The sequence below is a fragment of the Danio rerio genome, chromosome 17, assembly GCF_049306965.1.
Source record: "Danio rerio strain Tuebingen ecotype United States chromosome 17, GRCz12tu, whole genome shotgun sequence".
Classification (NCBI taxonomy): Eukaryota; Metazoa; Chordata; class Actinopteri; order Cypriniformes; family Danionidae; genus Danio; species Danio rerio.
Genome location: NC_133192.1, coordinates 28,669,612 through 28,813,790, shown reverse-complemented (window position 1 = coordinate 28,813,790; position 144,179 = coordinate 28,669,612). Strand labels below are relative to the sequence as shown.

At 36.4% G+C, this 144,179-nt stretch overlaps 3 protein-coding genes and 1 long non-coding RNA gene across 7 annotated transcripts; all 4 read left to right on the top strand.

The window, feature by feature from the left end:
- Positions 1-53,794: 53,794 nt before the first annotated feature.
- id3 (inhibitor of DNA binding 3) lies at positions 53,795-55,711 on the top strand. The gene is given in 3 exon segments (NM_152967.1): positions 53,795-54,226; positions 54,326-54,404; positions 55,034-55,711. Coding segments are annotated over 2 exon segments (351 nt in total). The 5' UTR covers positions 53,795-53,929; the 3' UTR covers positions 54,380-54,404; positions 55,034-55,711.
- A 5,489-nt stretch (positions 55,712-61,200) lies between these two features.
- e2f2 (E2F transcription factor 2) lies at positions 61,201-91,397 on the top strand. The gene is made up of 7 exons (XM_073928602.1): positions 61,201-61,939; positions 80,413-80,515; positions 83,221-83,440; positions 84,984-85,145; positions 85,351-85,465; positions 85,822-86,002; positions 89,103-91,397. Exons 1-7 carry the CDS (start codon positions 61,673-61,675, stop codon positions 89,369-89,371), a joined length of 1,317 nt encoding a protein of 438 aa, XP_073784703.1. The 5' UTR covers positions 61,201-61,672; the 3' UTR covers positions 89,372-91,397.
- Positions 75,873-77,661, top strand: LOC141378576 (uncharacterized). Of its 3 annotated transcripts, none has more exons than XR_012393417.1 (5): positions 75,873-76,022; positions 76,752-76,806; positions 76,880-76,956; positions 77,111-77,160; positions 77,461-77,661. It is a non-coding gene; the product is annotated as an uncharacterized lncRNA (long non-coding RNA). The 3 variants fall into 3 exon arrangements; XR_012393416.1 differs by having other exon boundaries at positions 75,999-76,600; positions 76,752-76,768; XR_012393418.1 differs by lacking the exon at positions 76,752-76,806.
- A 6,624-nt stretch (positions 91,398-98,021) lies between the features above and the next one.
- asap3 (ArfGAP with SH3 domain, ankyrin repeat and PH domain 3) lies at positions 98,022-143,771 on the top strand. Of its 2 annotated transcripts, none has more exon segments than NM_001365099.1 (26): positions 98,022-98,449; positions 109,899-109,971; positions 118,616-118,761; positions 123,425-123,499; positions 125,358-125,407; positions 125,552-125,675; positions 127,751-127,836; positions 128,131-128,206; positions 129,881-129,967; positions 130,160-130,269; positions 132,731-132,800; positions 133,356-133,443; positions 134,035-134,083; positions 134,324-134,490; positions 135,542-135,675; positions 136,043-136,134; positions 136,251-136,431; positions 137,020-137,105; positions 137,203-137,318; positions 138,627-138,694; positions 139,079-139,183; positions 139,303-139,507; positions 139,767-139,986; positions 141,154-141,355; positions 141,857-141,985; positions 142,334-143,771. In NM_001365099.1, coding segments are annotated over 26 exon segments (2,940 nt in total). In that variant the 5' UTR covers positions 98,022-98,323; the 3' UTR covers positions 142,409-143,771.
- Positions 143,772-144,179: the final 408 nt, after the last annotated feature.

Here is a 144,179-nt window from a genome sequence, read left to right as displayed (position 1 = left end):
ACAAAAAGAAACCCAACTTAAGTCTGTTCTTCAGATGCATTTAAAGGGCACCTAAGATGAAATTCAGATATTGGAAGCTGCTGTTTGGACAGAACCGTGTGTATGGTGTCCACTGTCATATTGGGGTGATAGAAACCCAACAAGTCTCTCTTTTTTTTTTTTCCTAACGTTAAATAGGACCCAAATCCTAGTGATTTTGAGGCCCACTGCAATGTGACGTAGGAGTGTGGTTTTCCCTGCCCATGGAATTGATTAACAGACGCCATGTCTCCATAATAACATGTATACACGTCCAAAGAACATTTTTTTGCAAGTAAACTAAGATTAAAAAATCACTATGTAATTCTTAACAGATATAAGCACAATGGCTGCATGGTGTCAGTAAACGTGCACATCTAATGTATGTTTGTATATCGCAGTACATGTAAGTGTGTGACTCATCGTTTCAGAAAGGCTTGAATAGACTCCACCAAAAATGCCTCAAATAAACGTACTTGTTATTTTTAACTAATGAGCTGTATTTCAGCTTTGTATTTACGTTTCTGTCTCTGTCACTGACTGCTGTTTATCTGATGTAACATATGAGAAGCAGACATGCACGTGGGAGCAGTGGGTGGGGGGACCAGCTCTTTTGGATTTAAAGCGACAGGCTACAAAAACAACCGTACTGTGTTCTGGAGGCTATAATAAATTATCTGATGGGTATTTTGAGCTGAAACTTTACAGACACATTCTAGACACGCCAAAGGCTTATCTTACATCTTGTAAAAGGGGTAAAATAGGTGCCCTTTACGATACATTTTTATCACCAATCTATCATCATGTGTTATATAGCCAGTTCTAAATTCTATAACTTAAATTCTGTTTTCTAATTCCATCATTTTACTTGTTTCTTTTGTTATTGATAGAAGAGCTTGAAGCATATGTTAATTTAATACTAAGCACCTCATATAAACATTAGTTTTTAACATCAAAATTAAAACAAATCAAAATTACAATCAACAGCATGCCTCAAATGTTGCTCGAGCATAATTTAACTGAACCTAAAAATACTGAGGGCACATTATATTTTATTTTAAAGGGATGTTTCACGTAAAAAAAAATCCTCAGCATTTATTCATCAAGCGATTCTAAACTTTACTTATTTCTTGTTTAACCCAAAACTCAATGTATTAAATGAATGTTGGAAAAAACACACATCGGCATCCATAGAGGAACTAAAAATACTATGTAAGTCGATGGATGTTTTATTTCCGAAATTCTTCATAATATTTTGCTCTGTGTTCAGCAGAAGAATGAAACTCGAGCAGGTTTTTAGCAAGCGAAAGCTGAGTAAATGATGACCGAGTTTTCAGTTTTGGATGAACTATCCCTTTAAGTTGAAATACTATGTCCAGCGCTGACGCACATCTACCATGGTGCACATACACACAGGTGTGGTGGCATGTTCAATGAACCAGACACACACACGCAAACCCTGACACACTGACAAATCTAGAAAAAGCTTTTTTGTTGACCGCAGTCTGATTTCCTCTGCTCTATTTTCTCTTTTCTTTTCTTTTTTCTCTTTGTGTGTCTCTCTTCCTGACACCTGTGTGTAGGTGTGGACTGTGCTGCAGGTGCTTTCTCTCTCTCTCTCTATCTCTCCCTCTATCTATCTCTATCTCTTCCTCTCACCCTGTATGAGGTTATTTTGGTATGATGGTGATTATTTTTTGCATTTATGTGCATGTTTCTCTCTGCTGTGTGTGTGTATGTGTGGCACATGGCTATAAAAATCAGCTTGACTCTGGGTTTGTCCCCTTGTGGTTACTGCTGAACCTAACAGATCAGAATCAGCGGCAGATTCTAAAAACTGAAGAGAAAAAAAAACAGCCTCCCTTGTACATCAGTCAAGCGAGCTGTATATGGGACTCCGAGCTGTTTTTTTTTTTATAGCTTTTGTTGTGTTGGATTATGTGCTGTGTTGACAAAATGAAAAACGTCTGTTTATATGTTTTACTTCTGTTTTACTAATGTTTATATAATTGTATGTTTTACTTCTTTCCCCAAATTTCATTTATTTTTGTGGTTTAATACTTGTTGATTTTTCTGTTTTGAATGTTTCTGGACTCTTCTCTGTCTCTGCTCTGGACAATAGGGTATATACAGAAGGACTTTTCCTTTGTCAGCTGTGATGTTATGTTATGAGACTGATTAGACTGCATATTCATTCATTTTCATTTATTTTCCTGTAGTCTCTGATCTTTCAGAGGTTGCCACAGCGGAATGAACCACCAACTACTATATGTTTAAGGCCCCGCGGTATTTGAAGAAAACAGACCTTAAACGCGCCAATTTTGTAACGGCATACAGTTCACTGGAAGCATATGACCCAGGATGGTCATATGCTTCCAGTGAACTGTATGCCGTTACAAAATCAGTTTATTGAATTATTAATCAATCAATATGATCTCTATTATTGTTGTTTTTGTTGTTTATTATTTTAGATTAATATATAAGTTGTTTTATGTGAAAGTTTAGAAATTCAGTGGCTGTCGGACTAAATCTAAAATCTAAATCCTTTTTAAGTTGTTTTTATGAAAACGAGACATTTTAATAACTGGGAGTATGCTATTCCTATTTTGCTAAAATAGGATTAATTTGTGAAAATATGTTCTTATAAACACCTAAGAAATAATGGTTAGTCACCAGTTGTGTACAGTAACAAATTACTACTAATAGGTACTTTTTCTCTGGAACTGTACTTTACTAAGTAGTTTTGTACCAGTACATTTACTCCACTGCTTTCATTCAACTCACAGTCTCTACTTATGTTTTCCTTGTCTACTGTGATTGGCATAATAATCAATCCAACGGTTGCCATCCAATCAAATTTTTCATAGAAAAATCATATCACAAGACAATCAAGAGACTGATTAGTATGCATATTTATTCATTTTCCTATAGTCTCTGATCTTTCAGAGGTTGCCACAGCGGAATGAACCGCCAACTACTATATGTTTTTACGCAGAAGATGCCCTTCCAGTTGCAACCCAGTACTGTGACACACTCATACTCTCTCATTCACACATATACACTACGGCTAATTTAGATTATTATATTCACCTACACCACATGTCTTTGGACTGTGGGGTAAACCGGAGCACCCAGAGAAACCCACGCAAACACGAGAACATGCAAACTCCACACAGAAATTCCAGTTGGGGATCGAACCTGTAACCTTCTTCCTGTGAGGCTACAGTGCTAACACCTAAGCCACCAAGCTAGACTGCATATCCCTTATGAAAAGATGAAGGATCCCTGTGATGACTGAAATCGCCAAATGGCCTTAAACGATAAGTAAATGCACTACAGAATGTTACGTTTTCAAACATGTGGACACATTACATGCAGGCCTATTCTATCAGTGCTGGTTTGTGGTGCCAACTGCTGGACACTCATAGCTTCTTAGTCAAAGTTCATACTGTATAACCTAAGCCGTAACATAACATCACAGCTAGATTTTTGCCATTTATGGTTACACAAATTTTGCTCGGCATGTAAACGCTTTTTATTGGCTTATTATAGGCAAGTTTGTTATTGTATTGTGTGTGTTCTCATATTAAATTGAGCTTTTTAGAATACTTACTTTTTGCTTTTGCTGTAGTATTTAGAACAGATGCATTTATTTACTTTTGAACTATTCTACTATATTTTTTGGCAAGTAATGGTACCTTTACTTGTGGATGATTTTTCGGTACTTTTTCCTCTGTTGTCATTCATTGACAGGTGAGTCCAACAGTCAATTTTTGACCCTGCTAAAACAAAAATGTTTTTCTGTGCCTGTATTAATCCTCCCTCCATCTCTCCTTCTGCGTCTGATGGTGACTCTGAGCGAACAGTATGAAGGCAGCGAGTGTGACAGAGCCAAACTGTCCAGGTGCAAGTGTCTGACTGACTCCTCCCTCTCTCTCTTACACACACACACACACACACACACACAGGATGAAGACACTCGGCAGTTATTTCTGTGTTTCCTGTCTTGAGACTCTCTCACACACACAGGTGCAGTGGAGAGTCACTCAGTCACTCACATGCACGTGTGTGTGTGTGTGTGTGTGTGTGTGTGTGTCGACCGGACACGATGACACACTCTGATATTCCCCTCAGAGAGAGAGAGAGAGAGAGAGTGGTTGTGTGTGTGTGGTGTTGTTACTAAAAGGGCAAAGGTCATGAATCTTTATAAGCTAGGACTCCAGAAGGCGAATAAACTGGTTTGCCTGTTGGTGTTTTGTTAGAGGTCACTCTGGTGTCACTAATAAGGGTTTCTGTTGTGTATGAGAAACATTTAAACCTTAATAGTGTGGTGAAATAATGGTACTCGGTTGAGTCCCATGTTGAACTGACCATTTATAGGCCAAAAAAGCACAGTGCGACCTTGGAGTAAATGTGTTTATTATAATGGCTGATCTTGACAATGTGACTATTATTAAGCAGTGCTGTAAAATTTGTTAGGAAGGGTTCGAGTTTGGCATAGAGTTCCTATACAAGCAACAAAACTCTTAGAGATTTAAATGAGTTCGAAAGAAATTGCAATGAAAATGGGAGAAACGTGGCAAAATCATGCAGTTTCTCACAATAAAAAAAAAACTACAAATGAAACAACATAATCTGGTTATTTAAAGTATTTTTATTCACCTATGTTTAGAATTATCCTCTGCACTGTATTGTGTTATATATTTAAACAACAGTCTTGTCTGATTTGCTGATAGTCATGCAATATTCTGCAATCTCAGAACACGTACAGCTTCCTCACTCTTCTGTATTGCCCACATAGCGTGACAGCAGATCAATAAACTCACTACAGTTTGACAAATATTGCTGCTGTTGGACAACATAATGTAACTTTAAGGTTTTTTCTGGGCAAGAATGCAGTTGTTTAGATTGCATCTATTGCATCAACCGTCTTTGCTCAGCTCAAAAACAGGCTGAAGGCTGCCGATGCACTGTATCTCAGAAATGATACCCATTTAAAATAGGCACTATACTTTTAAATAAATAAAAGTATAGTGCCTATTTTAAATGGGTATCATTTCTGAGATACAGTGCATCGGCAGCCTTCAGCCTGTTTTTGAGCTGAGCAAAGACGGTTGACATTGTCCATTCACAAGATGGCGACAGAGACCACATAATAAGCCCTTAGAGGAGAAAAGATTGGCGTATTTTCAAACTACAGCTGATCAAAACATTATAAAATTGGTGAGTGACATTCTAAGTAGATCTCTCGCTTTTGTATGTTGCAGTGCTGTATTTATACTACAGTAATTGCAATGTATTGAGGGTGAAATGGGACTCATATATTAGGAATGTATGTATTTTGTTTAGGCCGCTCTTTGTATAAACCTGAGTTAGTTTTTGGTTGACCATTTGTTTGTTTCTAATGAGTGTTCTGTTTTCATTACTGCAGACTAGTTCAGTAAAAAGAAAGATAGAAGAAATGCCCGCATGTGTTAAGCGTTTTTCATTATCACAACAGTAATCTGGTAGTGATTGCGTTACTTTGGCTTTTTCATGGTTAATTATTGTGATCTCCTGATAGCAACAGAGAAATACTGGGAAATCTCTGAAGATGAATGGCATTTCATGCTGTTCAGCCTTAGAGTCTTAAAATGTGAGCAAAATCTTTTTATTATCACTTACAACATTACGTTAAAGTATATTCGAATACCAGCTCTAAAGTGACATTTGTGAAGTAGCAACTATTCTGATGTCAGCTGCAGATGTAAGTGGCGGAAGAAAGTAGTTCCTCATACAAAAGGATTTTGAGACTCTCCGTGTTTGATTTTCTTTGTTATACACACAAATATGCCATCAAACTGTTGTAAAAACGCAATATCACAGGAGTAGCAGTATGATATGGCTTTATATTGTCACTGGTGGGACACTAAGGCACTCGGCCTGCGACCTAGAGCCATTGTACGCCTCCCACTCGTGCCAATATACAGTACAGCCACATAGCACTGCCACTCATGATATTGCTCATATATATATATAATTTGATTTGATACAAATATAAAGGCTATTTAATTACCTAGCACGATGGTTTTGTGGTAAAGTTTGCTTGAAAATTTCTGTGGATTTGTAAATGTAGACATGTAAAATGAGTAATGGAAAACAACACCAGTATTTTAGGTGTTTTTTATATTAGTATTGTATATGCCAATATTATTATCATAGATTTTATGTCAGCAAAAAGTTACCTGTTGTGGTTTTTATTCATTTTAATTTTATTTTTATTATAATTTTACAAATGATTTAATTAAATATATATATATATTTGTTTTAGTTTTAGTGCACCCATTGAATCCATAGTATTATAGGAAATCAGTGGCTAAAGTTGATCAACATTCTTCAAAATGTGAATATGTTTTGTGTTGAACTGAGAAAAGCAACTCGTAAAGGTTTGGGACCATTTGATTTGGGTAAACTATTTTGGGGAGATAATTAATAAATTATCCGTGCCAGTTAATAAATATAGACATATTTATTTTTTTGTTTTTACTGTAGTAACCTTGGCTGATGTGTTTAATGTATTTATTTTAGTAAGAACTATAATGTTGACTGCTTTTTACTGTGATACAGTTTTTTGCTGCATGTTCAGACTTCAGACTATTAATTTACAATGAGCTGCATCAATACAATTGTTGAGTTTTGTTTTGGACAGCTTAATTGTTTTACGTTTAATCCTCTTAACTTTGTAAAAACAATGAAGTTACCTTAATAGATTTGTGGAATAGTGTGGGGCAGTGGGTATCACAATCGCCTCATAGCAAGAATGTCGCTGGTTTGAGCCTCGGCTAGGTCAGTTTACATTTCTGTGTGTAGTTTGCATGTTCTCCCTGTGTTCAAGTGGGTTTCCTCCGGGTGCTCCGGTTTCCTCCACAAGTCCAAAGACATGCGCTATATGTGTTTTGAGTAAGATAAATTGTCCGTAGTGTATGTGTGTGAATGAGAGTGTATGGGTGTTCCCCAATGATGGGTTGCAGCTGGAAGGGCATCCGCTACGTAAAACATATGCTGGATAAGTTGGTGGTTCATTCCGCTGTGGTGACCCCAAGGACTAAGCTGAAAAGAAAATGAATAGAATAGTGTGAAACTCAGCATTTTAAACAATATTGAAAATATTGTGTGGATATCCTGATCTACAAAATGACAATTATGTTGTTGCTATTTTTAATAACTAACTTACTGTATTTGCTAATGAACAATCTACACAACAATTTAAACAATTCGAACCATTTAATTTGAGTGAATTGACTGAACTCAAACTCCAGATACTACTTATATCAACTCATGCTTATGTCAATTGTTTATTTCGGTAGTCCATATGAATAAAGTTACTTACCATGTCACCGGTTCCACTGCTTTCAAATGTCAGTCTGGAGCCCTGGACTATAAGGGAAGATGTGTAGAACAAGAAAAAAAAAATAAAGGCGTAGAGAATGAGAGAGAGGGAGAGACACCGGTGCTCCACACCGCCCACATCTCGCAGATGTGCTACCCGGAGAACAGTGAAGCTTACTGGGCAGGACAGAGACAGCAGTGTGCCCTCCGTGCACACACACACATCCGCGCTCTCGCGACCAGGCGTGATCGCTCCATTAGGAGGTTTCTCAGCTGTGGCCGTTTCTCACACACTCACATACAGCTGCGAACACACAATTATAGCCTACTTTGACCCTCACACACAGACGCTCGCTCGCTTACGCACAGACGCACCGGCTCTGAGTGTATAGTTCACATCCCCATCAGACTTCAGTGCGTTTCAAGAGAGGCCACAGGCACGTACACAAAGCTTTTTGTAGGTCATTTGGGTCACCATTAGACATCAAACAGTCCATCCACTGCTATCGCCCATCTACTCGAGCGTGTAAACAGGAAGAAGAAATGTGAGCGTGAGAGATATCTCAACAGAACATCAGCAAACTCTGCAGATTTGAGATAAAACTCAGTTCTGGACTCTTCTGTTGAGTTTTGAAAGACGCAGATGGCCAACAAGAACCTCCATCTTTTTTCTTCAATCAGTTATATTTGCATTAGCGGTGAGAGGTGGGTTTAAGGTCATTTTAAAAAGATGGCAAATAAAGACTAAATAAGCTCCTCGGAACCAAATTATAACAATAAATGCCCATAACTACTAAAAAAGTAAGAATGATGTACTTATTGCATTCATGTTAAAGTGTGCAACATTTATTGTGCTGTTTAGATGGGTTACAGGTAAGATTTGGGGCTATTGGTGAGTTTAAGGTTGGGTTAAAATGTGAGAGATGGGTAAAACTATTAATGCAATTAAAGAAATTATTGCCAGATTGTAATTAAAGCGGATGCTAGTAATTATTATGCTACACTATTACAACTTAAAGGGCACCTATTACCCCTTTTTTCAAGATGCAAGATAAAGTCTTTTGTGTCTTTTGAATATGTCTGTAAAGTTTCAGCTCAAAACACCCATCAGATTATTTATTATACCCTGCAGAATATTTGATTTTCTGCTCTGAAAACATTGTAGCTGTTTTTGTTTCCTGTGCCTTAAATGCTAGTTCTCCCACCCACCATTCCAACGTGCCTGTCAGTGTGCCTCAATCTCCACCTCTGCTGTGTCAGATAAACAGCACAGTGACAGACATGAAGGAAGCAAATCTCTTGTAACATTTGTGAGAAATACTACTGTAAGAACTTTTCCCAATGATTATTTGATGTATTTGTTGTGGAGTTGCACACAATATCCTTAGAAATTTCACGCACACACAGCGGGGACAAACACAGCATGTGTTTAACTTTTCACTGTTTTTGCACTCAAATGTGACAGGATGCACGTTAATATCCACTGCTGTATGGATAAAATTCTCCTGATTTAGCCTCCACAGCCTGGGATTGAAGCGTCTTTTTTATAATTGTACTGACATTCAGCTGTGGTGAAAAAGACTGTAAAATTGCTGTAATTCATTACAAACATGCACTGCTTTAAAAACACTTAAAGGGCCATGACACCCCCCACTTTCGGTTAAAGTCTACTTCAGAATTTTTTCAAAAGATGCATGATTAACGGGCGTGGAGCTCCGCGAGCATCGGGCAGGAGTGGGCGTAGCCAGCAGGGGAGAACGTGAGCGAACGAAGCTAGCTCACAAAATGAGACAAACCATGAGGAGACGCATGAGTTTATAGTTTACAAAGTTAAAATGCAAAGAAATGAACAGTGATTTAATGCCCTGCTACATTTGTTATTCGTAATTTCATATACACATAACCCCAATTTATATCATTATAAAGATAAGAGTGTTCATGTAAACCCTATAAATGAGGACTTCTCCCTCAATCCCCATATCCAGCAGACTCAGTGCAGCAGGTCTCCTGACCTGTCTATTTTAACCATTAGCCCTGCTGGTAATCTGGAGGATTTCGGCAAACACAGCAGCACAGTGATGTGTCTGAATGTGAACGAACTCCTGATAAAAGACAGCGTCCGCCATTCTCTAATTCCTGTGCTGCTCTACTGACAAAAATGCTAGCAGCACACACACATCTTTGCTGTATGATCGGCCCTGACAAGATAGCGGGGGAAAACATGCAACAAACCCCGTGGATCATGGAAAAAAGGCATATGAGCCTTCATGAACGGCTAAATACTATGTGCCGTGGGTCCGTGACGTGTCTCACAGCACGGGCTTGACTCTGGCAGGTCTGGTAGGTCTCATGAATAATTAAGCAGCCAGCTCTTCTCATAGGATAAGAAAACTCCGCTATGAATAATAATGAGAAACCAACGCGTCATCATTGCACTTGCAGTACTATGCAACGTCGCCGATTTTGATCCCGCCCCAAAAATCATTTTAAATCCGGAAGCTGAAATTAGCTTAAATTAATTAGAAATTAACAAAAGCTCAAAATTATGCAGTTTTCCCCACAATTAAAGCTGACAGGTGCTAACATTGTCTTAACTGATGCTCAACACACACAAATCTGTTAATATTAAAAAAAAAAAAGTTCGCCAGGGTGTCCTGATCCTTTAAACTTGTAAAACTGATTCTTGATCACACTTGATTAATGATCACAGAGAGCTGAACAGATCTTTTAATCCCAGTTGCTTTGCGCACGTCCTATCTTGTTAATATGAGTATAAGTGTTACTACGGAGGCATGTTAATATGGGGCTGTCAATCAAATCGTTGAGCAGGGAAACCGCACTCCTACGTCACGTTGCAGAGGGCCTCAAATAAGAGGGATTTGGATCTTATTTTTTGAATCCCAGGAAAAAAAAAAGATACTTATGGTGTTTCTATCACTCCAGTATGACTGTGGACACTATAAATCTACACACAGTTCTGTTCAAACAGCTTACAAAAGATGATTTTCATCATAAGTGCCCTTTAATATAAAGGGGAACTTAATTAACAGTGAACAATCTAAATCTAAAAATGTAAACTCTAACCTTTCCCCCCCTTCTTTTATGAAGTATAAATTCTAGGTCTCGTGTCCATCTTGTCATAAATAAACTCCTTTTGTAAATAAATCTTGATTTCTTTGTTTCTTTTTGTTTACAAATCGCAAAACAATGTATAAGTCTAGTCTTTTAAAAGGTTTTACAGGTATTTGCACTAATACCAAAAAGAACCTTTTTGGGAGTTCTTTCTTTTTCATTCATTCTTTCAATTATCCATTTAATCAATCATTCATTTATTCAGCTTAGTCCCTGATTTATCAGGAGTCTTTTTTATCATTTAAAGAAAATGTTTTCACTATGACAACCTTATTGTGGATGTTACAGGTTGTTCATGGAATATTTGCTGCCCATAAAAAAAAAAATTTTTAAGAGTGTAATGGGGCCTTTTAGTATACTTATGGTAAACCTTATAGAAAAAAAATTGTATTGTTTTAAAGTGAAAACGAAAATAATTTACCTTGTTTATTCAGTTATTCTGAATAGTTCAGTGAATCTTTAACATTCAACTTAGTGATGATTAAGCACAGCACCTAAATGAATCTTCAGCAGGCAGATGGTACACTACTAGTCACATGGTGTACATCACAAGTTGTAATTGCCAGTTGTACAAGGATGTAAAGCTTTTTAATAGAGTTTTGTAATTACGATAATTATGATATGTCATGAACACAGCTTGTGACTCCCATTCAGTTTGTAGTTATGTCTGAACATTGAGCTGACTGTAATGATTTTGCTTCCTTGTAATGACTAGTAGGCCACACGGAATCTGCGCGCACAGAAATACGCAGATTTCTCCAGATTTGTAGCCCATCATTGAGTCTATGTATTTATTTGTGTAAATGTGTGTAAATTTATATCTACTCTCATTTTTAAAAATCTTCACTAATATTATTGTGATCTAATAATAGTACAATTACACAAAGGTACTTTACAAAGCAGAATTTGGACATACTTCTTGGACAGTATATAATAATTTAATGATCTACAACATTGGTTTTCCACTATATTCCAGGAGGCCATCCGATGCTGAATTTATACCATAGCTATGTCTCAATACGGAAGCTGCATCCTAGGAAGGATGCAGACTTTAAAGGCGAGTCCTTCGAAGTCCACACAGGCCTAACCGAGTGTTGTGAAATGAGATGGTCTTGCCTACAGATCAATCTCTAATCTCATTGCCTAGCAACCATTGCAGCTGCTGTTAACGAGCAGCAGTAATGTTCATACTGACTTTTCTGAATCTGATTTTGAAACTGATATGAAATGGCATTAGGACAAAGCATGGTTCACAAACCCTATAAAATTATTCCCTTTGATTATATATGTGCACATGAAAAATGAAACATTATATAAATGTGCATCTTTTGTTTTTGTTTTTGAGGTGATTAGTTAAATGAGATCCAAATAAACTTAAACATAATATTTCAATTTAAAATTAATCCAGAATTGTCAGTTTAAAACATCTTGTCATCATCAGCATGCAATTAATCTTTAAATATTCAAGTCTGCGAATGATCCATAAGTTGTGTCCTTCATTTGACATTAAACCAAGAATGCACTTGGAGGCTGCATTCAAAAGAGCCTTCAAACTGAGACCCCCATGATGATGTTTCAATGCTTCCTTCAAAGGATGCAGCCTTGGAATTGAATTGAACATCTGATTCAGATCATCAGGGGTCTCATTTAAAAATGTGTTGTATGCTCCAAACGGGGTTGGAAATGTGCACACATCACTTCCCACAAAAAAGTAAAAAAATATATAAAAGACAAACTTGACAGGAGAATGTGCGCAGCTGTTAGTAAATTCTAAGTAAACATATTTAACTTAAATATTGACTTAAATTGAACCACATTAGATCATCATATGAGCTGTAATCATATATCAATGTAATCAATATTCACATATAAATTACTGATTTTTTTTCTGGCGTATATTCACTTTTAGGAAGGTTTCTATGCAAAGACCCCAGCTCATTGTAGATCCACAATGATAATCGAAAATAATGAGCACTGCTGAACTGCTGCTCACTGGATATTTTCTCTTTTTCGGACCATTCTCTGTAAACCCTAGAGATGGTTGTGTGTGAAAATCCCAGTAGATCAGCAGTTTCTGAAATACTCAGACCAGCCCGTCTGGCACCAACAACTATGCCACATTCAAAGTCACTTAAATCACCTTTCTTCCTTATTCTGATGCTCGGTTTGAACTGCAGCAGATCGTCTTGACCATGTTTACATGCCTAAAGTCATTAAGTTGCTTCCATGTTATTGGTTGATTAGAAATTTGCGCTAACAAGCAATTGTACAGGTATACCTAATAAAGCGGCCGGTGAGTGTTTATTTCCAAAAGAAATGATTAACCGACCAAGTAATTTTTTTTTTTTTTTTACAGTATTTCCTATTATTATAGTTTTTTCTTGAAAAAAAAAGCGTATTTCTTTTATTTTGTCTGGAATATAATAATAAATAAAACTGCTAAGGTCAATGTTATCAGCCACATATGATTTTTTATCGATTATAGAACGCAATAGAACCACTTATAGAACCACTGTTGTTCAATGACCCAATTACCCTAACTTGCCTAGTTAACCTAATTAACCTAATTATTCCTTTAAAATGGACTTTAAACTGTATACTAAAGTCTTCTGAAATAACTTATTTACTGTCTTCATGGCATATACAAAATAAGTTAGTTTTTAGAATTTAATTAGTAATACTATTTTGTTTAAAAATGCGTTGGGGAAAAAAATGTTGTTAAATAGCACTTGGAAAACCGTAAGTACTGAGTAATATTAATTAACTTCATGTACTTTCTATATGATTGGAGATAAAGGATAGTGTTAGGGGTTGCACTTTATTTCATAGTGCATGTACTTTATATAGTGCTCTTACCTAGGAGAAGACTGGTGAAATATCGTTGGGTTTTGGTTAGTTTTAGGGGTGTGTTTAGGAAAAGTACCTCATTATTACCCAGTTCATGTAATGACTACGTATGACACAGCACTGTATAATAAAGTACCTGGATAGGTTTAGGGTTAGTTGCGTGCAAATGTATTGTTACGACAACAGTCATTACCAAATGTTATGACTATGTCAGCAGCTGTTCAGCAAACTTTTCACAACCGCCATTCTGGCATAGTTTAACTTTCATTTACAGATCTCCTTATATCAATAGTGTGTTTGATGTCATCAGAAAGGGAAAAAAGGCTGAGATTATGAATGTTTTTTAGATGACTTTGAAAATGTCTCATTGTTACCAGGGAAAACACTTGTAACCTGTACACTCAGTAATAGAGATCTCAATTGTGATTTGTCTTTCCTGTAGGCGGAGCTTAAAAGCAGCTCTGTGAACCCCTTCAGGTACACGACAATCTGGAGGTGTCGTTTTGTGTTGAAATGAGAAGCAAATTGTTTTTCTGTAGATTTGGGCATCCTGTTGTTGTGCGATTCACTTCAGCCCAGCAGAAAACAATCAAGATGTTAATATCAGCACAAAGAAGAGACGTTGTTTTTACTGCGGTTGAACAGGGCTCTGTCACTGCACACACACACACTCAGTCATTGCAGCAGGCCGCAGAATGCAGTATGCAATAGTGCGTGGGCGAACCTCGCTGTAGCTTTTAACTGCGTGGGACAGACAAATGTGTTTCTATATGTACGTGTGTGCATGTGTGTGTGTGTGTGCAAAGGACAGGTGTAGGACGGGTGCAGCAATTGTATTTCTCCAAAACAGCATCTTGCTTTGCCCCGCAGTGACTCATTTCCATTTGCTTCTGCTTTGCACCTTTGCCGCCTTCGTGCACACACACACACACACACACACACACACACGTTTGCTCAGTTAACAAGGACAGACAACAGACTGTTGCTAATTACTGTAGCCGAACCCATCCTTAAATGCTAATCTTTACTCATGAATCATTAGTCTTCATGTGGGATGACATATTTAGCTAAACAAACATTTACACACACTCTTACACAAATATTCTTAAGTCATTTCTGGCACACACCCTTCTGTCTTTGGAAACACTTTATGGTTAGGTTTAGATTTCATCAATATTCGTTTTATTCTATAAAGGTTTGATAAGTAAAAATAAATATTGGATTCTTAACTCTTCTGAAGTTAACACTTTGACATTATTTTCTATATATGACTATAAACATGAATATAAGCACGATAGCTTTTTTTGTTAAGAACAAATGCACTGAAAAGCTTTTATTTTAAGTTGGAAGGAAATATTACACAGCAAGCAGTTTCTATTTTAAAAGATGTCTAATAGATGTCAAAATTTTGTCGTCTTGGTTCAAACTAGGCTAAAATTGGGCTGTCAGTAAAGTCAAATGTAATACACGCCTAAGAATAGGCCAAAAACTAGACTAGTCATCAAATAAACATGAGTGAATGACTACACATATATAGTCTGTCTCTTTGACGACTAGTTTTGAGCTATTCTTAGATGTCTATTACTCTGTAAAACCCAACAGTCAACTTTATTAAATGAAATGAGTGGAGTTAACTCAAAATTTACTGAAAGTTATTTCTACTCATTTGGAAAGAGTTTTGAACTCAGTGTTGAAGGTAAGGAGTTAATTAAATAACTCATTACTTCAACTTAAATGGAGTAAGTTCACAGTACTCATATACAGTAGATACGTTTTTTTATCTCAAATGGTTTGTTGCAATCAGTTTCCTCAAACGGGTTGAGTTGCCTTAACTTATTGGGGTTTACAGTACTCAGTTGGCTTCATTTATTATGTTTTACTGTTCTCAAATTGCTCCGTTTACTCAAATGGATTAAGTTCACTGTTCTCATTAGCATTAGTTTTTGAACTTAAATGGTTTGTTGCAATCGGTTTCCTCAAACGGTTTGAGTTACCTTAAATTTGTGGGTTTTACAGTGTAAACAGTGACAGCCCAAGTTTAGCTTTGTTTTAGCCAAGCTGTCACGTTTAGATGTCTATTAGACGTCTGTTAAAAACAAAAATGTTTGCTTAGTTTAGGTTTGTTTTAAAAATTATGTTTTACTCAAACACAACTTTAGACTTTAAAGAAACCTTTAAAGAATTTTAAGATGTTTTTTTTTTCCATATAGATGTATGTGCTTGATGAAAACAAAACAACATATAAATAGTTATAAAGAATAAAGGAATTCACCCTTATAGTTTAAACTTCAATACACTGGATTTGTTATGAACCACCCAAGACATGATTCTCTATTATTTAGTACTTCTTATGAATTTATATAACCTGAGTTAATGTTTAACAGATTTACAATCTTCGACTTATGTGAAGAGCATCGTCAAATTAGCCAAAATATTGAATAAATTGATATACAAATTATAGAGGGTGTGCAGAACTTTATGAATGATGAGCATTTAGAAATGTGTGACTGTTTTGCTGAGGGACCTTCCTAACAGTGTCATCAAATGCTTTTTCACAGGGAAAACCCAGCCACGACCTTTACTCTCAAACTCCCATCGTATCTTCAGTGACAAAAAAGATCATTTAGGCTGTGAATGAAAGATCTCATTATTTGTGAATGATTATGAAGTCAGAATTATTAGCACTCGTGTTAAAATTTATTGTTTTGTATATTTTTCACAATTTTTGTTTACTAGAGAAAAGATTTTGTTCAACACATTTCTAAACATACTAGTTTTAATAATTAATTCATAATATCATTTTTTTTATCTTTGCCATGATGACAGTACATAATATTTTACTCAATATTTTTCAAGATACTAGTATTCAGCTTAAGCTTTTAAGCTTAGGTTTTGGGGTAATTTGGTTAAGCAAGCTAGGGTAATTAGACAAGTCATTGTACAACAGTGGTTTGTTTTGTAGACATTCACACAAATAAGACTTTCTTCAGAAGAGGAAATATTTTAGGGAATACTGTGAAAAATTGCCTTTCTCTGTTTCTCTTTCTCTTTCATTTGAGAAATATTTGGAAAAAAGAAGGAAAAAAAGGAAAAATCAAAGAAGGGCAAATCATTTTGATTTTATCAAGTAAAAATGTTTCTTTTTTTTTGCTCTCTTCTCTCTCAGTTTTTTTTTTTTTTTTTTGATGAATTAAATTTTTTTATATTGATAAGACAAATAGAGTTGGAAAAATTTGATGGATAAAATTGAAAGTGCTTTATCAAATGGTTAATCAAATCAAAAAGTTGGTGAAAATGGTGAAATATTTAATAAAGTCAATTACTAATCTTTTAGTAACTTATTTGGTGTTTGTCAAGAAGCCTTGCTCTACTTTGTTTCTGATGGGAATGTAGATTTTTTTCCCCTTAATTTTTTATTCATTCATTTTCCTTCAGCTTAGTCCCTTCATTAATCAGGGATCGCCACAGCGAAATGAACCACCAACTTATCCAGCATATGTTTTACACAGCAGATACCCTTTCAACTGCAACTCAGTACTGGGAAAACACCCATAGCTATCCACTGAGCCACCATTCTTCATTTTTTAAACAGGATAATAATTGTATAGTAATTAAATGAATTGGTAATTATGTATCTTTGTCATAATTCAAAGTGTGTGTGTGTGTGTGTGTGTGTGTGTGTGTCTGTGTGTGTGTGTGTGTGTGTGTGTGTGTGTGTGTGTGTGTGTGTGTGTGTGTGTGTGTGTGTGTGTGTGTTTTGTTTGTGTTTGTGTTTCTTTCTTTCTTTCTTTCTTTCATTCTTTCTAGGAGCTCACCTGTTAAAGTTCAGTACCTAAAAGAGATCTCACTGATGGATGACACTAACATAGTTAGTTTGCAGCATGATCAGCTCTCAGTCTGAATGATGAGACACTTGGAGGATAGGTTTACTGGGAGGAAAACCACATAGGACGTCTCATAGACGTCTCTCCCATGCAGCTGCTCCCAGACACCCACTCTTCCTGCAGGAGTGCATGTGTGTGTGTGTGTGTGTGCACTGTTCAACAAAGAGTAAGTCTACATCTAAAAATCTCTCACTTTTTAGGCTTTATTCGTAGATTATACACTACAGGTCAAAAGTTTGGGGTCAGTAGGATTTTTATATGTTTTAAAATAAGCTTCTCCTGCTCATCAATGCTGCCTTTATTTCACCAAAAATGCAGTACAAATTGTAAAATTGTCAAATGTTATTGCACTATAAAATAACTGTTCACAAGTAGTTTATCATTTAATTTAATAATTTATTCCAATGATTTTAAAGATGAATTTTCACCTTTATTACTCCAGTCTTAAAAGTTACAAGATCCTTTAGAAATCACTCTAATATTAATTATTATTATTTTTTTATTATTATTATTATTAATGGTAATAGTAACAAAAGCAATAATGACTTGAGTAAAGATTTAATCTAAAATTACATACAATAAGCAGTTTTTTTTATTAAATAAATATTTAACAATTTAAAATGTTTTTCAGTAAATGTCACCTTGATGAACCAAATAATTTTCTTAAAATAAAAAATCATGAAAAACAAAATTGACCCCAAACTTTTGACCGGTAGTGTAGGTGTAAAAAAAATTAAATGTAAACAGACAGATTTTTTACAGCATTACAAACTTTTAAAGGTCAACTCTAGTACATGAAAGGGGATGTGTTATGCAAAGTTCATATTTATAAGATGTTAAGAACTCAGTATAAGTAAACAAACAGCTTATATTGGAAAAATGCACCAAGTCTTTTTACTTATAATCCCCATAAATCTTAAACAGTCTCTCCAAATGCACGGCTGCAGATTTCCCTGATCGATCTCTCCCTGAGTGAGCTGCATCAGTCCATCATATCTGTTTACTGGCTAATATCTGCGCCAGAAAATAACATCACTAACAGTCTGTTGTTGGATGAACCAATGAACATAAAAGTCTCCATAGACTTCTGACATTCAAGCCTCTGAAGACATTCTAGTATAATTTAAAATGATGGTAATTGCTCAAAATATATTTTATGCCATACTGCTTCACCAAGGAGGATCAGTTCCACACTGCTTCTGAAGGAAAGGTCAATTCCATATTCAAAACAAGTTTGTCTCTTCATAATTTGAGCAAGTTTGCAGTTTTCCTTTCTGAATGTGCTTGTTGTGATGCCTTATGGCTAACGCGGCTAAAGTTAGAGTTGTCTCTGTATTCACAGAAGCTACAGTTGTCATTAGGTTTAATTTAAAAATGCTCGCTGTTAGCAGAATTCATAAATGGGAAGAGGAAAGGGAGGACTTGTGAACCATTCACTGCTTGACTTTTTTTTTTTACATTTCCTGTAAAGGTAAGAAAATTTTACTAATAGTTGTGTAACGTTTCTTTGCAAAGGTCAGAAAAGAGCTACTTAATGAATTGAGTCAACTTTACTTCACAACAATTACACAAATGTATCCGCTTCATCCCTTACGTCCAGGTGTATTTAGAACAGGGGTGTTTAAACTTGGTCCTGAATGGCCGGTGGAAGCCTAGTAAGAGCTTGATTAGGTAGCCCTGGTGTGTCTGATTGGGGTTGGAACTAAACTTTGCAGGACACAGTGGCGCAGTGGGTAGCACTGTCACCTCACAGCAAGAAGGTCGCTGGTTAAAGCCTAGATTGAGTCAGATGGCATCTGCTGTGAAATACTAATGCTGGAGAAGTTGGCAGAAGGGCGCACGCTGTGGCGACCCCTGATTAAAAAAGGGACAAAGCCAAAAATAAATTGAATGAATAAATGAATGAATGTGTTATTTTGAGTGTCAGAATAATGTTTATTTGCTCTGCCCTCTTTTCAAAAGGTGCGGGAAGCAGTGATTCATTTTAATTTAAAGCAACACACACAAATATACTCACACTTAAATAGAGGCAAATTTACAAAACTATAATAAATATTCTGCTATTTTAAGACAAATCTTCAGAGATTTCATTTAAGATCTTGTACAAATTTCCAAAATATGTCCTCTTTAAAAGGTTTTGCTCATACAGAATATTATTCATTCCTTCATTTTCTTTTCGGCTTAGTCCCTTTATTAATCAGGGGTCACCACAATGGAATGAACTGCCATCTCACCCAGCATATGTTTTGCGCAGCGGAGGCCCTTCCAGCTGCAACCCAACACTGGGAAACACCCATACACTCCTGCATTCACACACCAATTTAGCTTATTCAATTCACCTGTACCGCATGTGTCTGGATTGTGGGAGCAACCAGAGCCCCTGGAGGAAACCCAAGCAAACAAGGGGATAACATGCAAACTCCACACAGAAATGCCAATTGACACAGCTGGGACTTGAACCAGCGACCTTTTTGCTGTGAGGCAATCGTGGGGTGTGGTGGGGTGGGGTACGGTGGGGTGGGTTGGGTTGGGTTGAGGAGTTGAATGCTGGAAAATTTATTACAAATTTTATCAGCACTTATTAATGCCAAGTGATGAGATATGTCCTCTGTAGGCTAGATCGTCTCATTTCAAAACGTTGGTTCAGCCTGTGTGGACTTCGAAGGACACATCTTCGAATTCTGCATCGGCTGGAGGTTGCAGCCTCTGAGATGTGACACAACTAATAGAATACACTAGACATGTCACTCGTCTTATACTTTTGAATGTGTAACTGTTAATATGGCGAATGAAGCCCTGCGTTCTAGTACAGGAGCCAATCAGTGATCGCTATATTGCGAATAAAGCATTCGCTATAAATTGACAATTCTCCAGGGGAGGGACTCGAACCAGACGTGAGCTTCTGCAGATTTTGTGTGATATGAACATTTAGAAATATAACTAAATAGTCAGTTGTTGTTAAATTTTATTGGTTATTCGTAATATGTAATGTAACTGTAAGCTTGGCAAGTAGTTTTGAAGAATTTTGGAAGGTTTCCCCATTCAAACAGAATGCCCGATCATACTGCCCGAGAGGTGTTTCAAAGATGGCTGTTGAGTGAAGTAACTTGCCTTAAAAGGACTTTGATACACACCCACACCACTACGTGTCACTATAGGTGTAGATATAAACACCCGAATATGAACAAGTAAATAAAGACTTTTGAAAGTACCTCACAATACATTAATTTGCTATAATTAACTCCAAACAACTAAAATAAAATAAAAAAAGTGGTGTTGAAACCACAGTCATAAATAGCAATACCCAGCAGGCCACACGATGCTCTTAGACTGACTGCCCAGGTCTGCAGGTGCACAGAGACATGGGAAGACAAACCCTTCAGAGGCTGAGAATCAGGGTTTTTTTTTTTCTTCAACCCTGACCTTGAAAAACATCCGTTGATAAAATACTGGTCTGACATGTTGTGGATGGAAAACTTCGAGGTGAGTGTGTGACCGCACTCAATGTGAGGTTTTGAGAAAGCATCAAGCTGTTTACACACACTCACAGTGTCTGTGTTGTGGTGGGCCGCACATAAGTTTCCATTCCGACGAAACATCATTTCCTGGACAAAGAGTCTTCCGAACATGTGATCCGTTGCGTCCAATACACTGAGTCTACAGAGTCTTAACAGATATGATACCAGCACACATCAGCAATGTTTATTGCTTGCAGTTCACTTTTGAACATCGAGCTTTCCTGCAGAAGTATGTTTGTGTAGGTATGTGCTGGTGTGTGTTTGTACTTGCTTAGGTCTGCTTTCTGAACTCCTACGTGATAAGTGAGTGCGTCTGAGCTGCACAGCATCAATAGTGTGGTAAACCACAGACAGAAATAGCTGATGTACTTTTTTGGTGTACTCTGGCCTGGGTCTCACCTGTGAGAGAGAGAACAGGGGGTGGGTGGCGTTAAAGGTGACACTTTAAATAAAAAGTAAATTAAATAGGGTTTATGTAATTCAGTAATTATGTAAAACCAGACATATCTAACAAACAAATATTGCTTGAACTAAAAAAAAATTAAATGAAATAAAATGTGAACCTTAAACCAAAGAACATTTGTTTCACTATAAATAGCCGGTTTATTATTTGAAATGTTTTATCAATGTAAAAAGTTTCACATTGAGCCATTAAAGCATTCAAACAACTTTGTTTTTAAGATTGTGTATAAACATATGAATTGACAAAACAAATAAAATGTAAAAAAAAAAATTATAAAATAAAAAATAATAATAATGAAAATGAAAAATATGGCAATTACAATTTTTCATTTATTTATATTTCTTTTCGGCTTACCTCCCTTATTAGTTAGTGGTCGCCACAGCAGAATGAACCGCCAACTTATCCAGCTAATGTTTTATGCAGCTCATGCTCTTCCAGCTGCAACCCAACACTGGGACGCAATAAATATTTAAAATGTTTTTTAATTTACAATGTCAATACTATTTCACATACCAAACAATATTCATACTGTACATTTATTCAATTTATTGCATACATAAAAAATTCCTTTACACCACGCTCGTTTCATTTCAGATCTGTAAGCTTTTATTTTAGCCTTAAAAGGAGGAAATCAAATCTGTGTGAACCTTAGAACCTTAAAACCATAGCCAGGGGGGTTTGAGTGGTTCGAAAGACCCACCCCCACAGAGAAAAGTACAGAATTTGGTTCCTATATGAGCTCACTTGTCCCATTTTTGACAGAATGTCAACAAGAGCGATTAAAATATACACAGCAATAGTGCAGATAAAATTAATTAAGCATTAAAAGCCATCTTAAATAAGTGGGTTTTGAGTCTTGATTTGAATAGTGTGAGGGAGTCAATGTTTCTGATGGCAGGTGGAGTTCCAAAGCCGAGGAGCAGAGCGGCTAAATGCTCTGTTGCCCATAGGCGAAAGACGAGCAGACGGTTCAGACACGTAGAGGGAGGAAGAGGATCGCAAGGTGCGAGAAGGAACAGAAATGTGGATGAGGGCAGACAAAAATGGAGGGGCGAGATTGTGGATGGCTTTATGTTAAGAATTTAAAATCAATTAAAAAATGAACAGGTAACCAATGAAGCTGCTGCAGGACAGGGGTGATGTGATAAGAAGAAGGAGTTCTGGTGATGATACGGGCAGCTGAGTTCTGGACCAACTGAAGTTTACGGTGGAATTTATGAGTGAGACGAAAGAGAAGAGAGTTGCCGTAATTTAACTCCAATTAGCTCCAACTTGCCTCAACACACCTGCAGGGATGTGTCTAGAAAGCCCAGTAAGAGCTTGATCAGCTAGCCCAGGTGTGTCTGATTGGGGTTGGAACTAAACTTTGCAGGAGACCGGCCTCCAGGACTGTTTTAGGACAAATACAATTTTTGATTATTCAAATTTACAAATTCTTACTGAGGAAATAAGCTGGCCAGTATTTGGACCTTATGATTTAATAGAAATTAGTAAGAATAACTGCAAAAAAGATCCCCTTTTTGAGGAAAAGAAATCACCCTTTTCAATAGGCTGCCTACAGACCTGTTTATGTCTCTTAATTTGAAGTAAATTCAGGCAAAACCTTTAAATCCACATCCACAAAGAGATTAAAATATGATCCACATGAAGAGGTTTGATTCAAGTCTTCCAATGAGAGACAATCATATTACACACAGATTTATTTTTTGCTTTTATTCAAGTCTTCTTATTTGAGATCCCTGCATACTTAATGTTGCAAATAAAGAGTTTTTATTATAAAAATATGACAAATTTAAAATCTTGCAAAATGTGTACTCCATTTATTTATGCAGTTATGTGTGTATTTATTTATTTATATCTATATTTATTTATTTGGCTATTTATGTATTTTGGCTATTTATTTATTTTGACAATTTTTTTATTTATTTATTTATTTATTTATTTGCCTATTTATTTGTTAATTTATTAATTTGCCTATTTATTAATTTGTTAATTTTGGCTATTTATTTATTTATTTATTAATTTGCCTATTTATTTATTAATTTGCCTATTTATTAATTTATTCATTTTGGCTATTCATTTATTTATTTATTAATTTGCCTATTTATTTGTTAATTTATTAATTTGCCTATTTATTAATTTATTTATTTATTTTGGCTATTTTTATTTATTTGGCTATTTATTTATTTTTGGCTTTTGTTTATTTATTTATTTGTTTATTTGTTTTGGATTTTTCTTTCTTTATTTGTTTATTTATTTGGCTATTAATATTTTGTATTTTGGTTATTTATTTATTTATTTGGCTATTAATAAATTTATTTTAGATATTTATTTATTTTGGATATTTATTTATTTTGGATATTTATTTATTTTGGATATTAATTAATTTATTTATTTATTTATTGTGCAGATCTCTGAAAAGATGACAACTGCGTTCTTTTTGGGTTCTCAAGTGGAAAACTGACAAATCTGATTTTTTTTTTTGGTACTTTTTATGTGACACAGGGCAACACACATCCACAGGTTCTGTGGTTAGACCACTAAGAACCCATTTAGTCACATAATATTCCCATCGCTAAAAATAGAAAGGCTGTAAATGTGAGCATTGCATATCCAAAAATATCTCAAGTAAAACGTAATGATGTTTAATCAGAATTGTCTGAATTAAGACCCCAAAAAGTACAGTTGAACATAGGGCCATAATAACTGATATAGATAATCAATGATCTGTCAGAATGTGTTTCTCGTTGTCATATTCTCCACATTTCATCTCGTCTTTGCTCTGAAGTCTACATGCATGGCATCAATGTCTCTGTTGAAGATGTTGATATCTGTCATCTGGAGACTTTCCGCTGAAGGTCTCCAGACGCTGGTCCCCACAGGGGAACGTGAGCGAGCGCAGCACCATCTCCTGCTGGCATAGTGGCATCTTTCTAAAACTGGTATTAGGCATTTCCTGCTGGGTTGGTTGGCGGGTGGAAGTGTGTGTGTGTGTGTTTGTGTGCATGAGTGTGTGTTGGAGTAGAGAGCACCTGGCTTGCGCAGCTGTGGGTCTCCTAGTAGGGGGGAGCAGAAGGAGGGGGATGAGGTCCTGCACTGTCACAAACTGTGAGTGTGTTTCATATGTGCATCTGCTCATTTCTGTATCGGCTGCCAAGGGCTGAGTTCATCATAAAATAAACCTGAAGAATCTGGTTTGACATCTTGTACATGCAAATGTTTTATTTGCTCTTGAACTTGGTAAACACAGTATAGCAGCAAACTTGTATAGTTAGGCCTTGTTCCAGCCTGCAGTATTAATATGCATTCAAATGCATCTCTTGTGATTTCGATGAGAGCTTTTCCCTCCTATTTCATCACTCTCTTCTTCACTTTCATTTGAGCTCTTAGTGCATCACATGATAAATATTGAATGAAGGAACTAATATTAGGCGGCTTATGAACGAGCAGGAAAGCAAGGATATGTGGCAAATATTCTTTTCCAGATCATGTCCCTTTCTCTCAAACTTTACTTCAAGTCATCATACTGTCCTGTCAAATAAAGACAAAAATGCCCCCCTAAAAAGCATACATATTCAACAGCAAAAACATTACATGTGTCTTTCAAACTTTCAAAAACAACGTTTTTACTGTGGTGAAAAAAGTGCTCTCCTGCTTGCTGTGCGATATACACCTTTACAGGCAGTCTAGTAACTCATCCACAATTATAGGCTATTACTATATAAATCAGACAATATTTGGCTGATATACAATTATGTGAAAATATGGAATCTGAGGATTCAAAAAATCTGAGACAATCGCCTTCAGTTGTCTAAGCAAAGCACTTACGTACATTACTAATTAAAATTATTTTAGATGTATACAGTAAGACACTTACAAAATATCTTCATGGAAGATGATATTCATTATTAGTAAATAATTACTCGACCAATACAATGTATTTTTGGCCGTTACCAAAAAATATACCTGTGCACCAGACTGATTTTGTGGTCCAAGGGTCACAAATGACGATAGACATTCAAAGCTTAATTATTCATTCATTTGTGCATTCATTCATTTTCTTTTCAGCTTAGTCCAATTAATCGGCTGTCGCCACCCATACACTCTTGCATTCACACACATACTCTGTGTCCAATTTAACTAATTCAATTTACCTATAGCACATGTCTTTGGACTTGTGGAGGAAACTGTATGAATAGTCAGAATGATCATTATAGCCAGTTCTGATAGTTCCAGTGTTAAATATCTATTTTTACTGCTCTTTTTATCAATCATGTTTTGTCAAAAGGTAGAAAATAGGGAGTCTTTTGTGGCTGTTCAATGTATTGGAGCATGAGCATTTAAACTGCACGTTGTTTTTAACTACTTTGGCATGTCCCTTAGGATAATTCCACTAATAGTTCTAGGAACTGTGAAATAGTTCCTCCTGTGAAAAAGCCTCTAATTTTGACAAATTACAGTTTTTATTAATAACAAATTAAGTTTTTAAGATGACCCACTTTAGACATTTCCTCATAGCATAAGTAACTCTGAAGCAACATGCCAAAAAACTGCAGTGAACACAACCATTGTCTCTTATATTGCAACATCTAAAGCCTATATATATATATATATATAGGACAAAGGGGCTGTGTGAAATCATGTGTCCTTTGTGTAAGTATGTCATGAACGTAATTGTATATTATGCCATTGTACGTTTATACAGATGTATAAAGGGTACATCAGTTTACAGTCAGTGATTAAAGACATAGTTCAGCCAAAAATGTTTACTTCTGTGATTATTTACTCACCCTTACTTGCCACATACCTGTATGAGTTTATTTAAAAGAAGATATTCTGTAGAATGTTGGAAAAACCTGTAATCATTGATTTCCATTGTAGTCCTACTAGCCTGGTGGTCCTAATTTTCCTGCTATTGATATAATTTATTGGTCACTGGTTAACAATATTCTTCAAAATGTGTTCAACAGAAAAAAATATATAACCCATAAATGTTTGGAACCACTTAAGGGTGAGTAATTTATCAGTCAGTTGTTATTTATGAGTGAACTTTCAACAAAGACATCTCTTTACGTCATGTCATATCGCTGCTCATGTATTTGTAGACACGGTGTAGCTCACATTAGAGTATTACTAGACTAAGAATAGGTAAAAGTTGAAATATGGAAGTAACTTATAGTCAGCAATGTCTGAAGGGGATCATTAGAACTGAGTGTTGCCATCATGTTTCGTAGATAATTAAATGGTCTTAGAAATTTTTTGTTTGGTGCCCTTCAAACTATCGCATACCTGGTTGTGCATCTATATTGAGATGAATGGAGATATACATCAATTAGCAGATTTGTCCAGTTATTAAACAGGAGTCTTTGGTTTAAGAGATAAAATGGGTGATGGTGTGACTTTGTGTTCCCTGTACTGCCTTTGGTTCCTCTTTAGCTCAGAAAAGCAGTTATTTCATCACCAGAGAGTTTGTTGAGCAGCGCGCGTCTCAGTATGCATTTCCCAAGTGTACTAGGTGGGGGATTTAAACGGTTTCTGGTTTGGAGGTCCATGTTATGCAGCACAGACAGGGAAAGTGATTTGTTGTTAACTGTTTTGAATCGAACAGCACAAAGTCACAGGAAAATCTGTATTTGTTTCCAGTCTGTATGAGTCAGTAGGAGTGCATTAACCTTGACTGAGCATCTGTTCGCTGTCCTTGACTCCCAAATTTTTTGTCTTTTTTTAGATAACCTGGTCCTCTTTTACAGTAATTTCTGTGTACAATCGTTTATTAGATTTTTTTTGTGGTTTGGGATCTGATGACTGTGGAGGCCATTTGTGTATACTGAACTCTCATGTACAAAGAAATAGTTTGAGAAGCCATGACAAAATAATGAACTATTATTAAACAAAACTATTATTGTGGAGCAGCATGGTGGCGCAGTGGGTAGCACAATCACCTCATAGCAAAAAAAGGTAGCTAGTTCAAGCCCCGGCTGGGTCAGTTGGCGTTTCCGTGTGAAATTTGTTTGTTCTCCCCATGTTTGCGTGGGTTTTCTCTGGGTGCTCCGGTTTCCCCCACAGTCCAAAGACGTGGTATAGGTGAATTGGGTGCGCTAAATTGGCAGCAGTGTATGAGTGTGTAAGAGTGTTTCCCAGTGTTGGGTTGTCACTGGAAGGGCATCTGCTGTGTAAAACATATGCTGCTAAGTTGGCAGTTCATTTTGCTTTGGAAAAAATATGAATGATGAATGAATTAATTAATGTTGTGAGCACTTTAAAATACCATGAATAATTATTTATTGATTAAATTTTAGATAGCTTTTTTAAGAAAATTCTCATATTTAAAGTGGTGATCCAAATGCTTGACTTCATTAGTTAACTTAATAATATTTACATATCTTAATTTGACCTACTGCATGCTGAAACAATGATTGAACATTCATTCATTTTCGTTTACTTTTCCGGGGCCAGGTCTATTAGTGTGCGCCCTGCCACCCTGCGATATACCCTCATTTTGGTAGCTTGATTCAGAGATCTTGTCCTTTTGGTCATGACCCAAAGCTCATGACAACATGTAAGAGTAGGAACATAAATTGACTGGTAAATCAAGAGCTTTACCTTTTGGCTCAGCTTTTTTTGTAACCACATCGAACCGATACATGGACCACATTACTGCTGCCGCTGCGCCAATCCACCTGTCAGTCTCACGTTCCATCCTTCCCTCACTTGTGAACAAAACCCCAAGGTACTTGAACTTTTCCACCTGGGGTAAGGACTTTCCGCCAACCCGGAGATGGCAAATCCCTTATTTCCGGCCACTGTTGCCACAATCTTGCTTAGTTTGGGACTTGAAGAGCTGAGCACTGATAGATTACTCTTCATTGTTTGGACTCCCAGCAGTGAATATTAAAACACATTGAACTGAACTAATCTAAACTGAACTTAAACTCTCAAAGCTGAACTACACTGTTTCAATTCACTATAGTCTTCTATGTAAATCTGCTTTGACACAATCTGCATTGTAAAAGCGCTATACAAATAAAGGTAAATTGAGTTGAATTGAACATATTGTTGATTGTATGATTGAACACCCTGACTATTTATAGGGCTATTGTTAACACTGTGCAGTAAGGGTTAACATTAGTTAATTCAACTAAACACACTTAGACACCATGAAACCTACAAAAGCAGTGATGTTCATTTCTTAATTAGTGTCCAATATCATGGTAAAATCATATTCTGAAAAAAAAATACAAGTTGTGATTGTAAAAAAATAATAGAGTTTTAAACTAATAAAATTGTTATATTTTTTATCACTTAGTAACTGAAATAAATCTTGCCTTTTCCCATTACTGATTTTTAATCCTGGGTTTGGAATTAAGGCCATCCGCTGCATAAAAAAACATATGCCAGAGTAATTGGTGGTTAATTTCACTGTGGCAACTCCTGATAACTAGGAATTTACTGGAAGTTAAGTGACCAAATAAGTCATTTTTAATCCATTAATGAGTTTTTTAGGGTGTTTTGGGAACAGCCAAAAAAAAAAAAAACGTTGTATAAGCCAAAATAATTGATTTTATTACAAATTTCATTACAATATAAAGTAAAGAACAACTTCCATTAGGAAATTGTCAATTTCTTTGGCTATCAAAACTTAATATTTGGTTAGTAATATGCACAGCTAAGAACTTGATGTGGACAATAGTTGCAATTTTCTCAGTATTTGGATTCTTTTTGAACCCAAACTGAACTCAAATTCCAGATTTCTTTCAATATTGTATCTCGGACAAATATTATCCTATAAACAGCAAGTCATACAACAATGAAAAACATATTTATTCAGCTTTCCCATGATGGATATAGCTAAATTTCCCCTCAAAGAAAATACCCTTATGACTGGTTCTGGGTTCCATTGTCACATTTTACAGACATATTTGGTAGGTCTGTTTACATGAGCCTGTTTATATATAATCTGCATGTGTTGAAGAGCTTGTTATGTGAGGGACTGCAGATGAAATCCTCGAGTATCCTGTAGGGGGCACTTTGGATCTTGGAAAAGTGCTTTGGGATGAAGGAGAGCAGAGAACATGATTTCTTGTGTATTAAGTTTAAACCACTCAGAGGAGGGATTTTCTGGCAGATTTAATGGTTTCTTCTAAAACCAAATCCGATGTTTATATAAAAGGCTTGCGGAAAGTTAAAACCCATTTAACTTCAAAATTTACTTGAAATTAAGTTTTGTTTCCTCATTTATACTCATTGTCCAAGTGATGAATCGTTTGTCGTAAAGAATTCAGCAAACATAAAGATCTCAGGGAGTGTTTGTGAAGTGGAAGTGACTTTTGAAGCATATCAAATATCTCCTCTAGACTCTCAGGATGGTGTTGTCTTGTCGTTTCTTTTCTGTTCAGTTTATATTTCACAGCTCAGAGAAGCAGCTACAAAAAATCCATCAGACGCAGGTCACACGGCAGGTTAAAGGTGAGAAGTTGGGATTGACCGGTAGGGGAAAGAGGTCACGCATACATCTCGAACGTGGCCTTAGGAAATTCTGAAACCTGTGACGGACATAGCATGTAAAATGAGCTTAAAAACACAACATCCAGTTAAAGATTAGGACCACTGTGTAAACTATGAGGAAATAACAGTGCTTACTGTCAAAACACATTTGCTTTAGCTTTCACAATGTCTCTCAAGTGATAGCTAATCACTTTTTGCATCACTCTGTGTGCAGCTGTATTCAACAAATATTACCTGGAATATATTTAGTAATGCATTTAAGAATATTTGGTCACACTTTACAATAATGCTTCATTAGTTAATGTTGATTTGTGTATTTACTACAGCATTTCTTACTCATAGTTTGACATTTACTAATGCATTAGCAAATTCATGCTTACTTGCACTGTGAGTTAACATGAACTAACAAGGAACAACTTTTCTTAAACTAAAATTAACTAACATGAACAAATACTGTAATAAATGTATTTTTCATTGTTTGTTCATGTTAATAAATGCATTAACTAACTTATTGTAAAGTGTTACCGAATATTTATATATGAATGTGGCACATTTTTAAGTGTGTATTCTATTAATGTCCTGGAAAAAGATCATTATAGTTCATCAAATATAGTTCATTCAATGTCAGGGTTAGGTATGTTGCCATTTTAGGTTTACATACAGATTTTCAGTGTTTAAATTGTAAAATAATTATCTAATTGCAAAAGTAGACTGGAAAAACAGCATTATACACTCTAAAAAATGATGGGATATGTTAACCATTAAGTCAAATATGAACATACCCAACCGCTGCGGTAAAATGTGTGATTTAAATTAGACCCAGTTGTAATTACTTTAAAATAGGCTTGAATGATTTTATTACACCGTAACTGTTCTGACAGAAAATATGTCAACTACACATTTCTGCAAATTGTTGGCCATGTTCTATGAATTCCTACAATTTTGTATGTATTAAAAATGTAAGCAAAGGCATGCAGATGATACAATTTGACTTTACCAACTAATTTAAACTTGCTTTCCCCGAGATGGGTTGCGGCTGGAAAGGCATCCACTCCATAAAAACTTGCTGGAAAGTTGGCAGTTCATTCTGCTGTGGCAACCCCGGATTAATAGAGGGACGAAGCCGACAAAAAAATGAATGAATGAATGAATGAATTTAAACTTGCCAAAACATAAAATAGTTTGTTGTAGTTATTCCATGTTGCGTTGATCACCTTCTACAACAAAAAAACATGATTTCTTCATGCTTTCTAAATGTTCATAAAGTCCAGTTTTGTAAATATCTTAATATAATCCTTCTTTGGTTATGTAAATGTTATTACTGAACATTACATTGGAATGCTCTCTGGATTATCTGAAATATTGAGAAATGTTTAAAAAATAATAATTAATGCAGCTCAGTTGAACTTCAGTGATCATTAAAAATCATGTAACTGAGAGTTTTAAGAACTGTGTGAGACAGTCAAGTTTTTTGTTGTTGATGTTGTTGTTGTTGTTGTTGTTGTTGTTGTTGTTGTTGTTGTTGTTGTTGTTGTTGTTGTTGTTGTTGTTGTTTTATCTCAGGCAGTGACTTTTATGGGTTGTTGACAATCTGATTTGCCCTTTTAGTTGATTTACCAATTTTGAACCGAAACACTGATGAATTTGTTGCCTAAAAAAAGTAGTGTAGCGTGTCAGACAAACAAGATAAGGACTTATCTGACCTAAGGAGTGACCTGACGGGAGGAGTTGTTTAAGAACCGTTTAAAAGAAAATATATTGACAATTTAGAGCTCAAGAGTGTGCTTCATTGTTTAGTTCTCCAGAGCATCCATCAATCCATCTATCCATCTATCCATCCATCCATCTATCCATCTATCTATCCATCCATCCATCCATCCATCCATCCATCCATCCATCCATCCGTCTATCCGTCTATCTATCTATCTATCTATCAATCTATCTATCTATCTATCTATCTATCTATCTATCTATCTATCTATCTATCTATCTATCTATCTATCTATCTATCTATCTATCTATCTATCTATCTATCTATCTATCTATCTATCTATCTATCTATCTATCTATCTATCATCTATCTATCTATCTATCTAACACAACATTTACAAGGCTTATACCAATATTCCACATTTGGCTTGACAAGCTTTCTTCACCTTTTCAGAGGTTAAACACTTTCTCCAGAGAAAGGGAAAAACCGAAACTGAGATGGACTGATTTTTATGCTGTGATTTATGACAGACACAGGTCTGTTTGAGTTCTCATGGCTGGGTCTAGTTTCCTCTCCCACTCTTTCCTTATCAGTAATAAACGCAGAAATCCAACACCTCACAGCTCACCAACCGGCGTTTGTGACTTACGTCCGATCATCCGTGCCCAAGGGCCAATTTCACGGCGGGCGATCACAACGACCAAATGTCTCTAGTCATCCCCTGCTTTCTTTGATGGGGGCAGATGAAGTGAAAAACAGAGGAAGGAAGGATTGTGGGATTATGATGATGGTTGTAGTTTTGTAGATTGAAAGTTAGCATACATGTGACTAAACCATTTTTAACCTTTTGTTGAGTCATGAGTAGGCCCACACGGAATCTGTGCTTGCAGAAATCCGCAGATTTCCACAAATTTTTAACCCATCATTTTTTATTTATTTACTTGTGTAAATGTCTGTAAATTTATATTTATTTAGTTTTTTAAATAATTTCAGTAATATTATTTGACTATTATGAAAATGTTCACTTGATTTATTTACAATACAGTTTTTAAAGTCATATTTTCTGTCTTTTACTAGATATATGAGACTTATAAACCGAGATAAATCCGCTGATTTTTTCCTAAATTCTCTGCAGTAGCATAAAATGTCCACCGATTCTGTCTGGCCATAGCTATGTTTTATCCGCTTATTTTTATGGGTATTTTGGAATATGTCATAAAAAGAAATTATAATTGCAAACACCTCAATGTGCATACATTTTAAAAAGTGTGCATCAAAACGTTTGTGTAGAACTGAGTGGGATAAAGTTTTTATCTGAGAAGAAAAAATGTGCACACATTACGATGAAAACACATTTACTGAATAAAGCCCAGTATGTGTCATATGATTTTAGATTAAGAGATCATGTGATAACAAAAATGGGTCCAATGGCACAACATAATGTACAAACCCGAAGACCGACTGCATTGCACCACATTTGAAGTGTTATTTTGGTCAATCTAAAATCCCTTAGTCAAAGTCCGTCATTAGGGTGGTTTGGTATCATTACCCCGAGAAATGTCTTGTGTGGCTGTGCTCCCAAAATTGCGATCTCGCACCTCCAAAAGCCACTGCACATTCATTGTTTCATCTTCTTCTTTTGTTCTGAGGCTGCAGTAATTTATCATATAAGAAAAAAGGGTTGCAGTGGTTTCTCCTACAGCAGGAAATTCCATTTTGTCTAATTGATATTTGTCACCAGTTTTACAGAAAATGACGTGTTTGTTCGTTTTGACTCATTGGAAGTTTAATTTGCATCTTTAAATGGAAATATCTTTTGCCAAAAGAAGTAAATATAAATGTCATATATAGTATATATGTCTGTAAACATGCCTTATAGCAGGGGTGTCAAACTCAATTCCTGGAGGGCCGAAGCCCTGCACAGTTTAATTCCAACCCTGCTTCAACACACTTACCTGTAGGTTTCAAACAAGCCTGAAGGACTCGATTAGTTTGATCAGGTGTGTTTAATTAGGGTTGGAACTAAACTGTGCAGAGCTGCGGCCCTTTTGGAACTGAGTTTGACACCTGTGCCTTATAGCATGCATGCTTAGTCCTTGTTTACACCTACACTGGTAAAATGTCGACAAATTTGCAGTTTTCCTTATTTTGGGATTCATGTTTTTATTTTTTGTTTGATTATTTGCTTTTGAATTGCATTATGGGATCTTGATAAGTTTTCTAACAACGTTTAACCTCAAAGTTAAAACAAATGATTGTATTATCTTTTTAATAGTTTAAAGTGATAAATTGTCTGTGTTTATGTTGTAAATTATGGTACAAAAACAATAAACTGCCAGTACATTTTCTGTTATTTTACAGACTTATTTCTCTGTATATTATTTCTTATATATTATGTTATTTCAAACTACTGAAATGTCAATAAAAATAACTGTTCAAATATATAGAGAGTTTTCAACATCAAAAGACGACAGAGGAGAGATCAACATCCCATAATGCAATTCACATCTGTAAATAAATGTAAAAGACTTGTGATTCACAAAATACGGAATCTGTTAACAGATATTTTTTACAGTGTAGTGTTGAGATGCATTCACAAGTAGACCACATTAGAGACACATTTGCAATAATTCTTGGTGTTTTAGTCCATCTCTTTTGTCCACTTTTGACAACTTGACCTGGTTACTTTGTAGAGAGGGTCTTTGATTGAGTGCATGCGTAGGCATTTAATTTAGCAAATTAAGCTTATACAGTATAATAAGTTCATAAAAAGAGACCAAGAACAAACACTTTTTTTCTGCTCTACTACTTGCAAAACTACAGTATATTGAATGCTGTTTTTTAGGAAAAGGAGATAATTATGATTTTTACATTTTTAAGACTTTCAAGCAAGCGTTACAATTTTAGGTGACACTGCAATTCCTGTCCAGCTTGTGCATTTCACCAAAACCTCCCATGTTTAAGAATTATGTCAGTTTTGTGGCTGTTTTAATGTTGTTGTTTTTTAAACCAATGAGTATTTACAGTATGAAAGCAATATGGTTAAACACATTTTCAGCATCTTCTGGAAGCTCCTGTATACATCTATGTTTAATATTGTTCAAGTTGACAAAGATGCATCCTAAAAACGGATGAAAACAGGACCTCGGGTTCTCATCTTTCTCTCATTTGGCTTAAAGTTATATCTTAAAACAACACACATATGCACAGGAATGTATTGAGAAGCAGATGAATAACTGTAAAAGGAAGACTATGATAAAGGCAACGGGGGTCATGAGACACCACTATGGCCACAGTCTGTCTATTCTTACAACTGAATGTCCCATCAGGAACAGAAAGGCGTTCAGTCAAACAAACACTAGAAGTCTCTTTTTCACTGCAACTACTACAACTACAGTTTTACATAAACATGAACAAGCACTTGCTACTTGCACTAGAAAATATGAAATATGAATCAATACCAATGAAAAGACATGCTTTTTATTCCCCATCATAAAATAATGTCCAATAGAGAATATGCACAACTTGTTTCTTCCAATGCCGATAAACTTGCGATGAACAATTAATGTGACTTTTTTTCAAGTTTTATTAGGTTCCTTTAACAGCATCAATGTTTTAATGTAATCAATATATAATCAGTTAAATAGACTTTAGCATTCATTTAGTTGTTCCAGCATAAAACAAGATGAAAAGCCGTTTACTTGCAGGTGCCATCAGGATCAGCAGGCAAGCGCAGAGACTTTATTGAGCATACTGAGGTAAAATAAATGTTTATATTTTAAAAACATGGTGTAGAAAAATGTAATTTAATGCAGTGCTTCTAGTACATTCTGAGACCCACCTTATATCGTATATCACTCAGCCAGTGGAGATAGTTGATTTTTAAAGAAACAGACCTTAAACAGTGATTTTGTAATGGCATACAGTTCACCAGAAGGACTTGACCCAGGTTATTGCAAAATTAAAAGTACGTCTGCCTACTTCTGCATGTACACAATTCTGTCATCTAATGGTATTTGAATTTCTTGTCACCTTTGACTTGAGGAGTAAAGGAAACTTTACAGTCAGTATAATGTTGATTTCGGTGATGTGGTGGTGCTGTATGTAGTGCTGTTCCGTCACAGTAAGAAGGTCCCTGTTTCGAGCCTCGGCTGGGTCAGTTGGCATTTCTGTGTAGAGTTTGCATGTTCTCCCCGCATTCGCATGGATTTCCTCCGGATGCTCCGGTTTCCCCCACAAGTCCAAAGACATGCGGTACAGGTGAATTGGGTAAGCTAAACTGTCCGTAGTGTATGAGTGTGTATGAGAGTGTATGAGTGTTCCCCGGTGATGGGTTGCAGCTATAAGGTCATCCGCTGAATAAAAACATATGCTGGATAAGTTGGTGGTTCATTCAGTTGTGGCGATCCTAGATTAATAAAGGGACTAAGCCGAAAAGTAAATGAATGAATGAATAATGTTGATTTGACAGAACTTTTTGAATGATGAATGAACAATGAATCAACATTAATTTGAACTGAGCCCATTAATAACACAATCGGAATGCGACAGCTGCTTTAAAGCAAAATGTTGGATATATCTAATTTTATTTTCCTGTTTATTAATAAAAAGTGGAAAATATTTGACTTGAAATATTTATATACCAGGCCTAAAATGTATATAGTTGCTTTGCAGAAATTAGTCGCAATGCATTTTTATTAAAAAAGAAGGCATGACGGGATGATAAATACATTAATAGACCTACTGGAAATTGCTCACAGTTTTAATTTTATTTAATTTCTTTCTTAAATGTTTTTGACTTTTTTTATCTGTCAAGCTCTGGATAGGTTTTCCTTTTCTTGCATCATGTGATGTATAAATTAAAAGAAACAAAAAGGCAGCCGTTTGATATTACTATTCAACATTGGTTTCTTTTGTGCTCCATTAATTTCACATTAAAAACACATTTAATCTGTAGATGATTCACTGGATTTGATCCAACTTGCCTAATTTAGATGTGAATAAATGATAATCGTCTATTTGAGTTGCTTCTGTACATTTTGTTTAGCCTGATCTCTCAACATCTGGAGCAAAAAAATACAGGTGAAAGTCAAAGAGCTTCATGATATGTCTTTATAGGAGTGTATATATGTATGTCTGCAAGCATGTGGTGTGACTTTTGGGTAATGCAGTCGCATGTAAAGCAAAGATGGAAAATCTTAGAGAGGCAGAACTTGCAGCTGAGGTTAAATGTGTGTGTGCGTGTTTGCGGATATGTGTGTTATTAATGCCCTGGGTGCTGCAGTGAGAGCAGATACTGGTTAGCTGCTGTGGTTGCGCTCTTGCAGTGGCAGGAAGCAACCCAACCTGTGATCTTTGCAGACTCTAATGGAAAATTCGCTCAAACAGAAAAAAAAAAAAGGTGTATGTGCGTTTGTCTGCATCTGTGACGGAGAGTGTGAACATGCTGCTGTCACCTAAAAATAAAGGTGTTTATTTATATGAGTATAAAGGATGTTAGAATGCTATTTAAGAGCTATTTCACTTTTTTGATGTTTATATCTGCTTCTAATCTTTGATATAATTTTGCAATTTGCAATTGTAAAACTGATATGTACTGATGATAATGAATTTATTTGCTATTTTACACAGAATAACATGCCTACACATGCCTTGTGTTTTTTATATTATTTTATATAATATTTTTGACAATATTTAAGTGTTGTCTTGCAAGAGGATTGACAGAGTTTCATGTTTCGCAATCATAGCAATCGTAAAAGAGATCATATATGCATGATAATGTATTAACTTTTCTATTTTAGAATTACAAGTATACATACACTCACTGGCCACTTTATTAGGTACACCTTACTAGTACCAGGTTGGACCCCGTTTTGCCTTCAGAACTGCCCTAATCCTTTGTGGCATAGATTCAACAAGGTACTGGAAATATTCCTCAAATATTTTGGTCCATATTGACATGATAGCATCACGCAGTTGCTGCAGATTTGTCGGCTGCACATCCATGATGCATATCTCTGGTTCCACAACATCCCAAAGGTGCTCTTTTGGACTGAGATCTGGTGACTGTGGAGGCCATTTCAGTACAGTGAACTCATTGTCATGTTCAAGAAACCAGGAAGTAACCATCAAAACATGGGTACACTGTGGTCATAAAGGGATGGACAGCAACAATACTCGGTTAGGCTGTGGCATTGACACGATACTCAATTGGTACTAAAGAGCCCAAAGTGTGCCAAGATAATATCCCCCACACTATTACACCACCATCCCCATCCTGAACCTTTGATACAAGGCTTTTCTGCCAATGCTTTCATGTTGCTGATGCCAAATTCTGACCCTACCATCTGAATGTTGCAGCAGAAACACCTGTGCAAATTGTTGCCCTAGTTTCCTGTTCTTAGCTGACAGGAATGGCACCTGGTGTGGTCTCAAGGTTCGATGTGTTGTGCATTCAGAGATGCTCTTCTGCATGCCTCAGTTGTAACGAGTGGTTATTTGAGTTACTGTTGCCTTCCTATCAGCTCAAACCATTCTCGTCAGACCTCTGGCACCAACAAGGCATTTGTACCCACGGAACTGCCGCTCACTGGATATTCTCTTTTTTTCGGACCATTCTCTGTAAACCCTAGAGATAGTTGTGTGTGAAAATCCCAGTAGATCAGCAGTTTCTGAAATACTCAGACCAGCCTCTCTGGCTACAACAACCATGGCATGTTCAAAGTCACTTAAATCACCTTTCTTCCCCACTCTGATGCCCGTTTTTAACTGCATTGAGTTGCTGCCATGTGATTGGCTGATTAGAAATTTGCGTTAAAGTGAAGTTGGACAGGTGTACCTTATAAAGTGGCCGGTCAGTGTATGTCCTCTGTGTTTCCTATTTATTTTCTATCATTTTTTGACAATATTTTATTTTGGTATTGAAGAAGATTTGACAGAACTTAAATTTTCTCGATTATAATTAATTTATTTGCTATTTCACCCAAAAATTACAAGCAAACATATGTCCTTTGGGTTTTGTACTTATTGTATATGATATTTAATTAGTATTGGAAGGGACAGCATATATATGTGGATGATAATGCATCTACTTACTATTTCATCTAGAATTTAATAAACTTACCTGTGTTGTGGAGGTGTGGTCTTGCAAGAGAACTGACAGAACTTCACATTATGCAACCATAGCGGTTGTAAAAGATCATATATTGATGATGTTGCATTTATTTGCTGGCATTAAATGCACACACCTGTTCCGTGTAATTCAAAATTATCTCATATATTTTAGGTTTATGGAGGGGAAAGGCAAAGATACCCACACACGTCTGCGAGTGTGTGTGAATTGTGTCTTTAATATGACATCTCCAACAGCTGTGTATAATCTCGCAACACACTCGCTCACACTCTTTTCCCTTTCCATCTCCTGCACAATGGAACAAAAGAGCAGGAACTGCCACTCTCTCCCCACCGTCCAATCAAAGCCGTCATTATTTCTCATCTGAACACTCCCTCAGGAAGTGCCATCTCCAAAACACGCCAGCTGTGCTGCTGTGCTTATTATGGCCCATTATGAGAGACAGAGACACAATAACGCCACAACATACAAAATAGCGTATCTGAACCATTGTGTGTACATGCGGCATTAAGGTCCCCCGCTGGGTGCAAGCGCTGCTCCGTGGTTCCATCAAGAGCAATGCAGCCGACTCTGAGACAACATCTTGCACCGCTCATGACTTCAGCTCAAATTACGGCACAAAGCCTGGGCCAGGTGACGGATAACATCTTCCAGATGTTAGTGAGATGTCATTTGGAGGTTACGCTAATACAGAAGCTGCAGCGAGGCATATGAATCACAAATCATATGGTGGTGTTTTATGGGGTGAAAGTGGGTGTCTTATTTTCTGTCTTTAACCTTAAACAATCTTTCCTCTACCACCCACCTTTCTCAGTGACCACAGCTGAGATTACAGCAACCCTCACGTCTGTAACCTACATCTCCTGAAGCTGGGCAGGTGCTGTTGCCTGAGTATGGAGTTGATGGCAGTTTTCATACACCCATTGTCAAGTATATAAAGCCCTAAAATAGACAGATGTTCACATGTGCAGAATATGTAAAAGCCCTTTAATCACATGAGTAGGTTTGCTCTTGACATCGGTGGGGACGGGTGAACAGGTGAATCCAACCGATTTGCCCCTTTTATATTAATAATTAATCCTCCATACAATTTATTAACTTAAATGAAATAATGTAATATTAAAAGAATGTTTATTAACTGATAAAGAGAGTTGAGGGTTTAATAAAGACTTCCTTTTATTTAAGCCAAAGTGCAAATGAAACATGATTAATTGTCAGTATTAGTAAAAGATGGAGCACAGACTGTAGTTTTTCTGGCAATTTGTTTCAAATGAAATCGGACATGCTAATGTCAGAGATTAGGAGAACTGGCAGGGATCATATTTATACTTTTACGTTTATCTGTTTATTCTGCAGTTATTTTTCAGCGCATATTATGCACAGATTATATCAGCCTGGTGTACCTTTAGACCAGGGGTCACCAGTCTTGGTCCTGAAGGGCCGGTGTCCCTGCAGGGTTTAAATCCAACTTGCCTCAACATAGCTGTCTGGGTGTTAAGTATACCTAGTAAGACCTTGATTAGCTTGTTCAGGTGCATTTGATTAGGGTTGGAGCTAAAATCTGCACTACACCGGCCCTCTAGGAACAAGTTTGGTGAACACTGCTTTAGTCTCTGCGTTAAAGTCCCCAAGCAATCAAAACTAACCATATGATTTTGTATGCTCCTTATTAGTTTTGTGGTGAATAATTCATCTGTGCATGTCATTAAGAAAAAAATTGTTTGCCCATCTAATCTTTAATTGGAATCTGAAAATGCACTTTTTTTCAGTTGCATTGCGAATTACATATCTCTTAGCAAATGGGCATGGTTAACATACTTAACCACGCTGCTCCAACTGTCAGTTTTGACAACTAATAAAAATGGTGAAGAGAAGGAGTCTGTTAGGTTGTAACAACTCTCTCCAAACACGTTTTCCCATCTTTCTGAATGAAATGTCTACTTTACTACATCCATTCAGCTCAAAGTAGAAAAAACAAACCCCTCTCACTGTTTTCTCATTTAATATGTTCTGTTTCTTTAGGAACTGCTCATGGGGACTTTAAAACAGGGACAAAACATGAGCCTTTAAGACATAATCATGATGAACTCATTCAGTAGCGAACATATGTTTATGTCACTTATGTGTCCACCTGTTTTTGGCTTATTCTCCTGTGTAGTTTTGATGCTGTTACATCTGATACAGCCTCTCACATGACAGCAGGAAAAGGCACGGTCAATCACAATGTTCATATGGGTTTGGGGGGGTTATGAGTCGAGGAGAGAATGTGAGGATTCAACCCTTTTTGCATGTCTAGGTTAACATGGACAGCATACTTTTTTAAAGTTAATTAAATTATTGGTGGGGACAATTTAATTGTTAGTGGATATTGGTGGGGACGCGTCTCTTTTGTCCATGCTAAATCTACACCCCTGCCTTCGACATTGACAGTTAACAATGTTCAGCTGTTGTAGTCATGTATCCAGAGTTCCTTTCATATTTTATATGCCAATTCATTCATTTACTATGCAAGTCTCATTGGAAGATGGACCTGTATCAACATTTTTGAAAAAATGATACTATATTGCACCTTTTGCCACACTTCCAATGTAAATCAGTTTGTTTATTTTTTTTTTATCCAAAACAGATGAATGTGAATAGCAACATTTGATAAGGCTGGTTGCTGTTGTTTTGAAAAAAATATATAGTATGTATACAACTACAATTTCTGATTATACCGCCTTAGGATGAAGTGTACAAACTTTATGCCTTGACTTAAGCACATCTCCACCACAGCACATCACTGCACTACACAAACAAAGCTACTGTGTCTTTTTTAAAAGTTACACTTTTGTACCGTACAGGTTCATGTTTGTACCTTTTTAATGTAAATATGAATATTTAAAAAGTACAAATGTGTTCCTCATAGTAACTTAATGTTCCCATGAACCTGAAGCTGTGACCGTTATTTTTTCCGTATTGTGATCCAGTTCCCAGAGAAACAGAAAATTAAACAAGAAAACTGTGGGCGTTGCTTGTTTTTTCTACTGTGAGCTGATTGGATGTAAAATAGACATTCAATTCGGAAAGATGAGGAAAATGGTTTGGGGAGAGATTCTACAACCTAACAGACTCCTCCTCCTCACCATTTGTGTTTGTGAGCAAAACTGACAGTTGGAGACGCGTGGTTAAATATGTTATCAACACCAAATTCCTAAGATATACGCAATTTAACAATTTAACTGAAAATAAAGGAGGTGCATTTACAGATTTCAATTAAAGATTAGAAAGGCAAACATTTAATTTTTTCTAAATGACATGCAACACAAAACTAGCAATGTGAACTAACAAAATCATATGGTCAGTTTTGATTTCATAAGTAATTTAAAGGAACAACGTGTACTCTAAAAGTACAAAATTGTACCTGTAAAGGTTTTTTTATCTTTATTTCTGAAAATGTAGTCGCTTACACTACTTTGAACTTCCAAAGTTCAATGAATGGTTCTTGTGCACAATTTATATTTCTGCCATAAAAATGTTTGTAACCCACAGCTCATCCCCTGCACATAGCCAATGCCCTTGTGGACATTTATACTTCTGTGTTCTGTCTGCTCTGCAATAACACTTCTGAAACGCTAGCAGGCAGTGGGGTTTCTTTGTTCTACTGTGTCGCCTTTCTTTCCAGGTGTCTTGAATTTTCGTCGGAAATGCGTGGGATGCTATTGTTACTGTAGTTAAGTCACACTCATTCTGGGAAAAAGAGGTGGAAGCTGCCAAATGTTCAATAACTTTAATCATAGAATAAACAAAACAAAAGCGTTCATCTGTAGCTCCTCCACAAATCTCGACTCTTAGACACTCCTGCCCCACTCCCATGGCCCTCAGCCCCACCCACACACTTCATAGCTATACCAAGCTGGCCAATGACAGATCTTGTGCTCTGTGTTGTCATGACGTGTAGTTGCATTTTTGAGAGGTATTTTTGAGTGGCGAATGGTATGTGACTTGTTCGAAGGCTTTGCGGTCACTACCACATGCACTCACCGGTGAGAAAAGTTACAAAAGCTATAACTCTGTTGCCAACAATTTACCAGAGATTTTCATTTGAGTTTACATAAGGGCTTGCCATATCATTAATTTAAGGTTTTTTATGTTTAGTACATCATAGGCATACTTCAAATACAACATTATTAAATATGCTGCCTGATAAAATCTAGTTATGACTATAAATGCAATCCCAGAATGCACTGGTACAAGCTCAGTGCAAAAATGAAGTAATATCAGAGATGTCTGTATTCAGCTGTGGCTTCTATGGGGCAATGCTAACCTCTATGACTCTACACTGTAAAACCCAACAGCCAACTTTATCAAATGAAATAGTTAACTTAAAGTTGTCTGAAAGTTAATTCAACTCATTTGAAAAGAGTTTTGAACTTAGTGTTACTTCAACTTAAATGGAGTAATTTCACAGTACTCATATAGATTAGTTTTTAACTCAAATGGTTTGTTGCAATCGGTTTCCTCAACCGGTTTGAGTTGCCTTAACCTATTGAGTTTTACAGTACTCAGTTGGTTTGAGTTCTCTTCATTTATTGGGGTTTACTGTTCTCAAATTGCTTGTTTTACTCAAATGGATTAAGTTCTCAGTACTCATTAGGATTTAAATCATTAAGCATTAAGTTTTTGAATTCAAAAATATTTTGTTGCAAACCGTTCGAGTTAACTTATTGGGTTTTACAGTTTACTACTGGAGATGGATCAAATGTGCCTTTATAACCAAGATATTCTTGACATCACTGAACTGCTTTCACAGTTCTACAACAGTCAACCACTGCAAATTTTGCAGTGAAAAAAACTGTAATTTTTTCAGGTTACACAGTGTTACTTTCACACATTTCTAATGCTAAATGATCTGCTGTGTAAAAACATATGCCAGAGAAGTTGGTGGTTCATTCTGCTGTGGTGACCCCTGAAAAATCAGGGACAAAGCTGAAGGAAAATCAATGAATGAATGAATGATGCTAAGTGGCTGGAATTAAATCCAAAATGCTCACTGATAAATCCTAAATTAAGCACAAACCAAAAGAAATTATGATTGTGAACTTATGCAACAAAATACATTTTACAAAAAACACTGGGTAAAATTGTACACTTGTACACACAGCTTTTATAGGAACTAATGTATGTGTGTATATTTCAGCTTAGCAACCTGTTAGTGTAGGAAAATAAATGTTTTCTTTAGGCATGAGAACATTTAATATCCAAAAGAACCTTAGCATTTCCCTAAAGCTTCTTTACTCTGATAAAAAAAAAGTTGTTTAGATTATCAAAGAGCCCCTTTTTTGCATTATAAAAGGTTTTTTGTTTTTGTTTTGGGGGTCTCCAACAACAGGCTGACATGCATGCAAGGACAAAAAACATTTTTATTGTCTTTTAACATGCATTTATTCATTCATTCATTTTCTTTTTGGCTTATTCCTTTATTAATCCGGGGTCGCCACAGCAGAATAAACCGCCAATTTATCTAGCACATGTTTTACGTAGCGGATGCCCTTCCAGCTGCAACCCATCTTTGGGAAACATCCATACTCACTCATACGCACTGATCTATAATAGATAAGTATTTACAAGCCGCGTAAAGCAATTATAACTTACAACACACAATTAAACACATATTTTGCAAATGACACAAAACTAGGCAACAATTTTAATTACACTTACATGTTATGATCTGGAGGAAAAAGAAACTGGTCCAAGTGAACTATTACTGACAAAGTCCCATACAATCTCAGCTGCTCTTTCCATTAATAGCAAACAGCCGATAAACCGCACGTTGCAGCATAGGTCACTGTATCAAAAATCAGAAAAATGACCGGAATAAACACAGCACTAGGTTGACTATACTGTGGCATTGTTCTGAAAATTAACTTTAACCCTTTATTCCCCTCAGTCGAATCTGTCAGTGATCGTCATCTTCATCTCATGATCAGTCCCGTGTTCTCCCGTGCTCCACTAGCGTCTGAAGGGAAAGGCACGTTCACGTTTTACCAGATCCGGTACTACATATTTGGTGATGTACAGTATCGACGTTGACACAAGCAAGCAAAAGATCCGAACCTAACTCGATTGATTTATTCGACTCTGAGTCGACTATTTCTTTAAAGAATCAATAGTTTTAAACACTGTGTACTTTCAGATTTAAACTCAGCTGGATGTTTTAATTCACTTAGTATTACACACTGCATGAAAGCTCATTTTCAAAAACTCATAATAGGGGCTCTTTAAAATGTTCAAAAGAAAATGGTTTTGTTTACTTAAATGTTCTAAAACAGAACCCAACATCTTTCTCCTATGACATGACAGTGAAAATCTATAATGGAATTGTATTTTTAAGAGCGTAATTGAGTTATTTTTGTTACACACTGAATTGCTGCTTATAAAGAGCTTTCTAAATACAGTAGTGCACTTAGGACAGTGTAGAGTCAGAATGATTGCTCAGTCATTAGACAGCAAAACAGCTCACTATATTCTGGAACAGAGCCAGACACGTTTTCTAAACCAACAGACAGAGATTTGAGTCTGCAAGATTACAATGTTTCCTTGGCTCTTTGTCTATCTCCCCATCATTGCTGACAGTCAGACCTTGGTAGACGTCTGAAAGCTGATAATTAACTCAATCCGTTGACACAGGTGAGCATCCCTGTGCTTATTTAACGCCCATTACAGAACAAACAGCACACACACACAATCCTGCAATTAAACATGCCTCTTTATCACACAAACCAAATCCACACACACACATGATCACATTCACACCTCCTCACGTCCCGAAAAGCTTATAATTGGCCGATCTAAAACTCATAGTGCAAATGGTTGTTTATGTTTATTTGAAGTGTTTCACGCCAAGTCGTTTGGGAGAGTTTGTTTACTGGAGTCGTTTCTCACTGTGAATCTTATCTTAATGACTCCGTGCTTGTCTCTATATGGCCTCTTGGCGAGTCAAAGGTCATCAGCTCTCTATCTTAAGCCCCCCTCCCTACAGACAGAGAATGCTAAAGTGATGCAAGCTTAGATTCAGCACAACCCTCTTAATCTCTTTCAGTCACCCTGACATTAGATAGAATACAGCTACATCAAGGGCTGATGACCTCTGGTGCTTCACTGTTGTTTCTCTGCTTGCTGCTCTATTGTCTTTCAATTATTAACTAATTATTGCGTTGACCTTGAATAATGTGTCATTTATCCTCTGTTGTTTTATCTAAAGAGTTTAACCATGCTAATAACAACTTGTTTTAGCTTGTTTGGCTCTACATTTGTGTGTGTGTGTGTGTGTGTGTGTGTGTGTGTATATATATATATATATATATATATATATATATATATATATATATATATATATATATATATATATATATATATGTTTGTTTAGTGTTGTGGTTATTTATTTTTGAAGGGCTGTTCTGATTAATCAAATTGAATTACACATAAACAAAGGAAATTAAAATTCTGTTATCATTTAGTCACATTTAAGGTGTGGTCAGCTACAATATCATATTTTAATCTTTAGTTCTTGTGTAATATAGATGTGTAAACATGAAAAACTTCCCTGAATGTAATACGCTCAAAGTTCAATGCAAAGGAAGACATTGGCTTTCACAGAGTTAGTTTAGCAAAGCCTACAGTGAACAAAGTTTGGGGACATGCACAGGTAATGCACATTCACCCTGCGCAACGAAAGGCCGTGGCCAGAGGCGCTGTAATGTTATAGCAGAGAAAGCTAAAATGCAGTCCAAACGCTGCTCTATCAACAGAGATTATTTTGTTTTTGGGCTTCTAGAGGACACGACACAAAGAGAAAAGTGCTTACAGTTTCAGTTTAATTGTGTTCCAGAGAAAAATTTAAAAAATATATAGCAAGTATTTGACAAAGGAGAACTATTAGGACACATAAATTTTACTAAAAAGTGAAAATATATGAAAAGAATTTTGAAGCAGCCTCACGTCAATAAGATCATTGTGTAAAATCCAGCGTGGGGATTGGATATCTGTACGGGCCGGTACAAAGTGACGTCATTGAGTTTTCAGCATTAATACACAAAAAGACTTGGTTCGAACCAATCAGCGCACTCTATTGTGAATGAGATGCAAATTCATTAATATGCATGATATAGCTTCGAAGACTCTTTTAACCTGTTACAGTGTTCAGAGAGATGCCACGTTGTATTGCCAACCTTCAAACAAGTGGAAGAAGAAGAAGAATTGTTTGGAGACATGGGTCGTCAGTGTTACATTTTTTAAATGTGCTGAAACAAAATTTTTGTTTACAATGGTCTGATAACACGTAACAATATGTTTGTAAGAAACATTTTTTACCCGAGAGCTTTTTAAATGTGGAAATGGTGAAATCCGGATTTGCATTTTTAAAACAGAATTTTCTTACACATGCACCCTTAACATTGAATTATTCCGCAAAAGCAAAACCCCCTAACAACCATCTTTACTAATGTACAATCTCCAGTGTGTCATTGTGTCTGTTTGAATCAGAGACAATGTGTGTGCGCGTGTGTGTGTAGTGGCATAGGAACAAAATGAGGACATCTCTGAGTATTTGAGGTTAGTTATATCTGATTAGCTGGCTGTCTATCCAGCATGGCTTTTGAAATGAGGTCAGTTATTGTGTCTCTGCGCGTGTGTGTGTGTGTGTGTGTGTGTGTAGCATCTTGAGGAAGAAGAGGAAGGGGCAGTGACCTGGATTGAAAGAGCAAAAGGAGGGAGGCCGTATGTCAAGAAATCAGCTGTTTGTTTCTCAATGACTCTTTCACATCATCTGTTCGAGAAACTCCAAATGAACGTGTGAATGTGTACATACATGATCAGTTAGTGCACATACTTTGGAGGTTGAGAAACCAAAGAACTCTCAATGATGTCAAAGCGTCATTGACCCAGAAAGAAATGTGTTCGCATTGGGCCTAATTTACATGCAGACACTCGTGGTGAAACTGTCTGCAAAGGACAAGAGGGCTTTTGGCCTGTTTATCTCCCAGAGCTCTGTCTCGCTGTCTATTATAATGTCTTGCTCTCTTTTATCCTTCTTTCATCCCTTCTCTTTTTCCCTTGTTCCTGTCATCTACATCCAACTCCCGTCTCAGAGTGTTTTCGCAGTCGGTATGTATGCTGTGTGATGCTCATGCGTTTGACCTCAGGATAAGTGCCTACTGTGCAGCCCTACTTAACCTCGGAGTTGCAATGCAAACATAATGGCAGTTTTGTCATTTAAACGCATGGGTTTATGGCTCAATCCCTGCCCATTAAACTGTCTTTCTATTAAAGAGATTGATCTCGCCACCAACAACCATTAACATGCATTGGAAAGTCCACAAAAAGTTCTAAATAAATGGTTCATCAATCGAACTCGAACCAGCGACCTCCTTGCTGTGAGGTGATCGTGCTACCCACTGCGCCACCGTGGTGCCTTGGCATAACATATTTATGTAAATAAAAAGCAATATATTTTTTGTGCTCATACTAAGTGTTATTACTACAGTGGCCGAGAGAGTTTAACATGCTGCAGTTTAAGGAAACACAAGCAAATACAAATAACGCCAACAAATTAAGAAAAGATCTTCATCAGTTTGACAGCACACAGGCTGCAAATTTTCACAACGCAGACACATTTTTTAAAAAACGCACTGCATTTTCTCACAACTCAAACAGTTTGTGAAAATGTGCTGCATTTTCTCACAACACAAACAAAAAGACAAAAAGAAGAGAACACAATGGAAAAGTTTCAAGGTGACCCAAAGACAAAAAGACACCTGTGCCGTGACACTTTTGCTCACTGAAGTTGTAGGTGATGTTTAAAGGGTGCGTTTTTTTGTTTGTTTATTTTAAAATTCCAATTCCGGTGTCTTTAGTATTTATTAGCCTGAATAACGATAACCTAAATAGCCTGGACCATCACCTTTTAGGGTCTCCTTGAAACATTTCCGTTGTCTTGTGAGAAAGTGCGTCACGTTTCATTAATTGTTTGCTTTGTGTGAAAATGCAGCATGTTTTTTAAAAATGCGTTTGTGCTTAACGATTTGCAGCCTGTGTGCTGTCAAACTGATAAAGATATTTTCTCAATTTGCTTGCATTTTTTGTAATTGAACGTGTTTTGTTAAATTGAAGCATGTTAAGCTCTCTCGGCCACCGTATGTTACAGCAGAAATGATTTACTTTCTTGTTGGTGAAATCTAGTGATTTGAAGGATATTAGCAAAATATAAAAAGTTAAAATAATATGTGTCTAGGCTGCACTGTGAGACTCAAGACACTTAAAAATATATATAAAAATATATTAAATATATATTAAATATTAACAGTTGCTGTATATATCTATTTTCATTCATTTATTTTATTTTCAGCTTAGTCCCTTTATTAATCCGGCGTCACCACAGCGGAATGAACTGCCAACTTATCCAGCAGGTTTTACGCAGCAGATGCCCTTCTAGCTGCAATCCATCTCTGGGAAACATTCATACATTCTCATTCACACACTTTGGACAATTTAGCGTACCCATGTCTATGGACTCTGGGGAAAACCGGAGCACCTGGAGGAAACCTACGCAAACGCGGGGAGAACATGCAAACTCCACACAGAAACTCCAACTGACATAGCCGAGGCTTGAACCAGTGACCTTCTTGCTGTGAGGCGAAAGTGCTACCTACTGCGCCACCGCATCGCCTTGTACACATCTTTATACACTTAATTGCAAATAAGAACCAAACATTTTTTTATACTTTTTAAAATGTTTTTATACACACAGTACAAGAAGGAACAAACATTGACTCTTAAAGGGGTCACACACCAGACGCGCTCCTCAGGGCCGCGACATGGCGCGCACATGACAGTTTAAAGTATCACACACCACACGCGCACATTCGCATATTATTTAAAATGAAACTAATCAGATGGCACTCTGTGGCGTGGCAGAAATATGAACAGTGTCCTGAGTTGTGGCTGGGCGCCGCTGACTTGCAGCGCTGGTGTGTGTACCCTGATAGAAACCTATGTTTAGAATTCTGAAATGCATGGTGCTGCATGGCACGACTCTGTGCATCGCTTCTGGTGTGTAACACCCTTTAGTCAGAAAACATACAATCAAAATAAGAAAATGTATATAGTTTAAAGGGATCACTTATAGTGCAACAAAGTAACTTTTGTTGACATTCATAGTAGTTTGAAACAATATAGCCTATTGTACAAAACAATATACAGAGTAATCAATGTTTAAAATAACACAAAATAGTACAACCATCCCTGATTTTAGTATCAGAATATATCAGCAAAGAAAATATATTGTTTCAAGTACTTTCAATAAAAGTTACTTTGTTAATATTTCTTACATCAGAAGTGTAAATAAATGAAAAGCAGCCATAAATCAACACATTATTCATTGGCTCCATTACTTAGCCATGTTCACAAATTAATCTTGTTCAAATATGTCTGTGTGTGTTGTGTAAATCATAAAAAGTCATTATTTTTCCTCTAAAAATAAATTTCAGATGTAGCCTACAGACAGATAGATGGGTTTCGTTGTCATAGTAATGACCTCAGTAGTATTTATCTCACTCCTCCCTCAGTTTTCCCCGCACTAGATAGGCTCACTCAAAGAGGTCGCCGCTGCTTTCTAAGGCGCATTCTCGCGGTTTTCGTCTTCCCTCTGCGATTCCTTATTGCCATTGGACAAATAGAGAGGCTTTGTCGAAGAAGAGGGCAAAAGCGCCTTGAAAGATTTTCTTTGGGAGTGATGAGGGCGGGAGGGGTGCGGGGCCGCGCTAATTATGCACGGCGATTGTTGATGGCTTGATTGTGAGCGTCCAGCTGCACAGAGGCGCGGGGGCGCGCAGAGGCGGGGACGCGGCGCGGGGCAGACTCACTGACGCCAGTCGCCACATTCTCCCATGCGCTGGAAAACAGAGCCGATTGTGCCGGACCTGAGCCGCGGTCACACTTAACTAAACACAGCGAGAATGAAATACGTCCTCACGTGTCCCCCGTGTTGAATCCTTCAGTTCAAGTACTTTTCATATTGATCAAGCGGCACGTAAGGTCAGCGCACGAGGTTTGTGCTGCATCACGTGCACGGTGAATAATAACGGCACATTCATTGAAGTTTAATGTGGTTTATTGGCATGACACATAACTGCATATTTTGATTGCAAAAGAGGTGCAGCAATCAGTGAATGATAATGCAAATACAGTGAAGAAGAATCATTACCAAATAGGCCCAAGCGATAAGTGAACTCAAATGAGACATCAAGCAGCTAAAACTGTAATTTTCCAAAACTTTTAATCTTTTAAATAGCCTATACTTGAAAATTGTAATGAAAAATCTTCATCATTCATTTTGTAGAAAAAGCCAACAGAAAGACAATGCAAGTAACAACATTTTGCAGAAATAAAAATTCTAACTATATGTTAGTGAAGAAAATAAAATGGTTACTAGAATCAATTAGATCAACATTTGAAATGAATAAACATGCTGAATAACAAGCAAAGTCAGTTCACTTACTGTTCTTCATATTGTGATTAGGCAGAGACATACAGTACATATTATCACACTAGTATAACATAATAGAGACAAAACAGTGCCTTCTCTGAGCTAAACATCTAGGGAGTTGCTTGCTATCAGCAAAGATGGTGAATCATTTCCATGTTTTTTTTTTTTTTTTAAATATGTTATTTTTTCCCCTTTTCATTATTCTTGCACCTTTTGCACGTATACACCCAAATTGTTTATAGCTGTTCATTAAACTGAACTGGATACCAGAGGCCTTCCATGCTTTTAGTCAGTGCAAGAAAAGAAAGAGGTTCAATTTGTTGCAGTTGTGCAACATGACAGATATCAAATATAAGGGCAGCTTCTGTTTAGCATCTCAGCGGGGCATGCAAAGAAGTGCATTCATCCAGTTGCATGCAATAAAAGGTGTGAACAGACCAGTCACTAAAGCCTCTAATGGGTGTCATATTTATTTTCTTATAATGCTGGTGTTCTCCAGAATCTATATTGCCATCATTAACTCAGGTGTAACAAAGGCCCCCAATAAGTAAAATTGAATAAACTGACTTAATTTCTAACAAAATCTGGTCAAAATTAAGTTCAGTTGAAGTTTGTTTCAGGAGTTTAAATTTATTTTGGAAAACAAAACAAAAAATTGTTTTCAATGTAAACATTACTGAAAAGTTGGTTTTGGCTACTTTGTTCTGACATCAGACATGCATGTAAACATTTGAATTAACATATATTCACATTGCTATAGCTATTATGTATTGATTATTCTACTTAATTACAGTTTTTTCACCACTATCCTTGTAGTTTTGTTTACTTCATTTTTGAAAGGAAAAACAGTATGGCTGCTAATTTATAAATTCCTTCAATCACTAATTGGATGGGAAGAATAAACCTTGCTCTGTGTCTATCTTCATCCTGCCCTCACAACCTCGTTTTCACAAATGAAAAAAATAAATATGCCGTCTCCTTTAACTGAAGTCTACTCATATTTTAGCACCAGTTTGAACATGACAAAATATGTACCATGTTCCATTCAAGCAAACAGGAATGTGTTTTATTTAAAAAAATAGGCCTATTATACAATTTGAGTCAGAGAAAACAAAGCTGCTTTTGTATTAGTTTAACTAATCTAGCCAAACTGAAAAGCTTTACGCACGGAAAAACTCTTCACTGAATGTAAGTCCAGGTGTGCGCAAATAAATTGTGCGGGCAAGTCTGCATGTCTTGTGTGAGAGGTTGGGCGGGTTCCTACAGCTCGACTGACAGCTGTACTGACCAATAAGAGCGGGTCCGTAGCCGAGACTAGTCTTTTGCAGATGGGCGCGCGCTGGAGCGCGTGAATGGATGACGTCGGGAGCCCGGCGCCAGGCTGTCTGGGACTCGCGCGTTAGATCAACACAGCTGGAGCGGGACAGGACACACAGCTGGCCCGCCAGCGCATTCCTTTACAAAAACAGCACTGTGAGAAAAGAGGGGACACATCTTGATGTAAACTAAAAATGCGCTGGGTTAAAACTGGAAAGAGAGTCAGGCTATAGTTTGATTGTAACTTGCAAAGCTTCCTCTTCATATAAAAAAGAGTCATGGGAGACAGCTAGGCTATAGTTATGATCTATTTATAGATAACGAGTAACGCTTTTAGAATGCACAAAACCGCGCACACAGTCGTTTCTTTCTTTCAGAGGTTCATGTGTTGGTTATTAATATTTTGATCGTGAGAATACTATAGATGTTTGATTGAAAAAGATTTATATTTAACCCTCAGCTTGAGAATCTAGATTGGCATCAACTTTTCAGTCTTTACTACTTTCAACTTCTTTTTAGATTCGCTAACTTGTAAAAGTGCATTAAACTCGTCTCCGCATGTTGCGACTTGCACTTTAATTTCTCTTGTTTTACTGTGAGATAGCAATTAAGATTGAAATGTTTTTGTGTGTGGGTATTAAATTGTGTCCTGTATTGATATTTAATCTCATTGTATGTGTGTAGAAGTCTCCTAAGGGAATTAATTCCCGACGCCAGTTTGTCTGCAGGTCACGGGAGTAGCAGATTTATGGAGTTTATCCATAACGTCTGAGTTGAGACAGAATGATATTAAGCCATGATAGCTTTTGCCTCCCATTTTTCCTCAATAAATGTTAAAAGTGTCAACGTTTTTAAGTAGTCCTAGGAAATTGGCGTGATTGGCTAACAGTTTAAGTTTAATAAAATGTTATGCTTACTGCGTTTGAATATAATTCTCAAATTAATTTCAGTGTAGTCTAGTACCATGCATAGCCTATAACACAATCAGCTGATAACAAAATAAACTCAAAAATGATCCTATAAAACAACTATGTGAACTTTAACCTAAGTTTATATTTAATCTACTCCACGAGCTTGCCCAGCTCCTTTTTGGTTCACTGACCTCAAATCTTCACTCAAATCCACCAGTGAAAAAATACATATAACTCTGATATCCTGACAGCTCTTCCTCATTCCACCATTCTCTCTGACTGACAAGCCAAAGCTTCCAATGAAGACTTAACTATTTGCATAGGGCGGGGTCTGTGCACTTATTTCCATTCTACTATTGGCTGTGTGGCACATGAGGGTTTGTTTATTTCTGCAAGGGGCGGAGCTACACGGACCAGTGTTTAAAAAGGATCGCCTGCTCAGTAGAACTTCCATCGTTCAGTGAGCACGCGACGTGAAAGGAGTTCAACATTGGATATCTATAGAGCTTTACAGCTAGTTTATCCCAGTGTCCAGACGGAGGATTTTCTCAGACATCTCACCAGTTGGATTCTACTAGCAAGTCAGACGCCAGACCCAGAATGAAGGCGATCAGTCCCGTTCGCTCTGTCAGAAGCTGCTATGAAGCGGTGTGCTGTATCTCGGAGCAGAGCCTCGCGATCAGCCGCTGCAAGAGTCCTTCCGAGGAGCTGTCCGACATGAATATGAATGACTGTTACTCCAAACTCAAAGAGCTAGTGCCCAGCATCCCGCAGAACAAGTCCGTGAGCCAAGTGGAGATTCTCCAACATGTCATCGACTACATCTTCGACTTACAGATAGCGCTGGAAAACGAGGCAGACACACAAAACACGCCTGACATTTTCCTGTCAATGAAGGTGAGTGCTACATACCTGAATTATAATGCCTTCGCTATATTAACCAATTCATATTTAACTTTAATAAAATAAATCTTTGCATGTCTTTTTTTCCCGAAGAACTCAGAGATGAGCCGTAATTTCTCCAAAGAAGATGGAGCTATGTGCCATTAGGATGGATGAATGATATCAGTCAATGGTACGTTTCCTTTTCAATTCAGCTTTCGAAATTAAACCAATAATTTATAAAAATGAGTTCAGAATATATTTACTTCTTCAGAAGTTTAACCAAAAACACTCATTAAATAGAGAAGATTAAAAAAAAACAGATTATACAAGCTAGGACTTTTTAAAAGATCTTTGGAGGTCTTGGTGTTTTCCTAAGTTCTTCAGACCAACATTTCTTGAAATCAGAATTCATAAATGGCTTTCCAAACTACAAGGTTACTAAGTTCCTAAGAACTGAGACCCTGAAATGCATTAGACCGGAAAATCCAGTTTGGTTTTAAATGGAGCTGTCCTTTTAAAGAGTTGAATCTAATAAGTCTCTGGCTAAATCTCAAGTTTTTGGTAAATGTTATAAAGGATAAGATTACATATTATGTCAGAGAGTTATCTCAAAGTCTGTCCAGCGTCCTAATTTATTTTTTGGTCATCGTGCCAATCAGCAAACAAGCTTAGATTCCCCTATCAGCTCTAGCAAATGAAAGTTTTCCATTTGGCGCCAGACTGTCTGCTGTCCACACAGTGTGTGTTTGTGTGTGTGTGTGTGTGTGTGTGTGTGTGTGAGCTCTGAGTTAACTTTTCTCCCTCTCATCTATGCTGCAGGTGCGGGACAGAAACTTTTCTCCTCCACTTATGGAAGAAAAGAGAGTGAAGGGGTGAGCCGGGTGAAGGAGTGAGGCTCTATTCAGAGTGTGGGAAAGCAATCTGCGCCCCTCTCGAGCTGTCTATTCTTTGGTCACTGGACACTTGAACAAACCAAAGCCGAGGAGTTTTTAAGATCACAAAAAGAAAAGCCCTCTGATTTTTTTTTTCCTTAATCATTCCTGTTTTTGTGGCAACAATCAAGCATTGTGTATTTTGTACTGGCTACATTCCTGACTATTTGGACTAACTAATATCTCTTCACACACCCTTCCTTCCCAGCCATTCTTGGAGAGCAGCCCCCCTCCACCCCTTTTGTAATATTTTTTTTTTATTTTCTTGAAAACATTTTCACAGTCAGCATGGCTGCAGTTTGGTCTCAGCGAGCTTCTCGATCACGGGATGATGTGTGTATATATTGTGCTTGAGGGGAGTTTTTGTATTATAGGGTGGGAAAGGCAGTGGGGATAAAGACTTGGATTAGAATATGAACTCTATAATATAGAGTGGATTGTATATGTTTGTGGGGATTGTCTATTTCTACAGACTGTCAGATCAACGAGTTTCATAAACTCATTTAAGAGTTTTTTCTTTGTACTTACTCTTTTTTTCACAAGAAAATAAATCATATGAAAGTCATACATTTGTGGTTTGTTTCTTTTTCTCTTAACTTACACTTTGTTTGCTTTAAAACTTCAGATATCTGTATGCCTGATAAATGCGTATACTATGTGTGTATAGGCCTATTTAAAATTCTTTATATATATATATCATCATCATCATCATTCATCTCCCCCTGAAGATGTTTACATGGTTTATATAGTATTGATATGAATGATATGGAACATAACAGAGTCGCTTTCAAAGTATCTGAAGAAAATTCAGTTAAATTGCCTGTGAAGATGCAAAAAAAAAAAGTAAAAGTACAGTGCATCTGCCAAAAAAAAACCTTTTCAGATGGAGTCATGGTGGACTTTTTCATGTTCGCATATGATCTTTTACAAGCCTACACGACAATGTCTAAATGTGAGTCACTATGTTAAAAATAGCACAACTGTCTTTGGTCAAAAAGATCTTTGTCCTGTGAACTAGAGTGACCAGTGGTCAAACTTTGAGAAGCACTATAGTATTTATCTCATCTGGACTTGAAAAGTGGTATTAAAGGTCTTTAGGGGGCTGACCGTCAGCACACTTCAGACTTAAGATCTGGGTGTTGAGTAATGTGAAGTGTTCCGTAGGTTTCTTTTAAAAAATAAAAAGTCATGTAGCGGCACCAACTGTTCAAAGTAATAATCACAAACGCATGTCTAGTTTGGACCACTGACAATGAACTGGCGCCGTCTTGTGGCTCTCGTACGTAAATGGCACCTGGTGGATTTAGCCCGTACGTTTTTCTTGATAGACATAATAATAGTCTTTCCATTAACCTACATTTCACTCGTTACTCCACATGGAAAACGGTAGCTGAACGCCTGTTGACATTTTGTGACAACATGCCTCAATCTTTGGGAATGTGTTAGGTGTAAATTGTCAGATTACATAATTTCTTTCAGCGTTGCACTGTAAAAAATGTAATGTAAAAAAGTCGACAACAAATATTTTTTATGTTGCTTTAACTTATTTTAATAAGTTAATCAGCTTTCAATTATTTTTTTAAGTTATACAAAGTTTAACATAATAGCTTTAGTCAGTGTGAACTTCAGATGAAAAGTTTATTTGATTCAACAAAAAATTAAAGGCAGCAACATATTTTTACAGTGCAAAAAATTAAGCAGTATTATCGTGTTTAGAGTTTTTTCTGCTTGAATCAAAAACGATTCCCCTAAAAGAATCATGAATTAAGTGTTTGCATAGTCATGAATATCCTAAACATATGTGTCTATACTGTAAAAAAAAAAAAAAAAACTCCTGGTTGCCTTAAATTTTTAAGCTGAATCAAATGAACTTTATGAGTCCATTTAACTTATATTATGTTAAACTGATTGAATAACTCAGTTTAATAAGTTACAATGACCTAAAAACATATGCTGTCATGACTAATTGATCATATGATTTTTTTACAGTGCATCACTTATTTGGCATCAAAACCTAAAATTTATGTTTTAATAATACTTAATTTAATAATCAATTTATTATTTGTGTGTGTGTGTGTGTGTGTGTGTGTGTGTGTGTGTGTGTGTGAGAGAGAGAGAGAGAGAGAGAGAGTAATTAAATCTAAAACTCCAGCATTATCATATTTTGGGTACAAATGTGGATGATACAGTATGCTGCTGCAATGCAGTGAGGTCACATCAATCAATACATTTTTTGGTAACACTTTATTTTGCAACTACATGCCAATTACTTTTCATTTGATTAATATATGCTGATACTGCTCTTTCGGCAGATACTTAACTTACCTAAGGGGACCATCAAAATAAGGTGATACCAATTTATATCACCTTCAATAATGACTGTGGAATCAATCTCTGAATTACAAAGGCCAAATGTTTACAAGTAGAGTTGTGTGTTTTAAAGAATTCTTGTCTGATGCATGTATGTTTGTGTCTAGTGCTTGATATACGCTCTGTTTGAGGGTATACTTGTGTATGGATGATACTGAGGGTGTTAGGCATGAGGGGAGAGTAAGCACATTGCTTAACCTTCCCTTAGCATTTCATTGTTCCAGTAAATGTGTTTTACCGACCACACAAAGCACACAACTGCGTGAGGCCCCAGAGGCTTAGTGGGCCCCCTACTGACCACAAGCCGTTGACTGCATTTGATGATTGATTTTGACATGATTACTAACATGCGGCCCAAATGCATTGGAACAAAGAGCCATGTAGCATGTAGCAAATACTGAAGGTTTGCCAGAAAATATAAAAAAAAAAAAAAAACTAAATATCTAACTGAAACTTCTGAAGAGAAGGAAAATCCAGTCACGCTGCCCTTTGAACACGCTGAACCCACATGCCAGTGAAGATGAATGCCCTATTCCTTGGTGCCCAAAATTGGGCCATGAACGTTGGCCTGAAAAAATAACTGACCAACAAAGTGCAGTATTGTAAAAATTGGACCAAATTATGTATTAGATTCTCCCCAAAATTGTAATAAAACTTTGCGGAAAACTTATCACAGCAGACTGTTACTACATTTTTTTAATTAATAGATTTAAAGGAAAACTTTTTGTTGTGTTAATGCATGAGGGTCCTATATTTGCTTAGAGCCCTCAAAATAGTAATCAACCCCCTACATAAGTATGACCACATTGTTAAGTGATGACATTTTTTTGTAGTCCAGCCTGTCACTGTTTTATCAACTAGTTTTCCAGAGGGTTTTTTGTATGATTTCTATTTGACTGAACTAATTCTTACACGTTGTTCATCTCGTTAATTTCACAAATGAACACAACTTATTTGAACAAGCTAAACGTTAAACAAGTTAAACGTTTAACAAGCTGATAAGCGGTACTGCAAAGAAAACTACAAAACGGTCGCGTGACTTCAGCGTCAGCATCATTGAGCCAATAAGCTCCTGCGATTTTCATTTAAAAACTTACACGTTCGTAAAGAACGATTTTACACGTTATGATATAAAAAACTGACTACTAAGTAAGATGACTTTAACTGTTTACCTGTGAGTCGGTATCAAGACTTCTTACCAATTGCTTCTTCTAAAGCAATCCTAAAAGCGTTGAAAAACACGAGGATGACCTATACAAATTTACAATATACCGATATATGTTGTATAATATAACTGATACAAGATACCATGGACCTTTAAATATCAGGCGTTTAACTAAAAGCCTATTAAAAAAGGAAAGAAATCGCATGCGTGTTAATGTATCGCCAGAAGAGGGCGCGCGTAAAAGCACATGACTAACCTTCTTCCAACCTTTTTGAGTAACCTATGTTGACTTCTGAACTTTTCTGTAGGCAATATTAATACGAACACATGCATATATAAAACTCCTTTACTCAGACTGAGTAAACTTACAATATATGCATATCTTACAGTTCACTTTTCAGAGTTTTGTTAAGGCTACAATTGTCATTACTAATTAAAATGTCCTTTGGAGTCTATGTTTGACAACCCTTTCCATTTTAAAAGCTTTTTTTTTTTATCAAAGCACAGTATGTCGTCCATTTTGGCCTTATAACTATACACAAAACTAATATCACAAATAATACATTTGGAATATACATTTAAAAAAAAACTTAATAATAATAACAACTATGAAGTTATGAATAATAATAATCACTATGAAGTTAAGTATTAATAGATAAAATAGCTACAGCATTTTAAGCACTATTTATTTGTGGATTAGCTTGTCGGGTGGTTATAAACAAACTTTTTTTTATCTACCAAAGCATTTCCTAAAAATTTAGAATAAAGCAATATAATATATATATATATATATATATATATATATATATATATATATATATATATATATATATATATATATATATATACGTATTGTTTTTATCAAATACCATTAGGAAAAAGTAATATGTTAAAAATTTAAATTAAAGACTGCCTATTAAGGCAAAGTATCAAGCAAATTAAAAGCTGGCCGGCACATTCAACTTTTCTCAGTCAAAATTTGGCAACTTGAATGATAAAAAAAAATATGCATAATGGTAATAATAATAATAATGATGATAATGATTTTTCTAGCTTCTCTTGTAAAAAAGTAAGATATTTCCTGAATAACAAAAATTGCCTATTTGTCATTAAAATTAATTTTTATAGGCTTCAAAATGTACTTTTGGTGCTTCACACCTTTCATTGATGAGTTTGTCTTTCAAGAATATGGTCCAAGATTTAGAATAACAGTTACTTGTAAAATGTTTTCTCTATTTAAAACAATACAGTAGGTCAGTGGTGAAAGGTGACTTCACTTACGTAAGATTCTTATGTTATATTATTAAGACCATCTGCTTGTCAATTCTATAGACCATTTAACCATACATTTACAATATTTTGTTAATAAATCCTACCGCATGCACAGCAATAAATACTGTAGTAGCTTTTATGTTTCACTACAGTAAACTGTGGTGCATTGCAGTACAATATAGGGTATTAGTGTTAGAAAAACTACAGTATTGTTTTTGTTTATAATGTTAGTTGCTGTATTACCACAGGCACAATATAATTGCCACAACAGATTCATTGAAGTACTTTACTATAGTATGGAAACTATATTATATTGATTGCATTTATTAAAATTATAAATTACGATAGTATTTTTTTTTTCATAAGGGATATCTGATATCCAATACAACTAGACTGTAAAGGCACTAATCCCATACCTAAGCAGGCCTATATTTCATTAAATAAATCAAATCAAACATTTCTCATTAGTTAAACTATATGTTCATTTTTGCCCCAAAGTACAGCTTGAAAGAAAAGGACTGCACCTCTTCTAAACACTGTAAGTCATCATTGGGCAAATAGTTTGGTGGGAGAGACTCAACAATCATCTGAAGCATGGCAGGGGTTACTCTTTGTGTAAAATGATAAGATCCTTTCAAGTGTATAGGTTCTTTTCTGTGGAGTTGTTTACGGCCTTTAAAGCTCTTGTTTTCTCTTTAAATCTCTTTTCAAACAGACAGGCCACGCCGAAGTCAACCATTTTTCCATTTAGTTGTTTAAAAACATTGACGTTTAAGATTAATTCATGACATTGATTCATTAGAAAACACAATGGGCCTGCTATAAAGCCATCCTTCAAAATCATCATTTATTTTATCAAGCCAAATGCTTTAATATTGAGGGTTTTATGGTGATTTTTCAAAGAACAAACCTATATTTTATGCGATATGACGTCATATTTGTATAAATGTCAAACGTATATTTGTGCTAAATCTAAATATGACTACAATAGGTCTGAATAGGCCAATAGGCCGCTGTTGTTTTGTTGTAGTTTGGGGGAAAATTTCCCTGTTCACAAAAGAGACTGAAAAGGCGCTGTCTCTTTAAGAGGAAGAACGCTGGGCGCCAACTGTTACATGTAAATATATTCAGAATACGAATGAGAGCGGCGTGCCAGCAGCCAATCGCTGCGCGCCTCCAACCGCGGGAGATCCAAATTTCGCGGGACGTAATTTGGCGCTAAAATAGCACTCCTCTGTTGAGCTGATGTCAAAGCAAAGCTTTTCTGCTGGAGAAGGATTACAGACACACAGGGACGTTTCTCACGGTCGCTGGCTTTACTCGATAACTGCGAGAGGAACATTTTGAAGCTTTACTTATCATTGAAAGGTAGTTTTATCAAGCATTGTGCGTGTAGTATATGTTTAAGTTATTTTCATTATAACAAAACAGAATAGCTTCTCCTGTGCTACAACAACAAAGGACCCTGGGATACTTTGTGCAACTCGGATGATTATATTTTCTTATTTTCACACGTAATTTATCTGCAACTTAACATTATTTATTATACTAATATTGCAATATACTATTATACAACTATCGCTTGTAGCATTAGCATTGTTTTAAGATACACGTATTCATTAACGCTTGATTGGTTCTGCAGTGAACTACAAACGCAATTTGCGTAATAAAAGAGTTTCTTTTGCGTCACTTTCGCGGGTTTTGCATTCCGTGCGCAAAATGATGCGGATACCCAGAGGGATTTCTCCTGCTTCGGGAAGAGGCGCAGGATCTGGGCTCTCGTGCCCGCAGAAGAAAATGTTCACCGCGATGAGGACGGACTTTTTCACCACGGGACTGGCGAGTCCACCGATGAATTCGGTACCGGCTGGATACTTCACTCAGATCGGGAACACGACAGCTGTGGAGCAGAGACCCAACTGTTTGTATGCGACCCCCCACGGGCCCGAGCCTAAGCCGGTGCGGACTTCTTCCGGGCGGCTACCGGTATGCTTCTTTCCACCCCCATTTCTGCTCATACTACAGCGCCATATATGCGAATGTTTGCCCTCTAAATCTTTGTTTCTCGTCTTATAACATGAATGTGGTATTTACTAAAACGCAGATACAGTCACACTGTAGTTCTCTGCTTTCTACAACACTAAAGCTTCTTTTTCTGGCTTCGCGGAAGGATTTTATCTGTGCCATCATCTCTGATGTACTGAATATCTGTCAGTTCCTCATAAATGAATTAAACAGGCCAGTCATTGGAGAGGATGGCCACAAACTTACGTTTATATTTAAGTCATGACATTAGGACAGACAGGACCTTTAGCCAAGAGAGTGTGTGGCAAGCCATTTATATCTTAAACTGCTCAACTTTCTGTTGTGTTTGTCTCACATTCAAAATAGCACATAAAATAGTGTTTTGCTCAGTCACAGTATTATTTTTACGTTCTGACAGGAGCGAATACTTGTGAGGAATAATGCATAGGTTAAAAATAATAACTATATTATCCCTGGAGAAATGGATTTTATATCAATAACTAATAGAAAAAGAAACCTTTTGTAGGCTCAGAAGTTATTAATCGATTTGTATATGATTTTGTTAAAGCCTTGTTAAATAACTTATAAATATCTTGTATTATTTGTGTTATTCTAAAACAATTGTTAAATTTCAGAGTTTGTCCAGAAACACTATAATTCCCATGATGCTGTGCAGACAATTCCACCAATCAGAGAACCACAGCTAATTAAGTAAGATATTTAGCCCAATCCACACTGTGAAGAATTGGGAATGATGTAATTGAGTCAGTTTCTCTATATTTTAAAAAAAACTTACCTGTACATACGACACAAATAAAGTGAATTAGTGATTTAACTTTCCAGTTGTTCAGATGAAGAAACAGGTTTAAAAGAAAACTTTTAGCACGCAACTCCATAAAACTGATATTTAAGTTGTCTAAAACTTTGCATGCATCATAAAAGACAGACGATATCCGAAATCGCCTACCACTCAGTAGGTACTGCATTTGAATTTAAACGTACTACTCGACCGTTAGAAAAGCCCATTCTATGCAGCATGAATGTAAGCAGTATGAATTGAACTCAATTGTACTACATCCACCATTTTGTTATCATCATGTGGCCTACCCACATCAGTTGTGTCTCTTTTGTTCCATTCATGAATTCTCTCACGAAGCATAATGGGATAGTGTAGCATCATTGGATGCGCACTTCAGAATCTTTCCGGAAGTAGTAGGTCATCTGGATACTTCTCGCAAGTTTTTAGCATTCTATGAATTCAGACACACTACTCCGCTCACATACTGTTTTTAGCGTACTATATAGTGTGGAAGTGTGCAATTTTGGACACAGTCTGTAAGTACATTACTAACAACCCCATTTTATGTAATTTTAAATATGCGGTCAAGGCTTATGAAGTTGTATTGATTGTTTTTTTGTTTTAGCTAATTTATCTATGGCAGTTCTGATGTTCAAACAATACATGTCAACTGTTTGAACTGTTTGAACTAGCAAATAAAGAAGTACTGGTTACCATTAAAAAGTAGTTGACATCAGAATAAACGTAGTGAAATACTTAGTATATTACACTAGTCTTATATAGGTAAAGATTAAAATTAAAAAATTTGCAATTACTTTTTGCATCACTTACTGATAGAAAAAACATGACGTGAAAACCATAACATTAGTCGACATTTGAAGTGGATCAAAACATTTCATCAAAGTTGAACTAAAACTGTGAACAGTTTTGAAAAAAATAACTTTATTTTGATCTATTTTAAATCTGTAACTACTGTAGTAAAGGAGTAAATGCTGGTTTGGCTTGCCATATGAGGGTTATTTCAGGGGGGAGGTAGCAGAAGCTGATGGTAGGGGGAAGGGTGCTTTACAGCTTCTGAACCGGACATTATAATATATGGTTCGGGCCTAATAGTAAAATGGGGGAAGGGTATTAAAAGGTAAACTTATCCAAATACAAAACCTTTTATATTTAGCAATCGATAAAACATGCTGAATGAATGCTCCCTTAAAGTCACAGCATCAAATGAACGAGGTTCATTCCACTCATCCCAAAACTGGTTATTCCTGTAGTTGTGTGGTCCTGGATTGTACAGCTTTTTCGATTATGTATTTGCTGTTGTAATTAACACTCCTCTTTTTACATGCACCTTCGTACACCTGTCTCACCATTTGTCCTTGCATGAGCTCAACCTGTTGAAAAGGTCAAGTAGGTCAGGGTATCTGCTTCAGGAAAATGCCCATCTCAAAGCTCTCTCTGTGTCACTCGCTGCTTCCAGCTGATAAAAAAAAGAATGATCACAGACTCACACTGTAAAATATGGGGCAGAGCTGATAACAGAATGGGCGTCTGCATGAAGGATTGATGCATATGCCTCATAAACTCCTACATAGATTATGCTAAAAGCCTTGTGGTTTGGTACATCAGTTGATCAACTCAAAATGTTTCTCCATCATCATCATCTTATGTGGCCTTGCTTTTTCCTATTTACATTTTAAGAATTTCTGGAAATGACACACTCCACATGGTAGGGCTCTGTGATTAATCAAATCGCAATTTGAAATGTTTCAATTAGCTAATTGCAAGAGGCTTTGATATGAAATATATGTATTATTTAGTTTCCCCCACCCAGAGCAAATGCGTGAGTGCCGTCTGTGTGTGGTAGTCTTACTAGCCAACTGAGTGAGCACACTTTCGTTCTGCCTACTTGCACAACCGAACTATGAGGAACTCTCACAATAAAAAAACAAACCAACAGGAAAGCGCGGACAATTGGGATAATGGCGTCTGCTGCTTCAGAAGCATTGATAAACAAATATCAAAGAAAAACAGGACTTTGGTAACATGGGAATATTTTGGTTTCTAAGGCCCCGTTTACACTAGTGCGTTTTAGTTTTAAAACGCATAAGTTTTGCTACGGTTACGCCATCCATCCACACTACGCCGGAGTTCTCGAGCACCGAAAACGGAGCTTTTCGAAAACGCTGGAGAGGCCGTTTTCATTGTAAAACGCTGCTGCTCCGTCTCAGTGTGGATGGGGAAAGACGGAGACATCTGAAAACGGAGGCGGGGCTGCCGACGTTCGCCTATCTGATTGGGGCTTTTCCTCAATATTAAGTAGCCCACACACAGTTCAGTCTCGCATCCTCTTCTTGTAAGTTAAGACTTCGCAAGTTTGATCAAGGCTGCAGTCTCCCCCTTCTCAGTTTGATATGGAAAACATACCGAGGACACGGGTAAATCTTCAAAGGGAACAGTGTACTTTATAACTTCATTCACATCACCTTGGCTACGTTGTTTCTCTTTCTCAACAATAAAATGTAAACATGATTTAAGGAACTGCCTATTTTCTTTTTAATATTAGCAACTTAACAGACAGCAGAAATGTTGAGGCGTCGTGCTGCATATATGAGCGTCATCTTCACTGTGTGGATATTTATAACAAAACGGAGCCTATAACAACTGCCTCCTTTCAATTTCAGTGAAAATACGAAACGCACCCTCTCTTTTGCTGAATATCAGTTTTAATAATCGATAATTATAAAAGTATAACATACAATAAGTTTATACATTGTAGGTAATAAAGGCAAGCGATCAGTCGATGTACCTGGATTAATCATTAACTTATCTTTGCGCTTAACCAAAAACATGTTACCCGTGAACAAGTAACTTAATAGATTCCAATGACCAAAGTCAGGGAATTGGCCTATGTCGTTAGATAAAGACAACAACATGAATGAAATATCACGTTCAGCAAATATAGTGAGATTAGATCCAGCGGGAGATGCTTGATGAGCAGTCCGACAAGCAGAGCTCTCATCTGGGTAGAAAAGCTGGAGCGCTTGCCCGAGAGTGTGTGTGTGGTCACGTGATGTGCGTTTTCAGCGTTTTGGTGTGGACAGAGAGCTGTTCAGAAACGCTGGGTAAAACGCGAGTGTGGACGCGGATCGTTTTCATTCTACAACGCCGTTTTAAAACTAAAACGCACTAGTGTAAACGGGGCCTAAGTCACAGACATCAAACCAAAACAGGTCATTTATTAGAGCTGTCACAGAATTGTTGCCCCACCTTACAGATTATTGACCTGAAGCTTGACTACAAAATTAAATTGCAAATCAAATTGCAATATCTGTCATAAAAATCGCAATTAGATTTTTTACCCAAGTCGCACAGCCCTACCACATGGCATGGTGAACAACTTCCCTGGTTAATTTTTTCACACTAATGTGCTACAGTCATATCTCCTGCTGTGAGGAGTTTCACTCTTGGTCTCTGCCCTTTTTTTCAGTTTGACTTGAATGACACACCTGAAGCTCTCATTTCCATCCTCAGAACTTTGAACCTTTGCTTTAAACTACATGTGAATTGAATTAAAGAATTCTGCTGAGCTCATAGTTTCTCATAGCATAATTTCTACAAAATTCTTTCTAAAATGCACATTTCTGGTCTTGTGTTGAATGTGTTATTAATGTTAAGGCTGATTTATACTTCTGCACTGAGTGATCAACGTGACCCACGACATCTGCCTTGCGTGTAGCCATGCATTTTTACTTCTGCATGCTGTTTGTGTTGCTCTGCAATAACACTTCCAAAATGCTAGCTTTCAGTAGGCTTTTATGTTCCTTTGTGTCGAGTTTCTTCGCGGGTGTTTTGTTTTCTCTGAACTCTACCTTAATGTACAAGTAGCTCAAACTCACTCATTCAGCGGCGGGAACTTGCGGACATACAACAACTTTAATCAAAGGTGAACACAAAATACAAGTTTCCATCTGAAGCTTCTTCATGAGACTTGACACTTGTATACACTCGCTCCATCGAGGTCGCAGCTTTCAGCGCCACCCACACTCATCACAGCTACCAAGCCGACCAATCACAGAGCTTGTGCTTCACATCGATGCGATGTGTAGATAAATTTTTTTTTGAGTGGTGCGTGTCAGCGTCACCCATGGCGAGGGCTATGCAACCTCGTGAAGGCTGCACCGGTCAATACGCGTGCACCTGATGCAGAAGTACCAGCCTTAAAACCATTCATACTTCTGCGCACTGTTTCTGTTGCTTTGCATTAACACTTCCGAAACGCTAGTAGGCTGAGATGTGTTTGTGTTCCTCTGTGTCGAGTTTCTTCTCCGGTGTTGTTTTTTCTGAACGCTTCCTTAACGTACAAGTGGTTCAAACTCACTCATTTTGAGGCAGGAACCGGCAGATGTGCAACAACTTTAACCATGAGATAAACACAAAACAAAACTTTCCATTCAGAGCTCCTACACGGGACTCCGTACTTGTAAACAATCGCTTCATCGGGCTCGCGTGGCTCTTGCTCCCGCACACACACTCGTCAGCGCTACCAAGCCGACCAATCACAGGGCTTGCACTACGCATTGTTGCGATGTCTAGTTATATTTTTTAAAAGGTGTGCGTCATCGAAGGTAAGGGCTATGCGTCCACGCGTAGGCCGCGTTGTAGCATACGCGTACGCTTGGCACAGAAGTATAGATAAGCCTTAACAGGTTATTCTAAAAACCAAAATAGCTTGTATAGCTAGCAAAAGGCTTTTGTAATAGTGAAAGACGTAGATCATTTACCACTTATGGTAAATACCAGAAATATTTGTGGTTTACACCACAAACATATTTTTATGGTAATAAAATTGTAACAAATAGCAAGTAGCGCTACAATTATGTGCTGCTTAAAAACTTTAAATTGATGACATCAGATGCTTTGCACATTCAGCCGTGCACCATGTTATGTTACATAATAACATGGATACATTTTCTGGTTATTAGATCATTACAGACTTTCTGGAATATTTTATTCTTTGAGAACAACCGAATGTACATTATCCCCTACATTACCTAAATGTCTTAGCAAATGAATCTGAATCATATGCATTTAGTTGTTAATACTAGTAAAACTGGCTTGTCAAATGAGTTTAGAAAAGTTATTGATCTATTTGTTATGAATTATTGGCTGTAGGAAATTGGTCTTTTAATTTGCAGGTTACCCATTAAGTGTATTTACATGCATGTTCTAAAATTGATTACGCTTAATGTTCTTGCAAAGTTGTGTAAATGCATAAAACTATTGGTTTAAAAATAACCCAGTTAATCTGATTTGAGTTTTACTTACAGTATTACCCCAATTTTGTGTGCACATAAGTCAACATAAAAACTGGTGTACTGTCAGCTTATTGAAATGTGTAGGTGTAATGTGACCGGACAGAGTTTTTACTCTTGAGTTTTAAGTGTATGTTAGTGTACAGACGCACACAATCAGTCTTTCAAAGTAACAAATTCACACTACATTCTTGTGCTATGTCTGCACTATTTATCTCCAGAAGTTATGAGTGATAAAATCTCTAAGTTAATTCAAACTAGAGTTGTGAGTTCTAGCAGTACTACTAGTAGTGAGTACAGCTCCAGCTCTAGCGATGAAGAAATGTTTAGTGTTGTTCACAAGAGCAATAAGCAGCTCCACGTTCATATCGCTTCCAAGCATCTTCTACAATGTGCGCTCGCAGTGACAGTTTTGCGCTTAAGCGCCTACAAGTGCTGCTTACTGTAACTTCAGTAGCTCCATGCACGTGAATAAAAGTGCCGGTCTGATTGGTGGAGAAGGTTTTGACGCGGCGCGTCAAAACAAAAAAACAAGCATGAGTCGTTTTATTTAAAATGACGCTTTTGCGCCTGCTGTTTTGCGCGTTGGTGTGCAAGATCACATTGACGCCTTTTATTTAGTCACGAGGCGTTAAACATCGACGGAAAACGAGCAATAAAACGTCTCGGTATGCACAGGCCTTAAGTAAGTTGTGTTTTCTGTTGCTTTTAAATCTCTCCAGACGAATCTAATAATGCCAAATGTTTGAATTTAGAAGTAAATTCCGCCTAAATATATGTAATAATTGACAGTGCAAGCGTCCAGCATAGTTAAAATGCTGCTGCACAATCATTGATTTTTGTATTCTGGTGTCATTACAAGTTAAGATTTATTCAAGCCTGTAACACATTTAGCATTTTATAGAATTTATTTGATTTATTAATGTATAATAACATTGTCTAGTGCGTCATACCTCTAGGGTGAGCATAATATGCTGGTGAAAAAAATCTGTCATGCACACTGTTCACAGATAAGCACAAATCTTTTACACGCATAAAAAAAATCCTTGGTTTTATGTTCTTTTGTACCGGGTAACCCAGTTTAATATTATAGACTGATAACTGGTGGTTATCAGTGGATTAATGTCTATGTGAAAGTGCTCATTGTTTATCAGTAAATATCAACCGTTCAGGACATCTAATAGCTTTATAAGTTTTTCCAGATCATATTTTCTTATCAACTGTTTGGTTAAAGTGTTACCAAGTTAACCTTCATTCATCTACAGCACAAGTACAACAATAAAGCCAAAGTTTGAGGATTGAAAAGGTCATGGAGACCTCTAGTTTTCTAGCTGACTTCAGAACTCTCATGTCTTATGTTCAGATGGTCAGCCGCTGGTCTGTTATCAGCCACAATGTAGAAGACATGATTTGCCTTCGCTTCAAGAGACCCTGTTGATGTTCACCATCCCCCTCCAATCCCAGAGTCCCTCACTTCATTTCATTCTTTAAATTTACCTATATTCCCCTGCGGGGCCTTCAGTAACCAGGTGTTGCATCAACAGGGTGGGTGATGGGGCCCCAAGCTGTTTAACTCCGCATGGACCCGTCTGGCCAAGTTTAGCATTTCAAAGTCCCTTTACTTTACACCCTTTTCAACCGGACTTCCCCCTATCTCCTGTACCTGTATCTTTCTTTCGGTTTTACACTGTTGTATTGTCACCGATGGCCTTTCTCACTTTTACACACAGTGAGTGAAGTGTGTGTGTGTTGGGAGCGGCACAGTTGGCTGATCATTCTTCTCTCACGTGTCTGTAGGCGTATAGAAACCTGTTCTTTTCTGGCAGATTGTGATTGTTAAGAAAACATTTCAGATGATGTTTAGTTGTAAAGTTATACGATAACAGTTTAGGACCCTGATTCCCCACCTCCTGCCAGGAAGAAACTCGCAGCTCGTTCATTTAGTGTTGGAGAAAACGGGGGAGGTGTGACTCCATGTGCAATACTCTTGAAAGATCAAGCCTATAAATGAATAACAAAAAATTAAGTATATGTTTGAATTGGAAGGAGCTTGAATTGATGGCAGAGATCAGTAAATGATCATCACTTCGCATGTTAAATATTCAAGGCCCTGTTTACATCTAGTATTAAAGAGCCCATATTATGGGTTTTTGAAAATTCCCCTCCATGTAGTGTGTAACACAGCTCTAAGTGAAGTGAAGTATCCAGCTAAGGCTTAAATCTGTAAGAGTACAGTGTTTAAAATGGTTGATTCATCTAAAAAAGAGTCGACTCATAGTGCTTCAAACGAGTCGCCTGGATACCGAGTCATTAGGTGTTTCGCCATGACGTATTAATGAAACCAAGTTATTCACGTGTACGCGCAAACCCGGGAGATTTCAAGCCTGAGGCCCCGCCCTCTGACGCAGAAACCCAGACACACACACCCACCCACAAACACACACACACACACAAACATGCCGGTCGATTGAAGTCACACTGCAGATGGATATTATATCGAGTCTCTACCCAAAGATGAAACCTCAGCATTATAACCAAGTAGTTGGAAACTACTGGAAACTTCTGCAAACGACATGCTACAAAGAATACTTCATCGGCGTTTGTTAAAGGAAGGATCAGTAAAGAGTAACTTACTGATGGACGTCAGGATGGGTTTCTTCCTCCATTTCTCAAGTGTAAGTGCGATTAAAGTTGGTGCCTCGTTGACTCTAGCTTGCAAATGTATTTACTTGTGATTTATTACTTGTAACCGCGTGTACTGTATCAGGTTAACTGGCTATATTCTCTTATCGCGTGCAAAGTCACGTTAAAAACGCGACGCGTGCTTTGTTTACGGAGCTCCATGGACAAGGGTAGTGTGTGTGTGCGCGTGCGCTGTCGTCCGGAGGTATGTGTTTGTGTGTGTGTGCGCGTTGTCGTCCGGAGGTGTGTGTGTGTGTGTCTGTCTGTGTGTGTGTCTGTGTCTGTGAAAAGAGCAAAGTGAGACAAGCTATGTGATCTCCTCGACAGTTTTTGGAGTTTTTGCTCAAGAAAATAGTCGTCTGAATTTTCAAGTCCATCGACTGTATTTACATTGACTCACTGGCAGCTAAAATCCACGCCTACACTATGGAGCGTGTATGAACTGTGATTACTTTTATATTGCTGATTAGCTGTTTGGCATTTCACTCTCTGACTGAAGGCAGTCGACCAATCGCAACAGGCTGTCATTGGTCCAATCAGCGCAGATTAGCTTCGCGTTAAGGAGGGGTTTGGGAACAAATTAATCACTGGACGATTCATACAGGAGTCTCTGGGATATTTAGGTAAAATAAATGCAGATTATAAGACCATGAAAGTGTTTTTTAACCTTGCATGCATATTAGACTGTTGTTGGAGACCCTTACAACCAAGATATGACCCTATTTCATGTATAATATGGGCTCTTTAAGATTAAGCATTTTGGACAATAGGATCATAAATAGGTCTGGAAGACATTTCTCTTTATACCTTGCTTTGAAGTTGATCTCTTCACTTTTGACCACTTCTGTAATGGGAGAGGGTCTGTGGGCTGGTATATGTATAGTATGTATCTATAGACCTGCTCTTTCGATCTGATGATTCAAAATTAACTGGGTTTTATTGGTGAATGTTTTTACATTTAATAAGCTCTTTTCGCAACATGGTGGCGCAGTAAGTAGTGCTATCACCTCACAGCAAGAAGGTCGTGGTTTCGAGCCTCGGCTGGGTCAGTTGGCGTCTCTTTGGAGTTTGCATGTTCTCCCTGCATTCGAGTGGGTTTCCTCCGGGTGCTCCCGTTTCCCCCACAAGTCCAAAGACATGCGGTACAGGTGAATTAGGTTGGCTAAATTGTCTGTTGTATATGAGTGTGAATTAGTGTGTATGGATGTTTCCCAGAGATGGGATGAAGCTGGAAGGGCATCTGCTGCCTAAAACATATGCTGGATACGTTTGCGGTTCATTCCGCTGTGGCAACCCCAGATTAATAAAGGGACTAAGCCAAAAAGAAAATGAATGAATAAGCTCTTTTCACATCTCTGGGTTTCTCAGTAGCAGAAGTTGTCATAGTTGGCAAAAGTTAAAACACAGTGATTGGGAGAATACATCAAATTATTTTTACAATCTTATTTGCTCAAATAATAAAAGAAGATGTTATAAATATTTTCAGAAAATTAAAAAAATTGCTTGAGACTGATGAAGGCAGCCATACAAGAGAATAACGTCCTATTTATTGTCCTGTCCCATAGACTCTGCATTAAAAATGCTTTGCATAAGCAGTATTTTTTTTTCTAATTTGAAGCAAATATGATATAATACGTATTATTTTAAAATGTTATATAATAAATGCATATTATATATAATTGAATATAATACATATTATATATTAAAAACTTTCAAGTATTTAAGATGCTGATGACCCCTAAACACATCACAACAGGCTTGTGAAAAGTGTCCATTACAGAGCAAATGGTAATCAGAGAAATCATTTATGTATATACTTTTAATTGTGTAATGCAAAAAATGTATCATTTATTTCAATTCCTTTTTCTTTTTTTTTCTCTGAGTTCTTAATATATTACTTTATATATTTAAATAATTTTGCTGGTTTAACGTGCATGAAATTAGGTTTTTGCAAAACCTGTGTGTTAAATTAAGGTAAACTCAATAATGACTTTTATAATGTTCTAGCTTTTAATACAATGGCATTGATTGTAACAGATAATTTTTGACTATCAGACCAGTATATTACAATGATTTTTCAAGGGTCAGGCACCACTAGACATGGGGACGGTTTCAAGGTTTACCGTGGTTTGCAAAGGTCAAGTTTTTAAAAAAGTTTTTTTGTTCTTCCGCTCCTATGGTGTATATATAAGCTTTTTTTTTTTAAACATGTTAACTGTTTTATTTTGTTTTTTTAGGGCAACAGTATCTTGGGCAGAAAATGAATTTCTAAATCAAAATCTACTGGTTCAAAATATTTTTAATGTTTCTCAAAATAAAATATATTGTGTTCAATGGGGGGAAAATGTTTTTTACCCAGACATTTAAAAAGAAATTATTTTAGAGCAGTAAACACAATACCGTGATACCATGAACCATGATATTCTTATCCAAGGTTATCACACCGTCAGAATCTTTTACCATCCCATCCCAATCAACACTAATTGACAATTCTGTGATTAATTAAATTCATGCAAATTCTAATACTATTTAATTGTAAATAAAATATTTTTGAGCAAAAAAACTGCTTAATCCATGTTCTTTTGAATAGTATTGTAAATATGTAGTTTATTGATTTTCTTTTGTGAAAAAGCATCCTGTAAAAAAAGTCATTGGAAAGAACCAGCTTTCTCTAACTCTTGTTGAAATAGCTTTTAGTAAAGAATTGCTCATTATTCAGGCATTGTGCCATTGCAGTGCTGAGAATTTCACAGGGTTTCATCATGATTGCTATTGTGACTTTATCCCTGACTCTTAAAGTCTGTCTTTTTACTCTTGAGAGAAAAAATAGATCATGCAGATCTCAAATGTTTTCTCCTGTTAAATAAGTCATAATTTAAGAGAGATCAATTATTGTTTCTGCACACGTACACTGTAAAAAAAGGTTAATGACAAAATAATTAACACAACACATATTTTTATGTTGCTTTAATTTATTTTTTAAGCTAATCTGGTTTCAACCATGCTTTTAACATTTATACAAAGTTTAACTGAAGATTTTTATACAGTTTGATTGATGTAAGTTGAGATGACTAAACAATTTCATTTGTTTCAACTTAACAAATTAAGGCAGAAAGACTTTTTTTTTTTTTTTTTTTACAGTGTACATGCTGTTCACATCCTTCACACATGCATTTGTGCTTGTATTTTGTCACTGCAGTGTGTGATGTAGGCTTATACTCAGTGGATTAGCATATTTTTAGGAAACTCCTATTTCTGCAGCATTTCCAATATAAATCTGTTTATTAGCAAACAGTCGAAAATGGTTAAAGACTGGATTTCTGTTGGTAAGGCTGATCCCAAATCGATGCTGTAAGAAGTGAATGACTTCACCTTCCACTCCATCTGCTCTGAGCCAGCATTTCTCACTTCTCATTTCCCACTGACACAGGAAATAGGCAGAACCAACCACTAGCTCTGACACAAGATGCTGCTCTTCTGAGAAGTTCAACCACACAAAGTTCCCGCTTTTACAGCCAGGATGGTGTATGTTGTGTTTATGATGAGCCAGTCTGCTGTATGCCTGGCAACAGCTGACATCAATACAGATTTGATAAAGACATGAATAGTGCGTGTCCACCAAAAAAAAAAAGCATATTTTTGAGACTGCCATGTGTATTAAGAGTGGCCCTGAGTGTCTGGTTTACACTTCACTGTAGACTTGCCTTTTTTTAAATGTTCCAAAATTTGGAGAATGAGTTAAACTTGTTCTGCAGTAACTCTCAAACAGTTTTATTTATTTATTTTTTGGAAGAACGCAGCTGCGTAAAAATGCTTCTGTGGGCACATGCCACAAAAGATGCTCAAGCCAAAACAGAGCCACAAGAACAGCTTTGACGTGCTTCTTGATTTAATTTTCTTCTGCAAACTACTGATAAAAACTACAGATGATCTTCTAAATGTAGCTAGAATTAAAAGCATAAAATACAATTTACCTGTATTGTCATTGCAGTGAAAATGCAGAAGTAATACATTGTTTAGATAAAGTGATTATGATTTTAATTATTACATTTTGTTTTATTTATTAAGTTTTATTTGGGTTTTTGCCCATTTTACTGTTCTTTATTTATTTCCAGATTTTTTTTGTGGACACAATTTCACATTTGCATCAAGGGTTTTGCTTAATAACTTTCTTGAACAATATAAAACAGGTTAAGGAGGAGAAAAGGTGAAAAAAAGTTATTAGAAAAGGTGGAGAGAAATACAATTTAAGAGAATTGGGAAAACAACAAAAAACGGAAAGATTACACTCATCCTCTCCCCCAACCACCTGCTCAGCAGCTCCAGATGTCAGTGACAGGTGTAGATGTCACTCAGGTCAGGACAATGCAAGCATTTTTGCAGACGCTTAAGCACTCGCAGGATATGTAAACTTTTCTCAGCACATGCTCTGTGTCAGTTCAAGAGTTTGTTCACCCCAAAATAAAATAAAAAAAAAAAGATTTTCTTTCATGTTGCTTCATACCAATAAGAAATTTGGTCAGTTTGCTAACTTATATAAAGATTTTGTTCAACTTATAAAGCAATTGTCCCTCTTAGAAGAGCAATATCATAGCTGTAATGAAAAACAACCTCATTTGTGTTTTAAAGAGCCCATATTATACATGAAATAGGGTCATATCCTGGTTGTAAGGGTCTCCAACAACAGTCTAATATGCATGCAAGGTCAAAAAACACTTTCATGGTCTTATAATCTGCATTTATTTTTAGCTAATTATCCCAGCGACTCCTGTATGAATCGTCCAGTGATTCATTTGTTCCCAAACCCCTCCTTAGCGCGGAGCTAATCTGCGCTGATTGGACCGATGACAGTCTGTCGTGATTGGTCGACTGCCTTCAGTCAGAGAGGGAAATGGCCAATAGCTAATCAGCAATTTAAAAAGTAATCACAGTTCATACACGCTCGATAGTGTAGGCGTGGAGTTTAGCTGCCACACTATGGCGAGTGGATACCCAACAAACACACAACGTTGCCTCAACGTAGCGACCTTCCTACAACGTTGTATCAACATTGCAAAAAGGTTGAGGATTCTACGTTGTTGCTAAAGGTTGTCACAACGATGTCATAAGGTTGCCATTTAAACATCATGAGGGTCGCATGCTTTAGGTTGTGCTTAGGTGGCGTGGACGACCACTGTACAACATGTACTGGTCACAGCTGAATCAGTTTAAATTTCAACAAGCCGTCTCATTCATCAACGACCGAGGAGACGTGAGTATTGCTTTATTTCTTCTTGCTAAATAAGATACGTAAATCGTGAATATTCAAACAAACCTACGATTTCGACAACAATCTTTTCCAACATCACATGTTAAATCTCTCGATAAAACATTTCCTGATTATTTACCTACGCCTTGTCTTTAATCAAATGGACAATAATGTTTTTGAAGTTCAGTTTTTTCCATTTCCGTCGTGATCAGTTAGTATGATACTTCATCACACGAGCCGACCCACTTTTTACAAAACACACAAAATAACTTTTAAAAACAAAACATCTCTGTGTAGATTGCGTCCCGTTAAAGGAACAGTTCACTCAAAAATGATATGTACTCACGAATTATTTGCCCTGTAAATAATAAGTGATTCCAAACCTTTAAGTTTCTTTATTCTGTTGAACACTAAAGACTGTAAGCATTTGCTTTCATAGTAGGAAAACACTATGGAATTAAATAGTTACAGTTTTCCAGCTTTATTTAATATATCTTCTTTATTGTTTAGCAGAAAAAAAAGCTAAATAAGTTTGCAACAAATAAAGGATGAGGCTAAAATGGCAGAATTGTCAGTTTTGGGTGAGCTATCCCTATAAGTTAAAGTATATAAATTAATGTTCATATGCCTAATTAATATAGATAGTAATTAAAAGGTAAGCTAGTCTAAATTTCTATTTTGATTGGTCTTTTGATGTTTTATCTTAAACCCACTCTTTTCTTTACTCAACAGGCTATTTTTACATGGAGGTAATCTTCTATTGATAATTTCTGGATTTTAATTATGTGTAAGTTGCATAAAACTCTATTGTTTAACCACTCACTGTTGTTTTCAAATTACTTGTGTAACTTGTCTTTCAGAATGTTTTCAGCTGTTGAATTCACCTCAGATCAGTGTTGCTGTAATTCCTGATCTATGGAAAGAAGAATTGGATGAGGTAAGAAGTATACTCTATTTACTATTAAATGTAGTTATGTTACCTAAAACAGCATGTCCATAATGTGGAAAATAGATCATGCTTATAAAAAATTACTTTATTATTTTGTACAGCTGTTATTGAAATGACACTAAGTTTAACATTCCATTTACAGCGAGCAACGCCACAACTACAGGGCCTGTTCTTTCTCTACTCATAATTTAAGTAAGTATTCGGAGACTAACTCTGACTTCTGTTAACTTAAACCTGTTTTCCCTGTAACTCTAAATTTATTTAATTGTATGTAATTTTGGTACATGATATATTATGAAAACAATAAAATAAAGTATAGGCTACATAATTACTCTGGAGATTTTATATGTAATGAAATTACAATAAATGTCTGAAACTTCAATAACTTGCTAGTCATAGTCATTTCCTGTGTAGTGCTGTTGTGTCAAGCTCTGATCTGTCCTCTCTTGTTCACTGCCTATTTTGACTTGTGTCTGCTGTGGATCTCTGAAGCTGGATTATCTGTTGAATTTGTTTCTTCCTCTGACTGCTTTCTCCATACCAACAACTACGACTGGTCTTCAGCTGCGCTCCCCGGTCTGCTGTATTCTCCAGTCCAGAGCTTCACTGCCCAGTGTTTGAATTTTAATTTATATATTTATTTATATATTTATTTACATTTTAATGATTTCTTGTTTACTTTTCTTGTTTGTTTACCCTTTAGTTTAATTATTTATATATATATATATATATATATATATATATATATATATATATATATATATATATATATATATATATATATATATATAAAATCTAAACTTTATTTTATACTGTTTGCTTATAATTAGATACTGTATGTGTACTGTATGTATTAAATGTTGTGAAATATATAATAAAAAGTTTGATTATATTCATTTGTGTGGCATTTTTACACTTTAAAGTTTACACATGCAATTGTTAAATTAAATAGGAAAAATAAATGAATAATATTTCATATTTAGCAATACTGGAAAAGAATTGCTGCTTATCCTGTATTCTAGGCAGTATTGATAAACTGCCACAAAAAATATTAATACAAGTAGTAAGAACGCCGCCTCGCGGTTGCTGAATGTCGCACGACAACGTTGCTACAGCCTTCTCACGTCTTACATTTCTACGTTGTGACAATGTAGCGAGCACGTAAGCGACAACGTTGCCTTTAAAAAAATACAACGTTGTGCAGACATCGCTACAACGTATATGTGTTTGTTGGGTAGTGCCACGGATAACCGAACGAAGGAGACAGTCGTGTACTCGCCATACCACACACACACAAAAACACACACACACCTCCGGATGACAACGCTCCCGCTTCCGCCCGCACCCGCCAGGTTTTAGCCTGAGAACCCGCTCCGTTTTCTGCCCGCCGCGCCCGGTCCCGCTAGAGCGGAGAACACAACCAAAAATCACCCAGTATACAGTCCAGACAGCCAAGTATAAACACACACACACAGCACAAAGCTCGTTCGTTCGTTCGTTCGCTCTCTCTCTCTCTCTCTCTCTCTCTCTCTCTCTCTCTCTCTCTCTCTCTCTCTCTCTCTCTCTCTCTCTCATACGCGCGCGTGCGCACTAACACACACACAAGCACCACGCAGACTCTCTTTCTAATTCGCATAGCAATATCCGTGATATTGCTAGACAGCCCGCTCCCGTCCCAAATTAAACCCGTTACCGACCGCTCCCGCGATTTATTCGGAAATTTATTCCCGCGGCTGTCCCCGCGCCAGATTTCTGCGGCGCGGGAATACATTTCCGAATAAATCGCGGGAGCAGAACTCTAGCACGGAGCTCCATAAACAAACAGCACGCGTCGCGTTTTTAACGTGACTTTGCACGCGATAAGATAATATATCCAGTTAACCTGATACAGTACACGCGGTTACAAGTAACAAATCACAACTAAATACATTTGCAAGCTAGAGTCAACGAGGCAACAACTTTAACCGCACGTACTTACACTTGAGAAATGGAAGAAACCCATCCTGACGTCCATCAGTTGCTCTTTACTGATCCTTCCTTTAACAAACTCAGATGAAGTATTCTTTGTAGCATGTAGCTTCCAGAAGTTTCCAACTGCTTGGCTATAATGCTGATGTTTCATCTTTGGGTAGAGACTCAATATAATGTCCATCTGCAGTGTGACTTCAATCGACCGGCATGTTTGTGTGCGTGTGTTTGTGGGTGTGCGTGTGTTTGTGTGTGTGTGTGTGTGTGTGTCTGGGTTACTGCGTCAGAGGGCGGGGCCTCAGGTTTGAAATCTCCCGGGTTTGCGCGTGCACGTGAATAACTTGGTTTCGTTCGTACGTCATGGCGAAACACCTAATGAGTCGGTATCAAGGCGACTCGTTCGAAGCACTATGAGTCGACTCTTTTATAGATGAATCAACCGTTTTAAACACTGTATTCTTACAGATTTAAGCCTTAGCTGGATACTTCACTTCACTTAGAGCTGTGTTACACACTACATGGAGGGGAATTTTCAAAAACCCATAATATGGGCTCTTTAAAGAAAAGTCTTATGGGTTTGGAAGGACGTGGATGAGTAAATTATGATAGGTTTGTTATGCACTAAGCCCTTAAATATCCCATTTTGAGTGAACTGCAGACCTACATGATACTGGAAATCAAGCAGGCATGTGTGGGTGCAGATTTCCATGTCAGTTGGCTTTTTTAAACCAGTTTTTGTGGAGTTGAGCTGCTGAAACCAGCCCATCTGCCCTGTGTGGAATGTTGAAAATGTCAACAATGTGTAAACGTTCAGGTCATGCATGCCGTCTTTGAACATTTTAATAGTAAAATGGTTGAAGTTTAGCAATTATGGTCATGTCAGACTGAGAGAAAACTAACCACTAACTAGGTAATATATTGGGTTCTTGGTTAATATAATTTTGTGTCAGTCCAATTAAGGGTGATTTCAGTTAAAAATGCTAAAACATTTTTTGACCTGATCAATCAAGTCACATTAATGTGTATTTTGAAAGCATTATCTCTTGTAGGGTAAACTTTAAATGTATTGCAAGTAAACTTTCCAAAAATGTGCCGTCATGCTCAAAAGCTCATCTTCAACATTTTAAAACTGTGTATCTGTTGCTCATTCTATTTGTGCAAAATGTATTAGTACTTGTTGAGGTTACCCTCTCAAGGAAAAAAGCATTAGATGTTTATTTTAGGGCATTCAAAGTGGCAGACATTTAAAGTGGTGATGTGCATTTGGGCACTTGAGGAAAGAGGTGGGATTGTTGTTGCACACTGCAATTCAGAATACACTTCCACTTAAGCGTCTCTCACTGTCTGTACTGTTCACAGTCCTTTCTTTCTGAGCAAATGCAATGACATAATCATAGGATGCTAAATAAGGAGGTTTGATGAAACTCCATCTTCTGCAGGCAAACATTTGAAAGTCACTTGTTCTTTCTGTCTCAGGCCAAGAGGAGACTAGATCTGGAAGAACCACTTTATCTCCCAGAATTTCGAACTCCAAAAGGGAAAGGAAATGCTGCATGTGCGAGAGCATCAAGCCCCAAAAGTGAGTAAACTAAATGACAAATGTCAATACGGTCACTGTTATAGTGCTTCTGTTATACCATATAAATGTTATTCTATTTGTTTTGGAAGTCTCCTTTAATTCATCTTTATTTCTATAGCGCTTTTACAATGTAGATTGTGTCAAAGCAGCTTAACACAGAAGTTCTAGTAAATTTAACCTGTGTCAGTCCAGTAGTTTAAAGTTCAGTTTAGTTTAAATTTCACTGCTGAAACACTGTAAGCAAATCCATCAATAGGTTTGCATAGGTTTGAATCGGTTAACATTTGTTCTTTTCTCATAATATACATTTAAAATAATTGTTTCTCAAATGATTCATTTGATTCTGTTAAGGATTTGTTTATTCAAAAGCTCATCTTTATCACGAAAGCCTGCTCTGATGGACCAGTCTGTTGTGATTAATCTATAGGAATGCCGATCATATTCCAACAACAAAAAACAGCTCCAGTGTTCAAAGGTCATAGTGGACATTGTTATCTGGCAACCAATGAGAAGGATGATGTTGCATATCTACTTGCATCCATTATAGATTTGAAACTGGAATTTCTGATGACTCGATTTAGCGATTCTGTCTTTATAGACACTTTAAAAGACAAAAAGTTACTTACTATGCTCTTTGATCATTTAAACTTTACAGAAGAGCTACATTGTATGGAAGATCGGCTTAGTCTCTTTATTCATCAGGGGTCGCCACAGCGGAAAGAACCGCCAACTTATCCAGCATATGTTTTACACAGTGTATGCCCTTCCAGCTGCAACCCAGTACTGGGAAACATCTAGACATACTCATTCACACGCATATACTACGGACAATTTAGGTCACTTTATGGCCCGTTTCCACTGAGTGGTTACGGTACGGTTCGGTTTGGTACACTTTTATGGCTGTTTCCACTGTCAAAAGCCGTACCGAACTGTACCGTACCACTTTTTTGACACCCTTTCGAAAGGGTACCAAACACGAGATAGGGTACCAAAAGGCGGAGCTAGACGCACAGCTGAACGCTATTGGTTTACAGAGATACGTCATTCGCTTGCGCAACAAGCCAGAATGAAAACAAAAAAATCCACCATGTTTAAAATACACAGCCGACGAGCCGAGAGAATACAGCGGAATTACATATACATATAATAACAAGCCATGGTTGACCTGGGCTCAAACAAACCTTGTTGTCATCATCAAACTTCTTGAGCTGATGATAATAACGTGCGCATGATTATTGACATGCTTTTGAAACCCAATCCTGTCAGAAGCTGACAACCGCGAGAGTGACCCATGAAAAAACAATGGAGAAGCCGGGAAAAAAAGCACTTTTTTTTTTTCAGCAAACGTGAACAAACTGCCATGCTTAACTATTATTTTCACCTTCTGGACTATTATAAACTCAGAATGATGGAATTACTCTCTAACAGAGGCTACATGTGCTGCTGAAGATTAAAGACACAGATGAGAGGTTTACACTGACTGTGGGCTATATTTTGGGTTGTTTTTGAACCTAAATAAGGACTAAATGTATGTTGTGTGTAGTTCCTCTGTAGCTGGTAACATATCGGAGACTGTAAGGGTCTGTATGTGTTCATATATGTTGGATTTATTTATTTATTTTATATAATTACAGAAATTACAGTAGGCTATTTTGCTCTGTCATTGACCTGCGGTTATAATCATCTCATGTTCATAGAAAATTTAGTAATAAACATTTATATGGAAGTATTTGTGTGTATAAAGCATCTGTTTTGTGAGAAGTGCTTCTCATATAATATGTAAATGACCTGTACGGCTTTACTGTAGACATTTATTTAAGCGAGAATGATGCCGACTGAAACTTTCTGTCGTACACCACGCCCACCAAAAGGGTACCCTTGGTAGTGAAAATGCAACCCTGATAAAGGTGACCCATACCGACCCGAACTGTACCGTACTGCACCAGTCAGTGAAAATTAGCCATTACACTGTCAGGCCTTGATGCCCAATTCAGATTTGTTGCCTATATCTGATTTTTTTGCCTGTCCATTTATATGTTCTTTTAATTTTAACCCATATCTGATTCATGTTTACACTTACCATACAATTTCCAACATTGCGCATGCGTAAAGACGAGTTCTAGCATCTGCGAAATAGTAAATATGCAAAGTTCACCCAACTTTAAAATAATTTTTAAATAGGACGGAAAGGGCCGTAATCGCAGCTTTCGTCAATGATTTATATATGGTGTGCTCACCATTCAGAGGAATTTGTGGGTACAAAAGAGATCTCCGGTCTGGTGAGAGCAAATTGTGGCAGGCTTTAATGCCTTAAGGTCTAAAATTTTAGGATGAGCCAACCAACATTTGATATGCTGTGTCAAAGCTTGTCCACATACCTGAAATGCCAACTAATCCAGCCGGGCCTCAAACCAGCTACCTTCTTGCTGTGAGGCGACAGTGCTAACCACTGAGCCACCATGTCGCCCATATGAAAGATAATATTCCAAGAAAAAAAGATTATAGGTGCACTTGACTTCAGGTGAAAAATTGACTTCCTATTGTTTAAAACCACAGTTTCCATTTGTTGAGTGAGGAGCGGATGTTTCTGGTTTTAGAGCCTCATCAAATCAATTGAAATGCAAACACACCTGTCCAAGCAACTCTTACACCTGGCAACACTCAAACTATTATTAAAAGAATGGCTCTTTTGTGTCTCTTTCCAGCTCCTAAATCTCCAGGAGAACGCACCCGTTACGATACATCCCTTGGCCTGCTGACTAAGAAGTTTGTGGGCTTGCTGAGTGAATCTGCTGATGGGGTTCTGGATCTAAACTGGGCCTCAGAGGTTCTGGAGGTTCAGAAGAGACGCATCTATGACATCACCAATGTTCTGGAAGGAGTGCAGCTCATCCGCAAGAAATCCAAAAACAATATCCAGTGGCTGTAAGTGTGCCTGACTGAATGCCTTTTAAACAAGCTACTATATATTGAAATTTGATTAGATTTTTGAAACGCATGACACAAACAAGGTGGTGTTGTATTCCATTATAAAAGTCCCTTGTTCTTACTGTGTTTCCTAACATAGTTTTCTCTTACATCTGGCCAAGTACTGAATGATACTTCTGTTTTGTTTAAACATTATTAGATGATTTCTCCATAATAACTTTTTTTTTGTTGCTTTTTTTTCCATGTGAGAAAAATTACAGAAAACTTTTAAATGTTTGGGGCCAGTAAGATTGTTTAGAAAATAAGAAGTCTACACTTATATTTAGGATTATATAAATAAAAAGAGGCTTTAAAAGCATTTTAAGTGTTACAAAAGAATCCTGAAAGTATAATACAATTTCCACAAAAATATTTCTAACTCAATGTGTTTCTCTATGATTTCTGATGGATCATGTGACATTGGTGAAATGTCAGGTGAAAATTGTCTTATAAAGTAACTGAATTTAAATTAACTAACAGAATCACTGGATTATATATTTAGATCAAAGATGAGGGCTTCTAAGTAAAAGATATAAAGTAAGTAAAAAATATATATAAATATATATATATATATAAATACTAAGTAAAAAATATATATATTCTCTCATTTTCATTTTTTGTAAGAACAGCGCAGAATGCATATATTGCTTAATTTTTGCATAATCACATCTAGTAAGATGAATGGTAATAAAACATTATTTCACCCATATTTGGATTTTCTCATTTGCACAAATATTTAAAAAATTGTAGTAGTATGTGTCACGTTAAGGGATGCTGAGTTGCGCATCCAAATGCAGGATTTATTGACAAGCATCATGCAGTCAAAGGTTGATACAGGTATGAACAGTTGCATACAGGTAAATCCAAACGAGGGTCTATAACAGGCAAGTAGTCGATCTGGGTGGCAATTGACATAAAACAAACAAATAAAGCAAAGATTGGTACACAAAAAGGCAAGTCTAAACACGTTGTAATGTTAACTTGTCAACTTACAAGACTCTTGGTGTGGCCATGGTGTGTGTGTGTGTGTGTGTGTGTGTGTGTGTGTGTGTGTGTGTGTGTGTGTGTGTGTGTGTGTGTGTGTGTGTGTGTGTGTGTGTGTGTGTGTGTGTGTGTGTGTGTGTGTGCTGTGTAAATAGTCCTTGTAATCAGTCCTCGACAGTCCTCCGGCTTTGTGTGTGCAATCAATGGCGATCTGAAACAGTTGTGTGCGAGGTGCATGACGGGATTTGTAGTTTGATAGTGTGGTATGTGTGTTTGTAGTGTGGTATGTGTTTTTCCTCTCCGGGAAACTACAGTCACTGTATCACTGGTGCTTGTGACAGTATACTCTGTGTACATTTAAGCACTTTTATAATTTAACATGGTCATCAAAATGTGGCCTTTCATCTATGACCCACATGTATATACAGTATAAGACATGTTTTGTTTGTTTGTGTTAAATTTTGTGCTGTCATCAGTTTAATCAAAGCATATTCTGTACATATGTTGTGTTCTCTAGGATCAGTGGTGTATTTGAAGGTTCGTCCAGCAACTCGGAGAAAGCCAGCGCTCTCAATAAAGAGCTCTCTGAACTGGACAGACAGGAGAAAGCTCTGGACGATCTTATTCAGTCCAGCTCAACACGACTACGAGAAATGACGGAGAGCAAGGACAACCAAAGATATCCTTTCATCGTGTTCTTGATATTTGTGAGCTTGTTTAGACATGCTGTTCAACAGTATACATCCCCGCAGCCAAACACATGTGGACTCTAATTTTTGTGAGTTTTTAAAGAATACTTAATGTTAAATGCTCTGCTTTTCCTGCATTTGAGTTGGCAATCATTTTTTAATGCTTAAATGTTTTAGTCCTTAACTCGGTTTCACATTAGGGTATGTGACGTATCAGGACATTCGTACCATAACCAGCTTGAAAGATCAAACTGTGATTGCTGTCAAAGCACCATCTGAAACCAAACTGGAAGTTCCAGAAGCGTCCGAGGTATATTTGTCAAAACCAACATTCTTGAAATCCACTGTTATTCTGAGCTTGTTTATTTTAATTGCTGTTAAAGCTTGTGAACCATGATATCTTCCTAAAGTAAATAGCTGTCAGAAATATTTCTTTCTCCCATTTATCATGTGATTTTTATTTCTAAAGTAGTTCTAGCTTAATTTTAAAACTTGTAAATATCTAAAACAAATCATACCAACGTTTATAAACAGCACTAAACCTATATATAATTTTCTAGGAATATAAAATACTGTACACCCACTAGATGTTCCAAACATAGCTATAACTCCCTGCTTGAAGATGTGAAAAGTCATGTTTTGTTCTTTCTTTCTTTCTTTCTGTAGGGCTCTCTGCAGATTTACTTGAAGAGCAAGAATGGCCCTATCGAAGTGTACTTGTGTCCTGAAGAGTGTTTGGAGTACACTAGTCCCATCAAGAATGCCACACCCAGAAAAGATTACCCACAAACCCCCAGTGCCACCACACCCTCCGTCTTCCCACCTGCAAAACCCCAGTCTGTCGAAGGTGAGACAATTACCAGCTTTACCACTGCTTACCACTTTCAAAGGAAGGCTGAAAATAGTCAGATGTGTTTTGTAGTTTGTAAGAACACACTGTACATGTTTCAGCTGAATGAGTACTGTTTGTAAGAGTAATGAGATGTCTATGAACAGCCCATCCATCCAAAAAAAACAAACAAATGCAAACTTTATCCAAGTAATAAATACTCCGTAATAGGGGTGTCACGATTTCGATTTTTATGCTCAATTTCGATTATCGAATCAAAAAATGGAATCGTCGATGCTGCCACGCCCCCATGTCAAGTCAGCTTGGCTTGCCAAGCGGGAAAAAACCGGCTTGCTGAAGTGCTTGTTAAACTGCAGAAGCAGGAGACCCGTCGACAGAACTTAAACCCTCTCCTCTTTCAATGAAGTCGCCGGTGTGTAAGCATTTTGGATTTCCAGTGAGTTATGTTGACAACGTTCGTGTTGTCGACAAAAAAAACAGTTTTGCAAGCTCTGCTATGTACATATTACGTACGGTTCGTCCGATAGACAACACCGGCATCGCGATCCTCCGCCCGCCCCCGTTGCAAATCCGCTCGCTAAAAGTACACACTCAGGCCCTGTTTACACTGTCTTTGTTTTTAAATGGCATTTTAGAATGACAACGATTTAACATCCACAGTGGCGTGTAGCATTTCTGAGCAGCCCTCCTTCCTCTCTACCTCTGAAAATGCGCATCACGTGACCACACAGACAAAGACGCACACACAGCGGGTCCAGGCAGTCAGAGGACTGCTTCAATCTTTCACTCACTTGTACTTAGTCATTTTAGCGAACACCTCAGATACTGTTGGCTGGGCGTCTTTTTTACCGACGCCATTATAACGACAGATCACTGCCTATTCACGAGTCCTGCAGAAAAAAGTGATTGACAGGTGGTAATTATGTGTGTAACTTGCCTTTATTTATTTACTGTATTATTTGTTTATGGGTAAAACAATGACCATGCAGGTCAGGTAGTTTAACGGTAGGCTACAAATAATTAATTGGTCATTAATTAATTAATTATTCATAATCGAAAATCGAATCAAATCGTGCCTTTAGAATCGAAAATGTAATCGAATCAAGGATTTGGAAGATCGTGACACCCTTACTCCGTAATAAATAAGCCGCTACTAATGCGTTTAAAATTTCATAATTTAGCAACAAAACTTTTTATCTATTTTATACGATATGTCTTTTTGAAAATAAAGATAATGAGTTATGTATTAATGCTATTATTTCTACGTAAAACTACATTATACATAATTTATAACTACATTAGCATGTAGTTCTTAAAGGAATATTAATTAAATAAAAGCACTATATGTGTCAGAACAAAGTCAGACTTTTCTCCAGTACATTGAACGATTTGTATTTTGGCCTAGATGTAATATGTATAATTAGATGTAATATGACTTATGTTTATTTTAACATCTTTATTATTTGTCTGTTTGTATTGCATGATTTGTGTATTATTGGGTATTGATTCAGGCATTAACCCAATTTGATTCAATTGTCATTGATTTGAATCTGGGTTTGATTCTCGAATTTTGGTTTGATTCAGTCAATATTCATTTAACACACATGCTATTGATATTTCTTAAATCTAACAGGGAGCATCATTTTCACAACAAAAATGGGTTAGTGATAGTTAAAGATCTTTTTACAAATTAGATGTAGAATTCAATGTAGAATTTATATATAAATTCTACATATACATTTGCTTAAAATAATATTAGGGAACATTTATAAATATAAGCAAGAATTTAGAAACATCTTTTGACATTTTAAGATGAGGATCCTTTACTAGAAAATTGTCATATTTAGGAGTCTATAAAGACTTTTCTGGAAAATTACTGGCAATTTTTCGGAAAGGGATCATGTGTGAACAGGAATTATTTAGAAATACTGGTAAATTCATTCCAGCAGTTTTCCGGAAAGAGGAGTTGTAACATTACCGGTAATTAGCCGGAATGCTGCTCTGTGTGAACGCAGAAAGAAGATTGCTGGAAAGAGCGTGTTCACGATTAGAGTGTGCTGACGTGAGACGTCTACTCCAGCCGATCAGAACATTCAGACACATTCACATCTCCGCTGTTTATGAAAATAAAGGCCTTTGAATCCTCCCTCAGACACATTTAGCAGCTAGATGTTAGTCAGAAAATATTTCTATGCTTATTCTATGTTCACACTGTGGAAAAAATGATTGATAAAATGCTTATGATGAACTGCTTTGAGTTTACCTACACACTCTAGGTTCGTGTTTGAATAGTTTTTTCCGTAAAAATTCCAGAACGTCCGTTTCTTTGTCAATAAGGCGTTCCAGAAAATTTTCTGATATTTACTGGTATCACTGTGAAAGGAGCTTACGACATCTAATGCCTCATTTTCTATGAGTTTAATACGGTACGATTCTGTCGGAATCACCCTGATCAGGCTTGCATTTCCACTGCCAACAGTACCCTTACTTGGTAGGTGTTGTTGATGCTAGAAAGTGGCGATTGACATTAGTTATGCTTAAAGAACAAAGATATATGGGTCATTCACATATTGTGTCTTTTGCAAACTTAATTTAATTATTTCAAAAGTAGATGTGTGCTCAAATAGAAGAAGGAAGAGCGCAATGGATGGTCCATTAAACCAAAATGGAGGACAAACAGCAGATATAGTTTTTGCTTCTTGGCATGTGGCTGTTTGTAATAAGAGGACAACAAGCTTTGTTTGAGCATGGTTCATTGCTATGCGTCGTTATTCTATATTTTGTTGTTGTGTTTTGGCTGTGAATTTAAAAATGCCACTTTATTGTGTTGTCATTCCCCTGGCACGCACAAGTGCCAATTCTCTGTAAACCAGTAATGTTGAGCAGAAAGTCTAGCTTCGCCGTTTTTGGTACCGTTCCTTACCAAAGTGTCCCAAAAAAGTGGTACGGTATGGTTTGCCATTTTGTACCATACTGCACTATAGCAAACTATACCACTCTGAGCAACTTTGAAAAATCCCTGCTTTGGTCAACAAATAATACATTTAAAAAAACAACCTATTTTTAATTAACTAACAGAGTCTTATTGTTTGTACAGGTCCAAAGACTCAGCCCTCGATGGCAGCGAGCACCAGTGGAAACGGCTCTCTTTTGGACGTGGAGGGCATTCTGGATCTTCCTCCTAGTCTTCTGCAGATCACAGAAGACCAGCTGCCCGGGATGGCCTTCGCATCTGACCCCTCTGGGCCCTTTGTCAGTTTCTCTCCTCAGCTCGGCCACGATGACTACCTCTGGGGTCTGGAGGACGGAGAAGGCGTTTCAGACTTTTTTGACACTTACGACCTGGGAGATCTGCTCAAAACATGAAGCGTTCAGTGTGATGAACAGTCACTGATGATCTGAGAGTTAAATTATAATTAGTTCAATTCAGACCCAAATCCTGTAGTTGAAGACTGTTTCTAAAACACTTCTTGATGATAGATTGAAGTTTGTATTAAATGCACTACTGAATTGGCTAGGATTAAGTGAATGTCTATTTTGAAGGGATAGTTCACCGAAAAAAATAAAAATTCCGTCATTTATTAATCCTCAAAGTTTCTTGTTTCTGTTGAACACAAAAGTAGATATTTTGAGGAATGATGAAAGCCATCAACATCCATAGTAGGAAAAAACACTGCTGTTTACAGCTTTTTTTTTTATAATATGCTCTTTTGTGTTCAACAGAGGACAGAAAATGAAACAGGTTTAGATCACGTAGAGGACTAAATGATGACAGAATCATCATTTTAATGGGTGAACTATCCCTTTAACTACTATAGCGATTGGAATCTTGACGCCCTCTAGAGGAGATCCGGGAGTTAGAATTAGTACACTATGAAGCCATATGTTTTTTTTCTGTCAGCCATATTACCTACAGCAAGGTATTTTTGCCTGCATAGTTTAGTTTAGAATATTTTTGACAGCTCAAATTCATTTTCTCAAGTTGTTTTTAATTATTTCAATTTTCTAATTTAATTATTTGCCCATTTGCTAAGATTTTGGTCATTATGACTTAAGCATTGACCAAAAATCAAGTGCTAGGTGCTTGTGTTCTCTAGGTATGAACTAGAATGTTTATTAGTATTTGAATTAGATGCAACTCAGGTCATTTTAAAGCTTTTCCACAGCTTTATTTTTGTAGTACTGTCAGTCATCGCCAGCAGAGGGCAGTGTGACCATTTTTCAGACGTCTGCAAACAAAGGTGCCTCTGCAGATGTAGATAGATGAAAGTATTACAGAGTTTGAGAGCATAAAAATGGTGGGTATCTGCTTCAAAATCAGACTCAGAGTGCTGAAAAACTCTTCTAAGACATTCTACCTCCATCTTTTGAGGTAATAACCTTGGTCCTCTAACAGTGGCCTTTCTCATGGCTCTGAAACATGATTATGTAGTTCAACATAACGCCTCAAGAAACAAGGTTTAACGCTTACACATGTCTGTTCATTGAAACCTCAGGGAATGTCCAGATTTGGCAGCTTCTTTTTGCATTTCCAAATGAGTAACTCAAAGTGATGAATTTGTGTTTTTCTAATCTCTTTGATGCCTTTAGGATAAGTTGTTCCTGAAATGACGGTAATGGTGTTGTCAGGGTTCGCTGCTGGACTGTCTGAGTTTAAGGACTTTTAATGGAATCTGGCAGAAACCTTTAATACTGTTTGAACACAGGGAACACAAAGTGAACTTTGTTTCTATCCAGGGTTGTTGTTTTTTTTTTTTTTTTTGGAGTTGGGATTCTTGCCCCACCTGAATGGTAGGTTTTATAGCTGGAGAGACAGAGCAGGATTTAACTGTTTCAACGTGGTGTGTATGTGTGTGTAGAGCTACACACTTGGAGACGTTATGAAAAGCTAGATTTCCTCAGCCAGTTATGCAGTGAAAGTTGTTATTGTTCTGAAGCAAAGATTTCTCAGTCGGACTGAGCAAAAATGTGTTTGAGTTGTTCATCTGATTTCATTAACTTGAACGTGACTTTGGAAGTGTGTACAAAGTTTTACTTGGGGTTTGCTTCACTCAACTGTCCCACATGTGGACAAATGTCCTGTCCTAAGAAACTTGAAAATGTGCGTCTGTATATGCATGAGTGTGCTGAAGTGTGGACTGATTTTTTGGAAGTTTTGTGGATTTATTTGTAGTTTATAGTGGGGGGGTTCACATCGTTCAGAATGTTTTTAAATAAGCATTATGTTTTTAAATTGTACAGAATGATTTTGTATTTATAAGTTTTGTATTTGAAGGAAATTGGTAATTGTCTCAGGATGTGTTCTTATTTTATATAAAGACCGCCTGTTTTAAAAGGCAGCACTTAATATTTGATATTGTGGTGAATAAATAAAGCTCTGGTGTAAAGCGGAGTTGTGTTTCGTGTACAAACCACTTTCTGTTCAAAGTTACAGTTTCGCCCCTGTATTGTGTGCAAACAAACTCCCACATGATTGTGGTGTTGTGTGTGTGTGTGTGTGTGTGTGTGTGTGTGTGTGTGCGCAGGTGTGGTAACTCCATATTTTAGTTTGACTGCTTTTTCGTGCAGTCTGAGCTCTAAGGTTCACCTGCACAGTGAGGAAATGTCATACAGATGAGTCAGTGAAAATGACAAGAACATCAAGACTAACACAAAACAGACTGATCTGACTGATAGAAAGCTGTAGTTTTGCTTCATTCCAACTTGTCTGAAAATGTTAGATGAACACAAAATGTCTACATATTTGTTGTGAACCATGCAGCGCAGTCAAGAAACTGGTTTCTTTTTTTACTCATTGGTTCTAATAGTAATGAAAATTAATTTTAAACATACACCAATTTAAAAAATGTGTTATTGGGGCAGGAAAACTATATACATCTTACATGCATGTCAAAAATAGTTATCAAAGTAAAGCATCAAAATACATTTCTAAAGCGATATCTAAATATTATTTTAAACTATTTTCAAAAAGCTCAGATATTCTGAGAAAACAGTATCATGGTCATATATTAAACTGAACACTATAATACTAGCGTTACATAATATTTGTTATAAATCACTGACTGTAAAATCTCTGGCATTTTCATTTAGGCAAGTTCTAACCTGTTTCAGTTTTTCTAATTCACTTTAGCCGCATCATCGCACACACACAAAGAGAAGGATAGAGCTTTTTGACTTGGATTTAATTTTTAATATGATTTATTTTGTGTCTTTGCTGACATCTTAGCTTGAACTTTAAAAATTAACAAAAGTGTAATCCCTAATAGACTAAAAAGCTATGAAAGTATTCAAAGAAATTACACAAAGAAAAGATGTGTAATTAATTAAATAATGTGACAGCAATTAAACTGATGGTGAAAAACTACTTGTTTTAGTTCATGTTTAATAATGAAGTTAAAGTCTTAACTGTTTTGTTTAAAGAAGCTAAGTAATACATTTTTAACCAGTAACACCTATCACAATTTAGCTTTTTCTGCATTCAGTTATGTGTACTTAGACTTTTTTTATGAAGTGTTAGGCTAATGTACCATTTTCCTTGTTTACTCTATATCAATTATGGCAACAGTACTAAATTAAAACTTTTAAATGGGATAGTTCACACAAAAACGACAATTTCACTCACTATTAACTCTTCCAAAGTGCTTCCAAACTTTCCTTGTTCTGTTAAACACAAAAGAAGATATTTTAAAGAATTTTAGAAACTGGAAACCATTGATTTCTAGTAGGTAAAACATATACTATGAAAGTCAATGATTACAACTTTTCAGCATTTTCCAAAGTGATGAAACTATCCCTTTAAGGAAGGCTATGCTATCACCTACAGGGGTTATAAAATAGGCCCACGTGTGTGTATTTTAAAGAAGCTAGTTTGAGTCTGGAGTGTTTTAATGTTTAAAAAAAATAGATGGTCACGAATCTAAATTAAAATGGAAAACTAATCCGCCTCAAAGAGGCTTGCACAAATCATCACACCCGAAGTGTTTCCAGAGGAAGATATTTGTATTTCCCCAGACAGACAGTTACACCCTCACAGAAAACACATTTATAACCATGACTTTAAACAGTAACTGTTTACACCAGTCTGTCATTAACTACAAGAACGACTTCTGAACTGGTTTATAAACACACAGAGAAAGACTTTAAGGGAGGATCTGCGTCTTATTTTATGACCAGTATGGGTGTTAATTCTGTGCAGGGCGTGTTATAATTGTTTTCATTCCGCTTATTCCCACTCTCTTTATCTGTAAAAAAATCATCTCTCCTCTCTCTCTTGCCGTGTTTTACGGTAAACGTGGCCTCCTCGGTGTGACAAGACGGGATAAATGACCGTTCTCCAGCACTAGAGTCAACAGAGTGGATGGGAGGGTTCGTCTGCTGGGAATGTTTCTGCTCTGAGCTGCTGCTGAACCTTTCCTGGAACACGCCTCACTTTTCCTTCAGCAGCCGCAGGTCCAGCCCACAAATCCACACCATTGGCTGATACTAAAGAACAAACAGAAAGAAAAGGACAAAAGCCAGAACTTACTAGGTTTTTTCTTTCTCACATGAAAAATACTAGTAATATATAGCTAACATTGTTTTTAGGATCAATAGTATTGTGCGGAAGTATTCACAGCTCTGTTAATGAATTATACATGTCTGCTGATAAACTGTAATAAATACTGTGCAAGCCTACTACTACTGTACTAATTTTATTTATTTACTTTTAGTTTACTACTGTAAAATATGGTGTAAAGTAGTATATATTATACCCTAACCATATGGATTTGTGAATATTAGTTGTTAGCAACTATAAAATTACCACAACATATTAATTCAGATAGCTACAGTACTACATTTATTAAAAAATACTGTAGACTTTTTTCATATTTGCACTTTATATGCAATGTGTCCATGTTTTAATATTGTATGTTTGTAGCTTTATATTATACTTAAACTCCATATATTTGTATTCTTTTACATTCCCCCTTTTAGCATTGTGTTATCTGTTAGCACTTTGTATGTCTGTTTGCTAAATGTGGCAGAATTTACAATAAAGCGAACTTTGACTTTGAGGAAATGACAAAGATACATGGGATCAATTAAATGGTACTTTGTCTTAATAACTTACTGTAAAGTTTTGCATCATACTTCCTTTTTCCTCTCTTTCACCCACTTTCCTTCTTCTTCTCCCCCAGAGTGACGTCCACCCATAAATGCAGACTTTCACAAAGCAGCCACACAAAGAGGGGCTGCAGCCAGGGGGAGAAAGAGAGTATTGTTTGGCCACAAAACCACCATTACATCAACAATAACGCATGAAGCCAATACAGAATATGAAGAGAATACTGTGCGAGAGAGAGGGAATGCATTGTGCATTGGGGGATGGGGTGTACTTTGCAGAAATTAAGGTCAGCAAACTGAGTTAACCTAATTTATTTAAGTTTGTTTTTCTTTTTAGTCATGTTTATTTATTTGCAAATTGGGACACATATGCATAACAGCATGGTTATTCCATAAATCACTTCATAAAATTCAAAGATTGATGTAACCAACCTAATGACACCTTAAACAGTCTGAAAATATGCTTTTAGTTGATGTCTAAAAAGTGACCAAATAATTTATTAAGGTAACAACCAAATTATACAATATGGCAACTATATTGCATTAATAATAATAATAATAATAATAATAATAATAATAATAATAATATTGCAAATGCTAAATTATATCTCTGAATTTTGAATCAGTATTTAAGAAAATGTTTTGTCAGTGTGCCGGAAACTACACAAATGCACACAAATCCTTCATACACACAATGTTTATGTATGCCACATGATTTTTTCATGTTTTTTTTTTTGCCTCTATAGGACAGAAAATGCTATCTAAAAGAGACTGATTAATTAATTTAAACTAATAATCACATAATCCCTCAAAGTTTTATGTAAAGTTAAATACAGTTCTTATGCATACCCTTTATTAAAAATGTATACCTAATTTTTCTTTAAATGTACTTTACCAATTAAAACCATAATAGGAAAGCAGAAACATACATGTTTGAAGTGCTGTTTTGTTTTAAACAAAAATTGATTAATGTTGAAGAAGTTGATCAATTCTTGGAGTATGGATGGAAATTATGCATCACATATAAACAGACAAATAGCAGGGATAGATCGGGGGAGCAAGTCAAAATAAGATAGGAAAATATACCTATAAAACTTCATTGGCTGTTTCAAATGCCAGTAGCTGATCTACATGTGCTCTTTATATGTTTTAATTACAAACTTTCACATAGTTAATCAGTATGAGACATTCATTCATTCATTCATTTTCTTTTCGGCTTAGTCCCTTTATTGATCTGGGGTCGCCACAACGGAATGAACCGCTAACTTATCCTGCATATGTTTTACGCAGCGGATGCCCTTCCAGCCACCACCTAACATTGAAAAACACCTATACAATCTTGCATTCACACACACTATGGTTAATTTATTCATTCATTTATTCATTTTCTTTTCGGCTTAGTCCCTTTATTAATCAGAGATCGCCACAGCAGAATGAACTGCCAACTTATCCAGCCCATGCTTTACGCAGCGAATGCCCTTTCAGCTGCAACCCAACACTGGAAAACACCCATACACTCTTGCATTCACACACACACTACGGCCAATTTACAGTAGCTTATTCAATTTACTTATACCGCATGTCTGTGGGGGAAACCGAAGCACCCGGATGAAATCCACGGGGAAATGCCAACTGACCCTGCCGGAGCTCAAACCTGCAACCTTCTTGCTGAGGCAATCATGCTACCCACTGCGCTACCGTGACACCCCTAGTATGAGACAAAAATATTTAATAATATTCCAGTCTACAGACTGGTCAAGAACTTACAATACAAGTTTTGTGGCAGCAAAAACAGATATCGCGTTTTACCTGGAGTATTGAAGATTTCAATTGCAAAACAATAACCCAACTCGATTTATTTGATAAATTATGTGAACAATAATTTTAAATAACCTTTTTATATATATCACCCTTTTAAAATAAGACTGTTAAGAGAGGGTGGCAATTTTCTAAATAGATAGAGATATAAAGAGAAATGTAGTACTATATTCCAATTCATTATCTGCATTAAATGGTTTTTACAGTGATTAAAGAGATCATCTTCAAGACAGGACTTTTTCTGTGAAATTTGTCAAAGAGAAACAAATGTATTGAGTAGGGATTGAGGCCTGTTGATGGAAGGTTTGCAAAGAAATTTCATGCTCATTTGTAAAAGTATTTTGTATTTTCAAAATACAAAAAACTATTTTATTTTGATACATTGTGTGGCTGCTTTATTTATTTATTTATTTTTTGATACACTTAAAATGGAGGTATTTTGTTTTTTTTAAATACATTTTAATGTATTTTTGCCCAACTCTGAGTACATCTAATGTCCTTAAAGCCCTAAAAAAAGGTAAAAATAATATTATCCTTGAAATTCTTGCACACAGCTAAGCTGAACTGATACTTGTCCAGCACAATACATCATATTGTAATACTATACTCTGTATTGTTGAAGGCTACAGCGAGGTGTGCAGCTTTAAAGAGACCAAAGGCAGAACTGACATCCCTCTGTGCTATCTGCAGAAGAGGATTTTCTTACAAAACATCAGGAACATAAGAAACCATTATGAGTTTCTGTTGCTTTGATGCAACAGAACGCCATTAATTTTCACCTTTCAAATCTAATGGCTCAGAATTATTGAAAAAAAAGTTCCAGTTGTGTTAGTCAAGCAAACCTTTGTCTTTTTAAGGAGTGGGTTTAATTTAAATGGTAGACTGGAGCAGGTGGAGCATGTTCATTCATGCTCACGTATAGTGTCTATAAGGAAATGGCTTATGTGTGTTGACACCTGAATAAAGAGGGAAAGTGTACGCACAATGCTTTTCATTGGTGTTAGGCTCCATGTCTCTGTTTAGGGTCTGCTGTACAAAGTGCACTGGTTTATTTTCTTTGTTTATTTTTTGTCTATACAAACACAAGAAAAACTCACATATATGCAGGAAAGCAATTCAAACAGGGTTATGTCATTAACTAAAAGCATGTCAGTTTACAGTTATGTTGCAAAAAAGGTGCATTTGTTCATTCATTCATTCATTCATTCATTCATTTTCTTGTCGGCTTAGTCCCTTTATTAATCTGGGGTCCCATCTGAACCGCCTGCATTTGTTGTATTAAAAAATGTATTTGCTTATTCAAAGTTTCATCTTGCAATATATTAATCTGACTTAAAACAGTTTGTGGGACTAAAAGAATTGAGATGAAACATTGTTAGCTTATTTGAACAAATATATTGGTTTTACATTAGGGTTTGTCACATCAAGAACAAAACTGGAAGTATTCTCTTATGTTAATGAATATATAGAATAATTAAAATAAGCACACTTTCAACATGTACTAAAGATAACTGAAGTAAAAATGAAGCTAAAATAAAGGCACAACTTTAAACTTTTTTATTTATTTACAGTTCACATGAAATGAAGTGCCCAAAAATTACTATATTCCGTTCTCCTATTCTTTTACGGTTTAAAGTTAGTATATTTATTTAACATAAAATCATGCACAATGATAATTTAGCTTATTATTATTTTCCCCATTTGTGACCTGATTTTATAGATTTATAGAGTTAATTCATAAGGGATTTCAATATTGAAATAGCAGATCAATTTTAGGGAAAAAAGTTATGGTATGGTATAGGGTCAGTTAAAGCTATGGTACAGGTGTTTAAATTATCCAATCTATATCATATAAATAAGAAAGACAACACCAGTCTACCCAAATGGCTTTCATTGGAATGTTAATATAGGTTATTTTTTCCATGACAATAAAAAGAATGAATCACTGCATAATTTTTCACACCAAAACGGATTCATGTTTTAATTTAGCAGACGCTGAAGTAGATAAATGTAAAGCCTTTTCTTTCAACGCGCGCTCTTTTCATTTCGTCAGTGAATACAAACATTCCCACGTGATGATGGAATGACTCCCTCCCTCTCGCGCGCAATCCAGCCGCGGCACGCGCTATTGAACCCTCGCGCGGCACCGAGAAAGTCGACTGATTGTGCAGAGAAACTTTACCGACTTTCTCATACGGCGGAACACTGCGAAGACTGAATGTTTCGCTTTTCTTTGCAGATATGAGACACATTTTAATTCCCATGGTTCGGATATCACGCTCATTTGTGGATTTTAAAGACCTTCTTGTGGATTTGCACTTTGCGTGATCTTGAAGTGTTAGTTTTTTGACAACTTTTGTTGGGATTTTAAGTTCCTGGGTTTGTACAGTAAGAAACATGCCGGAGAAAATAAGTATTTCGGATTTCGTTTCTTTGGCGAAAGAGGATCTTTCGTCTCCGGGGAGCTCTGGGTTTCAGTCTAAAATGAGCGACTGTCGAAGCACCGTGGCCGCGCTTGAGGAGGTAAGAATAGGGCAACGCGTGGACGAGCGCGGTGTTGTTTACCTGTGTACAGGTGGAAAACACCTGAGTGAATCACTGTCCTTCAGTCTCTGACCTAAGAACATTGTTTTTGAACAAATTAAATACAAGTTATTTACGAGAATATGGTATTATTTTGAATTTGACCTTTTTTTAAATCAAGTTGCATCATGTTACGTCTGTACACTGTAAAACATAATATAACAAAAAGCCATCACAACAAAAGCTTTTAAGTTTCTTTAACTTATTTTAATAAGTTCATCCGGTTTAAATGTTTTTTCAAGTTATGCAAATTTTAATTGAATATTTTGAGTCAGTTTAAGTAACGTTAATGCAAGTGGAGATGACTAGAAAAGATAATTTGATTCAACCTAAAAATGTCAGGCAGCAAGTGTAGTTATTCTTATGGTGATAAAATGGTTCATCGCTCAATTTGTAAAAAGTGAATACACTTTGAATCTATGACAATTATATCGCAGTAGGCTACTAGTAATTTTTTTCAGTAAAGTTTATTGTCAATCAAAGTGTTATATTTTTTGAAGATGTGTCTGCTGTGCAAACACAAAAACTGATTTAATCGTTATGTGTGTGTAATTAATTAATGTGATTCAAAGCAGAATTTTCGGCATCATCTCTCCAAAACATGCACAGACACATATTTTTGCTTCTGATTATTACCAATGCAAAAATAGTTGTGCTGCTTCATATGTTTGTTAAAACCATAATATTTTATCATTCTAAAGCACTGAAAGCTTACTTTTCTTGTACATGGGCTACTATTATTCACCAACGTCACAATAAATGGATCTAAACTAACAGTAAAAAGAGTTATAATGATTCATTATATATTATTTTACCAATAGTTAATTATAATGGGAACAGAAAATCAGCATATTAGAATGAATAAGGAATTATGAAAGATATTGCATCACTCAAGACTGAAGTAATTATGCTGAAAGGGACTTCTTTTAAAACATGAATAAGTCTTATCTGAAATGTTTGAACAGTAGTGTTTAACATGGGAGAATAATTACATATTATGGTCACTGTTTTGGTTACCAGGGTTATTGGAGTAATAGGATTCAATAGGAAATATTGTTACCTTTCTGGGATGGCTGTGTAAATAACAGAACTGACCTTTTGCCATTTAATAAAACTTTGCTAGTGAGCCTTTCTCCTAGTGCTTTGAATGACCAGTTTATTGTTTTATTGGCTCGTGTTGTGGTTTGGAGTCAGGGGATGGCACAGTAGTCACAACAAGGAAAAGACAGAGACTGTTTTTATGAGGCCAAGTAAACTTGCTCAGGGCCCTTTTTATGTTGCGAGTTGTTGGTTTGAATCATGAACAATGGGGCTGAAATGACGGGAGCACAATCACAGAATAACCCCAGCTGCATCATTTCACTGAGGAACTGTGTTAATATAGTTAATTACAGAGAAGCCGGACTGATAACAGGCTCAGTGCTTGTTTTGGGATCTTGTAATGTAAATCTAACGTGTCACTTTAGCTGCCAGCTCATCTGTGGATATTTGTGTGAATATTAATGGAGAATAAAGAAACTCTGCCAGCTAATGATAACACTGGGCATGTCAGAACAGTGGAAGGCTTTCATTTATTTCCGCCTTTTCATGGGAATTGCAGGGCTGTAGAGCAGTGGCTCTCAAGCAGGGCCTGCTAAAGATCTTTAAATGAGGCCACAGGATGATGTAAACTCCATATTCATTCAGAGTTTAAATGCATAGGATATAAAATGAATGTACAAAAGAAAATAAAAAGTCATAAACGTTCTTTTTGAATAAAAAAAATTAATTGTGCCTGATATAAATGTAGTTCACCCCCCTAAAATTTAATTAGATGTAATGTACCCTGTTAAATTGACCTTTGGCCATCAAACTTTACTTTTTTTTTCTACGAGTACAATTATTATTATAAGTCCTTGGCAATTCATGTTAATGGCATTCTTATAGCACTAAGAAATTTGTAATAATTTTCTATAATATTATATTATTTGTGAGGGTCACAGTGGCGCAGTGAGTTTCACAATTGCCTCACAGCAAGAAGGTCCCTGGTTCGAGCCTTGGCTGGGTAAGTTGGCATTTCTGTGTGGAGTATGCATGTTCTCCTCGTGTTTGCGTGGGTTTCCTCCAGGTGCTCCAGTTTCCCCCACAAATCCAAAGACGTGCTGTAGATGAATTGGGTAAGCTAAATTGTCCGTAGTGTATGTGTGTTTCCCAGGGATGGGTTGCAACTGGAAGAACATTCGCTGCGTAAAACATATGCTGGATAAGTTAGCGGTCCATCCTGCTGTGGTGACCCCTAATTAACTAAGGGACTAAGCTGAAATGTAAAATGAATTATATTATGTGTATTGAGATGTATAGTTATTGTTATTTGATACAGCATTTGATATGCATATTTTGTAATATTATATTACGTACATGACACTTCATATGTTAACTAATGTCATATGTATTCATAAGCAACCAGGAAAATAAATAAATTAAAAGATGGAATAGTCTTTTTTTTTTTTTTTTTAGATTTATTTTTGGCCTTCTTGCCTTTATTAAGCGCATAGGACAGTGTTTCAGACAGGAAGCGAAGTGGGAGAGCGAAAGGGGTAGGGACGAGAAATGTCCACGATTCGGGATTCGAACTTGGGACGCCCTGAAGTGCTACTTCACCATATGTCAGCGTGCTAACCACTAGGCTATTGCGCTGACTTGATGGAATAGTCTTTTGACCGTTCTTTGAAACCATATGTAAATTGAGGTTTGAAAAGGTGTAAATCAGGGGTGTCCAAACTTGGTCTTGGAGGGCCGGTGTCCTACATATTTCAGTTCCAATCCCAATTAAACAAACCTAAACCAGCTAATCAAGCTCTTACTAGATATACTAGAAACTTCCAGCTAGGTGTGTTGATGCAAGTTGGAGCTAAACTATGCAGGACACTGGCCCTCCAGGGACGAGTTTGGACATCCCTGGTGTAAACAGTTCTTAAGTTTTATTTTTATTTTTGATGTATCCTTACAAACAAAAAGATAATTGCAAGTAGGCCTGTCACAATAATCAATATATCGACTTATAGCACGATACTTCTTGCAACATTTAAGCACATTTTAGCATCTCTATCAGACATGTCAGTGTCAGTATGGGCAAAAACACTGTAGTATTTACTATAAATTATTATTGTATATTTTCATGTGGGTGCCTGGCAACTGAAACTAGATCTGTTAGCAGATTTATCAGTCTCTGTTACTTTTTACCTTGCACTTTAACATTTAATATTATTTATTTAGGATATGCGTTTTCAAATTCTGATTCCATTGCATAATTTGTTAAAATAAATATAATTAAATAAATATGCTTAAGAACATTATGTGTTCTTTAGAAGAGTGTACTTGCATTATGATGATATTATATTGACATTCTGGCATTATGTAATGAGTGGCATAAAATGGTCTTAAAATCACAATAATATAGTTTATCACAATATATTTTGTGAAAATAGATATCATGACAGGCCTAATTGCAAGTTTGTGGTTTTACACATCAAATCCTTTGTGCTGAAACCCTATGGAAATGGCAGAGAAAGGGAAGGAATAGATCACCGTTACAGACATTCATCCTTTTAACAGAGGAAAAATTTATACCGGTGAAACAAAATAAATACCTCTGGCTCCTACAAAAACCTGAAATTGAACTTGCTCAGGACCATTTGCTGAGGATTTGGAATGAAGTATTGTTGCTGTAAATAATGTCAGTTTTCTATACAAATGGATTGTTTTGCTTCTTAAGACCTCAAAGCAAGGGCAAGGCAAGATTATTTATACAGCACTTTTCATACACAATGGTAATTCAAAGTGCTTTACATAAACAAAAATATAAAAGAAACTAGAAAATAAAAATAAAAAGAATTAAAAAGGATTCAAATATAAAAATATTAAAATGTGTTAAAACAGGTTATAAAAGAATGAAAAAGAAAAGAAAGACACAATAGTGCGATCTGTCGGACGCAGCACAGTGCTTATTCAGTAAAGGCACAGCTAAACAGATGTGTTTTTAGTTTTGATTTGAATGTACCTAATGTTGGAGCACATCTGATCATTTCTGGAAGCTGAGATTCCAGCAGCGGGGGCGTAGTAGCTGAAGGCAGATTCACCCAGCTTTGACTGAACTCTAGGAATTTCTAATTTACTCGATCCTAAAGATCTGAGTGATCTATTAGGTTTTTATTCAGTAAGCATATCTTTAATGTATTGAGTTCCTAGGCCATTTAGGGATTTGTAGACAAGTAATAATGCTTTAAAATCTATTCTGAATGTAACTATGAGCCAGTGTTAAGACCTGTGCACAGGTGTGATGTGCTCTGATTTCCTGGTTCTGGTCAGAATCCTGGCTGAAGCATTCTGAATGTCTTTTTGGGAAAGCCAGTAATGAGTTCATTACAGCAATCCACCCTGCTGTTTCTATAAGTCTTCACTGGAAACGAAGCATCTACTTCTTGCCATGTTTTTCAGATGATAGTATGCTGATTTAGTTACTGCTTTGACATGACTATTGAAACTCAGATCTGACTCCAGAATCACCTCATTATATTACCAGAGATATGATTTCTTGTTTCAAATTAAGCATCTTTTCATAATTACAGCATAAATTATTAGGGTGACTTTGAATAATACACTGGGAGCCACTTCTCTAGAAAGACCGCTTTGACCTAAAACTCATGTGTACTCACTGGTGATGGAAAGAGTACAAAAAAATCATACTCAAGTAAAAGTACTGTTACTTGCCCAAAAATGAGGTGCAAGTAGAGTAAAAGTATTTGTTGTAAATATTATTCAAAGAATGAATAAAATGTAGCCCTTTTAAACATACTCAAGAGTAGTGAGTATTACACTGTGAAAGGCTGATACATTTACATGCAATTTGTGCGTGTATGTGAAAATGTAACTTTCAGCATTTTAGTATTGTTATAGTTATTGGCTGTTTGGAGATTTCAGTCATACACTAAACATCCGTCATCTTCCCATACGTGACATGCAGTGTAAACAGTCTCTCGATCATTGCATAAAAAGATTTTGGACCTCTTCTTGGACTATTTTAATGCTTCCAAACAGTTTGCTGTATAAAGCACCCATGTCTTGAGGTTGTTCAGTATGAGGCGATTTACTTACTTTGTGCGATTTGATTGGACAAGAATCGCAGGACTGATTTTTCTACTGAACCAATCCCCATAAACAAGTACAAAATAAAGTAGTGACAGCCGGTTGATGGAAAATAGTAGAGTAATAGTACTGATACAGCATTAAAAATGTACTCAAATGAAAGTAAGAGTACACATTTTAAAACTACTCACTATATTTTACAATTCCTGGGGAAAAGACTACTCAATTACAGTAAATTGAGTATTTGTAGTTTGTTACTTTACACTACTGGTACTCACCAATGTTCCAGTCATGTTTCACATACTTTTTTTTTACATGGAACACAAAATCCAAACTTTAAAAGTTTATAAATCCTGTTATAATTTTTACAATAACTAAAGTCAAACCAGTTTAGAATGACATCACAATAGGATGAGTATAAACTGTGACGCAAATTATGAAAATTTAGGATGAGCTATGCCTTCAAGCAGCACTTTTACGACAAAGGCTGTTAAGAAATGTATAAGGTGGAAAATTCATTATGATTGGTACAGCAAGACTGCAAGTAAATTTGATTTCCTTGAATGAGTCAAAGTTGTTTGTGTCATAACGTTTTTTCAAGATTATAAAAAAAGCGTCTCAGTTCCCGATTGTCCAGATATGACATTTTTTGTCTAGTTCATTCATGCAAATATAATTTTTATGAGTCTTAAATAATTTTTTTAATCTTCAAATTAAAACTTTAAATGTGTTTGATGCTCAGTGGCAAAATGTGTGTGGGTAATGTTCAGTGTGCATTCATGAAGGCCAGCGTTTGAAGGCTTGTTTGGGTTTGAGAGATACAGTTTGTTTTATGTTTAATGGCTGGCAGCATGTTAAATGATCTGGAGGAGGATGTCAAGGATAAACAAACCCCTCTGGATCACACACGGATAGCTGAGTTTGCTCTGCATACTTCTGATTGCACAATAATTACTGAATTGAAACATTGCTCTGAATATTTGCAGAAATTAATCTATATTCATATGTATTTGTGTGCATGTGTGTTTGTTTGGCATCATATAGTGCTAGTAACACTGCACAAACTGAAAGCACACATTGTGATCCTGCAAGTCAGCAGTTTTATGTGACTAATGCATTCATTTATGGCCATCTTTACTCCCTCTGAGTGTAGTATAGATGACTCCCCCAGCCGCTGACAGAATCGCATAACCTTGTGTCATCTGTTGATAGTGTGGATTCAAAATAGTGCTACAAATCCTAATGGTGATCCCAATATTTAATTTTCCTTAAATTTAGGAAGAATATTTGTATTCATCATTTTGTTATTTATAATTATTTATGAATTATTAAGTGACAAGATACAATTTTAAAATTGCAGTTAAAGGCCTAGTATGTAAAATGAGCTGCTAGAGGTTTGCGGGTCTCAATGATGAAGTTGTGTTTTGATGTCATAAAAAGGAGTGTGGTAATTATGGGTGTTGTTTAAGGCTGCATGATGCTGGAAAATATGCAATGTTGTTGAGTATTATTGCAATAGTTATATTTTTTACGATATAACATTTCAGTTTAAAAATGCAATTTTTGTTGGTTATGTTATTAAGTCATTTATTTATGTAATGATATTAAAATAAAAGGCAAAAATAAATTTATTCAGATTTAATTAATTTTAATTCAGACTTAAAAACTGTGTCAGGGTGCAAACTTTTATTATTTAAAATAGGGCTGGGTCGATCAACAATATTATGTTAAATTGCGATAAAATTGATATCAATAACATTGATAAGCTCTAGGACTTTTTTTTTACTCTATATTGATCTAAGAGCCAATCACACAGCAGAAATGTGCAACAATTGGAATCTAAAAGTGTTGATATTAGAGATGTACCGAATTTTCGGCCACTTCAGATTTTTGAGCCATAAATATGTTATGCCATTTAATAGACTCTCTAATTTATGGCTTCAATCATTGTTGGGGTACTCTTTTAAATCTGGAAGCGATAAGAACTAATATCAAAATATTTAGCGTTATAGTTCAATATGGAAAAAAAAGATCGAGATTGCATTTGTGCAACATCGCCCAGCCCTAGTTTAAACCACTGAGTGAAAACCTTGGCAGATATTCTGACTCTGATTGGCTGTTTTCATTTTCTTCTCTTGTCTGGACTCCCGTCATAAGTATTTATTTTTATATTCAGCTCTGGGTTCACCTTTCGGCTGCAGTAGCCTAAGCACCTACTTGGGAAGTGGGGATAAAGATACTAAGGCCCCATCTGGTTGGTCAAATTCAGATAAATAACCAGCATATAAAATAAATCTAATTATTTACATGTCTGCAATACGCATGTTGCTTATACTGTTTTTGCGAAAACGATAATTTTGTGCTATATTGTGCAGCCCATGTGTTGTTGTATTCATGTCCACAGCTTTGGAAATTGCTAATATGTTAAATAATTTAAGTTATGTAACTTGATCTTTTAATTGAACATTATTTTATTTCACTCTGTTACTACTCATACAGGCCACTTTATCTGCATTCCCTCATGATATGCAGTTGAGTTTACATAGTTTCTACAGAAGTAAAAAGAACGTCATGGTAACTGTGTATGACTCCATTGAGAGTTGAAGCAAGAAAGGGGCTCTGGATAGTTCACCAATAAAGGTGAAAAACATTTAATCACCCTCAAGTGGTTATAAGTCATTATAAGTTTCTTTCTTCTGCTGATCACAAAAGAAGTTGCTTTGGAAAATGTTAGAAACCTGTAACTATTGATTTCCATAGTCTGAAAAAACAAATACTATGGAAGTCAATGCCGGTTTCCAACATTTTTCAAAATAACTTCTTTTGTGTTCAACTGAAGAAAGAAACTCATTGTAACAAGTCATAGTAGAATCAATGATGAGAGAATTTATATTTTTGGAGGATCTATATATTTGTGTGTGTGTTTGTGTGTTAAGACAAAGAGATGCAAAAACAAGGCATGTGCTTTTCATTTGACATTCATTATGTGGATTCGCATTCCCCTTAAACCCACTCATAACCTTTGAAATCTTAGATGTAATAAAGTGACTAACCTTCCTGGGAACTTTTATCCTAAGATGACCACAAACACACTGAAATTTTATCCTGAGATGACCACAAACACACTCAAATAACTTTCAAGATTGTTTGGTAGGCACTAAGTTTACGTGGGAAGTGCCCTTTGATGCAGTGTTGTGTCCTCCATCTGTTTCATCCATGCAGTTGAAAGAAGGTTTGATAAGATATTTGGCCAAAATCCTCAAGGTTGAACCCTCGCACCAGGAAAACCTGGAAAAATAAACAAATGTTAAAGTAACACAAGGAAGTAAAATGCATATGGCAAGACATAATATGTCTTTGAAAGAACCTGCATGTCCAGACATCGCAGAGTGATCAAACAAGCAAGCATTTATACTTTTTAAACAATGTAAATAAGTAAATATTTCTATACCAGTGTAAACAAATGGTCATGTGTGTGCCATCTGTCTGTCTGACTGTTAAACATGAACCTGTTTTGTGCTTGGCTTGTGAGATTCAGAGCTAGGGCACATATCCACTGACGCTTTTTTCTAAGGGCTGCATGATATTAGAAAAAAGACATTGTGATTAAATGACTTCACTCTGTTTGGTAAGAATTCATAAATTTCGATTGATTTGGAAAATTTTGTTTGTCAAAATCAATTGTAATACAAGCATAGATGAATACAAATATACAAATGACATGAACATGACTTTATGGTTTCCAGTAGAGTCTGACATTATTCAGGTACAGGAATAAATATCACATGTAAATTAACAGTGTATAGTCTTCATTGTAAAAACAGTTAAATAAATTATTCTTTGTTAAAGCTACAACTTTTTAAATAGCTTGTGCCCATGTGGTTTAAATTAGCTTGAAATGCTTACACAGTCAAAGGCTTTTAAAGTACATCCAATTAAAAAAAATCACTTTCACTCTTTAGTTAAACTATTCAGTTCCACAAATCTAAAGTGTGAGAATAAAAGCTCAGTGCTGCATTTGACTCTACTGATCATTACATTTTCCTTGCAAGTCTTGAAAGTTATTTTGGTATTACATGAAGTTTATTGGCTTGATTCAGGTCTTACCTATCTGAATGTTATCAGTTTGTGTTAATTAACGAAGATGCATCATACCGATTAAAAGTACACTGTGGGGTACCACAAGGTTCAGTTCTCGATCCCTTACTTTTTACATTACATATTCTATCACTAGGTGATATCATTTAAAACATGGAGTTAATTTCCGCTATCATGCACAACTCTTTATCGTCATAATAATTTGTACAAATTCACAAAATGAACGTATTGTATAGCTGATTGGATGACTAAAAAATTCTTCTTATTAAATTCAGTTCAGTCCTCGTCTTCAGTCCAAAATTTGGGGGTGGTTTTTGATGGCAGCCTGTCATTTGAAAGCCACGTTTTCAGCATCTGTAAAACTACATTTTTTATTCTGTGTTTTTTGGTTAATCATAATCCCATTTTGTAATTGCAGATCATGCAATATCTACTGTGATATCGATGCTAAAACAATATATTGTTCAGTCCAAATTTTTTTCTCAGTTGGGCATTATTTATTTATTTATTTATTTTTTTTGTGTAGTTGTCGATAGCTTGCATTTTATGCTCATTGCTGAGCATTTTTTTAAAAAGCTCCAGCAGTCACTCAAAGTTGAGAAGTTTAAAAACAATGCTGGTATTTTCAGTGCTTCAGTGGAAATGCACCCTTATACGTACGTCACTGGATCCCATAAGCCCATGTGTCTGGGATGTTGCCCAAAATCCTACAGACAGAAATAAAACAGAACAGTACAACAGTTTTGTTTTGACACTGAATTATGAAGCACTGATCAGACTAAACAGTCTTTGGCAGACAGCAAGAAGTGTGAATAATGTATGTTATAATGTCACAAAGTCAAGGTGTTTTGAAACTCCTTTATAAATTTCACCTTCCAGTATTTTTACATTCTAAGCAGAGAATAAAAAATACTTCTAATTTAAAGTGTACAAAGTACACTTCCAAGTCTCTAGACAGGGGGGTTTGGATGGTTCGAAAGACCCACCCCCTACTGACAAAGGTCCTGAACTTGTCCCACATGAGCTCATTTGTCCTATTTTGACTGCTATGTCATCATAAATTGTGAAAATAACTCCTCAAAGAAGGCTTTAAGGCAGAGAATAAACTGACATAAGTAAAGTCATCTTTCACCACTGACCTACTGTATTGTTTTTAATAGAGAAAACATTTTACAACTAACTTTTATTCTAAATCTTGAAAGATGAAATGACCAATAAAAAGGTCCAAGCACCAAAAGTACATTTTGAAGCAGATAATCTTAATTTTAATAGTAATCAGGCTATTGTTGGATCCATGAAATTTGAAACCTTTTTCAACAGAGGCAGAAAAATTGAGAAGCTTTACATTTATTATTATTATTATTATTATTTTTATTATGCGTATATTTTTATTATTCAAGTGACCATATTCTGACTGAGGAAAGTTAATGTGCTGGCCAGTTTGTTATTTGCTTATTTATTGTCAATAATTTGCCTTAATAGGCAGTTTTTTATTTAAAACTTAAACAGATTTTTTCCAAATGATAAATGATAAAAAACAATATGTATAAATAAGTTTTTTTTTCATATTCCTGTATTCTAAATCTTTAGGAAATGCTTTGGTAGATAAAAAAATATGGTTATGACCACCCGACAAGCTAATCCAGAAATAAATAGTCCTTAAAATATCACTAAAATGCACTAGCTATTTAAAGTATAAATACTTAACTTAGTTAAATAGAAAATAAGGTAAATAACTGTAAAACGGTCCACGTTTTGAGAAAAAAATAACCACCCCTTTCATCAGGCTGGCTACAGGCCTAATTTTTAAACTTAAAGATTATCTCCATAAAATATTGATCTTTAAACTCATACTCTTTTCCCACGGAGGCATGTCTTTTTTACTCGCACGTCATTCTTTACTGTAAACAGTGTCTGTTCTGAGTCATTAAGAGGTGGTGTTGTTGTCTTTCGTAAGGTTTAATTCACCTGTTCTTCACAGTCTACCTGTTCTGACATCATCATGGCAGCATTGACAAACATTCTGCTCTTTATCCTTTAGAAATAGTTAGGTGTTGCCATGCAACAAGTTAAATATATTAGTGTTTCTGTCAATGATTAATTTGAGCAGAGTATCTGATCGTTTTCATTCTAATGTGTTTCTTTTTTCTCTGTTGTCTTGCACTAGTCCCTAGAGCAGGACCAGATGTCCCTACAGAAGATGAAGAAAATCGTGAAGGCCATCCACAACTCTGGACTGAGTGAGTGTGGTCTACTTTTCTAGTGTTCCTTAGCTTTGGTTGTTTATTTAATTGTTTTGTCGAGTACAGTGGAAGTCACCATTGTCGGCTTCATAGGCTCTTATTGTTCACAGCAAAATATGAAGGCTCACAAATGGAATAAATAGAGTCCGGAAGTTTTGGAGCTGAATGCAGTGACAGCATTTAGTCTCTCTTTTTTTTTGCCTGTCTCTGTCTGTCTCTCTCAATTCAAAATTGTTTTGGTATGACTTGTCAGGTATTGCCAAAGCATTGCAGATTGCTTAAACATTTAATAAAATTGTAAAAAAAAAAAAAAAAGATATTATAATAATCTTTTATAATATAAAAATATTTTTAATATAAAAAAATGATATAATGCATATATACAAATACCAGCACAAAAACACCAAATTAGAACCTTGATACATATAAAAATAAGAAAAAAAGACTAATATGATTATTAAAAAGATTAAATCATTATTATTAATACTGATAAATATCAAATAAAATACAATGCACACCTGTATAATCATCAAGATGTTTTGTAATAATTTTTCTGACTAGTTTTGACTGCTGGCTGACTCTCTGTTCATGACAGGCTAGTATATACTTTGCTGCTGTTGATACCAGACTGAAGTTCTGTTCTTTGATATGCCTCAATTTTTCTGTATTTGTTATAGATGTAAAATATGGTGTATTTATATGGAAATTAGAGAAGTATGTGGATCTGTTGTTGTCTCTCTGTCTCTCTCTCTCTCTGTGTCCTAAAAATGATTGATGACAGAAATTGTGACACAGACTTGCATTTCTAGACTTGCAATTCATATTTAATAATCAAATAAAGAGCAGATTGGCTCTAGAATATAGAAAATAAACCCCAGATTCTCCTAATGAGGTCAAACACAGTTTCAGTGCCTTATTTTGACTATCCTTCCTGATGCACATGGTCACCTATGAAAGCAGTTTGGCTGGATTTACTAAGAAACTTTATCATATAGATAAATTAGAAATTTTCATCACTGGTGTCTTTACTGTAGACAAATACATCAGGGGGGTTCAACTGCATGTTGTCAACATCTGCTGCCTTTCAAACCTGGCCATTTTATGACATTATATTGTGCTTACTTACAAAATCCTGACTGGAATGCTTCTGGTTTCTGGGAAGTGAGTCTCAGATTTGCCTGCTTCTCGTTTCTGAGGGCACAAGCCCCATTTCTCAATTCTGTGAGTCACTGTTGAGCTAAACGCAGAGGAGGAGACCCCACATCATCTCCTCCTCTTTCACTCTCTCTAACTGAAATCAGATGGCCCATTCCGGTAACATTACTACTGCGGGGCCTCAGTTTCCTGCCCCTGTGAGCTTGTGGTGGAGATAAACGCACTAATTTATGAGTGAGTCCTAACCTGAACCTGATAAAATCCACACTTTTTCTGATTCACCCCGTTCTCATTGTGCTAGGATGTAGGTCTGTTTGTGTGCGAAGCTATAAAGGCTGTTTTGCTGTTTTCATATAATAATGATTCAGAGCTAGAATATTTATCAGCTCCTCCTTCATCAAACCGTTTCTACTCTTCACTAATCTCCTTTACTTTTAATCCTGGTGAGGAGGAGTCTGTGGAGATCTATTAGTGGTTGTTTTTAAAGGCAGCCATCATCATGATTACTATTGCTCATAATTGTGGTTTGAGATCTGAACCTGATGGTTTTAAGGCCCCGATAAACTCTCAGCTGTTGTTTCATGTTTTTCATTGAGGGGAAAAAGTTTGAAATGTCTGAGCAGTGATATTCTGTTATTGATCATCGTCATTGATTCATTTTCTTTTCGGCTTAGTCCCTTTATTAATCTAGGGTCACCACAGCGGATTGAACCACCAACTTATCCAGCACAAGTTTTAGGCAGCGGATGCCCTTCCAGCCACAACCAAAGACGGCGATATAAGGAACATCTTTGCATTAAAAATAGTAACAGTGAAACATTAACAAAGCAGTTATAAAAGTATAGCGATGTGCACAAGCATTATATTTGGAAACTGAAAAACTTCTCCGCATGCTGATAAATACATTTTTCAGTTAGGGTTAGGTTAGGGTTAAGGTTAGGGTTTACAAACGCTATAGACAGCTGATTTTATTTAAATTGTTCATCACTAGTTATCACCATGGATCAATATGAGTTTTAAGATGTTTTAAAACTGGAACTACAAGAGTTCTATAACTACTAGTATTAATACAGCGGCCATTCTGATTGTTCTCATATTAGACATCATGTTGTCACATCATGTTTACATTTAAAGCTTTTACTGAGATACATTAAAATTCAGCTTTGAATGTCAGTTGTCATATCTCATTAAGTTATCAGCCTAAAAATATGATCTTTTTGGTAATGCAGCCTATAAATGTGTATTAGACCATCTGCGAATGTCTGCGCCTCACTTTCATTTTCACTTTCACAAGAAGGGGAGAAGGCTTTTTCACGCCACTAAATATGCTGTTTAGAAAGACGTATCTGAAGTAAAGTTATGTTTTTGCTATCAGAAAGTCATGTTTTTGTTAGCAGTAAGTTGCTAGGCAACAGAGACATGTATATTAATAGGCACATGGAAAAGTAGCAGAAAGTAACTCTTTCTAATCTAAAATGCAACTTAACTTTATGCACAAAACTGGATTATCGCATAAAAGACATGCGAATACTGCAGGGTTTCCATCCAATGAGTCAAAGCAAACAACATCATCACTTCCTGATTAACTGGTGCCAAATATCAACAGTAAAGACAGAATTTGCTGCAGTAGGAGAAGCTGCGTGAGTCTTTTCTTTATTTAATAAATCACTAGCGCCTCAGAAGACGATGCCGACACAGTGAACACACGGTGGCGTTTGAAGGCGTGAGCACAGATGCTCGTGATTCTGAAGGTGATTAATAATATAATAACACTAATACTGAAAGAGTTCAGGCATTTTGGAATGGCCGCTGGTTTATCCATTCACACACATTTTTATCATCACATGATCTCTTACAACAAAATCACATGAAATGCGCATACTGGAATTTGTTTGGTAAAAGCGTGTCCATCATAGGTTATGCATTTTAATTTTTTCTTATTAAATAAAAAGTTTATTTATCCATTTCGGTTATGCACGTGTTATTTATGCACATTTTCAAAATTTATGTGCATCTTGGCGTTTCCATCAACTGATTTTTTTTGTGCACATATCCAAAATGCGCATTAAAATAGGTGGATGGAAACATAGCTACTGAAATGCATGCATTTTGACCGCTAGTGTACTTAAAGCTAGAAATACTCATAACTCAAATTTTTATTTTTTTTATAAAATAGCAATGTTATAAGGAAGTTTGCTTATATTTAGGAAAAGTCAGGGTATTATAGATCAGGGTGTCTGCAGGGTCTTAAAAAGTCTTAAATTTCGAAAACTAAATTTTAGGCTTTAAATAGTCTTAAATCCACTAAAATATTGTCTTTTAGGTCTTAAATCATTTTAAGCAGGTCTTAATTTTCCAACCAGGCTAACACATTTAATCACCAACAACACATCTCAATAAAACCTTTAACAAAAATAAAATGTATTACCTCAATGTTTTAAAGTCTATGTAAGCAACCAGAGTTGGCTTGTTTTGACATATTATTTAAAATATGTGGCTGAGAAATAACAAAAGTTGATTTTTTGGAGGGGACCATTAAAAATCTTTTCCATTGGCCATCAGAAAAAATGCTTAGTGTTTAACCCCAGATAAGTCTGAAACTTTATTCATAATGGCCTTTAAAAACTCTTAAATTTGGCTTGGTGAAACCTGCAGAAACCCTGTAGATATGTGGGTTTAATTTCAACAAAATTATTAAATTTCAAAAATGTAAAATAGTCAAAAATGATCACCTCTGTAGCTGAATAACCCTTGGAAACTTCATTTTACCCTAATTTTCTTCAAAATAAGAGTTAATCTATTATTTCAATTTCGCTTGAAGCATATTGGGCCTTTAAATGTGCCATTTAATCAAGTTGTTTACCGTATTTTTCAATCCATCAATTTTACTTGTTTTTGAGAAATAGTTTTAATTTAATTTATCTTTAGTATTTTATAGGTAACCGACTCGCCACAATTATTACACTAGTGTCTTTTGCAAATGTTTAATGGCATAACATTTCTTAGCAACATCTGGTGTTTCTGCTGTTGGGTTTCGATGTGCTACAAAGAATTTGAGTTTAGCAATATACCATGTATCCAAAACAAAACTGAATTGTGGCTATTTAGTTTTTATTTGCGTGTTTTTAGAGTAAGCAAAATCAATCTTCGGTTTGTTTAATGTAACTGATGGACCATAAAACAGATAAAATGAAATTGAAAGCAGAATGTATTTTATGAATGAATTCACTACAGGTAACCCTCAGTAGGTCATTCAGAGAGCTGTTTATTTAGTCTATATTTGCATTTGCCTGCATCCTAACAGTGTCATAGTTTAAAACAGAACCGCTGGCTGTGAACTAAATGCTGCTGAAGACATGCTCACAATAACACAGATGTGGCAGGCTCTTTTAAGTGTTGATATCGGGGTCATTTTTTCTAAAAAGCAGGGAACAAGATCTGCTTCAAGGTTCACTGGGCTTCCCCTATGGTCTCTGGAACAAATCAGCTCTCAGACATGTCAAGAAATGAATTAACAATACAAATTAAAGCTGTGTGTCTGAAAGTGCTCACAGATGCCTGAGGGAATTAAACTGTTTCCAGATCAGGGAAGTGTGTTTGGCGTCTGCGAGTAAAGTGCAGTACTGTTTGAGTAAGTGGGAAAACACAGTTGATTGGATTCCATGAAAGAGGAAGTGTCAGCTAGACATTTGACTGAACTTAAAAAGAGGGAAAAATATATATAAAAATCCCCGAATTTTTGGTAATTTTTCTGAAATAATGTTAAATTCCTCTTTTTGTGTCTAGTTTTTGTATTATTTTTAACTCATCGTCATACAAGTTCAAGTCATACAAGTTCAAGTCATACAAGTTCTTACATTATCAGATTTATAAACAATGTTCAAACATGCTGATTTCTCTTATTTATACGTTATTTAAAAAAAAAAAAAATTATAAAGGAAAAGAAAATACAAATATTAAATAAAACATAATAAAAATACCATAACACATCAGAACTTAAATGAACACTTGGCTGGTCACATATTTCCTTACAGGTCACATTAACAAATAAATATAAAGATCAGTTTACATTTGCGTAAAAGCAAAAGTACAATATTGGAGGCATTTGTCCAGTTGTAGTTTTAAATAATAAGTCATCCTATCCATATTTTAAACGTTAGATACTATAACCTTTCCGATTTGTTTTTAAGAGGTTCGAATTTTTAGCCACTTTCGAGTTACTGTTTTCTTACTGGTTGCTATTAGTATTTTATGCTAATTTATCTTGTTTATTTTGGGTGTCATTCAAATAGATTTAAATTAGAATAAAATCTTCATTCTCCGTTATCCTTCATTTTTGTGTTCACATTCTGTATAAAAATATTTAGTGTAGCTAAATTAAATGTTAATGGTACAAAACTTTTATTTTTTAAAAGCACATACTTTTCCTGCATCTGTGTCTTTGTTTTTCCTTGAGCAACTTCCTGATAAACCAGTCAAAGCCCTAACCCATCCCATAGTATGGAGAGGGCAATGATCACTGGATAGGAACGTTGTTTGTGCTTTTCAGTCCAGGAGAATGCGCACATCATGTCTATAACACGATATATGCTAATTCCAGCGATGTTCCCTTGGAAAGCCCAGAATGTGTGCACAATACTTGTGATCATCATGAGTGGAGATGACTTAACATTGCTTTATCTTCCATCTCAGTGTACCTGTTTATTTTCTAGCCGTAGAGCTGAGAGCTCTTTGATCTGTAGTGCAGACTGAGCCTGTGGTGATTTCACTCTTCTTGCCAGGAGCTCGCTGTGCTTCAGCTGCTATCATTTTCACAAAATCCTGTTTTCCTCTATTCATTTGATCATGCGGTGAGGTTTGTAGGATCACACGGTTTCAGAAACCGAATAAACTTTATCACTGTTGAAAATTGTCTAATGTCTGACTGTGCTTATCTCAGCATTTTAGAATGATTTCTGAAGGATCATGAGCTTATTTGGATGTGTACTTATGTATTATAATACATGTATTATGGTGCATGTATTTTGGTGCATTTAAACAAAACAGATTAATTAAACTAATATATTTATTAAAATAATATTTTAGTCACCAAACATATTTTGAAATTAAAGATAATTCAATTAAATTCAAGCAAATAATACAAAACTAAATCACAACCTACAAAGTTTCAATTTTACTTCTGTAAATTTTTCTTCTTTTTAACATTTGTATTTAATATTTTTCTATAACCTACATTTGGGTGTACTAGTTTTTAGACCATTATTTTGTTAGATAAGCTCCAGATTTGGCTTCAATACTGACTAATCTAATGTAAATGCACAAATATAGCTTCCTATTAAAAATATGAATTTAAAAGATAGATTTGTGAGGTGTACTTGTATATGCTGAGCGCTGTATGTCTATATTTTTACATCGAATTTGCATCCATAACAATGTTTGTAATTACATCCTTTTTTATATGAATGTTGTGCGACAAATTTTTTGCATTATGAACACATTTATATATTGGTGTATATGTGAGTAATGTTTAGGTGTATATGCACATGTTTTTGTACAGTTGAAGTCAGAATTATTAGCCCCCCTTTGAATTTTTGTTTCTCTTTTTAAATTTTTTTTTTCCAAATTATGTTTAACAGCAAGGACATTTTCACAGTATGTCTGATAATATTTTTTTCTTCTGGAGTAAGTGTTATTTGTTTTATTTTAGCTAGAATAAAAGCAGTTTTACATTTTTTGAACACCATTTTAGGGTCAAAATTATTAGCCCCTTTAAGCCATTTTTTTTTGACAGTCTGCAGACCAAACCATCGTTATACAATAACTTGCCTAATTACCCTAACCTGCCTAGTTAACCCAATTAACCTAGTTAAGCCTTTAAATGTCACTTTAAGCTGTATAGAAGTGTCTTGAAAAATATCTAGTCAAATATTATGTGCTGTCATCATGGCAAAGATAAAATAAATCAGTTATTAGAGATGAGTTATTAAAACTATTATGTTTTGAAATGTGTTGAAAGAAATACATTAAACAGAAATTAGGGGAAAAATAAACAGGGAGCTAATAATTCTGACTTCAACTGTATGTGTTGATGAGCGAAGTTTCGATGAAATCCTACATATAAATAATAATAATAATTATAACAGGCCTATAGCCGGGGTGGTTCGGGTGGTTCGAAAGACCCACCCCCCACCGACAATGGTCCAGAATTTTTCCCCTACATTTGTCCTATTTTGACAGCTATTCCTTCATAAATTGTGAAAATAACCCACTGAAGGGGGCTTTAAGACCAAGTGAAATCCTCTGTTGGCTAATCAGTTTTGGCCAATGCTAAGAATTATTTTTCACGAGTCCAACATCTGCTAGAAAACATACAATCTGACGAAAATGAACTCAAAAAGAACAATAAAAAAGTATGAAAGTTCTTTGAACGTGACTTTAAAACGGTTGTTTAAAATGGTCAAACTGTTTAAAAATGACATCAAAATCATCATTATTATGACATTTGAATGCCAATATTAAGTGTAGGTGAAATGTTAAGTACAGGAAGGACTTTCATAGCACTACATGCTAGGGGTTTAAATTACATAGGTGCTCGATTTAAAATATTAGTGATTTAAAAAGTCCTTGAAAGTCCTTCAATTTGGTGTCCATGAAAGAGTGGGAACCCTGTTAAGGTAATTTTAATTCTACTTGGGCTATTGTTATCCATGGAATTTCAATGTAACTTTTTTTACAAGGGAAAAATCTAGAAAAATTGTGTAGCTCTACATTATTATTATTTTTTTATTAGTTTATTTTTTATTCAAATGGCCAAATTATAACTGAGGAAAGTTGAATGTGCTGGCCGGAGTGTTATTTGCCTAATAAATAAACATAAGCTACAGTTTTTAATATTAAAAAAATAAATTCCTTTTTTATTAATGATAAATCATGTAATAAATTAGTAATTTTTTATCATAGCTATAATTTAAAATATGTTTTTTTATTTTTAAGGAAATTTTTTGGTACATCAGAAAGTGTTGTTATGATGACCATTCGACAAACTATTTACACAAAAAAGAGCTTAAGATGTCATTAAAATGCAGTATTTAAACCTCATAATTAAATAAAAAATGAGGCGAATAACTGCTAAAAAGTTCACCTTTCGAGAAAAAAGAACCACTGCTTTCATCAGGCTGGCTACAGGCCTGTATAATAATAATAATACAATTTAACAAAAAGAAAAAAAAAACTAAATCTTACGACCACAACCATTAAATGGTTAAATGGCTTTTCCAAATACAATTACTAATCAATAAAAGCATGTTCCACCCTACATTTGTTTTTCATTGAGTATCCTGTTTCGCAAGTGTCCTGTGTCACATTATCAAAGAAAAGTAGGTTGCAAACAGTTTTGTATTTGACTTCTGGTATGTCCTGTTATCTGCAGAAAGGTCAATGACAGGGGTGTCTGTCGATTGTTAACTGTGTGATGTTGTGTTGCCAGATCATGTGGAGAATAAGGAGCAGTACACAGAGGTTCTGGAGAATCTGGGCAACAGTCACCTGTCGCAGGACAATAATGAGGTCTCCACAGGCTTCCTTAACCTGGCTGTGTTCACACGAGAGGTCACTGCACTCTTCAAAAACCTGGTGAGCAAAACAAAATCTCAAGGGTCAACTATATTTACTGAACACAATGATGCTGACTATTTTCTTTCCTTGTTTTCAAATGAAGTAATAAAAACCTTTTATGTAGTGATGGTCTGATTTATTTGGCTCATTTGAGATTATAGTTTGATAACCACATCTGAGCTATCACATTACAATAGGTCATTTGAGCTTAGTAATTACTGTGTTAGCTTACAGTTAATTTTCCCATCATGACACTCCTATTAGAGTTACTGCTATTATAAATGGAGGCATTTGTGTGACTTTATAAAATGTATTGGTGGAAGATAAATCTGCAACATGTTAGTAATGCACTGAGAAATACGTTACAAACATTTGCTTTAAACAGCACAGATATATTTTCTGTTTTCAACTGTTAAAGAATATAATATAATATAATATAATATAATATAATATAATATAATATAATATAATGGAACGGAACGAAACGGAACGGAACAGAACAGAACAGAACAGAACAGAACAGAACAGAACAGAACAGAACAGAACAGAACAGAACAGAACAGAACAGAACAGAACAGAACAGAACAGAACAGAACAGAATAGAATGCAATGTAACAGAACGGAAGAGAATGGAATAGAACAGAACGTAAAAGAGTGTAACAGAGCAGAATTGAACAGAACAGAACTTAAAAGAGCGTAATGGAACAGAGTGGAACAGAACGGAATAGAATGGAACAGAACAGAACTTAAAAGAGTGTAATGGAACAGAGTGGAACAGAACGGAATAGAATGGAACAGAACACAACAGAAAGAAACAGATCAATCAATCTGACCTGGTAAAATAAAAAATACATAAAACATCCTGTTACAGACCTAAAACTGTATAAATGCTGATTAAAAATGGAAATTTGTTGTCTCCAGCAGGAGGTGCTTATAGAAGTAACAGTGTTGTCTTGGTTTAAAGCTGTAAGCAGAGCTGATTGTGTTTAATATGAATTATACAGGGCTAACATTAATCTAAGAAAAAAACATACCATCTGAACTTTTATTATGACAGTATGTTTCACTCAAATGCCTTAATAAAACCCCACACAATAATATTTAGGATTTTCACTCATCATGAACAGTATGTATCCCAGTGAGTGTTTTTAAACAGCTTACTAACTTATTTTAATCCACACAATAAATACAATTTTATATTCTGATGCACAATTATTTTGAATGAAGCCCATGAACATTTAGTATAGATGTTTACTCAAGCTTTAGACTTTGAAATACATACCTCAAGTGTTCACCTAAATGAGCCGTATGCTAACGAAAACTAGCCAAGCACATGAATATGATCCCTACAGTATTTAATGTTGAAAGTATTAAGGAATCATGGAAGAATGAAATGAATGAAGGTTAAAGATTTTTTCAATTGATTGCATCTCATACTTTTTTATGAGTGTTTGACACCATTGTCATCTCTATTCAGACTGTAAAAGCCTGTCAGGGCTAGCATGTTTCTGTATGTTTGCATTGTTTTTCTGACTTTAGTGTTCTTTGATCTCAGTTTACATTTCCTTTATAGACTTTGTAGTATAACATTTTTGCAGGCATTGCAGTTTGGATGGAAATCCGGACATAAATCAGCCGTCCTGAAAGCAAAAAGTCTCTGGTTTTCGATCATCCGTTTTTAACCAAAAATGATTAGTTCTGTGTTTATTTCCGGTCGATTGGTGCATCCCTAATAAAATGGACAATATTCACTTACTAGTCATGATTCTGATATAGACACTCATTGTTCTGCATAGTTTTGTGAGTATTAGCAGAAATGAAAGCTGCTGCTCATATGTAAATTGTGCCTGCCTATCTCTCAAAGAAGTCTGGAAAATTATTGAAAGGGGACAAAAGAGATGGATTACAACCTCAGGTGTCAACAGTAATGTGTCTGCTTGTCTTCAGATTGACCAAAACACATCTTAATACCTGGCGTAACAGAAAGGAATATCTTCCATGTGCAACACATTTGAGTGTAAATGTTAAATCACCTGTGTAATTTATGATCTTTCCACTAATAATGAGAGGAAACGGTTATTTTACTGTCTGACTAGCCAGTGTTATTCAGAAAGCACCTTTGGGTGTATGTCTGTGCAGCTTGTCTTCTCAATATTTATTTCTGAATAAGAAACAGCAGACTTCCAGCTGTATAAAGTACACAGGGGACTGGGAGAGGTTGTGTGTGTGTGTGTTTGCATGTGTGTGTATATGTGTCAGCGGGGGTTCAACAGCTGCAGGCAAGGGCCCCTCAAACCACAGCGCCCGGAACCCTCCCACCGATAGTCTCCATGGTGATGTAATTTATACCAGGCCTGAGAGCCTGAATGGAGAGCGTCTGACCACTGAGCTGTCAATCAAATGATCACCAGGGAAAGGAACCTCGGCCTAAAAAATACAACAGAAACACTGCTAAGAAAATAAACTCCATTTGATTTAGCGCCCTTGAGTGAGGGCCATAACTTTCCCTTAGGGTCAAATCATTATTCAAATTCATGAAGATTTATATATGTAACATTCATTTTGCAAGGTTGTAAATCCATAATCAGCAACATTATAAGTTGACAGTGTCTGAGAAATGTATTTATGTACGTGCATAGTGTTTATGTCATATATCTGTCTGTCTGTTTATCTGTGAAAAAATATAGATTTGACATTGATGGGGATCTACTTGATCTTGAAAGTATGTATGCAAAATAAATGAGGTTTTTCCATTTACAATCGGTCCATTTTTCAGATCAGAAACTATTCAAAACTACAATATAGTCACTTGTACACATCATAACAGCAGTTTCTTGTTGATTTGAACAAGTTGGATTTGTTTTTTTACATGTATGCAAATGAGTATGTACATTTTTATGGGGTTTCCTATGTGATCCTACATATGTCACGTTGATCAAAATGTATTGGATAGTTCTCTAGTGTGCAAAAGTGTTAGCGCTCAAAACAATTAGTCATTAGTTCATCAAATAAGTCAGGGGTGTCAAACTCAATTCCTGGAGGGCCGAAGCCCTGCACATTTTAGTTCCTACTCTGCTCCAACACACTTACCTGTAGGTTTCAAACAAGCCTGAAGGACTCAATTAGTTTGATCAGGTGTGTTTAAGTAGGGTTGGAACTAAACTGTGCAGGGCTGCGGCCCTTTTGGAACCGAGTTTGACACCTGTGATATAAGTCATTGAGTACAAAATGGTTGACCAAGCATTGCTCAGTTCTGTGAGTTTGCTATGAAATGTGCAGGTGAATCTTGAATTTCACTACAGTTATGAAGAGAATGTAGATTAACCAATGATAAACCAGTTGTGACAGACTGCACTGCAATTCATCATGTTTTCTGTGTCTTTCTACACTAATTTTGCGCTTGTGCTTATATTTATTTATTTATTTATTTTTCAGATCAGTAGTTTGTGAAAGTTTGCCAGTGAATCATATCCAGTCTCTTTCAATCAATATCTCACATGCTGTAATGTGTACATTTGAAAATGTAAATGTATGTACAGCATACATCTTGTAAAAAGTGCAGCCATCTATGTTTCAGTAAAGTAAACCGTCAACCAAATGATTTACAACAGAGTTTACTGTTATATTGAAATAATGACTAAGCATCTTGTTTTTGAACAATGATACAATGACTTTTTATTTTGATTGCACTGATATGTTTATTAACATACATATTTTCGAGAGATAAACATCTGATTTAAGTGAAGTTTACAAACTAATTTCGGGAGAAGCTCGTGATATGATTGATCGCTGCTAGTCTCCCATCCGTAATCATTACTGAGCCAATCAGATTTATCCAAGCTCACTATAAATATCCCATATAGTATTACTGCCTTATCTTCGTTTTTCTGAAAAATCCCACCATCCACCCCATCTCCCCCTTTTCCTCCTTTATTAGAGGGAGATCTCGAGACCTACCTGATTTCGTACCCCTTACATGCTCATCGACCAGGTGGGAGCCCTGGGCTCAATTATCTGTGAGCTTAGGGTTCTCTCTCGGGACAGCATGCCAAACCTGCTACTATTATCAAGCAATATCTAAGTGTGAACTCTTGAAATAAGTCACTGTCATTTGCAGGTATAGTCCATTGTGTTTTGCAGTTTGTACAGTTTGTTTTGAGAAATGCTTATACTACTTTTTAAATTTAAATGATGATTTGAAAAATGTACAAAAGCGACAGAAATGTTAAATGTCCAGTAAGGCTGCTCCTGGTCTAAAATTAATCTCTCTTGGTCTGATTCTTCTCCAACCTTAAAGTGGGTTTTTCTTCCACATTCTTTCCTAAGGAAGATTTATATTTGCACAGCACTTTAGTGCGCTTGGCCGAGGAGAAATCTCAAACAGTTTAAATCTTTGCATTTTTAAAATCCAGATTTATGTTCTGAGAGTATTTGAGCCTCCAGACTAGACTTTATAGGGAGAGTTTTGTCTTAACAGGTAAAAATATGAGCACTTACTCTAAAAAGTGAGTTAGAGTTTACATTAACATCTGCACTGTGTCTTGGTCGACTTTCAGCTGTTGTTTTAAGTTTCTTTGGTTTCTTTTGGATTCTGTTTCTGTTCTATAATTTCTCCATACCCGTTTCTTTGGTCTTGAGTCTGTGTGCCTGAATGAATGTGCTGTTTCTGTTGTTTCTGCAGGTGCAAAACCTAAACAACATCATTTCTTTCCCTCTCGAGAACGTGTTGAAGTCTGAGCTGAGAGACAGCAGGCTGGTGAGTCACCTTGTTGTCAAACTAGACTAAATGCCTCAAAAACGTCATCTTGTAACCAAATGATAGCGGCAATAAGAGTCAAGAAGTTAAATGCTTTTCTTTGTAGACTCCACAAAAGTATGTTGCTTTGTTCACTGGATTAAGTGCTGTAACTATCTTTGGCTTTTGTGGCTTGTTTGGGAGTATTGTGTTTTCTAATGTCTGAAACTCAATAGTTGCACCACACCTTTCTTTATGAGTTGAACCAGTATGATGAGAAGAGATGCACTGCAGGCTCTGAGATCATGTTTTCATACACACCCTGATATTATTGCTTTCACAATATTAATTTCCAGTGAGTGGCTTATGAATGTTTTTTTTTTAATGTGTGTACTGGGTGTTTGAGTGTGTGGTTGTTTTGGGGTAAATTTGTTCCAAAAGGTTTGCTTAATTTGACATAAATTTGATATTTTTAATTTATTGATTATGAATGTTTATACATTTATATCTAAATATGTATATGTACAGTTTGAAATATTTATAAATACACTTACTGGCCACTTTATTGGGTACAAATGACTAGAAACAGGTTGGAGCCCTTTTGACTTTAGATTAGGGACTGGAAATATTTTGAAATATTTTGGTACCATATTGACATGATAGCATACTGCAGTTACTGCAGATTTGTCAGCTGCACAACCATAATTCGAATCTCCCATTCCACCACATCCCATTGGTGCTCTATTGGATTGAGATCTGGTAACTTTTTGAGTTCAGTGAACTCATTGTCATGTTCAAAAAAACAGTCTGAGATGATTTACGCTTTATGACATGGAGCATTATCCTGCTGGAAGTAGCCATCGGATGACGAGTAAAGTGGGTGAAAGATGGATGGACATAGTCAGCAACAATACTCAGGTACTGTAGGTTGTGGCTACGACACAAGGCTCAATTGGTACTAATGGGCCCAAAGTGTACCAAGGAAATATCCCCCACACCATTAAACCACCACCAGCAGCCTGAACCGTTGATACATGACAGAATGAATCCATGCTTTCATGTTGTTGACGGCAAATTCTGAAACTACCATTCAAATGTTGCAGCTGAAATCGAGACTCATGAGACCAGGCAACATTTTTCCTATCTTCTATTGTCCAATTTTGGTGAGCCTATTCGAATTGCAGCCTTATTTTTCTGTTTAATAGCTGACAGGAGTGGCATCCAGTGTGGTCTTCTGCTGCTGTAGCCCATCTGCCTCAATGTTGGACGTGTTGTGCATTCAGAGATGCTTTTTTTTTTTTTCTCTCCATTCTTCGGTTGTAACGAGTGGTTATTTAAGTTACTATTGCCTCTCTGTCAGCTCGAACCAGTCTCCTCTGACCTCTGGCATCAACAAGGCTTTTGTGCCCACAGAACGGCCACTCACTGGATATCTTTTTTTGGACCATTCTCTGTAAAACCCTAGAGATGGTTGTGCTTGAAAATGCCAGTAGATTAGCAGTTTCTGAAATACTCAGAGCAGCCCGTCTGGCAGCAATAACCATGCCACATTCAAAGTCACTTAAATCATCTTTCTTCTCCATTCTGATGCTTGGTTTGAACTGCAGCAGATCATCTTGACCATGTCTACATGCATAATTGCACTGAGTTGCTGCCATGTGATTGGCTGATTAGAAATTTGCATTAATAAGCAGTTGGACAGGTGTACCTAATAAAATGGCCGGTGAGTGTATATTTGTAATTTACATTAAATTACTTTTTATGTCCAAATCTGATTACTTATTTGGTGTCAAAAGATACAGTAGACTGCTTTTGTACATTTCATTTATGTATATCTGCATTGTATTAACCCTTCTGCTTAATATTTATCTTCTATCAGGAGCTGAAAAAACAGATGGAGAAAAGTTGGAAGGATTATGATGCTAAAATGTGAGTTTCTGAGTCAAATCTGTCCTTTCAAATTTGATAAAAACCCACCACTTACTTTGTCTGAAAGACAAGTCCGCCAGCTATACTACTGTTTCATTATGATCTTTTCCCTGTTTGCCCATTAATTTTCACTCTGCTTTTCAGAGGGAAGCTGGAGAAAGAAAGGAGGGAGAAACAGAAACAGCATGGGCTGATCCGATTGGACATGACAGACACAGCGGAGGACATGGAAAGAGAACGAAGGAACTTCCAGCTGCAGATGTGTGAGGTATTTGGAGGCACTCGCTTAACAGACTATGAAACATCTGCAAAATTAACCTGACCAAGACCACGTTGTTTTGCGTCTCAGGAAGAATAAGTGCGGTTAGTACAGCTGTATGTGTGTGCTTCAGCGGGTCGTTTATGGGTTACCTCAGCTTGTTAAACTCTCTTTTGTGATGAAAACACTCTTTGTAAATTCAATAAGTGTGTGGTGTTGTCTGAAGTTACCTAAAACCGAGAAGCTGTGGGGAGTGTTTAAGAGACAGCTCTATTTGAGACCACATTGTGTTCATGTGTGTGTGTGGTTAATGATGATGACCTCACACCACATGTCTAAATGGCAACATGTTCAAGTTCTATATATTACGTGCATGTGTATGTGTCAGTTAGCAGGACTGGGGAAATTTGGACTACGCTGCTTGAACTTAGCTGTGGTAATAGAAAGAATACGGAAAAAAGTGAAGTGGAGCAATAAAGAAATAAAGGGGGATTTTCAGTGTCCTGCAGCACTCCCTTTTTCAACCACAGAGCTCCAGATGTCTCCACTTTGCTCTCTTTTTATAGTGGAGACATGCGTTATTTCTTCCAAAACTGACCAAGCGTGTGACCGTTATTAACATTGGAAACTTCTTATATGAATATATGCATAGGCTGCAGTTGTATCTATTGGACTGGATTGCTTAGATACAGAAAACACATAAGATTAAGCAATATTTGATTCTTTTGTTCCCTTTAACCTATAGAAAGTGAATTATTTTTAGTTTATTTAGTTTTAGTTTGGTTAGTTTAGCCATTAGATGATTTATTTTAGTTGAAATATACTGCAAAATCTGTAATCTGATTTTAAAACATCATGGCATCATATATAGTACTAACTTCATTCTCTTTTTCAAAAAATCTTCATTCTGGGTCGTAATGAATTAAGAGATTACTTTTTACCTAATGTGAGCAGAAAATCCCTATTCTCCAAGTGCATACGTCACTAGTGCATACCTGCCAATACTCCCGTTCTCCCGTATTTCAGACCCATCTCCTGCCCTGCCATCTCCTAGCTTTTTGTTTCAGTACCCATGCACAACCCAACATGCAACCATCTTTATACCCGCTCCCTGCTCTTCAGTTTGCACCCCCCCCCTCCCACAACCAACCCCCCCACTCGCTCTTCATTTCGCGCCCTCTGATAAAATCTCCTGGATTTTATGATCCGAATGTTGGGAGGTATGCACTAGTGCGAGAGTGTGCCTGTCACCTTACAACATTGCTTGAGTCCCAAAGAGTGTGCTTTTGAATGTAATGAAAGGCCAATCTTGTTTAGCCACAGTTAATTTAACCCTTTCATACATACGTTTTAAATGAGTCTGTACAACTCATCACTTTTCAGTTTCTATGGCACACGTCTAGTTATTGACCTGCCCTAGCCCCATTCACTGCAATGGAGATTAGAGCTACTGAATTTCGAACACGTCAAATGATCAATTTCTCCGAAACTACCTGAAACTAATAGTCTGTTTAACTGGTAGAAGAATAGAGTAAACTTTCTAGTTACCCAAACAGTGCTTATCTGATGTAAATATCATGCATGTAAGAGTGTGTAAAATTATTATTATTCCATAGACATCAGCATACATTTTACGTAGCAAATTTTTTGTTTTGCTAGTAATTCTGTGTATTAAGATGTCTGCAACCTAAGTAAAAATTATTCAATTGAAATTGCTTATAGGTTTTGAGGTTTGACTGTTGTTGTGATTTCTCACCTTGGCTCTGCCCATGGCAGATGATTGGAAAGCTATGAATTATTCTTAAAATTATTAAAAAACTTAAGACTGTTAAAAGAAAAAATGATTGCAGTACTACTAAGATTAATATAATATTGGGCAAAGTGAGCATGTTATATCTCCTTTAATAACATATTAACATTTGATATAAATATCTCACATTTTCCCAATGTTAAATCTTTGTTTGTGCTGAATTCATCTACTTTTGCTGTGCGGAATCATAATGCTGGGACACAACAGTGGGATTGACCTTTGAACGCTGACATGATTTTCCTCCCCTTTCTCTATCTCTTGTCTGTTTTGACAGTATTTGCTGAAGATTCAGGAGCTGAAAATTCGTCAAGGTCCAGATCTGCTGCAGGGTCTGATCAAATACTTTCAAGCCCAACTTAAGTACGTCTAAATCTTTTTCAGACGCTTCAGAAGCACCAGCTTCCTTTTGAGATTATTCCAATTCTTATTTGTTTCTCTTTGTGCAAAACTAGACTTTTCACATTAAACTTAACTCTGGGTTAAAGCCTGTTATGACACTGGGTTCAGCATTTGAGTCAAAATAATAAGTATAACTACTGTAAAGATGATTAATTCTGCTCTCAGCTCAGCAATATAATTGAATCTCTGTGGCTCTGTGTGTATATTGAAGTCATTGACATTTTAGACATCTAAATGCTGCTTTTGTGTTTTCAGCTTTTTCCAAGATGGACTGAAGGCTGCAGAGAATCTTGGTCCATTTGTAGAGAAGTTGGCAGCCTCTGTACATACGGTAATGCACTTGTACACTTACACTTGAAAATTTCTTAAAATGCTCATACAATTTGACTTTGAATCATGAGGGGCAGCTCTAACTCGGCTGATTGCTTTTGTGTGTTTTTTGAGAGGTGATGAGTAGATACGGTGGCTTATCTTGTTTATTTTGGATGATACATAGAGTTGGATTATGTGCACAGACACATGCACACATTTTGTTTTTTGTAATAGCTTGTTTTTATGTTAGATATGACCCATTGCAGTCAAAACCTGATGAAATAGCACTCTCCAAACTTCTTTCATAGATGCGTAGGATTTTACCATTGATTATACATGACTGGTCTAGCAGATACAGTATCTGAAAGATTCCCTGAATTACTCTCTAATGAATATCAGGTGACTTTACTAAAGTAAAAGCATCAGTTTCATTAAGTAAAAAACTGTTTCTTGTAAAATCTATCATTACATTTGTCGTATATAAGTGTTAAATAAGTGTTTTGGGATAAGATTTTTTTTATTTTCTGAATAGTTTATTTTCCGTACCCCATTATTGTAATCATAGGTATTTCTGGTCAATTCAGTCATTTCAAGTGAATGTGCCTTAATTTAGGACAGTTTATATATACTAGAGTTTTTCCAAATGAATCAAAAACATCACAAAATGAGGTTTTGAATTAAAAATCTAATTATAAGAAAATGGGGTTTGGAACTTTGTGCACTCTAAGTCAGCCCCTCTCTCTCTTTCTCTCTCTGCTGATTAAAGTATAGCACAAGCTTAGCAAAATGCTAACACAAAACTATGCTTTTTCCATAATTCATCCTTTGTATTGCAGAGAGCAATGACATAAACAATTGCAAAAATCAGTCACTCGTGTAGTCTCATGAGTTAGGAAACACCCTTAGAAACCGAGAAACTTCACACTACCTAGCTGCTCTATAATACTTATTGTATCCAATTTTTATGTTCATTTAGTTCTTAGTTTAGTTTCAGGGAATGAACCAAAAGCTGTTTTAAAACAATTATTTTTCAGCATTTGTTCAGTTGATTTCCCAGCAGCATCATTACTTGTTTCACAAGTGTTGTCTGGTCATGGTTATAGAGAGATCTGATCAAGTTAAGAGTGAATGTTACTCACAATAATGCTGTTCATTTACTCTTTTTCTTGTGTTAAAGTTTGTCGCTTGTTTGTTCCTATGAGCAGAAGGCAGGATGGGACATGTGGAATTAAATGTTGAGATGACACTGTTTTAATACAGAACTGGTTTTAGAGATACATTTCTGAAATAACATTGCTCCTGTTAGAACATGTCCTCCTTTGATCATTACAAATCAAGACTTTAAAGGAAATGAAACTCAAAAATGAAAGAACCACAATCCAGCTTTCCCAGAGGAATTTCCTTTTATAAGAGTATTTTGATTGAAATTGGTTAAAGAAATTGCTGGAAATTTGTACTCTGGGCCAAAGCCATCATTTCAGCTGGTTTTAAGTAATGCAGGATTTCTGGCTTGGTTGGTTTGGTCCTGGGCTTCATTACAAAATGGATAGATGTGTTCCAGTGTGAGCTGTGGTTTCTGTCATCTAGAATTGTTCCATTAATAATTTTTTTAATGTATGTTAACTAACATCTAGAGAGATCACATAATTTTTTACAAAAACAAGCCGCTTATTCATAATTCTGTCGTTCACAGGTTCGTCATGAGCAGGATGAAGAAGTAAAGCAGCTCTCTCAACTGCGAGACTCACTTAGAACACAGCTACAAGTGGATGGCAAAGAGGTATTTCTTCGAGTTAAAAAATAATTCCTTGAATGCACCACATCTTATTCAAAATAGTGCATTTTCCTAAGATGTGTAGTCAGATGGGGAAAAAACTGTTAATCTATATATGCCAAATTGGTTTTACCTTGGTTTCGGTTGTTATAATGGTGACAACAATCAATAGAGATGTTGTTTTGTGTTTCATAACAGGATTTTCTGAACAGAAAGAACTCCGGTCATGGATACAGTATCCACCAGCCTCAAGGCAATAAGAAATATGGCACAGAAAAATCAGGATTCCTTCTAAAAAAGAGCGATGGGTGAGTTGCACACTACTGTCTATTCGGCTCAAGGTTGAAAAGGTCACAACCCATTCCAAAAACAACAACAACAGACAAATTATTTATTTATTAGCTGGACTTGTCCAAGGTTTTCCAGACATGATGCAGTTTTCAGCTCCTGTTTGCTTTTGGTCACATGGGGTGACTGTGTTCCTCTGGAAACATAGCTCTCAGTGTGTGTAGTGAAATATAGGCCCCTATCCTAAAGCTGAATGAAGAAGTGAGTTATAATATCCTGAGAGAGTTATGGAGATTGTTAGCAGCACAAAGCATCAGTCTGAGCTCTGTGACTTTAGGCCCACAGCCGAGATTGTGTGTTTTTGTCACAGTGTTCCTCTCACACAGATGTTTTCTATTAAATGTGCTTCAATCTCCTGCTGCACTACAGTCTTACTTGCACTCTCTTCAAACCTCAGAGTCCAACATACAGCTCACATGCAGTACATCCGGAAAGTATTCATAGCGCTTCCCTTTTTCCAAATTTTTTTATGCTACAGCCTTATTCCAAAATGGATTAGATTAATTTATTTCCTAAAAATGCTACACACAATACCCCATAATGACAATGTAAAAAAAAGATTTTTTGAAATTTTTGCAAATTTATAAAAAAAAAAAAACCTGAATATTCACATGTACAGAAGTATTCACAGCCTTTGCCGTGAAGCTCTAAATTGAGCTCAGGTACAGTCTGTTTCCACTGATCATTATTGAGATGTTTCAGCAGCTTAATTAGAGTTCACTGTCTGTTGACCTCCGAGACAGGATTGTCTCAAGGCACAAGGCTGGGGAAGGTTACAAAAAAGTTTCTACTGCTCTGAAAATTCCAGTGAGCACAGTGGCCTTCATTATCAGTAAGTGAAAGATGTTTGGATCCACTAGGACTGTTGGATCTGAGAGATCAGGGAAGAAGGGCCCTAAGCTGCAGTCACACTGGGCTTTTCCTCCCATAGACTTCCATTCATAAGCACGCGAATGCGTCAGACCAGAAACGTGGGGTCATGCGTTAAGTTTCGCAGGTTGCTGCAGTGCAAAGTTCAAGCTTGATGTACTCTGACCTGCGAAATCACATCACTTGACTGTGTGAGATCAGTGGAGGATCAAAACATGACATCTCTGGACAGAAATTTAAAATATGGAGCAAACGCTCGCGGTTTAAAATGTCTAATAAGCTTGTTAAATCCCGCCTCTTTTTGCAGCGCAGCATGAAAGAATTTCGCACACACAAACTCTAGTGTGACCGTGGCTTTAGTCAGGGAGGTGATCCATAACCCAATGGCCACTCTGTCTGAGCTCCAGCGTTCCTCTTTGGAGAGAGGAGATGTTATGGTATGATAGAGTGGCCAGACGGAAGATCTGAAGCACTCCAAGACCATAACAAACAAAATTCTCTGGTCTGATGAGACTAAAGTTGAATTCTTTGGAGTGAATGCCAGACGTTACATTAAGAGAAAACCAGGCACCGCTCATCACCAGGCTAATACCATCCCTAGAGTGAAGCATGGTGGTGGCAGCATCATGCAGTGGCGATGTTTTTCCGCAGCAGGAAGTTGAAGACTAGTGACTCTAAGCACACCACCAAATTATCAATGAAGTGGCTTCATAACAACTTAGTGAATGTCCTTGAGTGGCCCAGCCTGAGCCCAGACCTAAATACTATTGAACATCTCTGGAGAGATTTGAAAATGGCTAAACATCATCACTTCCCATCCATTCTGAAAGGGCTTAAGAGGTATTACAAAGAGGAATGGGCAAAAATCTCAAAGACAGGTGTGCCAAGCTTGTGGCATCATATTCAAAAAGACTGCCAAAGGTGCATCAACAGTATTGACAAAGGCTGTGAATACTTACAGTAACTACATTACTGTTTTGTTTTACCTAGAATAATAATTAGTGGTTGAGATTAATCTAGTTTTATTAATTGTAGAGAAAGTTCATATTAATTATAAGTCAATAAATTGAACAACTGGCTCCTAAATATTTCTGTTTATAGAGTTTATATAGTAATGCAAACTAGGCCATCATTGTTTTTTCATTGCTAAAGCCATCTGAATGCAATTGTTTAATTTTGTTTATTTGTATCTGAAAAATAATAGTTATCAGTAATGTTTTTAATTTTATTGATGAAAATAGAGCTGTAAATAAAATGATCACAGTTAATCTACTAATGTAAGATGCACAAATGAATCTTTTAAAAATGTTTTTAGAATAGTAAAGGCTAATCGTTGTTGTGTTATGTTTCTTAATTCTCACATTCTAAAACAAATTATGCTACATCTGTACAAAATATTGCAATTGCAATATTTAATGTAAGGATAATAATTCAGAATTCTCTTTTTAATGTTTCTTTGCAGTAATTAATTGGTTTGGAGCTTTTATGCTGATACTGATAAATATAAGATGTGGATTGTTTAGGGGGTTTCACATAATCTTTGTGTTTCAGGATCAGAAAGGTTTGGCAGAAGAGGAAGTGTGGGGTGAAATATGGCTGTCTCACCATTTCTCACAGCACGGTGAGATTTTAGAGAGACAAACACAAATTTCAGTTCCACTTTAATTAATTGCATTACACTGCTTAATAAGCTGATTATATGATCTTTTTGTTTACAAAAATAAATGGCTAAATGCCCAAGTAATTTTTCTTATGTACATAAATAGCACATTGATATTAGTGATGGCACAATAAGTCTGTTCTGACAGTCTCGAGGCTGATTATTTGAGCTTCCGAGGCATGCAGTCAGATTTTCCCATGCTACATGGAAGTGTCTCATCGCTTGTGTATTAGCGATTTCCTTTCAGAACCACACAATGCAGGCCAGAATGCATGAAAGTGTTTAATCTGAAATCATCTGCATTGTCAAAACTCCAAACCTTTCCTGGCATGTCTTTGCATTCAGCTTTTACAGTGTTTTAGCAACCATAAACTTTACTTGAGCTTATACTTGCGTTTCTAACATTAGTCTTGCTTAAATGTAAGTGAGAAATGTTTGCATCTAATTTAGCAGGTGACCATGTATGTGACGAGCATGTGTTTTGAATCTGTTATCTCTCTTCTCTCTCAACCTCAGATCAACAGACCACCCGCAAAACTCAATCTGCTGACATGTCAGGTGCGGCCCAACCCTGAGGAAAAGAGGACGTTTGATTTAGTTACACGTAAGCTGATCTCTGTCCTTTTGACCCCTTTTCTTTTCTGCTGTGGTATGAAGGTAATGACTATTTTTAGAATGCAAAAGTAGCTTTCTATTTTATTAATAGTGCATGCTGTATATCACCTACTGATTAAAAAATTAAAAGTGAAATATGTAATACATTCACACATCACTATATTTGGTATTTTATGAGATCCAGAGTATTTATACTTAATATTGTAGGCATAGTAAGAAAATTGTGTTATTTTGAATCAATCCAAAGACTAGCATGATATGAATATGACCTCAACATGCATGACTGGAAATAATTCTGTGTTTCTGGATCTACTGACCAGCATGTGATGCATTCTGGAAAATCAGATGTGAAATACAATGTCAAACGATCCGTGTTGTATGCATGTAGGTGTTCAGAAGAATGTAAATAAGGTTTTGAGCCATAGGTGTGTGTGTGTGGATAATGAAAAGATTAGGAATGGCTTGTTCTGACCTGTTTTTATTTCCTCCTAAGAGTCAGGATGCCTTTCCATGTTTCCTCTTCGAAGAGGCCCTCCAAACGCAGACACACCTTTTAATATCTCTCTTTTTTCCCTTTTAGACAATCGCACATACCATTTCCAGGCTGAGGATGAGCAAGAATGCATGATGTAAGAGCTGAAACACACACCCACACTTCGCTGTGCACTATTGAATCACACGCTGCAGAGCGACATGTGAAGACTTGCAAAAAAAGCAGGTTCAAAACCTGCTGCTCAAGCGTAGGAAGGGAATAAGGAAGGAGAAAGATTAAGGAAGACAATGAACCGTTAAAGATGCAGCAGATGTTCCTAAAAGATCATTGTTTGCTGGAGAATTGAGATATGAATGCAGATCTTGTCTTGTTGCAGATGGGTGTCTGTGCTGCAGAACAGTAAAGAGGAGGCCTTAAACACTGCTCTTGGAGGAGATCAGCTGCAGTTTCAGGACAGTGGTCTGCAAGAGCTTGTCCGTGCTGTCATCTCAGGCCTGAGAAACCTGCCCGGCAATGAGTCCTGCTGTGACTGCGGAGCACCAGGTCACCACCAGATGTTCTTGATGCATTTTGCTAAGGAATAGTTCACCCAGAAACTACAATTTACTAATTAATTAACTCATTCATTCATTAATTTTCTTTTTGGCTTAGTCCCTTTATTAATCAGGGATCGCCACAGCGAACAACCAACTTATCCAGCATATGTTCTAAGCAGTTGGTGCCCCTCCAGCCACAACCCAACACACTCTTCCATTCACACACATACACTATGGCCAATTTAACTTATTCAATTCACATGTACCGCATGTTTTTGGACTGTGGGAGAAACCGGAGCACCCGGAGGAAACCCACGCAAACACGGGGAGAACATGCAAACTTAAACACACACACAGAAATGCCAACTTACCCAGCTGGAGCTCGAACCAACGACCTTGTTGCTTTGAAGCAATAATGCTACCCACTGTGCCGCCTGTTTGTTTTTTATGTTGATCACAAAATAAGATATTTTGAAACAAACTAAAAACTGGTTATTATTGACATCCTTAGTAGACAAAAACAAATAATTTGACAGCCACTAATGAATGATTTCCAGCATTTTGTGTTCAGTAAAAGAAAGTAAGTCCAAATAGAGTGAGTACATCATTGTCTGCGCCGATAGCCTAGTGGTTGGTGCATCAACACATAGCACCAAGTTGCTTACAGCGACCTGAGTTCGATTCCCAGCTCAAGGTCCTTTGCCAATCCTTTCCTTATTTCTGCTCCCCTCACTTTCCTCTATGTAAATCACCACTGTCCTATCAGTGAAGATGAAAACCACTAAAAAATGTTTACATCATGATGACAGTTTATTTATTTATATATTTTTGAGTGAGCTATTCCTTTTAAATCATATTAAAATAATTGTTTTATTTATTTTCCACATTAATTTCATTGGCATAAACATCATAATTTTAAAGGGGTCCTATTATGCATTATACTTACATTGGTTTGTTTGTGTAAGACGATTAATGGCATTTGTATGCAAATCAGTTTCTCTGAGTTACTGAACAACACTATATTGGTCACCAACATATGTTTTACTTTTGCTCTTTAGATCCCACATGGCTCTCCACTAACCTGGGCATTCTCACCTGTATCGAGTGTTCAGGAATCCATCGTGAGCTCGGAGTACATCAGTCACGAATTCAGTCTTTAACTCTCGATGTGCTGAGCACCTCTGAGCTTCTGGTAAACACACACACACTTCTCTTTTATTCTGAGAGTATGGGTGGTTTCCATGTTTTCTATGTTGAGGCCCACTAAACACACACACACACACCATTAATTTTCTAATTGCACATATCGTATTTCCTTTTTTTCTTTTTGCCCATAATCCACTGGGACTGAGTCAGCAGTTACTCACGAGTGACTCTTTCTCATCTGTACATGTTTATGTGAACTTTTTACCTCTTACAGTAAGGAGAAATCTTCCCAAGTGTTAGTGTCCTTTATTATTTTACTGCTTAGTTGGATATATAGGCAAACATGGATGCACAAAGCTGGATGCATGAATGAAGTGTACAGATGTGTTCATTAGATATGTTTTGATTCACAGTTGGCAGTGAGCATTGGAAATGCCAGGTTTAATGACATCATGGAGGTCAACTTACCCAATGATGCAGTCAAGCCACTTCCAAAGAGTGACATGTGAGTCAAATTGTGTAGTTTACAAACACAGCGTCTTGATAACAGCAACATGTATTTGCTGATAGTAGCTGTGCTTTAGAATTTTTTCTGATTCATTTTGTTTTTGTGCATCTCAGGACAGCGAGGAAGGAATACATTGTAGCGAAGTATGCAGAGCGGCGCTATGTTCTCCCTAAAGAGCACTCTGAAGCATACCGCGTGTTTGACACTGTGAGGAGCAAAGACCTCATGTCACTGCTGCAGCACTATGCAGAGGGAGAGGACCTGTCTAAACCAGTCGCCATTCCCGATGGACAGGTGAGACAGCTCAGCCCCACCACTATGATAACATAAACATTCCATTGCTCCATTTCTGACTTCAGACATTTCCTGAGATGTTCAATTCCATATGAGATTTCCTGCGGTTAAGTTTGTAGTAGGTTTATTTATACCTGATCAGTTTGAAATGCATAAGTAGAAATAAGACATCTGTGTGGATGTTATTAATCATGCATCATTCGCTCTCTGTAATTCTGTATTTCCTCTCTTTCCCCATCTCTAATCAGATTTCTCCTCTCCTCAGCCCACTCAGGAAGTGAGCACAAGCTGTGTAATGACTGCTCTGCTTGTGTTTGAGTTTGTTTTGTGTGTGTGTGTGTGTGTCTGTGTTATATGGTCTATTTATCTTAAGCAGAATTTGACTTTAATGACTGAATCATCAGTTTTATATTTGTGCACCTACATATACTTACAAGTGGAGAATTGTAGTACGCCAACTCAAAAGTCCAGTTCATGAATTTTTGTCACTCTTATTCACACTCGAATAACTGCACACTTGTTTCGCCAACACAGTAGTTGGTTGGCAGCAGCCAATGACTTTATCTCATGCTTTTCTGCATCTCACAGGATCTGAAGGAGACCGGTCTTCACTTAGCTGTGCGCATGTCTGATAAGACTTCTCTGGCTCTGGTGGATTTTCTTGCACAAAACTGGTGAGAGAAATCTACTTGTCATCTCCAATCTATCAGCAACGTTTAGGATGTCCATCAGCTGACCGCTCTTCCTCTCTCCCTCTCTGTGTTTTCACAGTGGCTGCCTGGAAAAGAAGACTGTAGAAGGAAACACAGCTCTTCATTACTGTGCATTATACAAAAAAACAGAGTGTTTGAAACTTCTGCTCAAAGCAAAGGCTGTTTTACATACAGGTATGCAAAAATAACTAACTTGGTTTCAGCGATGAACATTTGATGGATGGATGGTAAATGGATAGAAATGATTTATGGATAGAGAATCAATGCATTGAATTGAATAATGCAATTCAATGCATGACATTGAATGATGCAAAGTTATTTAGTGGTTTCCATGCATGAGATGACTGGATGGTTGGTTGGATGGTTAGTAAGTGTAGTGTGTATTTAGATGTGGTGGGTTTCATTAAAGTTGTTTTTTGTCGCTTCTTGTTTAACCTGCATTAATGCATTGTGTAATCTGTCATGTGTAAGCTGCATGATTAATCATTAAAAGATTAGGATCTCAACACCGACAAAACAAATAAAAAATGATGGTGATTTGCATATGTTTTTTTCCAATCACTGCATTTAATTCTAAAAACGCAAAAATCAAGAAAGAGACTCAGTCTATTGAGTTAGTTATGAAGTTACAAACAGTCAAATAACACAGAAATACTGGGATAACAGTTTATAGTTTAGATAAAACCACTCATCGTTTATGGTAATGATTAAAAATCAGTCTTATGCATTTAACGACGCTCAAAATGAAAGTTTTAGGCAGCAATTACATTATTACAAGTCATCAAAAATATGCCAATCAATAATTCTTAAAATGACACATCTAGCAATGAAACAAAAAATTGTACAAGTAAATAACTGAATCATTCATTGAAAATGAGACTTAAAAATAAATAAGGGCTATACAAAGTAGATTGTTAGATTTATACATTTAGCATTATCAGCAACAGTTGTAGTAACAGTGAATGTTTTACAGTACTGAATATTTTACAATTTATTTTTATTCAGCTGATTATTTCTTCATTTTATTTTGATTAAAAATACAGGTTTTACATTTTGTTTATTAAAACCAAAAGTTTCTTGCAGTACTGTTTTGTAATAAATAGAAAAAAGTTACATTTGTCTCCTTCCCTTTTTGGCTGGATGGATGGACGGATGGACGGACAGACAGACAGATGGATAGATAGATAGATGGATAGATAAACGGATGGATGGATGGATGGATGGGTGGGTGGGTGGGTGGTTGGGTGTAAAGATGAATGGATAGGTGTGTGGAAAAATGGTTGGGTAGTCAGATGGATAGATGGGTGGAGGGATGGATGAAAGAATAAATGGACATGTACATAGATAAGATAGATGGATGGACGGGTAGATATATAAACAGACTGTGCAACTATGAGCATGATTGACACACATTCAGGAATGTAGTTCGGTAGACAAATAAATCTTTTGTCTGATTGTGATCTTCTATTGTTCTTATTGTAGTGAACTCTGCGGGCGAGACGGCTCTTGACATTGCCAAGAGACTGCAGCACATGCAGTGTATTGAACTGGTGAGTTTCACATGTTGTACACGTACACAGACTGCTGATACAAAGCTTTTATTGGCTTTGTCTGTGTATGCGAGCACATGTTTGTACAGATATTATCTCCAGGTTGACTTGGTTAAACTTTATCCTGTTTAATATCCTGAAGTCTCATATGACTGTGTTCTTAAGCAACATCCCCTGCATATAATTATATCATCACATAAAGCAAGCATACAATAATGATGCAGTTTAATATCATTTCTGCCAAATTAAAGGCCGGGGTCATGCAGTCCCCGATGGTTGATTATAAAGTTTTTGTTTTGCTGTATCTTATTTATATCAGTCTTGTCAAAACTGTAACCATGTGAGCCGGCTATGATATTTCTTATCTTTTTTGTGTATGTTCAGTTGGAATTGGCACACAGTGGGAAGTTTAACTCTCAGATCCATGTTGAATACACATGGGAGATGCCACAGGACATGTATGACAGTGAAGACGATCTGGATGAAAGGGTCTGTTATGACTTCATACTATATGAATTTTTGTATTAGCAAAGTAGTCCTCAGGAAAACAGATTTCTCTTTTTTTTTTATTCCAAATCTAAATACAAATGCTCAATGTCATTGTTTAGGCAAGTCCTCATCCTAAAGTATCACGGTCTCCACTTCCCCCTACTGGTGTGAACGGGCACTGCTCTTCTGCGTGGAATTTAAATAAAAGCTGTCCAGCCAGAACCTATGAGAACATTGACTTCCTATATCGAAATCCACCCAACAACAGCGCCCCCACTGGTGGTCACATGCCACCTCCACTACCAGCTAAAGCAATACAGAGAGGTAAGATGCTGTTTATCAGCCTTTAATTGCTGAAGTCTGGAATTAAGCATCGACAAAAGAGCTGAATGTTGAGCTGATCAAAATTGAATAGACAAACAAAAATTATTTTATTTTATTTGAAAAGATGAAGTGAGCTGGTTGCATATGTAGATTTCTATAGAAACCCTGCAGGTTTATTCCAGACAAACCACAGCACGGTCATAGGTAATATGTGTCCCCACAGGACGTTCAGATCCTCAGATTTCGGGTTCCATTCCAGAGACTCACACTCCGTACCGCCAGAGTTCTCATCCCACGGGTTGCTTTCAGAAAATTAGCACCACACCTCCAGAGCCCTGTGGACCCACACCTGCACGCTCTCACAGCACCGGGCCATCTAAAGGACAGAGACAGACCGTGTTCTGGGAGGGACAGCCGTTCTCAGGGGCAGAGGGCAAAAATCACTCCACCTCACCCCAGAGTCAAAGAGGACCTGTCAGGTTAGTCAATGCAATTCTGCGTTTGCTTTAACTTGAGGCCAGATATTTCCTCAGTATTGTACATTATTATTATTGTAGATTTTAGTTTTACTGTCATTTACAGTTGCATTAAAAAAAATGAACTACATATGAGCTATCAGTATTGTTTAAAGCATGGGTGCCCAAACTCTGTTCTAGAGGGCGGTGTCCTGCAGAATTTAGCTCTAACTGCAGTTAGAAATAACATAACCCACTAGTTCTTAGGTAAACTAGAAACTTCCTGGCAGGTGTGTTGAAGCTAAACTCTGCAGGGCACCGCCTCTCCAGGACCTAGTCTGGGCCTGGTTTAAAGGATAATTCACTAAAAAAATCTGAACTAAACAAAATCTGTCATTTATTCACTCCTGTGTTATTACAGATCTATATGATTTGGTAATCCATTGTTTTTCATTGCATTTTTTTTACCTACAGTTGAAGTCAATAGGAACATTCTTCAAAATATCTTCTCGTTTGTTACCACGCTCTTCTAGTGCTGGACTTTTAGAATTTCACTCTGTAAACCTGATGTGATCTGGCGGCACTTCTTTTAGTTACTATGCTCCAAATATTTGGAATTGTCTCCCAAATGAAGTAAAAGGATCCCCCAGCATTGATGTTTTTAAAAAGCGTGTTAAGACACATGTTTTTAAAATTGCGTATGAATACAACAATTTGTGAAGTGTATGCATTTTATCTATATTGTGTAGGTGTACTGTATGTATGTATGCATGTATGGTGTGTGCATGCATATGTGAGGACTATTATGTGTGTGATTGTGTGGTTATATGCGTGTACATATATGCTTTTCTCTGAGTATATATTTGTTGTTTTTATGCTTTATTTGTCTATACATATTTATGTGGTTTATTTTAATGCTTGTTTGTTGTTTGTGAAGCACTTTGAGTTGCATGTATGTAGGAAAAGTGCTATACAAATAAAATGTATTATTAATATTAATATGCGATAGAAAGAACACGGGTTTAAAACAAAATGTTTTGTAAATTTTGAGAATTCAAATTTCTGATTTTGAATTTAAGCCCGTTTAATGTATTTCTATTAAATTTAGTGTAACACCCCCTGAAATCTGCATTTCTGTAAATATGTATGCGTCATATTCTGATATATTATCACTGAAATTTGTGTATGCAGCTCAGAGAAGACAACCTCATATCGGCGGACGAGTGGCGGCAGTCAAGGAAAGGGTTCAGCTCCATCTCCAGGCTATGCAGGCAGTCAAGAGGAACTTTACTGCAGTCCGGCTTCCAACCCTGCACCTCCTCCAGCTAATGCTAACAACAGTGTCGCGGTGCCAGTCTTACTGCCACCACCTCGATCACGAAAAAACGCAATGGTAATAATAAAAAGCAGTGATCTTTAGTTTTAAGAAAAATGCCTTCTCTATGTTTATATAGTATATTTTGTTTGTGAACATTGTACATGTACAGGTGGAATATGCTACACAACATTTGTGCAGATTTTTCAAGGGAGATGATGCTAGTTTTCATATTGTGTACATTCAGAGTCGATTAAATTCACAGAAAATCATGCAGTCTTTGATTGACACAGACTCCAATTTTTTTCTGAATGATATCAAATATCTGAGGGAAAAGAACATTTTAAAATGAGACTCATCTAAATGTTAATAATACCAGGTATAAATATTAATGCTCTTAACTGACCACCTGTAATCAGATCCCTGAAAATGCATGGTAAAACAGGGAATAAGCCTTAGTTGTTTTGTTTTGAGCATTTCTCTGTATTAAAGTCATCAACTGTATGATTTCGTGTTTAATGTTCATGTAATGTATTTCAGTCTTGGCTTGCTAAAGTATTTATTATCTGTTTGTTTTAGATCTCATTAAGGGAAAGGCCCAAAAAGGTCAAAGCATTGGTTGACTGCAGAGCGGTTGGAGCCAATCATCTGGCTTTTTTTAAGAACGAGGTCATAATAGTCACAGCAACTGATGACCCACACTGGTGGGTAAGTATACAAACTCTATCACACTAAAAAAAAAGCACACACACAGGTTTGTTTTTGTGGACATTCCATTGTTTTTATTCTGTACAACCTGTATTAGTTAATACCTCTATCCCCCTACCCCAACCCTCACAGGAGACATTCTGCATTTTTGCATGCTCAAAACACTGAATTTCTTGTAATTTATGAGCCATTTTCCTCATGGGGACCAAATAATGTTTCTCCAATGTCAAAATGTACAGCTATTGCTAATCCTGTTGGGATATTTTGTCCCCCTCCTGTGTTTATTTGCCATGAGTTTAAATCTGTGAATGAATTTAGAGTCTAATCCCCAAAATCGTTCTCCCCCAGGTGGGCCACATAGAGGGAGAACCTTCTAGAAGCGGCACCTTTCCAGTCAACTATGTACATAAATTAGGAGAATGAGATGACACCATGTGGAGCCAGTCTAGACTGTTGCTTTTATCTTCAGATCCGCTGGACCTAGTAGCGGTGACATGCACTTAGAAGATGAAAGACTGGAGAACAGACTCTCTCACAGCATTAGTGTGGACACGGTAAGATGATCCATCGGTCCATTCAGTGTTGTTCAGAACGTATCTCAGCTGTTCATCTGGACGGAAGGATTGGCAGGTACGTCTTTCGAATGACTGGACTTCTTTGGCGGAAAAAAGGGCTTTGTTGTTTGACAGCACTTCTTGTATCTTATTGACGCCGAAGCTATTGGAGTTGAAGGTCTCTAAAAAAGATTGTTGCCAGACTCGGAGGCACTGGACTCATTTGCTGAACCTCATCCTGTGGTTGGTGCTCTCTGGATATCATTTTATACCATCAGGCATTATGACGTGCCCATTAGTTCTGGCCAGACAGCAGGTCCACCAGACAGAGGAGGGTGGATTTGGTTTCATCTGTCTCCTCTGCAGCGTCGTCTCCTATTGCTGCTGATTCCCGGACATGAGGGTTATTCATAAACAGGCACACAAAGACTTTTAGGAACCTCAGAAATGCCTGATTGGTTTGGACTGCAGATTTTTCAGTATTCTTCAGTATTGCAACTTACGAAAGAAACCCAAAATACATCAAGTAACCAACACAGTACAGACACTATTACACTTTATAGTGCACACACAAACAATATGTTAGTCCGATGCCTAATAGTTATTTTTAAAAGCTCAAACATGGTTATTTTTAAAGCTCAATTCATGACTTGCTTGTTTTGGTAGAGTAATATTTAGTTGTCTACAGTAAAGAGAAAGATTAAATTCTCATATTTGTAGGCACACATAAAATCTGAATTGGCATTCAGTAAAAACAGAACAAAATATTTTTTATGCCACCCAAAGTTATTGTCTCTTCCGTGTCTGTATTGTTATCGATCAGCATTAGCTTTTGTTTTATAGGGTCTTCCTTCAGATGGAGGAAGTTTATGTTGCATTTGGGACATGTCTTAGCAGACGCTGTATAAATGTTTGATAAGCTGAAGCACACAACAGATGTATTCCCTTCTGCCATCTCATTGACTTCTGTGAAGAATTTTTCGGGCAGAGATGAAAGTGTCCAGTATGTTGGCAGCAGAGGTCCAAAGCGGTTCAGCTGACTTTGTGTTTTAGGAAAGCAAACGGTAAAGCTGCTTGTAAACGATGCTATTAACCATTTTGTATCATTGTCATCTTATAATATTTACAAAAGTCATGTCTAGTTTGTTCTGAACATGATTGTATTTTCTTTAAAATAGTGTTTTCCATCTGTGTCTGAGAACGGATGATGACAATTAAATGTTTGAAAGCTATAACTGCATTTGTTGTTTCTGGGTTAATCAGACAATAGATCAAAAAAGCTCTAATCAGTTATTGTTGACTCTAGACCTTTTTACATTTCTGGGTTTCTCAGTAGCGGAAGACGGCAGAGTTGGGTAAACTTAGAGCGCAGTTAATTGGTGAGTACAACAAATATTGTTTTTACAATCCTATTTGCTAATATGATAAATAAAAAACGCTTCGAAGATGTTATCAAGACTTTCAGAAAAAGAAACAAAATTGTGCGAGACTGATGACAGCAGCCAGAGGAGAGAATAACATCAAATTTACTCTCAGCCCCATAGATATGCTGCATTAGAAACGCCTCACACAATTACTAATTCGTTTTTTGTAATTTGATGTAAAGATTATATAATACATACATACTTACATAAATGCAT

What these genes read in the sequence shown, in the direction of transcription:
- e2f2 (XM_073928602.1), top strand. Translation starts at nt 61,673, where the DNA reads ATGATGCGGATACCCAGAGGGATTTCTCCTGCTTCGGGAAGAGGCGCA. An exon ending in GAGAGCATCAAGCCCCAAAA is followed by an intron (nt 80,516 to 83,220) that starts GTGAGTAAACTA and finishes GTCTCTTTCCAG; the next exon opens with CTCCTAAATCTCCAGGAGAA. An exon ending in AAAAACAATATCCAGTGGCT is followed by an intron (nt 83,441 to 84,983) that starts GTAAGTGTGCCT and finishes TGTGTTCTCTAG; the next exon opens with GATCAGTGGTGTATTTGAAG.